The 144,179-nt window shown below is 42.5% G+C and overlaps 1 protein-coding gene across 1 annotated transcript; it reads right to left on the bottom strand.

Moving 5' to 3' along the window:
- Positions 1 to 74,972: 74,972 nt before the first annotated feature.
- Positions 74,973 to 126,808, bottom strand: THBS2 (thrombospondin 2). Its single transcript, XM_063124426.1, has 22 exons — positions 126,662 to 126,808; positions 124,207 to 124,281; positions 120,770 to 121,326; positions 116,384 to 116,468; positions 111,094 to 111,290; positions 109,944 to 110,087; positions 108,151 to 108,247; positions 105,791 to 105,961; positions 105,172 to 105,348; positions 103,681 to 103,854; positions 102,729 to 102,856; positions 102,436 to 102,588; positions 100,391 to 100,609; positions 97,176 to 97,283; positions 96,513 to 96,672; positions 92,530 to 92,648; positions 88,797 to 89,031; positions 83,311 to 83,538; positions 80,670 to 80,941; positions 79,349 to 79,446; positions 77,531 to 77,670; positions 74,973 to 76,155 (listed from the first exon to the last, which is right to left on the bottom strand). The coding sequence occupies exons 1-22, from the start codon at positions 126,666 to 126,668 to the stop codon at positions 76,148 to 76,150; spliced, it is 3,552 nt and encodes a 1,183-aa protein (XP_062980496.1). The 5' UTR covers positions 126,669 to 126,808; the 3' UTR covers positions 74,973 to 76,147.
- Positions 126,809 to 144,179: the final 17,371 nt, after the last annotated feature.

Raw genomic sequence — 144,179 nt, 5'->3', positions numbered from 1 at the left:
GCAACGGCTTCAGGCCATCGTAATTTGCCTTGAGCCACAAGGAAGATCTCCATATGTTTTGGACTTTAACTCCCAGATGCTCTGCCGCGAGTTGAAGTCCAAACAATCTGGATGTCTGCTTTTATCTGGATTACTGCAACGCGTAGGTGGGTCTGCCTTTGAAAATGGTTTGGAAACTTCAGCTGGTTCAAAACAGGGTTTTGAGATTGTTAATGGGGAGTGATCATACTACGCCAGTGATTTATGATCTGCACTGTCTGCCAGTCTGTTTCCGGGCCCAATTCAAAGTGCTGGTGTTAACCTACAACCTCCTAAATGGATTGGGGCCAGGTTACCTGAGGGAGCCCCTGCCAAATGAAGTGAGACAGGTGGCTACTAAAACTAAGGCCTTTTCAGTGTTGGCAGCACCCCAGTTATAGAATGCCCTCCCCAGAGAGGCTCATATTGTGGTCTTTTCCGTGCCAGGTGAAGTCCTTTTTAATTTTTTAGGGTTTTTAGCCCTTCAGTTTTTAAAAAATGTGTTTTTAGGTCTTTTCACTGCTGCTAGCTTTTCTCTTGGTTCCTACTTTGGTTTCATTCCCTTTTAAACTTATGATTTTTATGTGATATTTTACTATGTTATTGTGTTTTATGGTTTTAAGTTTGTTTTGTGAACCACCCAGAGAACTTTGGCTAATAGGTGGTGCAATATATGTCATGTATTGCCACCTAGTGGTAACTAAGCAAAAGTTTCTCTAAGAATAGTGGAACTGAGCATGCTCCAGGCCTGTGCTCGTAGCCGTAGTCACAAGATGGACGCCAAATTGTAATGTATGAATAAATAAACCAGTTATTCTTTCATCTCACTGATATATTACAGGTGGTATAGAAATGTAAATAATAATAATAATAATAATAATAATAATAATAATAATAATAATAATATAAAAATACTTTCCTCCCACCCCTGCCTTAGACTCCTCTTCCTGACCCCTGGTAAGCTTTGGGTGGTGGCTGGGGGTGAGGCACTGAGAAAGCAGTGGCATGGGGCCAAGATGCCCCCCAGCCCCCCCCCTCAAACCTGGCAGTGTGTTTGTAATTGGGCATTTAAAAAGACATCTCTGTTGTAGCCACTTCTCATCTGGCATTTATTAAAGGGCGGAGAAAGGGGCAGGGTAGAAAAGAGGCATTATAGTCCCTCTGGTGTGTGTGTGTGTGGGGGGGTTGAACCTCAGGCATGGGTGCCAAATCTGACCCACCTAGGTTCCCAATCCAGCTCTCCAGGGTTCACAAGATGGCGACACACCCTTCCTCTGCTCCCCAACTGCTGATAGTTTGGTGGTTTCCCTTCTAAGGCTTGTTGTTGTTTATTCGTTGAGTCACTTCCGACTCTTCGTGACTTCATGGACCAGCCCACGCCAGAGCTTTCTGTCGGCTATCGCCACCCCTAGCTCCCCCAAGGTCAAGTCTGTCACCTCCAGAATATCATCCATCCATCTTGCCCTTGGTCGGCCCCCCTCTTCCTTTTGCCTTCCACTTTCCCTAGCATCAGCCTCTTCTCCAGGGTATCCTGTCTTCTCATTATGTGGCCAAAGTACTTCAGTTTTGCCTTTACTATCATTCCCTCAAGTGAGTAGTCTAGCTTTATTTCCTGGAGTATGGACTGGTTTGATCTTCTTGCAGTCCAAGGCACTCTCAGAATTTTCCTCCAACACCACAGTTCAAGAGCATCTATCTTCCTTCGCTCAGCTTTCCTTATGGTCCAGCTCTCGCAGCCATAGGTTACTACAGGGAATACCATTGCTTTAACTATGCGGACCTTTGTTGTCAGTGTGGTGTCTCTGCTCTTAACTATTTTATCAAGATTTGTCATTGCTCTCCTCCCAAGAAGTAAACGTCTTCTGATTTCCTGGCTGCAGTCAATGTCTGCAGTAATCTTTGCACCCAGAAATACAAAGTCTGTCACTGCCTCCACGCTTTCGCAAACATATGCTGCTAGTCTGGCCTTTAGCTCCCCCCACCCCTTTTGCCCTCAGCTCCACCCAACCCACCTTGTGGCCTCCAAGAATTTCTTCAAAATCAAATTTGGCCCTTGGGCTGAACGAAGCAACTCACCACCTTCTCTATTGGTTAGAAATGGTGGGAGTTGTAGTCCACCATCAGGAGGAAACCCAAGGTTGAGCAAGGCTGGGTTTGAGTAACAGTCAAGGCCTTGGGAGAACCCATTTCAAATTCACCAGTGGCTATCTCTCAGCAGCAAGAAACCCCCTCAGCAGCTTAAGAAGTTAACAGTTTTAGCATTTTTCTATATTTATGTTGCAACCTGAAATGTTATTTATGACTTGGCTGCAACTGAGTAAGGTATATGTTTATTTCTATCTAGATTTACACCCTGCTGTTATGAGCAGTATATATTGCTCAGAGGAGCTTACAGGGATTAAAATCACATAGCTCAGTGGTAGAGCACCTACTTTGTGTGCAGGATATATCCCAGGTTCAATCCTCAGCAACTCCAGGTAAGGCAGGTAAAATTCCTGCCTGGAACCCTGAATTGCTGCTGCCAGTCAGTGTCAACAGCACTGGACTAGATAGACCAATGTTTTTTTGACTCAGTATAAGGTAATGGCCTATGTTTCTATCAATGAAACATAATCCAAGACAGGCAAGGGAGATTAAAAAACAGTCTTTCAATAGAACATTATGTATTTGGCAAGACAAAAACATATCTTCGTTAACTGGTAGAAGACAGAAAGGGGCAACCTGGGTTTCATAGGGCAAGGTGTGTGGCCAGGTGGCCTACATTACAGAGGACTGCACTCTGTTTTGGAGAGCTGGCAGAGAACAGTCCTCTATTTGATGGGCTGCCCAGTTAACTCTGGTTTAAATTTTTAAAAAAAAACATACAAAGGGAGAGCTACCATGGGCCTTGAAATTGCCCATCATCAGTTTGCATCTGGACAGTAGTCTGAGAAGGTGGTGAGATGTATTTTATTTCTACATAAACTATTAATTATTATTTCTAAATTTGCTTTTATACACATACGTTACCATATATATGGATGGTACCATACCAATATGGATGGAAAGGAGTCCCTAGAGGTGGTGACCTGCAAAGGGTGTGCAATATTCGTGTTTTTGCCTTAGCTCAACATGGCGTACACCTGCAACAAGTGCAAGCTGGTGGCACTTTTGGAAGAAAAAGTGAGAGGACTTGAGCGGCGAGTGTCCACCCTCCAAGGAATAAGAGAAGACAAGCAGTTCTTAGACTGAATGGTGGAACTGCAACAGCAACAAGAAGCACATGAGATTGAAGAGCAACAGCCAGCTGAAGCAGAAGTGGAGTATGCTGAGGGGAGGAAAGCCAATGAAGAGGAAACTCTCTGGAAAAGAGTGACAGTTGGGAGCAGAAGAACTAGAAGGCATTCTGCACCGGTGGAACCATTAGAGTTAAGCAACCGCTTTCAGCTTCTGGAGGATGAGACTGAAGGACAGTTTGCAGAGGAAGAAGTACAGGAGACACCGTGCAACAGTGAACAAGAGGCAGAAGGTAGGTCAACCAAGAAGAAAAGAAGAGTAGTCGTTGTGGGAGACTCCCTGCTGCGTGGGATTGAAACCCAAGTATGTTGTGAAGACCCATGGACTCGCCAGGTGTGCTCTCTCCCTGGAGCACAGATTAGAGATGTGACTGAAGGGTTACCGAAGCTCATAAAGCCCACGGACACATACCCCTTTCTTCTCATCCATGTGGGAACAAATGATGTCGCCAAGCAGAGCTACGAAGAAATCGTTTCAGACTTTGAAGCTCTGGGAAGGAAACTGAAGAACTTCGGGCCCAGGTAGTTTTCTCATCCATCCTCCCGGTTCTTGGAAGAGGATTAGAGATTTGGATTCTGGGACCACGGGCTACGCTACTTGGAACATGGACTTCTGGCAAGGGATGGGTTGCACCTCACAAGGGCTGGAAAGAATGTGTTCGGCCACAGCATGAAGAACTTGATCAGGAGGGCTTTAAACTGAATCTTACAGGAGCGGGAGACGTAAACTTCAAGGCAACAATGGATGAAGGCCAATGCACCACAGTGCAGAGAACAGCTCCAATAGTGCCCCCAAATAGTGTCCACAACAATGTAGGAACAAAGCCAGACTATAAAACACATGGTCTATGATGTCTATATACTAATGTCCAGGGCATGAGAAACAAACAGAATGAACTTGAACTCTTATTACATGAAGGCAAATACGACTTGATAGGTATAACTGAAACTTGGTGGGATGACTCCCATGACTGGAATATAGCAATTGAAGGATATAACTTGTTCAAAAAGAACAGAAGAAATAGAAAGGGAGGTGGAGTTGCACTATATGTTAAAAATACCTATCCCTGTACAGAAATACAGGCAGATCAGACTGGGAGCCCCGTCGAGAACATCTGGATTAAAATAAATGGGGACTAAAATAACTTGATATTGACCGATAGGGATGACTTAGTGGATAAAGTGGCAGTTACGGGAACTCTGGAGGAAAGTGACCACGTCATACTTGAATTCTTGATTATGAAGGAGACAAAAGTTGATTGTAGCCATACACGTACTCTGGATTTTAGGAAAGCTGATTTTAATAAACTCAGAACTATGATAAGTAAAGTCCCATGGCAAATGAGCCTAATGAGAAAAGGAGTGCAGGATGGGTGGGAGTATTTTAAAAAAGAAATTTTAAAGGCACAGTTACAAACAATTCCAACAAGGAGAAAAGATAGAAGACAACAAAGGAAACCAATGTGGCTCCACAGAAAGCTTAGAGATGAACTGAAAACAAAAAAAGGATACATATAGGAAGTGGAAGGAAGGCCAGGCTACAAAAGAAGAGTACAGACAGGTGGCACAGAAGTGCCAAAATGGCGTCAGGAAGGCTAAAGCTGTGAATGAACTGAGATTAGCGAGGGATGCTAAAAGCAATAAAAAGGCTTTCTTCGGATACGTGAATAGTAAAAGACAGAGGAAAGAAATGGTGGTTCAACTGCTTAATGAGGATGGCAAATTGATAACAGATGACAAATAAAAGGCTGAAGTGCTCAATTCCTACTTTGCCTCAGTCTTCTCCCAAAAGCGGGTCTATGACCCCCCTGGAAAAAGTGAAGCAGAAGTTGAGGGAGCAGGATTACAGTTTGAGATTGATAAACAAATGGTCAAAGAACACCTAATTTCCTTGAATGAGTTCAAATCTCCAGGGCCCGATGAACTGCATCCTAGAGTAATGAAGGAGCTAGCGGAAGAACTCTCAGAACCTTTGTCTATTATCTTTGCAAAATCATGGAAGACGGGTGAGGTGCTGGACGACTGAGGAGGGCTAACGTTGTCCCTATCTTCAAAAAGGGCAAAAAGGAGGAACCTGGGAACTACAGACCAGTCAGTCTGACATCCATCCCTGGGAAAATTCTGGAGCAAATTATAAAGAAGTCAATCTGTAAACACCTTGAAATCAATGCAGTGATTACTAGAAGCCAACATAGATTTGTCAGGAACAAATCCTGTCTGACTAATTTGATCTCATTTTTTGATAGGATAACCTCCCTTGTGGACTGTGGGAATGCTGTGGACATCATATATCTTGACTTCAGCAAAGCTTTTGACAAAGAGCCCCATGATATTCTGATTAACAAACTAGCTAAAAGTGGGCTAGATGGAACAACTATTAGGTGGATTCACAGTTGGCTACAGAATCGGACTCAAAGAGTACTTATCAATGGAACCTTCTCAAACTGGGGAGAGGCAACGAGTGGGGTACCGCAGGGCTCAGTCCTGGGCCCAGTGCTCTTCAACATTTTTATTAATGATTTGGACGAGGAGGTGCAGGGAACGCTGATCAAATCCGCAGATGACACCAAATTGGGTGGGATAGCTAATACCCTGGAAGACAGAAACAAACTTAAAGGGATCTCGATAGGCTGGAGTGCTGGGCTGAAAACAACAGAATGAAATTTAATAGGGATAAATGCCAAGTTCTACATTTAGGAAATAGAAACCAAAGGCATAGTTACAAGATGGGGGATACTTGGCTCAGCAATACTACAAACGAGGAGGATCTTGGAATTGTTGTAGATCGCAAGCTGAATATGAGCCAACAGTGCAATATGGCTGCAAGAAAGGCAAATGCTATTTTAGGAAGTATAGCTTCCAAATCACGTGAGGTACTGGTTCCTCTCTATTCAGCCCTGGTTAGGCTTCATCTAGAGTATTGCATCCAGTTCTGGGCTCCACAATACAAGAAGGACGCAGACAAGCTGAAGCGTGTTCAGAGGAGGGCAACTAGGATGATCAGGAGTCTGGAAACAAAGCCCTATGAAGAGAGACTGAAAGAACTGGGCATGTTTAGCCTGGAGAAGAGAGGATTGAGGGGAGACATGATAGCACTCTTCAAATACATAAAAGGTTGTCACACAGAAGAGGGCCAGGATCTCTTCTCGATCCTCCCAGAGTGCAGGACACGGAATAACGGGCTCAAGTTAAAGGAAGCCAAATTCCGGCTGGACATCAGGAAAAACTTCCTGACTGTTAGAGCAGTACGACAATGGAATCAGCTACCTAGGGAGGTTGTGGGCTCTCCCACACTAGAGGCATTCAAGAGGCAGCTGGACAACCATCTGTCAGGGATGCTTTAGGGTGGATTCCTGCATTGAGCAGGGGGTTGGACTTGATGGCCTTGTAGGCCCCTTCCAACTCTGCTATTCTATGATTCTATGATTCTATAGATGTTAAACATATTTGGGTCCTTCTTTTGTCATATTTTATGGTGATGCACTTCCTCTTTTTTGGCAATGCCTAAGTGGCCACCCTAAAAGCGTTCCACAGCGTTGGGGGCAACCACTAACGAAGCCTCGCCTCCCTATCCGTAAAGCAACGCATGCTTTTTGGAGCTGGGGGGTGGGGGGAGTAATAGAGCCTTGACTGTACTGTGTTATTTTTTTAGTTGTGGCCAGACCTCTTATATGCAGTAGCTACATTATTGTTGCATTCCCATTACTGTTGTGGTCAAACTAAGTGGTGAGGAAAAGGCAGTCAGCACATACTGCAAGGCGGTTTTTCTCCATTACAGCTTCATCTATTCTGGGATTGAACCTTAGCACTGAAATCAGATTGTGTGCAGCTGAAGCCCTTTTTGGAGAGTTCATAAGGTTCCATACTGCGATTGTGGAACACTGCAAGTGAATGCATCTACTCCCCCAGGGCCACTGGGTATCTGAATAGCAAAAACATTAAGAACAAAGATTTGAATTAATTTTTAGGTTGCTTTTCTTAATACTGGGAACAATTGTGAATGAGAGTGTATTAAGAGGAAACAATTGCTACTGAGCGATCTTGAATTACATGTGTTAATTCTACAACATATACAATTGCAAAAGGCACATAATTCATTTTAAGTTCAATAAAGTAGTGGACTGCAACAACAAAACAAAAAAAGGTTATGAAAAGACATCTATACCTCTATCTATCTCTGTATATATCCTGTGTTTCTAGATAACCATTTCAATTTATTTTAAGAAGTTCAGCCAGTTCTCTTTTAAACATATTTAAGCTCTTGGTAATGTATCCCATATGTTCAGAACTATTCAGTTTTAAACCTTTGCTTTTAATTATTATTATTTTTAAATGACATCTGTCTATGTGTAAAACTTACAGTCCTATCCTACACGTTGCTACACTCATAAAGCAGGATGAGGTGCAATAACCGCGTGCCCCTGTGCAAGTGTCGAGATTTGCAAACTGCATGCGGAGCGCCTCCAACAAAATTTGGGATTTATTTTTTTAATTTATTTTTTTAAAATAGAACATTTTCCTGTTTACTCTGTAAGCTGCCCGGAGAACTTCCTGTCATAGGACAGCCAACAAATAACACAAATAAACAAATAAATAACAGAGCAGTCCTGCTAACCCACATCCCGACTCCCCAAAAGGGTCCTGCAAATCGGTGCTTAGTTCTATGTGTATTTAATATGCAACTACTTCCTGGGGAAATATGAGGAGTGTCAGTAACCTGAATGGAACCATATGGGTTTAATTCCCAATTTAGAATGCAAGAGAGGTTGGATGTTTTCTTAAACTTGTATCCTACTACAGGAGATTTCATCCAGATTATGCAGGCATTGCCAGGGCTTCATAATTTATTATCTGGAAAAGTAATGGCTCAGAAAGAAGACACTAGCATGCCTAAAGTAAGCCCCGCAAAGACTTAAATTTTGGATACAAATATTGAGGTTTGTATTGTCTTAAGAGGAAATAGACCCCAAAGTGGTCAATACAGATAAATCATTAGAACAGAAGTGCTGGGATGGAAAGAGTAGAGAAGAGAGAGAGAGGAAGAATCTTTTATTGGCCTATTATTTTAAAAGTTCTACTTAGGATTAACTGTTCGAAAGTTCAAAAATAATTGGATTTAGGAGCTAATACTGCTCTATGAACCTCAAAAGAATACTCTGTTGTGCTCTAGGGAAGAGAATATGTTCCTCAGTGGTGGAGAAGAGATGTAGCTAAGTAGTAGAGAACATGATATCCATGAAAAAAGGCCCCGATTCAATTTCTGGCATATCCAGGTAGGACAATGGAAAGTTCTGATCTGAAATGCTGGAGAGCCGTTGCCAGTCGGCGTAGTACTGAGCTAAATGGGCCAATGAGTTGGTAGAAGGCAACTTCCTATGTGTTTACTCTTTCCTCAGTTCCATTCAGGTAATTTATTGTGTGTGTTGGAGTGGGGCGGGAGGGGGCACAGATCTTTAATGGTTCTCTCCATTCAGGCCACTGAGGTCCCCTGTGGGTGATGCCAGCCTTGAATCGCTTCAGCCACTCAGGATGGAAGGCCTATAATGTGCCAGAACATCCCTGCCCCTTTTCCATGTTGCTGATCACTCTCTCAGGATAGATCAGAAGCTGACAACATAATTTCCTCCCATAGTGAACTCAGATGGTGAGTGGCATCAGAAATGGAGCCAAAACAGGACAACTGGGAAACAAGAGAGAGGTATGAACATGCTGGAGACACCCAGCAATTTGTAGAAATACAAAAAAGCAACAACAAAGTAATCTAAGGGGGCACCACCACCCCATACACCAAAGCCAAATGTGGACTGAGCATTCTAAATAGCCACGGAATGTTGAGGAAGGGGGGACTGCTGGGATGGGAAGCTGGGATAGAATGACCTATTGGCAGACTGGCAGGCTAGAATCCTGCAAAGCACAATAAGGGTGATAACACTCAACCACAAAAATTCACTTAGAGATGTAAAATAGATGCAATATATTAGAGATGTAAGTGATATATACAACATATATGCAGTTTGTAATCAATCTACAGAACAACTTCTCCTAGCTGGTACATGTTCTTAAATCCCTTTAAACAAATCCAACAGTGAAAAACCTCCACAATAACAATTAATAAAGAAAAACAGAAACAAAAAAATGTCCAATGTCACCAGCACTGAAATTCACAGTAGCATTTTATGTTTTTACAAAACTGCCTAAGAGCAAAACTTTTAGATAATAATAGTTCAGAAGTATATCACTCCACACATGCACAATGTCAGGTGCCTAGATGACATTCATAAGGCGTCTACATTCATAATGAAGCGTCTAATAAATTCATAAGGCGCTAGAATCCTGAACAGAAACACTCCATAACCCACAAGAACCCTTCTCTCCAGAAGCTGAATCAGTAGAGGATTTCTTGGGGAAAGTCTAAGAAATCCTCTCCAATATGGATGTGAGACTGTTCACAACACACGAACGGTGATGTGGGAAAAGAACCAGAAATATTTTGATGTAGAGGTTCTGCAAAGGGAATCAGAAAGTCTGACATTGCAGGGGAGAAGAAAAATAAGCATTTGAGGTACTAAGACAAAGACGTCTTTCTTGACGATATCAAATTTAACTGGGCATTGAATCATTTAGAATTATACATTTGGATAGGAACAATTCAGGAGGTGAAATTAACAGGATATTTTCAGTTACATGCGAAAAGGACAACTAAATGGGAAAGTGTGAATGGGAAAGTTAAAAGAAAGGATTGACTGTACCTAGTTTGCATGTGCATATGACATTCTCAAAATCTGGAACCGAGAGTTCATTCAAGATTGACTTGTGCATAAATAAATGACTTGAATAATTTTCATACTTTTGGTCTGGCGATAAAAGGTGCTACTGAAGTAGCTTAACATATAATAAAAATATGAGTCGGTCTACAGCTGTAGAAACAAATGTCTTTTTGACAGCATGATTATTACTATCATTTTCTAACTTGAATTTATTATTTTAATGGTCTCATTTGTCATTCAATGAAATGAAAATGAAAAGACTCTGCAAAATCTGAGCTTTAAATAAAAGTGCATTAAGTCTGTAATCTTATACCTACTTACCTGAGAGTAAGCCCCATTGAACTCCCTGAATTGTTCCTATCCAAGTATATAATTCTAAATGACTAAATGCCCAGTTAAATTTGATCCTTCTGAATAAACATCTATAGGATTGTGCTGCAATGAGATTCTCCACTACTTCTGGTGGGACTTACCACCACCACAACACCAACATTGTCCAAAGAGTGGAGGACCCTCTGGAGCAGGTTTGGTGTGGTACAAGCGAATTCATGAGGAAGGAAGGAAAGAGACAGTTCTTTTGTATTAGAAAAAGTCCACTCATGCAATGCTGGACGTCACCCTAAAAGTTGTATTCAATGGTGTCCTACCAGCAGAATGGACATCATTAGCAGATTGAATTTCCCAGTGAAGCCTCAAAACTTCTGGAGAAGATTTGGGATATTTGCAGGGAGCTGTAATTCCTGTTACACGAGCAGAAGTCTGCTAACCTAACCCTGGATTTAACCTTATGTATTTAAAACATTCTGTTGACAGATAAATGGTGCATGTGTAGAAACATGCTGTCTACATTCCAGAATTCAAATTTCTCACCAGAATTAAACTGACTTGGAACTAACCTTGTGTCAGAATCCTAGAACAACTATGGAACAGAAGTGCTCTGTTCTGCTCATACTTAGTCATGGGCAGAAAGAGGTCTTTGCCTATCACTACTACCTGAAATGGTTGATAGTGAAGTGCCAGGGACTGAACCTGTGATCTTCTGTATATCATAGAATCATAGAATAGTAGAGTTGGAAGGGTCCTATAAGGCCATCAAGTCCAATCCCTTGCTCAATGCAGGATAGTCCTCTACCACTGAGCTGTATGACCTCTCCTCAAAATGGATCCTGGCAGCAGAAAGAAAAGGGAGAGAAAAGAAAGGGACATATACTCACTCTTTCTTAGAGGTTTCTCACATAGGGATAACCCAAATATTCAAAGGGGGACTCAAAAACAGTGCCCCATTTTCAGTCAGGTCTACTTGCATCCTTGATTGGCTCAAAATGGGCTTGCTTTTGCCCACCCACTCGTCTTCCAATACCAATCCCACCCATTACACCCCATTTTGCAAACAAAAAAATTAGAAGTGATAAAAAAATGGGCCCTTCACAGACACATTGGCTATTTTGGGGGCACAGGGTGAATTTTTATGAATAGGAACACTGCTTCCCAATAATTCAGAACACTGAAACATCATACATCTACAATTAGTCTTTATGATTAACTTAAGCCATATTACCGTAATTATATAAGTACAGAGATCAAACATTTTTAATTTCTTCTCATCTAGATGCAAAAAACGACTTACACATCCATTTTCTGTGTCTCACCATTTTTAAACTTCTATCGTATTCTGTTTCTCTAGCTTCTTCTTTAAAGAACAGAGTAGGGGGCGGAGGTTGAAATAAATAAATATTTTTTAAAAAAATCAGTAATGCCCAAACACTAAAAACAATTTAATAATTCTTAGTAGCCATAGGCATAGTTAGATATATAATCCAAATCAGTTACTATTTTTATTGGGATTCCCACCCCCTTCCAATCTTTTTCTCTTTGTGGGTGGCTGAAAGGTGAAACTTTGTTTCAGGTATTATTATTCAGTCTGGTTTAGCCACCCATGTTTGGAAAGGGCTGTGTGGTTAAAGCAATTGCAGGAGCAGTTGGAAAGTCTTTAGAGAACGGTAAGTTAAAACAAAGCTTACTCCATCTCATATTTCTGTCACACTTACATGAAGTTGGGGGAAAAGGTATTTAGGATTTCCCCCCTCTTCATATATATATCACAATATTAAAAACTGTGGCATGCCATAAATAGGATCACCATCTGATCCAAGTTAGAAGGTGAGTGGGGAAAATGCTTTTCATTTCCCCTTGGTCATTTACTTACATTATTTATTTTGTATTTATATCGGTTTATTCCATTTATTAATCACCCAATAACCAAAGTTCTCTGGGTATCATACAGATTAAAAACAAATGAAAATCACATCCTAAAACATCAGTTAATAATAGTACATACTCCAAAAGAACTGCACCAAAAAGAAGTTAAGACAATATCAGCAAAATTCACATCATACTGAGAGCCACAAGAAAAATCTTTGCAGAGGTTTTTAAAAACAAAACACTATACTAAAAGTCAAAGCAAAATGCATCTTTTAGAAATGGATCATTTAAAAGGTCTGATACCTTTTTATTACAGTGTACTTAATTTTAACTTTGTTGTTTTAAATTTGTATTTTAAATCTGTATTAATTTCTGCATTTCTGCTTGATTTTATCCTGGCTAGGTTTTTATATTGTATTTTATATTATGCTTTTATACTGTTTGTTTTATATTTTGAATGTTTTTTATGGTTTTAATTTTTGTAAACCGCTTCAGCTATTGGGTGGTATAAAATGCAATAAATAATAATAATTAAATAAAAATACATTAAAGTAGGTGTCAGGCGAGCCTCTCTGGAAAGGGCATTCCAGAGACCACTGAAAAGGCCTATGTGTATGCAGAGTTTGACTCCTTTGACTCCCACTGATACTGAGCAAATCATGAGTGAATTGCGCTTCAGTTTTGGCCTCTCCCAATATGAACCAGCTCAACATCTGAGGCCCTTCTACAAGTGCTGTCTCCAAGAGAAGCTCAGAGAATGGCAACAAGGAAGAGGGCCTTCCTTGTTGTGCCCCCCCAGCTATGGAATGCTCTCCCCACTGAGGTCCACCTGGCATCAATATTCTCACCAGGTTAGTCTTTACTGTACTTCCAGGCATTTGAAAGTATATAACGCACTTTTAGTTGTTTTTATCAGCTCCTGGTATCTTAGGTTAACTTTATTTATTTATAGCTGTTTTAAATTGCTTTTAAATTTTGCATGTTTTGCATATATTTTACATTATTTTTTACTGTGTTGTATTTTGGGGTTGTTGAGAATTTTGGCTATTGGGAGGTATAGAAATGAAATAAAATTTCTACTGCAACATCAACATGAAATGTGCACTGTAGAAATGTATGAGTCCCCCTGGAACTTGAGTTTCCCCATTTTCCCCACACATGTTCCCTGCTCCCACATTTGGTCACTGTAATGGGAGAAGCTGGGATGTTGGAGAAATCAATTTAGTAGTAGAATTCAACAAGATCTCTTAGGCTCAGTTCCTGGACTTTGGCCATTGCTAGACCAGGCGTTAGGGTGTGAGGCCCGGTTTCTCTCCTGTGCATCCAGATGATGCACAGGGGAATCCGGGGTCAGGCCACTCTAAAACCTGCCTTAACCCGGCATAAGCGAATCCACTTATGGCCCGGTTTTTCTGCAGCCCCGGCCTGAGGCCAGGGCTGCAGAATGTCTAGCAGGGTTCGTGGCTTTTTGCGGCTGCTTGCTTACTCGCGAGTAGCCAGGAAAAGCCACGGACTGGGCACAGCGCTCATATGAGTGCTGTGCCCATCAGGCCGGGGGGTATCCCAGGGGGGGAAGATAGGGGCCGCGGGGGAAGACCGGACCCGGCAGGAGAGGGGGGAAAGAAAGACGGGCATCAAGCATGGGGATGAAGAAGGACGGGCATCGGGCATGGAGGGAAGAAGGACGGGCATCAGGCATGGGAGGAGGACGGGCAAGTGAGCGGGAAGGGGGTCATCAGGCATTGGGGGGAATCAGGGGCAGGGGGAGCTTGGGGGGTTATTTTTTTAAAAAAAAACTCTTACCTTGTCCGGTGGCATGCTCCTGGCCCTTTAACTTCAAATGAAAATGGCGGACGCGACGGAGCTTCCCCTTGCCCCTTCGTGTCTTACGCCTAGTAGACGGCAACAGCGCGTGCTACCTGTAGCGCACCGTCACCCCTCCTCCCTGCCGAGTTATCCGGCACATCTGGCAAGGCCCTTCATTTCAGTTCCTGCTATGACGCCCGACTAGATCTGCAACCAGTTTGCAGATTTTCTGGGAACGTTGCACTTTTGGGGTGGGGGGAGTTTTGCAATTGGAACATATTTCTGAGCAATTTACACAAATTATGGCTGAATTTGTGCAAATTACACAAATTGAGGCATAATTTGTGCAAATTTGGGAATAATTTGCACAAATTGTACAGAAATCTGTGCATATTTTGGAATCTTTAAAATTGTACACACAAAAAAAGGCCTCAAAAAATCCAGGGAACAGCTGAATCCATTTACAGATGCAGAGTGAGATGTACATGTCACAGAACTCTGATGAGCCAAAAAAAAACCCCAGATTTCCTAGCATCAGACATCCCGAGGGAGAAGCAGATGTTGAGTGTATCAATTCTACACCATATTGACACAATGGAGCACAGTCCAGGATCATCCAAAGCCACAACTCTGAACTAAGATACCATTTCAAAATACTTTTCTTTTTTCTAGCTCCATGGTCAGCTCCAAACTTCTGACCTCTGGGGGCCAAGCTAGACAGGTTGACACAATTATCAGTTGTGTGAATGGCTTTTAAAAAGTAAATAGCAGGTGAAGAGTTTTTAATCCATATCAGAAGTGCAGGGGGAAGCAAAGGATTAAAGAAAAAAAAATCTCCTCCACCTCAGTCCTAGTCTGGATCAAGACCTTTCCTGCTATATACTTTTTAAAAGCTATTTAAGATGCAACCCTATACATGTCTACTCAGAGGTAAGTGGCATTGAGTTCAATGGAGCTTACTATCAAGTGACTGGGTATAGCACTGCAGCTTTATTCATTCATTCATTTATTCATTCATTTATTCATTCATTCATTTATGCCCCATTTTTCAGCCAAAAAGGCTCCTAGGGTGATTCACACTTCAGTAAAAACACAGGCTCTGCCTTTAAGCCTACTATCTAAAAAGACATGGCACTAAAAGAAAGGGGGATGAGGAGGTGAAAGGAAAACAAGAAACAGAAATCTGCACTTAATGTTATTCAGTTCTAATGACTACGTGTAATGCAGCTGTAATTCAGCTGAAGGTACTTGATCATGGGCCATTGGAGAGGAAACAGTTCAAAGAGAAGGCCCATTCAGACAACACGCTAAGCAGTGTTTAGGCCGCTAACCCTTTTGGAGCAAATGGTTAGTGAATGTGTTTAAACTATGGTTACATAGCCACCATTGTTAGGAATGGTTCACATGACACACTAAGCCATAATGTTTAGCTCAACATGCTCAACCATCATGGCTTAGCGGGTTGTCTGAACAGGGTCAGAGGAGAAAACCATTGCTGGTCTCTCAGCTGAGCCGGTGGAGTAGCCCTGCTTCCTGAGCCTCCCTCTGCTACAATTTCATGGAATGGCTGAAGGGTGAGAGTTGTGGGGAGAGGCAAAGGCTGATGAAGCTGGATGGTGGCAATTGCTGATGGCATAAATGCAATCATGTCTAATTTGGCCCTGAGATATACAATAAAGGATTTGGCAATAAACACTTCATGACTTTGCAGCCTTCTCATTATATTTTTATACCATTTTCTTATATATAATGACATCTCTCCTTCACTTTGCTGCCCCATCGTTTAGTATCTCTTTTATGTCCATGCAAATATGTCTTATCAACTCTCCTGGAAAAAAAGCTAAGCTCATGACCTTATTGTGAGCTTAATATTAGCTCTTTGAAGTCTGGAAGATGAAGGACTTTCAGGCCTACAGGCCTAAGGGATAAAAACTTGGTTTTTATGTGTAATAATAAAATATTTTTAAAATATTTAATAGTCTTTTAACTATTTTTATATATTTTATTGTTGTAAGCCACCTTGTGAGGGTGTCTGCCCTGAAAGGCGGCCAAGAAACATTTTAAATAAAATGTGTGTTTGTCTGTCACAACCCAAAGTGGATCAATGCCCCACTGACATCAGAGCCACCAGCCTCCACTGCCTCCATATGATTTTGGGGATCCGTCTTCCTGCCCACCCCACAGCTCATCCCTTTCATCAGGGCCTCTTCCCTCTTGACTCCCTGAGTTGAATTTTCAGGGATCTGTTGTCATAGGAAGGAGAAGATGGGGAAATTCACAGCAGTTGATACAACGTAAATCTGGATCCAGCTTCCGGCTACTAAAAAAAAAAAAAAAAAGTAAGTAAGCAAGATTTTTAGAAAAATAACCGCTCTTTCTTAAAAATATATATTATTATGGCCTCTAAAAACTATGTCGAAATCTAATGCAACCCCCGAATACTGCGGCTTTGTCATTGTTTTAAGTGAACAGGTGTGAGTCTGGGAGTTTTTCCAGGTGAAACAAAGGGGAACCCATTTTTCTTCCATAATGTCAGCACTTTTCAAAGGACAGTGGCCACAAAAGTAATGTGCGACCATGCAGCTGACAATGAAAATGCATTTGAACAAACAGCCATTTTCTCTTGCCATATTGTGAAGGATATGTCTTAGCATGCAGGACTGAAAACTTGACAAAACCTTTTCTGAAATATGTTTCTCCAGGTGGGCAACATTTGGTGCCAGGAACAAAATTTGCTCCCATGTTTAAATCTTTGCAAATGTTTGCGCCTTACTGAGTCTTTAACCAGCAACACCTAATTTCCCTCCGCTTGGGTTCTCAGGTTATATTGGCTGTTGTTACCTTCCCCCCTTCCAACCCAGCCTGCCCCAATAACTCAGTGGCTAAGGAGCAAATAATCTTTTCAGCAGTGGGAATTGCTGTATTAAACATGCCAAATGATGCTCCAACTGCATCTAAAGTCCCCTCGTCACATGCATACATAAGGTTTACAGTTCTGGCCAACAAGTCCATAGAATTGCTCCTCCTGCTAAGTTGATTTGCTCGCTGTCGACATCTTCTTTGCCTCTCTGCAGCATCAGCGGGTTCCTGAACAGCAAACAAATGTGGACTGTGTGGATGTACTAAAAAGAGAATGGTCTTTCTGTCTGCCACTGCCACGGATATATCATAGAATCATAGAATAGTAGAGTTGGAAGGGGCCTACAAGGCCATCAAGTCCAACCCCCTTCTCATTGCAGGAATCTGCCTTAAAGCATACCTGACAGATGGCTGTCCAGCTGCCTCTTAAATGCCTCTAGCGTGGGAGACCTCACTACCTCCCTAGGTAAGTGCTTCCATTGCCGTACTGCTCTAACAGTCAGGAAGTTTTTCCTGATGTCCATCCAGAATCTGGCTTCCTGTAACTTGAGCCCATTGTTCCATGTCCTGCACTCTGGGAGTGCTGGACACAGAATATACTTCCCCCTTGCAGTTGATTAACCTAGGATAAAAAGTGAGGATTAGGATGATGGCTTCATCCTCTCTTGCCCATAGAAGCCATATACCCTGAATCTATAAAACCTATAAAATTCAGTAAAATTCTCTCCAAAGTGGAGGATAACACATGCTCATTTGAAAAACGGTGTGTTCAAATCAACATGTATATATTATATTGTTAGCCAGCAGTGAGCCTCTCTGAGACTAAGGACTGAATTCCATGTCAAATAAACTCTTGGGCACTGTATTCCGGTGGATGAGGGCAAATTATCAAAAGACCAGCAAATTTTTGTGTAAAGCTCTTCTTGCCAGTAACTAAACCTTGGGAAAGGCTTTAGAGCTGGAAAAACCATACATGCAGATGTTTTTAATGTTCTTTTTTTGTAGCAAGATATACAAATAAAAACTATTTGATAAATGGTAACCCTAACATCACAATTCTTTGTATAGTGGTCAATAAAGATTACAGTTTCAAGCATTTGCCACCCAACTCTGCTTCTTTCACTAATGGTGTCAGCATGCTATGGCCTCTGAGAACAGTCAACGTGCAAGTTTCTGCTGAGAAATGTGCAGACATATGCAGGGAAAATATATGCAGGGAAAAGTTGAATGGAACAGGGCAACGATACGCTATGTGTTATGTACTAAAATGAATTATGTAAATTGTTGTGAACATCCTTATGGAATTATGTGCATATTTTCCCACATAGCAAATCTGTTTGTGAACGGATCCTGGAATGAACAACACTGCACAATCCACAAACCCCACAAAATTCAGACTTCCCATTCAGACGGAGTTTAAAATCTGCAATTTTATGCACACTTACTGAGAGTTAACTTAGCAAACTTACCTGGAACACAGTGCCACTTACATCCAGATAAACATACATAGGATCACGGCGCAATTTGTTCTGAAGCTTCAACTCCCATGTTCCTTCCTGTTTTTTGTTCAGCCACTCCATTCCATTCCAGCTCTTTGGGGCTGTTTTGGGGTTCCCTTAAGATCTTAGGGTCTTTTATACTCTTCAGGTTTTTCATAGACAGGGACCCGTTGGGGTTATGCTAAGAGCAACAGTTGACATTGCATGAGTGGACTTTTGATAGTGGAACATGACTTCTGCTTGCCCTTGCCCTTGCATATACCCTAATCTGCTCCGGAGGCTTTCCCAATAACCTAAAGTAGATTTTGAAGGTCTGCAGAGCACTTCAAGGGAAAGGGAGGGGGAATCTATTCTGCCAATGGTGTCCATTCCTTTGGGGGATAGACACTATTGAATTTTATCCTGTGTTGATAGATATCTCCCCTCCTGTGCATGGGTGGTGTAGTTTTGCCTCCGTTTGCACAAGCACAGGAAAACTCAAATTGGTATTAGAAGGGATGATGATGATGATGACGATGACCATTCATAGTAGTATGCTTTCCAAAGCTTGCATGAAAATATGTCAAAGTAAATCCCATAGTGTCCCTGGATGGTTAATGAAGACCATGAGAAATGGTATGAAGCATGACAAAAGCTAATATAAGGACCTTAAAATATCTGTGGTAAACTATGACAAGCCAACTGGTACAGGGAAGCAATTGTTTAGCTGAGTCTTGAAATAAAGATTTTACAGATACAGAAATACTTTTGAACAGAAGACATCTGACAATGGTCAGATGACACCATATTGTTTCATCTCTAATTATATTACCTTATGTTGACATTATTCTCCATATACAGAACAAAGAGTACAACACACTTCTTGCCTGAAGGACTTTACTAGCTGGAAAACCATTGCATCAAGCTCTCTTTATGTCACGTCGATTCCAAAGTAAAGAAAACTAAGCAGCCCAACAAGAGGTTTTCTCTCTTTGCCTGTGGCATGCAGAAACCTACACTGTGGCCCAAAATTTCTACTCCATCTCAGAGTCAAGATCCAGGATTCCAACTTCTTTTTCTAAAAGCAACAGTGTGAAGACATTCATGGGGAGGGCCTCTGATTTTAGAAGCATAGGAAGCTGTCCTATACTGGGTCAGACCATCGGTCCATCTAGTAGCCCAGTATTCCTGACACTGACTGGCAGTGGCTATTAGGGTTTCAGGCAAGAGCTCATTTTTCCAGCCCTACCTGGAGCTGCTGAGGATCGAACCTGGGACCTTCTGCATGCAAAGCAGGTGCTCTACCACCAAGCCACAGCCTCTGTCAGAGCAGGGGTCGAGGAGAAGTACATAGCTTGTGATGGTAGGTTAGGCAAGGAACATTCCGGGGAACCACCTCTCCCAATGGAGTACATGACAAGCCATTTCTACAAGGAAGCAGTGGAGAAAGAGGAAGAGCCCTGTAGGTAAAATAACCAAATTCCATTTTCAACCATGTCAAAACTCAAATTATTCTTTCCACTGCATCTTTGGTATGCTTTGATAGACTTAGCAAGCTCTCTTTGTCATAACCAGAATACCTTGGAAAAATACCATATCCACATTTATCAGCATTCTGAACCCAAATGTTTGTTTTTCCTGTCTCATCTGAGCAAAAGTAGGCACATCTTTCTGGCTTTTCCTTCTTCTAATATAAAGAGCTGCAGCTCCCCGTAGCTTTGGAACATGCTGTATTTGTTTGTGACATTAAAATATATAGACATGGAGGGAAAGTGGCTCAAAACATACATTTAATCAATTACAGATGTTACAGAAAAACCATCCAGTGTTCTCTTCATCCAAAAATGTTGGCAGTTCAATTCTCAAATATAATTGACAATCATACTATAGCTTTTCTCATTTGCCCTGTTTAATGAATTGGGCTGTCTAAGTTTTTTAATTGTCTTGGGTGCACACCTGGACTCCTAAGTTCTCATTTAGCTGAAGCTTAGATATGTTGTTGAAGTCCATAATTACCTGTTTCAGAACATTTTTGAGTTCACACGGCTTGGCTGTATTCCAAATCAAGGATAATTTCCCCCCAGAAGTCCTTGTCCAGTACAATACAATTGGGCATTCAGTGTTTAGGCTGAGCAGGCCGCATTGTATGAGCATGTGAAAACCTTTTCCTGCTCCCTGTGAAGAGACAAATATGCAGTCTGGGGTTTTCTTTTATCTGGAGCTATCTATGGAGGCAGTGCCTTTTACGGGCTTTGGCAATCCTATCCAGAGAAAGTGGTCTGGCTTCAGTTGCACATGCCCTGGTTACAGCCATACAAGATAACTCTGAAGCTGCCTTTTAAAATACCTGGAAGCTTCTGCTGGTATAGAATGCAGCTGCCTATGAAGGTCTGGCATTTGGATCATGTTACCAGCCACACTGGAATACCTATTAATTTCCAGACTGAGTTTAAAGACTTGGGGATAATCAGCATTATCCTAGGAAAATGGAGGGATCATCCCTGCCTACTCCCGGGATCCCCTGTGTGTCATTTGGGGCATGTCTAGACCAGGGCCTGGAGGGGAGAGGATCTCACATTATGCTGATCACGAGATCCTCCCCCTTAGTCTATACGTGGCACGCGATGTCCCGGGAAGAAGAGGACGTTGCGCCTGCCCCCCCTTTTTTTAAATAAAAAATGAGCTCTCGAGCACTCCAATGAAAAGGTGCATTTTTTAAAAAAAAATATTCCCATTCCTCCCCCCCACCCCACCCTGATGGGCACGGAGCTGCTGAGGAGCCCTGTGCCTGGTTCCCAGCTCCTCACAGTTACTCATAAGGAGCTGGGATGAAACCGGGATGGCGGTCCACACCTCCTGCAGTCTTGGGATCATTCCGAGACCACAGGAAAAGCCAGGATAGAAGTGTAGGGCCATATCCTGGGGAAAGGGAGGGATCATCCCTCCCTGCTCCCAGGATCCCCTGTGTGTCATGTGGATGCACAGGGATGATCCCAGGATAATCCTGGGAACAATGGCAGGTGTAGAAATGGCCTTGGTTTCAGCCTTTAAAGCCCCAAACAGTTTGGGCACCAGGTTACCTGAAGGATCACCTGCACCCAGATTAATCTGCCCAGGCCTTGAGATCAACCTCAGAGGCCCTGCTCTCTGATGTGCCATTATATACCATCAGATTGACAGGTACAAGAGACAACTTTTCAGTGGTTCCACATCATTTGAACAGAAGGAGTTGCCGCAGACATTTATTCATCAGAGATCAAATTTCAAACAGTGATTCCTTTTCCTATTTGCTTTGAGAAGGATTAACACACCTTGCAGGGCATGCCACCTGATGCAGTTGCCTCATTTTGCCTAATGAACGGGCCAGCCCTGCCAGCAGAAATAATCCAAACTATTACTTTAGCAATGAAGCCAATCTTTTAGCAATTGACAGATATGTTAGCTTGTAGCAGCAAAAAACAACAATCCCCATGTGGCATCTTTATTTGATGTCATTTCACTGAGTCCAGATGCAGATTTAGAAAGAGCCTCTTCAGAGGAAAAGGAGGAACCTAAGAAGACCCAATTGGGCCTGAGATTGATGAAGGCTACCTACCTGAACAGACCTTGGGGTAAATGACTTCTATGAATTCCTCAACTGGAGAGGAGACACAATGAAATCGTTTTTCTCCTCGAATTCCAGTAATTCCTCCAAAGGCTATGGCATCCCATCTTCACTACCATGCCATGTTCTGAGATGGTGATGATTGCCAGGATTGCTAGATTTCATGACTTGGAGCCAAACCAATACCATGTTAAATGGAAAGTTAATCTCTCTCAAGAGGCAAGACTTACAGTAAGAACTTAAGAAGAGCCATGTTGGATCAAACCAAGGTCCATCTAGTCCACCATTCTCTTCACAGAGTGGCCAACCATTTGTCAATGGGAAACTCACAAACAGGACATGAGTGCAACAGTACCCACCCACTCATGTTCCCCAGCAACTGGTGTACATCGGCATTCTGCCTCTGATACCAGAGGTAGCAATGGTAATTGTGACAGCCTTCTCCTCCATGAACTTGACTAACCCCCTTTTAAAGCCATCCAAATTCATAGCCATCAATTTGGGGGGGGGGGATCTACACTACTGCTTTAAAGCACTTTATAACAGTTTTGACAACTGTTGGGGCCCAGGACACACTGAATATACAGGTTTCAAAACGTTTTCAAACGCTTTAAAAGCAGTAGTGTAGATCCCCCCCCTGGATGGCTTTCCATAGTTCATCTATGCGCCATATGAAGAAGACAATTTTCAGGGTTGCTAGAGATCATGAACTTGGGGACAGAACAAACCCACTTTAAACAGAGAGCTAATCTCTCCATAGAGGCAAAGCTTGAGCCACATCTCCTGATAGCACTATTTCAGAGTCTTTCAATATGTTCCTAGCTAGTGCTGGAGCAACCCTAAGCGCTACCCACTTGGTGGTCAGAACCTGGCATGTAACTACACTGCCCCATCCCCATGCTCTGTCCATGGTCCTGATCCTTTTTCCTGCCATCTCAGACTCCTGACTTGAAGTGCTGTACAGTCTCGCATGCTTTCTGCTTTCTGATACCTGAATTCACCCATTTCCTGGATTAAAAAGTTCTCTCCGTAACTTGGCACCAGCAGTGGACAATGATTCCTCCCATAAGCCCAAGCCTTGAACACGACACTAACATAATCTTCTGCTGGGAAGTTCTCCCATGCAAACCCCATTGACACAAACAATACTGTGATCCTACATGGCTACCATTCATTTTGCAACAGAAAAGCCCAGGAGACTGAACCTTAAGGGCACTGCCAGCCAGAGGGCTTTTTCACAGCATGCTCTACTGATTCCCCACCAATCCAAGCTGTAGACTTGCGAGATTGACAGTGTCAATAGTTCCATGCCCATGAAGGAACACCACACAAGAACTTATGCAGCAAAATATTACCTTCCACATGCTGGAAACCAAATGTTCTCCAGGACTGGATGACTCTCTGATTTGTGTGGCTAGTTTTGGGAAACGATGCTGAAATGTTCTACCATGGTACCTTTCTCTCACCAAAAGCTAGTGTGAAATTTAGGTCTAAGCTCACTCCTCCATGGATGTGGGGCACACATTCTATTTTCTCTCATTGTCATGCTGTCTAGAACTATTTTAAAAAAGACACCACAAAAACAAAACACCTTTCTGCATTGTGATTTCGTTTAGCAGCTGGCCATTCTTTGCAAAGAAAATGGCCAAGATCATGTATAAAGGAATCTCCAAAGTTCCAATATTCTGTACACTGAGTTTTAATTTTGTAGTCCCAGAGTGGATTCCAGATCTTTTCCTTAATACTGAAGAACATTGCACCTGCTACTTCAAATAACCCTTGCACTGCACATTCCGGGATATTCTGGGCCTAAACCACACTGTTTGAGACTCATTTCACATTTCTCTTGTCAGAATGAGTATAGAATGAATGCTATATGAAGTGGAGCATTTCCTAAATTGTCATACATCTCCCTCAACCCCCTCCATGCCACAACCTCCTGCCTCATTAAGTGTTTAAACATGAGAAAGCTTTCCAATACGCTCTCGATGTTAGGCCAGCAATCCCGTTTAATTTGTATATCCCTTATTTTAAACAAAATATTAAAAAGCATTGCTCAACTGCCTGAGACACATTAAATTAGTCTCAGAACAACTTAAACAATCTGAGGCTTGGCTGTTGAACAAATATCACTTTTTAAAATTGGAACAAAATGACAGATGACCAGGAAAACCTAATTTAAGATTCCTTAGCCTAAACCCGCATGCCAACTTGCTCTAGTATTTACCAAAGACAGGACCCTTTTGAAAGTTTTCCTGTGTACTGAAATGATTGGGCACAAAAGCACTACCATGCCAGAACTCTTCAGAAGGTTATGTTTCTGACGGAGAGGGGTGGAGGGACTTCTTCATTCATCTTTTCATTCCAGAATAAATTAAAATGCAGTACAAGCCTCCAAGGTCAAAATGGGGAGGGGAGGGGGGCATAGACTACAGCTCCCATAATCCCCAAGTACCATGCTGGCTGGGGATTATGGAAGCTGTAGTTGAACACATCTGGAGGGTACTCCAAATTTAAACCATTTCATATGTTGTGGTTTTCACCACAAAGGCCTTGTCCCTGTAATTTATTGAGGCTGTGGAGAAATCACTGTTAGATGTCCCTAATTTCCTCAAAGAAATAGTTTTCTGGGTTTCTTTAGGGGAGGAGAGGGATTCAGCAGTCTTACACTGTACAATGTAAATATATACACATGTTCAATTTTCCCCTTATATATGGCCAGTGTAGTGGGTTTGGATTTGGGACAACTCGGTTCAAATTCTCATTCAGCTAGGAGGCACTTTGGGTGGCCGTAAGCAAACCTTTTTCTGACTTTCTGTCTAAACTGCCTCACAGGGATGTTGCAAAGCCAACACTGTTCTCATTTCCTTGGAGGAAGGCTGGGATACAGATGTAATAATAACTAAATGAGTTGTTATCTTGCAGAGGTTGAATTAGCATGCTGTCAACCTGTAATGGAAACGGCATCAATCATGAAGAAATCTGTTGCGGCAATTGAGGATGAAAGAGGAAAAGTACCATTTTCCAGGGAACCCCTGCACATCCCAGCACCAGGCATTTAAGTCCAGTTTCAGATGTTTCCTCATGGTGCAGATGTCACAGTTTCCATGGTTGTGATGAATATACATCTTCTTAAACTTATTTATTTATTTATTTATTTATTTTATTACATTTTTATACCGCCCAATAGCCGAAGCTCTCTGGGCGGTTCACAAAAATTAAAACCTTGATAAAACAACCAACAGGTTAAAAGCACAAATACAAAATACAGTATAAAAAGCACAACCAGGATAAAACCACGCAGCAAAACTGATATAAGATTAAATTGATATAAGATTAAAAATTGATATAAGATTAAAATACAGAGTTAAAACAGTAAAATTTAAACTTAAGTTAAAATTAAGTGTTAAAATACTGAGTGAATAAAAAGGTCTTCAGCTGGCGATGAAAGGAGTACAGTGTAGGCGCCAGGCGGACCTCTCTGGGGAGCTCATTCCACAACCGGGGTGCCACAGCGGATGAACTTGTGGTCATCATCCTGTCATTAAAACTTGTACTGGGTCAAAAGGAAATACGTTCCGGACTGTGACATCCTTTGCAGGTTCTAAAGCAGCCTTCCCAAACTTGGTGCCCTCCAGATATGTTGGACTACAGTTCCCATTATCCCCTGCCAGCATGCTGCCTGTGGATGGCGGATGATGTAGCCCAATACATCAGGAGGACACCAGGTTAACTATTCTAAAGCCTTGGTCTCTAAATTTCAGTGGGAGCCTTCCCACTAAGCACATTTGGCAAACTGTTCAATTAAATTAACCACATTCTAATATGTAGGGTGGCCAGATGCAAAAGAGGACAAGGCTTCTGTGCCTCTAATAATTGTGAAGAATAGGGCATTTAAGTGGGAGTAGCTTCTTGTGTGGCAAGCTACACCTGCTGAAATTCCTCTGTCCACACAACTGTTAAAGGCACAGGAGCCCTGTCCTCTTTTGCATCTAGCCATCCTATTAATATGCCATTTGCCATGCCTGGAAAGACTGATACATATTAGACCTATACAAGCAGACAGGGACAGCCCAAACATTATGCAAAGTGAAGCAGTCACTTCAGGTGGCAGATGCTTGGAGACAGCAGCAAGGTGTTGGGGGAGAGACCTGTGTGGCAAGCAGCCTGCTCTCCACTGCCTAAGTTAGCCTGCCACGTTTAGATGAAGTGGAGGATGCCATCCGACCATCAGTGTTGTAAGATGCTGCAGGATGGAGTGTTCGTGTTCAGTGTTCTAGCCAGCCAGCTACTCCATTCCATTGCTTCTGCCCCCCAAAAGATACTCTGCATTCTGTGGCCACTGAGTATGCCCAGTTCTCATTGGTTTGTTTGGAGAGGGTGGATTCCTGTCTAATAATTATTCACTTATTTGCATTTCTGCAAATCTTGCTGTTCCCCTGAGAATGCTGATACCTCCTGTTTGTTTCTCAGTAGCCCTGTTTTGGCTACATAGCCATCCAAACTCAATGCCTATTGAGTTTGGCTATTCAGATATATGGAATGGGAGCTAATGCCTGGATGAAATTTTGTTCCTCTGTCACTGCTCTGTTTTGCCCTTAATAAGGAGCAAACCCTGTCTGAGTCATCATTGTCTGGACTGACCAGCTGTACTGGACAGCCTGGGTCCTGCGGCTTTCTGTGGGAAGAAGATTAGGTGGCTGCAGATAATAATAACTGAAAGCATGAACTCAAATTGCTTCAAAATGAAATTTAGAACATCCCAAATAATCTGCACATGTCGGCTTCAGTGAAATGTTCAAGCCGGAGATGGTCAGAAAGATATATTATTCAAAAACAGGGGTTCTAAACCACAAAATATGGAGAAAATTGTCTTTATTTTCCAGGCAACCCAACCACACCAGAGACAAATTACGTGATAAATATAGAGCCCCACAAAACCTTCACGGATGATACCACTACATGAGCTTCACGCTATACAAATGTGTCTACATAGGGCTTGAGACTTTGGTGAGGCCAATATGCAAATAGTAAGAGTCATCGATTAAGAGGGAAAGTAAGGTAATATTTGTCTTTCAGATGTACAGTTTCTGCATCTTACAGTTAGGGCCATTTGGTGAGTGACATTTTGGATTCTTGTGCAGATGCCACAGTATAAAATACACGTGTATCACATCAAATAGGAAGAGCACATAGGGAATAAATTGATGCTTTTCTGTTTAAAACACACAAGGGGGACAGATCCTTTCCCACTTGCTACTCATGTTATTTTAAAGGGGGAGTAAATCAGTGCAGTTTAAGGGCATGTTCATATCTGACACAATATGCACTTATTTTTGCACTTTAGCATCAGTACCGAAGTATACTTTGTCATCTAAAGAAGCAGCCCTGAAAATAACCCTCAAAGTGGACAACTACCACCCCAAACCTTGTTCCCTCCAGATGTCTTAGACTTCATCTCCTATCATCTCCAGCCACCATGGCCAATGGTAAAGAATGCTGGGAGCTGTAGCCCAAAACATATGGAGGGCACCAAGTTGGGGAAGGCTGTCTTACAATGTTCATGCACTTCATTATAAAGCTTGCTCAACCCCCTCTAAAACCTCCCTAGGTAACTGGTTCCATTGTTGTACTTCCTGTTAGAGCAGTACGACAATGGAACCAGTTACCTAGGGAGGTTGTGGGTTCTCCCACACTAGAGGCATTCAAGAGGCAGCTGGACAGCCATCTGTCACGGATGCTTTAGGGCGGATTCCTGCATTGAGCAGGGGGTTGGACTCAATGGCCTTAAAGGCCCCTTCCAACTCTACTGTTCTTTGATTCTATGATCTCCAGAGTTTGCAATTAAGACAAGCCGTTAATGAGCTGAGTTTACTAGATCGAAGTAAGCACTTTATTAGACAACTCCAGCTGCTCTTCCAGGTCACTAGCAGTGCAATCCTATAGATATCCACTCAGAAGTGAGTTCTATTTGATTGATTGATTGATTGATTGATTGATTGATTGATTGATTGATTGATTGCATTTCTATACTCCCCCCCCCCATAGCCGAAGCTCTCTGGGTGGTTTTCTGGTGAGTTCAATGGAGTTACCCCTGGTAAGTGTGTATAGGATTGCAGCCAAAGAGTTCAATAGTGTGCATGGCTACTCAAAAGTAAGCCCACTGATTTCAATGGAACTCACTCTCAGGCTAAGTGTATAGGATTGCAGCTTCTCAACAGACACTCTTTAAATATCATAGCAGAACCTGAGTTGCTAGCTAGATCAGAATTAAAGTCTTGCAATCAGAAACTGCAAGATCTTAGTTCATTTGACAGCAGCAAATTAAACAGCAGATGCCTAGATTATTATCAAACTTCAAACGCTTCAAAGCATGGGAAGTCTAGTAAACTTTTTGTTTTTAGCACATTGGCTCAGACTGAACAGCATTATAAAGGCAGAGCTATACACATATCATAGGCCAAGCAGGGAAACCTCAATATGAAGAACAGCCTAAATTTTCAGATTTTCAAGAGGTGGCCAGTGTAGGTCTATTTTGGATGACGTGCCAAAAATTAAGTGTTCTAGAACAGGGGTGGGCAGAAGATAGATCTCTAGATGTTTTGAACTTCAGCTCCCATAAGCTGCTGCCAGCATGACCAGGGATTCCAGGACTTAAAGTCCAAAATATCTGGAGATCTATCTTCTGCCCACCCCTATTCTAGATTCTTTAGAACTATAGTCCTAGTTCTAGAAAGTCCTACAGAAATATAACAAGGAAAGATCCATTAAAGATGCAATCGTATGCATGTCTAGACAGAAAAAAGTCCTACAACTCTCAACATTCCTTCAGCCAGTCATGCTGGAAATTATAGGACTTCTTCTGGCTAAACAGGCATAGGATTCTGCCGAAGAGGGCAAAGGATATTAGACAAACCTTCCCACCACACTGTCCAACTGGATGACCTCACCAGTCTGCTGGGCAGATATTGGTGCACCCCCTCAAGTCCTCACACATTTCTGATCTTTAGTAGTGCCCATGAGAAGAAAGGGAGGGGCAATACTGGTGTGCACCCTCCACCCTGTACAGCTGCATCACTGAACTTCTATCATGGGCCTTCTCAGCAGCTGCTGGAATAACTTCCAGCTCATCAGGGACTTCTTGAAAAAGAAAAGTATCTGGAGCTTGCTAAGCATCAGGAGCAACTTTCTGAGGAGTTCCCTCCCTAGCTTCATTACAAGCAAAGTTATACTACAGATTAATCATGATTGCCACATAATTTCTTGTCATCTGTCATTCTATAGCCATGCAGACATTTTAGTTTCTGTCTCAAGCAAAAAATCGAGTTTACTGAATTTACGGACAATGCGAGCTTTACTAACTTATGGTTTTGTTCTTTTGCAATAATCATAAATCCGAATTCCTCCAGCATTCCCAGACAACCACTCAGGTTTCACCATGTCTGAATCATTTTTTATATTTTTTCTCTTTTACAATAATTGAATAATGGCCATTTCACTAAAGAATTGTTTGTGTAAATAGTCTGGCTGAGTGGATTTCCTACAGAAAGCAAGAAGGGGACTTCTAATGAAACCTTGCTAGAAAAATCTGAGGATTTTTTTATTTTCAGAGTTATACTAGAATATCCTTGCTAATTCATCATTCCTTGCAGTATTTAACCTACAGAGAGAGAGAGAGAGAGAGATTTGCCCACAAACCCCCATCCTAGACCCTGTATAATTCTTCACAAAATTGTAGAGAGGTTAAATTATTTGATATTGCCTATAAAATGAAATTGCTTATTTTTTAATTTCCTTTTTATTTACTTTCAGAATCAGAAATCTATCGTTCATCTACACCAAGCAGGATATAGCACTATGAAAGCAGTATATGATATGTGTCAATGGGCCCCAACAGTTGTCAGTGCACTTCAATACCGCTATAAAGTAGTAGTGTGGCTCCTGCCTTTTATATACCACTTTCATAGTGCAATATCCTGCTTGGTGTAGCTTGGCATTGAATAAGGAAGGATTTCTTCAGTCTCACTCAATCACCTGAAAAATAGGAAGCAGACTGATTAGTTGAAGCATATTGAGAGGATGGGGTGGTGGATTGCACTGATTGGCTAGAGTAGGTGAACTATTCGGGAATTCCATGCAATGACTGGGCTCTTTCATTCCCCATAAAACTGCAAGGCATGGGAGAGAGCTGCTGGTAAGCTTACTTGAGCAGGAAATGGATTCAGAGCAGAAAAGCACCTCTAGAATGCAGTCAGTCTGAAGAAAATCAGTGAACCTTACAGCAGGGCCCCCCAACAAACAGCATGGCACCCTTGGGAACCTCCAATTTTGCCCATGAAGCTCTCCTTTCCCTACCCCCTTCAAAATAAAAGCCTTGGGAAATGTAGTGGCAGTATTCTTCCTTTCTAACTTCTAGCCTCACTCTTGCTCCCCACCATCTTCACCACCACTTCTAGCTCGCTTTTGACTAACCAGCACCCCCTCCCCCCTGACTGAATATGCAAACTGAAACTCAGGACTCATCTACACCAAGCAGGATATTCCACTATGAAAGTGGTATATAAAGGCCAGGAGCCACACTACTGCTTTATACCAGTATTAAAGAGCACTGCAGGATCTACACTACTGCTTTGAAGTGCACTGACAACTGTTGTGGCCCATGGACACATATCATATACCGCTTTCATGCCATTTTCATAGTGTTATATCTTGCTTGGTGTAGATGTGTCATGGGCCCCAACCATTGTCAGTGCACTTCAGTACCACTATAAAGCAGTAGTGTAGATCCTGCAGTGCACTTCAATACCGCTATAAAGCAGTAGTGTGGCTCCTGCCTTTTATATACCGCTTTCATACTGGTTTCATAGTAGAATGTCCTGCTTGGTGTAGATGAGCCCTCAGTTATCCTTTGAAATTCACGCTTTCCCAAATTTTTCAATGGACTTCTCCAATCAATGTGTATATTGGGGGCAAGTGCACAGGAAAAAAGATAGTGGAAAAGCATTAAAAATGCATTATAGTAGGAAAATTGTTTGCAAAAAATGTGTATTTCAGGCAAACTTACATACAAAAAATTCATGTATTAGGAGAGATATGCACAAAAATATAAACAAATTTTCATGTGAACTTAAAAAAAAGTAATACTCAAAGTTCGGGACAAATAGTCTTAAGATTGGAAAAATGAGAAACTAATAAAAACTGACATATCTGCCCATCCTACAAATGCTAAACAAGGAAAGTTTGTCATATTGTGACTCAATGTTTAGATACAGCATCAGGATTTTCTGAATTTTAGGAGGTGGAAATGTTAGGTTTTTAGTTGAGCCCATCTGGTTCTAGTAACAAATATGGGTCATACTATTTGAAAGAGGAAACTATTACATCTTCATGAGATTTGTTGATGTTTTGAAACACCGGGGGGACAAAAACTTGTAAAGAGGAAAAAACAAGTAAGAAAACATGCTTCTAACCCTTCCTCCATGGATATTTTTGTTGTTACATACAAAGCTCTAATAAGAAACAGATAAATCTATTGATTAAGTTTTGAAGTGGGTAATAAACTCCATCCACGCTGCCATGACATTGTTCCCCAAAATATTAAACACAAAGGCCAGAGGTAGGAATGAACAAATCTATCAGTTTCGCTTTCTCTCATAATCACTTTTTTAAAACCTCAAGGATTTTCTTTTTATGCAGAGTTTTGTGAATTTTGCTCACTCCACGACCAAACAAATTCTCATCCCTCTGTTCCTGCTAAATCCAACAGGTACAGCTATTCCTAGCATGGAGGGGCCTGCCATGTAGCTTTAAAACTGAGGTGACTCTCAGAAAAAAGAGGTGGCTACCCTAATTTAGCACCACAAACAGAGTTGAATATATAGGAATTGAAACCCAAACATTTAAGAGTTAGGAATTCATAGCCCTGGGCCTGGATAGGTGAATATGTTGGTTTTATTTTGTCCCGCATTAGGGTTTTAATTTTTTTAAAAAACAACCTCAAGTTCTTTCCATCCCATTTATGGAGAAATGTATGGATTTTGGTAAGTTCTTAGAAAACAAAACAAAACAAATTCTCACCCAACCCTAGGCAGAGGCTCCCATGACACTTACACTGAATAGTATGCTACTTGGTAATATGCTTCATTGACCCTTACCGTTACTATTCATAAAATCCTATCCCACCCAAAGGTCTGGGTGACAGAAGCATAGAGAATGGAGAATGAAAATGCAGTCATTTCTTTGTGATTAGACTCTTGCTTTTTATACCATAGAGGGAGGGAGGAGGAGGATCTCACGATATTATTATTATTATTATTATTATTATTATTATTATTATTATTATTATTAATAATAATAATAATAATAATAATTTATATAGCACCATTAATGTACATGGTGCTGTACAGAGTAAAACAATAAATAGCAAGACCCTGCCGCATAGTCCACATGCGGGTGTGACATCCGTGGAGGAAGGAGGGTGTCACATGCACCATTTTTTTAAAAGGAGATTAGCGCACATGTGCTCCAACTGAAACGTAAGTTTTTTTAAAAAAAGCCCTGACCTCGCTCCCCCTCCGATTCCTCCCAGCCCGGTTCCTTTGCTCCACTGATCCCCACTACTCGCGAGGAGGAGGGAAGAAGCCAGGACGGGTGGCCACCCATCCCGTGGTCTCAGGACGATCCCAAGACCACGGGAAGAATCAGGTTTTTCCAGAGAGTACTGATCCCTGGGAAAACCTATTCTCGTCCCTCCTTCCTCCTGGGAGTCCCTGTGCATCATTTGGATGCACAGGGTCTCGGCCGTGACCAACCTGATGTTTCAGGCTGGTATAGAAATGGTCTTTATCTACAAAGACTCTTTTTGTTCATCTCCTGCAGAGGTGACTCGAGAAATATTTATTTGGGAAAGCAAAGGGGCGGCAAAGACCATTATTTAGTACATTAGTACAAGAATTTAGTCTATGCTATACAGAACCTTTATATACAGCATAAGGAGGGTGAATGGCACTCTAAGAAATAGCAGCAGCACTGGGCTGAGGGCCCACTGGACTCTGGTGGTGGCCCTGGATGTCACAGATGAAATGGCTCTTTGGTCCTGTATGGTTGAGAATACCCCTTCAAAGGACAATCTTCAAAGATTGTCTAGTTCCAAAATTAATGGAACTTTATAATAGGATATTATCAGGAGAGAAGATACCTGAATCATGGGAACATTCAGTGATAATTCTGATCCCAAAACCAGATAAAGATTTGACTAATCCCGATTCTTATAGACCTATTTCTTTAATAAATCAGGATGCTAAAATTTTTACATCTATTATGGCCAAACGATTAAATAAATTCTTGGCAGAATATATAGGAGCAGATCAATGTGGGTTTGTGGTAGGAAGACATATGCATAATTTAGTGGGTAGAGTTTTAAATGTAATAAATGTAATAAAAAAAGCAAATATTAAGGCAGGTATTATGGCATTAGATATTTTTAAAGCTTTTGATTGTGTGAGCTGGCAGGCACTAAAGAGTATTATAGATAAATTGGGATTTGGAAATAAATTTAAAAATGTAATAGAACAGCTATATTCCCAAAATACGGCGGTAGTGGTGGTAAATGACGGACTTACTGAAAAGATACGACTAGCCAGAGGAACAAGACAAGGATGTCCGCTCTCGCCGGTCCTTTTTGTAATGGTTATGGAAGTTTTGGCGAAGGCACTAAGGGAGGATAAAGAATTAGAAGGAATTGGAGAGGTAAGGGAAATAAAGCTAAACATGTTTGCGGATGATACTTTATTGACCATTAAGAATCCATTAAGAAAATTAGAAAGAATTAAATATCAGTTGAGGGAATTTGAGGAAATTACAGGGTTAAAAATAAATTGGTCTAAATCAGAGATGATGTTGTTTAACTATACTAAGAGGGAAGAAAAGGATTGGGAAGTTAAGGGAATGGAATTGAAAGTTAAGAACGAGATTAAATATTTGGGAATTAAAATTACAAAAAATCTAGAGAATTTAGAAAGGGAAAATTTAACGAGGTTAAAGAAGGAGGTACTAGAGAAATTGGAAAAATATAAAAGATTAAATTTATCTTGGTTTGGGAGAATAGCTTTGATAAAAATGAAGATATTAGCTAAAATTAATTTTGTATTTAGGATGTTACCTATAAAAATATCAGAAACCGAGATAAAAAGTTGGCAAAATATTATTAATAAATATTGTAATGGAGAAAAGAGAGCAAGAGTGAATAAAAATAATTGGTACCTAAGCCAAAAAAAGGGGGGAATGGGTCTCCCAAACATAAAATTATACTACGTAGCAAATAGATTAAGACATGTTGTAGAAGCAATTATGGGAGTAGGAGATTTATATTGGATGGAAGAAAAAATTATAAGTAAGGTAGAGATGAATCTGGAGAATGTTTTTTTTAAAGATGGAGGAAGAAAGTGGGTTGGAAGTATAGATAATCCACTCCTGAGGACTCAATGGGAAATTTGGAGTAAATTTAAAGGGAAGCTGCTTCCGAGCAACTCTCCCTTAGCACCGATAATAATGTTAAAGAATTTCCCAGAGGATCTAAAGGGTAGATTATGTAAAATATTAAAAGAGAAAAATAAAATAAAATTAAAGGATTGGGTAAGAGATATTAAAACAAGAGAAGATATGGAAAATTTGTTAAAGGAGAAGAAGTTATCTTGGCTAGAATATGGTCAATTAGAGCAATGGAATAAAAAGTGGATTAAAGATAATAGAATGTGCAGAAAGATGACGAGGTTTGAAGAATTAGTAGTAAGTAAGGAGAAAGGAAAAGGAAGTAGTATAGTTTCAAAAGGATTAATGAGTGAAATATATAAAATATTGTTAGAGAAGGAGTTTAGAGAGAATACAGAGAAAATGATTTGGGAATCAGATTTGAAGATACAAATAGGGCGACAGAGCTGGGAGGGACTATGGAAACAAAGAGTGTTGAGAAGTTTATCAGTAAGAATAAAGGAGAATTATTTTAAAATTTTATGGAGGTGGTACCTAACCCCGGTTAGATTGAATAAGATAAGTGATCAACATTCAGCAAATTGTTGGAGAGGATGTGGGGAAAAAGGAACGTATTTACATATGTGGTGGCAATGCAAATATGTACAAAGATTATGGAAGATGGTGTTTTCAGAAATTGAAGAAATAGTGGGAATGAAAATAGAACAAACACCAAAAATAGCATTGCTGTCACTATTTGAAGATATAAAGTGTGGAAAAGGAACTATAGAGCTGATATCGAGTTTGTTGGTTGCAGCACGATTGATGATAGCTAGGAACTGGAAGATCCAAGGGGAATATTCTATTGAGGAATGGTATAAAGTAGTATGGGACATAGCCATTAATGATAAACTGACATGTAATATTAAGTGGAGAAAAGGCGTAACTAAAATAAATGAGTTCGAAGGAATCTGGAAACAGTTCCTAGTGTTCGTGTTTACTAAGGGAAGTGGGAAACCACCAGCAGAAGAAATGATTAGATTTTGGACTCAAGAATGATCCCGAGGTGGGGGGTGCACATGTATGTTAAGAATGAAGATGTTGTAGAGTGATAAGGCATATGTAATAGTTTTTGATATTTGTACTCAACAATTATTCAATATGTATGCAGCAGATATTTGATGTATTTTTTTTCTTATTGTGTTAGTTTCAGTTATATTTTGGAAATGTTTATGTTTATATAGTGTTGAAAATGAATAAAAATTAAAAAAAAAAAAAAAAAAAAAAGAGAATACCCCTCATAGAAAAAGTAACAACTGTATGGGGAAATGCAGGTAAGTAGGAACAACACAAATGGTAGAACTGCCTGCCCAGAGCATTCCCCACCCCTATTTTTGTTTCTTCCCAAAGTGTGAGCTGTATCTGACTTCGTTGCAGCTGGCTCAGCAGAGCATTCAGCTGCCCATACAGCTGCCCAAGCACTATTCCTGGATAGGGGCAGAGAGGAGGACTTAAGATAATATTGTTTGAAGAGGGGCATGTGAAAGTAGCTAGACTAGAGAAAGTAGACTGAGAGAATATATTCCTCCTTCCTTCATAATCCTAGAACCTGGGGTCATCCACCCAAGCTGAATGGTGGGAGATTCAGAACAAACAAAAGGAAGTATCTCTTAACACAGCTTACGGTTAAAATATAGGATTCGCTACCACAAGATTGGCTTTAAAAGGGGATCAGGTAATTTCATGGATGTATAAAAGCTAACAATGGGTAGTAGTGATTGTGACTATGGCCTTACCTAGACCTACCTGATAGTCCGTGATGGAGGAGGGAAGATCTCGCATTGTGATTAATGCGAGAGCCCTCCTCCGTTTACACGTGAGGCGCAACGACCTCAGGAAGAGAGGCGTCGCGCCTGCCATTTTTTAATTTTTAAAGAAGACGGAGTGCACAAACACTCGTGCACTAAAGGTAGGTTTTATAAAAAAATTAACTTAATTTCCCCGCTCCTCCCCCCCCCGATGGGTGCAGCGCTCCTGGCTCCGCATGAGGAATCGCGCGGAGCCGGGTCAAACCAAGGCAATGGGCCACACGTTCCGCAGTCTTGGGCTCAGCCTGAGACCACAGAAAAAGCGGGCCCAAAGGGGACGGCCCTATCCCAGGGCAAGGGAAGAATGATCCCTCCCTGATCCCAGGATCCCCTATGCGTCATGTGGACGCACACGGATGATCCCAGGGTTCGCCCCGTGATAAAGCCCAGTCTAGCTAAGGCCTATACGCTACCTCTAGGATCAGAGACAGCATGCATCAGAATACCAATTTGCATCTATTTTCAGATGTTTTATCAATGAATATTTTCGTTGTTGTGTACAAACCTCTAATATGATCCTAAAAAATAACACATTCCAGACATTTTTAAAATACAGATATTCAACATTTTCATGATTTATATAGTTTCACGACACTTATTCTTACACCTGCTAGTAAGTAATATACACAGAGAACTATGACCCATGAACAGAAAGCTCCCTTTCAGAATTTTCAGAACAGAGTATCTCCAGCTTTGGCGGAGATCAGACATTACGCTGCAATGTTCTTCAAAGTGTTATGGTCAATTATAAGACTTTCATGTTCATGTAAGAGAGTCCTTTAAAAGCTTCTTTGCACAAATTACAACTTGCAATAAAATGGTGCAGACATTGTCAGAGAAGGGTTGTTCAGATCACAGCTGAATCATGTTTTATTATATGATTGAATTCAGTCACAGTGACCGAATAAAGTCTAGTTATCCATTTGATTACTTATTAGACTAATTTTCATCTTGGCTAATGATCCTTGTAACTTTGTAGAATTAAAACTGAGTCAAAGAGGTATAATAAGCCATTTGTCCTCAGAGTCCATAGTAAAACTGTCACTGCTTTATAGGATGCAGTTTTGAATTATTTGTCATAATTATTTAAGTATAAACTTAAGAGTAGTTTTAAAGTACGGTGACCAATCGTCCGGATTTGGCCGGACATGACAGGAAATTGGGGGGGAACACCGTCCGGCCGGAAATGACCTCCCCCCACCCCTTTTGCCCGGGAAAAAAGGCTCCCCCAGTTTCTATCGGGGCCTCTCCTTGGTCGTCGTCACCATGGCGACCAAGGAGAGGCCCCAACAGAAGCCGGGGGAGCCTTAACACGCGGCGCTGGGGCCTTCTATCGATTGGAGCATCCCCTCCATAGAGACGCCGGCGTCTCCATGGAGGAGACGCTCCAATCGATAGAAGGCCCAAGTGCCGCGTGTTTCCCAAACGCGGAAACACCCGGCTTTAAGACCCGCCCACCTGGAGAGACCCGAGGTGGGCGGGTCTTAAAGCCGCGTGTTTCCGTGTTTGGGAAACACGCGGCGCTGGGGCCTTCTATCGATTGGAGCGGACGCTCCAATCGATAGAAGGCCCCAGCACCGCGTGTTCCCAAACGTGGAAACACGCAGCTTTAAGACCCGCCCACCTCGGGTCTCTCCGATGACGTCATCGGAGAGACCCGAGGTGGGCGGGTCTTAAAGCCGGGTGTTTCCGCGTTTGGGAACACGCGGTGCTGGGGCCTTCTATCGATTGGAGCGTCTCCTCCATGGAGGGGACGCTCCAATCGATAGAAGGCCCCAGCGCCGGGTGTTTCCCAAACGCGGAAACACGCGGCTTTAAGACCCGCCCCCCCTGTTCTATCCGGGTCTCTCCGATGACGTCATCGGAGAGACCCGAAGTGGGCGGGTCTTAAAGCCGGGTGTATCCGCGTTTGGGAAACACGCGGCGCTGGGGCATTCTATCGATTGGAGCGTCTCCTCCATGGAGACGCCGGGGAAGGGCAGGTGAGTGGGTGTCTGGGAGAGCATTTTAAAAGGAGAGGAAGGGCAGCTGGGTGTGGGTCTGTGGGAGAACATTGCACTAATCTAATTATTTTTTTAAAGGAGAGGAAGGGCAGGTGGGTGTGGGTCTGTGGGAGAGCATTGCACTAATCTAATTAATTTTTTAAAGGAGAGGAAGGGCAGGTGGGTGTGGGTCTGTGGGAGAACATTGCACTAATCTAATTTTTTTTTAAAGGAGAGGAAGGGCAGGTGGGTGTGGGTCTGTGGGAGAGCATTGCACTAATCTAATTAATTTTTTAAAGGAGAGGAAGGGCAGGTGGGTGTGGGTGTGGGTCTGTGGGAGAGCATTGCACTAATCTAATTATTTTTTAAAGGAGAGGAAGGGCAGGTGGGTGTGGGTCTGTGGGAGAACATTGCAGTAAACTAATTAATTTTTTAAAGGAGGGAAAGGGCAGGTGGGTGTGGGTCTGTGGGAGAGCATTGCACTAATCTAATTAATTTTTAAAAGGAGAGGAAGGGCAGGTGGGTGTGGGTGTGGGTCTGTGGGAGAGCATTGCACTAATCTAATTAATTTTTTTAAGGAGGGGAAGGGCAGGTGGGTGTGGGTCTGTGGGAGAGCATTGCACTAATCTAATTAATTTTTTTAAGGAGGGGAAGGGCAGGTGGGTGTGGGTCTGTGGGAGAGCATTGCACTATTCTAATTAATTTTTAAAAGGAGGGGAAGGGCAGGTGGGTGCGGGTCTGTGGGAGAGCATTGCACTAATCTAATTAATTTTTTAAAGGAGGGGAAGGGCAGGTGGGTGGGTGTCTGGGAGAACATTGCACTAATCTAATTAATTTTTAAAAGGAGGGGAAGGGCAGGTGGGTGCGGGTCTGTGGGAGAGCATTGCACTAATCTAATTAATTTTTAAAAGGAGGGGAAGGGCAGGTGGGTGGGTGTCTGGGAGAGCATTGCACTAATCTAATTAATTTTTAAAAGGAGAGGAATGGCAGGTGGGTGGGTGTCTGTGGGAGAGCATTGAACTAATTAATGCACATGATAATAATAATGCATATAAAAATGTAATAAATAAATAAATGTGACCGAGGCCGCACCCCCTTGGGGGCCGGACATGTTGAGTTGGCTCCGCCTTGGGGGTGGGCATGTTGGGGTGGCCACGCCTCCTGAGGGCGGCCATTTTGTCCTCCTTTTTGGTTTCCAAAATATGGTCACCCTATTTAAAGACAGAATCAATTGTAATGCAAAAAGTAATAGTCATGTGTTTGGGGTCTCTTAGCAGAACACTCGTGGAATATTTAAAACTCCATACAGCAGAGTCACATGCATATTCTGAGAGGCTGTACAGACCTCAGGCTTCTGGGATTGATTTTTGGTTTTTACTATAACTCTGAAATCCACCAATCCCAGGAATTTGTTTTGACTACCTGAACTGAACAGAGCTCACATTCCTTCCATACAAAACTCCACTCCTGGTTAATCCACCCCACCCCCCTGTGCGTTCTTCACTTCCGCAGTATCGTTTGGAGCACCAAGGTGTAATTTTATGGCTGCCATTATAAGTCCAAAATTATTGATGATCTACTACAAATCACAGAAAGATCTACCAGTAGATCTAGATCTACCTTCTACCCAATCCTGCTCCACAGTGGCCTGGTTCACTTAAGCCATGTTGAAGTGTAGTACATGCCAGGTGGTCTTTGAATATTCAAGCCACAGCTTGTTGTGTCATCTGAACCCAGGGACCATGGTTATATGGGTGTTAAACAACCTTGTGTGACCCAACAACAGACGATGGGTTATGTGAGGGTTGGAATTTCTGGCGGATTATGCAAGACTTCCTATTGATGTTGTGGCCAATGTTTGGAATAGGGAATTGACCCAAAGTTTTTCATTTCTTTTTTTTTAAAGCTTATATTAGGTTGGATCCAGCATTTACCTTCTGGAAGATGAAGGGCTCTGCTCACAGAAGGCCCCTCCACCTGATTTTTGGGGATGCCCCCTCCCTCCCCACACCACAGCTCACCCTATTCAGCAGGGTGACTGCCTGTGTAGCATTTCTACTCTCTACTCCTGACTGTATGTGTAACATTTTCAGGCAGCTGCCATGGGAAGAAGGAGGCAGGGAAATCTACTTTCAACAGCACAACTGATCCACCTTAAATCTGGCTCCAACTCATTGTCATTTTAATATTTACTTAGTAAAAAAATAATCAATGGAAAAGTATATAAATATTATGCATAAGAAATATGTTTTATCTGAAGGATTACTTCCTCCTTGGACCCTAAGATCATCTTAGGAATACATGAGCAGATCATGTTAGTAGCTCGTACTCCCTGGCAGAGGTTCTGTTATCCTTCACTTTGGTAAAGATCTGTCCATGACAAAAGAGTCATAATCAGTTCACATAGCCATGGATCTTCCTCCTCATGAATGCTACCGAATTCCAAATCTCTGTAGATAGGACCAGAAACACACTGGGACAACCCCATAAGAACATAAGAAGTGCCATGCTGGATCAGACCAAGGGTCCATCTAGTCCAGCATTCTGTTCACACAGTGACCAACCAGCTGTCAGCCAGGGACCAACAAAGCAGGACATGGTCATCATGGCATCCACGAATGTCCTGAGCTACATCAGACAAGGCATCCCCTATGTAAGCGTTTATATACTCAAACTAAAAGCTAAGACTTTTCCAGCACCATGATTAAGACCACTTCTATGAATTCAACTACGGTAGTCTTCCCCAACTTGATGGCCTTCAATGGGTTGCACAGCACCTCCTACCATTCCCGGTTGTAGCCACAGGCCTACCTCCCAGCTTCAACCACTGAGTCTCCATCGCACACAAAGCAACAAACTCTTGCACAAAAAAGAAAAGAAAACATTGAAAGGCCATTGCTGATGTCCACTGCAACAGAACCATCTCACCAGGGGGAAGAAAGGAAAGAAGCTGCCCGTCAGATGAGGTTTGAGCAACAGAAAAGTCAACAACTGTAAATAGGGATTATGTTTCAAACTGGGAACTGGCATTCCAAAACCAGGTGTAGTGTCCAAGAGACTAAAACACTTTTCTTCCCAGAAACACAAATAGTCATGGGAGCAATAAATGCGCTCAGCTCTCCTCCTCCACAGACGCTAATTGGAACATGCTTCCAAAAGCCATCAAGAAAACAGGTGTTACCCAGCATAAGAGATTCCTCTTGTTCTAAGAGATTCCAGCCAGTGTCATCATGCCTATGTATGAATTAAGGCCGCCGTGCAATTTCTTCTGTTTTTAACTCAAGATGGAGCATTCCAAAGTGACTTGAACATTCAAGCCCAAACTGGATGAGAGAGATTCATGATCAGATCTGTTCTTCTTTTATATTCTTTTAAAAATTGGATCCAGGTTCTGCCTTCCATGAGAAGAAGGGACCCTCCATGAAAGAAAGGTCTCTGCTGACAGAAGGCTCCTGTGCCCAATTTTTGAGGATCGCTCTCACCACCCCCTGCACCCCACCTTACATTGTATCCCAATCAGCAGGGGGGGCTGAATTTGTGTAGCATTTTTAAGGGGGTGAAGGGGATGCTGCGAGGAGGAGGAGTCCACTCCCATTAGCGCAGCTGATCCACCATAAATCTAGATCCAACCCTCAGTGTGGGGATTTGGAGCAGGGTGACATCAGTATGCAGATGACATCCAGTTGTAATACTCCATAACATCTGAATCAGATGCAGTCTTGCATGCTCTGGACCAGTGCTTGGATGCCATGGTGGGCTGGATGAGGGCCAATAAATTGAGCTTGAATCTTGGTAAGATAAAAGCACTGTGGGTGGGGAGGTCACAGTTCCAAGAAACAGATCAATTGCCTTTTTTGGATGAGGTAATATTCCCTCTGAAGGAATAGGTGCATTGGGGGGAGGGGTTGGGGAGGATACTCCTGGATTCTTTGTTGTCTCTTGAGGCTCAGGTGGCCTCAGTGGCTAGGAGTGATTCAGCTGGTATACCTACTATTGCTGTTCCTGGACCATGATAGTTTAGCCACAGTGGTACACACATTGGTAACCTCAAGATTAGATTATTGTAATGTGCTTTAGGTGGGGCTACCTTTGGGCTTCATCCAGAAGCTCTGTCTCATGCAGAATGCAACAGTGAGGCTGCTAACTGCAGCCTCCTTCCAACAGCAAGCTACACTCTTGCAAAAATGACTGGACTAGCTGCCAATAAGTTACAGGCCAAGTTCAAGGTTTTGTCAACATATAAAGCCCTAAGAAACTTGGGATCAGGTTACCTTTTGGACTGACTCACTCCTTATGTCCCCCACAGTCATTAAAGGGAGCACTTCTGAGGGTGCCGCATGCTCTGGAGGTTCACCTCAGGAGCACTTCTATTAGTGCATTTCATGTTGTAGTAAAGTAGTTAGGACCCACCCTTTGGAACACCTTTACCAATTTACATGACACAGGCCCCCACCATTCTGATGTTCAGACATCTTCTTAAAACTCATCTCTTTTCAGCGGCTGTACAGTAGAGTGTGTGGTTTTATTACTGGTTAATTGTAATGTGTTGCTTTTATTAGATTTATTGGTGTTTGTATGCCATTCTATTTTACGTTCACCACTTTGATACTTTTGTGGAAAGTGGTGTATAAATCTGAATAATAAATAAATAAACCGTATGTGTGTGTGTGTGTTTCTAATTAGGACAAATATGGTACTGAGGAAGAGGGGGTTATCCCTTTATGCTCACACTACTTTGCCAAAGTAAATGTGGACAGAGTGTGAATTCACCTGCGAACTCAGACATTATAAACGCAACAGGAAAACTGTATATTGAATCTTACCGCCTTAGAGAGAAGCCTTCCAGCCTAGCTTAAATGACCAAAGATTTCATGAACTTGTGTAATTTTAATTATTTTGTGTGTGTTTGTTTTTAAGTTGCATGCTTCTTCTTTTCTGTGCTTCGTGGTGGTCTTAATTTAAAGGCAAATTCCCCAGCAATCCCCCAGTTATTATTTGTAGCTGAGATAGTATGCTGTTGGCACTGAGATGGGGTTAGCCCAAATGTGCTGCTAAGAGTAAAATACATTTATTGAATCCATTCAGATAGGTCCATGAATTGGAACTTCCTCAGAAAGGGAGCCTGTTTCTTAATTTGGTTGTGTAAGCATGATGGGCACTGTGGCTGCTTTATACACAATTTTTAAAAGTAATCCTATTTGTTCTGCCCCCAAGTTACATATCTTGCACTGTCTGGCTGAGCTTTGCTGTGAGCATACATGATTCTCTCGCAGTTTACCATTGCCAATCAGCAGAGTATTATCTGCTTGGTTCTGAAGCATCCTGGGCTTCATTTTGACAGGGGGGTTATCAGCAACGTCGTTGGAATGTAAATGAGGCCTCCTAAATAGATCGAAAGAAGAACGCATTCACTGACAGCTTTTGGGCGAAATAAGAAAAAAAACCAGCTGGGTTTTGTAAATTAAAGTGGGATGGCTGGAAGAGCAACAAGCCAGAGAAGGTTTTAATAAAGATTTATTGTGAATTTTGGAAATATTTCAGTAAGCTGCTTTAGTTCAGCTTGAGGAACATAGACTGCCCAGATTTTCCAAGCATCAGGCTGGAATTTCTAAGCGCAACTCTGCCCCTTTTTCAATTCCCCACACACACTTGCTGAAAAGTGATTTGCTACCAAACTGTGATCTGCTAAGCTTCATCTACTGGAATTTATTGAGTACAGTTTAACCCTAATCCAGCCGATGCTTGCACACGCGAGATTTCCAGTGCCCACATGGTGCTCTCACATATGCAAATACATAGACCTTGACAGTGCATCAACTCCATCCAGACATTCCTAACAATGGTTACTAGTCCTGATGACGATGTGGTACCTCCAGTATCAGAGGCAGTATGCCTATGAATACCAGTTGCTGGGGAACATGGGCAGGACAGTACCATTGTACTCATGTCCTACTTATGGGCTTCCCACAGGCAACTGTTTGGCCACTGTGGGAACAGAATGCTGGGTTTGATAGGACTTTGCTCTGATTCAACATGGCTTTTCTTATGTCCTTTTTGTGCACATAATGGTGCACTGAATGAGGAGCACATGCACATGAGGTGGGGCCACAGAAAGATTGTAGCATACTTTAAAAATAATTCGCAACCTATAAGACTCATGGAAACTTGATACATAAGCTCTTGATGTATTCAAAGGGCATGGTGGCAGATAATTTCTAGGGATGTGCACGGTCCGTCCATCCCCGATTTGCCTCGGAGGCCATTTAGGAGCCCCTGGGGTGAAGAAACGATAAAAAAAGTACATTCAAACATGCACATAGATGCATGGGGGGAACCAGCCCAACTGCTCTACAGTGGCACAGGAAGCTGTGGGAGAAACTATGGCTGTACTAGTAGTAGTATGAAGAAGGGGGCATCTTACACACAACTGCAACACTAGTACATGAAATGGTTTTGTTTGCTCGGGTGTTAAAAAAAAAGCCATTGCCCAGCAGCTATAGTTAATATTTGGATTGCTGAGGAATGGTCATTTGCCAAGAGCGCCAGCATTTCCTGGGGCTGGTTCAGTGACAGATGTGATGTCACCCTAGGAAAACCACAACATCTGGAAAGACCTTTATAGTAATCAGTAAAATATGTTGATTTGGGTCTGGTTGAACAAAGGGCCCTTTTTATATACAGCCAGTTTTGGTTTCCTCTCTTCCCCACCACCACCACCATGGGAAATGGCAGCACGAGGAGAGTGTAACGTCATTGTTTTCCTCACATTTGTTGAAGTGGCCACAAGGTGCTGAAGGAAGCTTGAAGACAAAGGTGAACTACCAAGGCTTGTAAATACACGAGTCAAATTTCCAGTTTTGAGCTGAAGACTTCCTTGACACTTACAGCAGGGGTAGGCAACGCGGTACCCTCCAGATGGTTTGACTACAACTCCCATAATCCCTTACCAGTGGCCATGTTAGCAGGGGCTTTGTGAAGTCATAGTCCAAAACTTTTGGAGGGCACCCTGTTGACTACCCCTGACTTAAGGAACAAAAGGAACCGCTTTCCATATATTCCTTATATTTCATCAAATGAATAGAGGAAAATGATTCCTTAATCTTGACTGTAGTTCATGGGGATGACGATACACTAATTGCAATCTTCAAACTATTCATTCTAAGCTAATTCCATGAATGTCAATGAAAGAAAGCTTTAGTGCTTTGAAAAATCTAGCCACACAACTCCCACACTTGTGGATGCAAGATGTATTTACATTCCATTTTGAAACTTCTTCACCTGAAATTGAATGAGGCTAAATATTTTGCATTACTAACAGCAAAGACCCTGTTCAGATGATACACTAAGCCACAGCGGTTAAGCATTTTGAGTTAAACATTATGGCTTAGTGTTTCGTGTAAACCATTCCTAACCCTGGTGGCCATATAACCACAGTTTAAATATGCTCACCATTTGCTGCAAAAGGGTTAGCACCATAACCATAGCTTAGCGGGTCATCTGAACAGTCCTAAAGAGTCATATGGCACCTTAAACCCTAATATTTAAGTCACCGAAGCTACAATTCTATACATGCTTACCTTACACATGCTTACCCTTTGTGACCCTCCAAACTGAAATTTGGAGGGTCACAAAGGGGAGCTCAAAACTCCGCATTCTGGCTTGTGTGGAGAACCCCGCAGATACAGGAGGCTCTCCCCTTCAGACTGTTGACTTCCATGAGTTGAGGGAAGCAAACGCAATGAGGAAGTGCGGCAGAGTTAAAGTGCTCCTTCTACTCACACTTTGGTTTTAACCATTTTTTTTAATGCCTGAACAGGTCTTGTTTGAGCGTCATCACACAGGAGAAAACCGTGTTTGCTTACCGTCACTTCTCCGCCTGCATATTTGTCCCACATGGCTCATTCAGTGGGCCATTTTGATCCCACTGCTTCTCCTCCACATAGCAGGAGATAGCAGCAACATCCATCTTTAAAAATAAGTCAGACTTACTGGGGTGTTTTTTGTCGCACGAAGAAGGCTAGAAAGGGTGGGAGGCACGCGCAAGGCAGATGATGTCATGAGGGGGACCCACAAAAATCTGTGAGTGCCCAGTAATGAGCATACAATAAAATGCTCCTCTGATGGAGCTCTGTGTCTGTGAAAACAAATCATTTCCCTGCAAGAACTTCATATAAGAAATAAGCCAGGAAGGGGAGCGGGGTAGAGGAAGACAGAGGAGGGAATGTAGCTTTGTGATTGACACCTCTAGCTTCCAACTAGAGACTAACTTAGCAGGGTCCCCTTTTTACTTCTATTCACAGTGCTTTTAGAAGGAATACAGAAAGAACTTGACAGTCTAAGCTCCATCATACCAAGGGTTAACACGGTCCCTACCTTCGCTTCTCCGCCCGTGTTTTTGTTCCTCAGTTACTTCCTCTTTTAAAAAGACGAAGTACACAACGAGCACGAGGCCCATTGAGTCTGCTGTTCTAATGGCGCTGCTTCTCCTGCACACAGCAGGAGAGAGCAGCAATTCCGAGTTTAGAAAACATCAGACTTAATGGGGGGGGCGGTTTTGTCTCGCAAGAAAGGCCAAAACTGGATGGAAGGTGCACGGGAGGCAGACGAAGTCATGTGAGGGACCTGAGCAAACTCCAAGAGTGCTTAGTAACAAGCGTGCAATAAAGTGCTCATCGGATGGAGCTTTCAGTGTTGCTTGATCAGAAAACAAACAAGCAAGACATGCTCAACCTCTTTTTTCATTCATTGTAAACTCTATCCGTCTAAATTTTTGCAGTCTACTTACCTAGTGACACCTCTATGATGTATACCGTTTTCATATAAATTCCCCTCAACTGACACTGAGGTAAGTGAATTCCTTTTCCCTCAAAAACAAATTAAAACTATCTTTGCACAAATTCCATCTGTCTGAAATTTGGAAGGCTTCATTCCCTCAGATGGGACAACTGTGCTTGCAAATTCCATCCAGTTCTGCCAAGAAATTAAGTTATAGGCACCCCCTCCTTTTATTAAAAGCAACCTAAAACTTTAAAGGCATCTAACACAAAATCCTTGCACCTATCTGTCTGAAACATGGCAGGCTTCTTTTCCTCAGGAAGGGCTACTATGTCAAAAAGAAGAAAAACGTTACAGCCATTTGTTTAATTCTGTATGATAGTCAATGTGAGACATAAAGATTTGCTTTTTCTGAAGTTTTGATTTGGACCCAAGGTGTCTTCTGCAGTGGTCCAATTTGAAATAAACTGCTTTCTGAAGTGGAAGCATAACTGGATCCTGTCTTCTGTGCACACCCCTAATAGGATTGCATTGTAAAAGATTCCTTGCTATTTTTGCTGTAAGTGACTAATATGTTTATCCTTCTATATTTTGAATTAATTACTCCAGATGCTCTTCAGATTATTTTCTAAACCACTGAGAATGTTTTCTATTTCTGCTTTTCTGAGCCATTAACCAAGTTTCACTGTGTCCCATAACAGGGATTAACTTGTAAAAGACAGGGAGACGAAAAGGAGGTTCCAAATAAAAAGTGATATGATTAAGAAAGACGCAAATTTCCTGGCCTTTTCAATGAACATTTTCCTTTCTTCCTGCTCCTTATGTAAGTATCACTCCAAAGAAACATTACCACATGCTTTTGCCTTGAAAATTCTTCAGTTTTATTAGTTAAGGTTGGTTTGTAAATGGTCTCTTCGCTTCCCTCAGTTCTCAGAACCAATATCCCCTTTTCTCTTCATCTTGTCCTTGATGCTGAGCGTCAAGATATAAGAGGGTGTTCTGGGTAATGATGACAGCTAAATCAGATTCTGAAAAGGGACCTGCAAAGGAAACCTGGGTGGAAAAATTAATTTCAAGCCTTGTCAAATATTGTAGCTTACCAAAAACAACAACCCAAAAAACCCACTGTTCATATTGAAAACAGGCTATTTTAATTAGAGTGAGCCTTGCCTTTGTGAAAGTCAAAGGATTTCCAGTGTAAGAAGAATATAAGAACTGACTGCTTTGCTGGATCTCATCAAGGCCCAAATAATCCAGTGCTGTGTTTTTAATAGCAGCCAACCAGATGCCTCCGGAAACTCAGAAGCAGGCCATAAAGGTGATGGACTTCTGTTGCTTGTCTCTAGCATATACTGTTCAGTGATGAACTAGCTCTCTGGACAACATACTCACGTATTTCCCCCAGCTTCATCCCACCCCACCTCAGCTGAGAAAGCAGCTTTTGAGGGGGGATGTTTTTGAGTGGACAAACAGGTGGCAGAGAAAAATTAAACCAGCCCCTTTCCTGTCGGCCTCCTTTAAAGATTCCAGCCTCTTGCAAGTGCTTTTCCTTGAAAAGAAGCCCATCAGCAAGAAATAGAGATGGGTGGGGTTTTCCTTTTAGTTTGGTTTTGATACCTACCAAAATTTGCAAAGTACTTGAGTTGTTGTTGTTGTTATTTTAAATGAATGTGTGAGGAATTGAAACTGTCAGATTTCACCGTATAGGCCAGGTCCAGCAGCCTTTGAGTGGCTGCTGGACCTTTGCTCTTGGAAGTCTGGGTTTGAATCCTTGGGTAAAAGCCAACTAAAGTCTACTTAGAGTAGACTCACTGAAATGAATAAGGGCTTCAGTTGGATTCTACCCCTTGCGTGTGCAACCATGAGGGAATCTACACGTTGTTGTGAGGGCGCTTACATGTGCCCCCAGTGCGCCCCCACAACGACTGTGTAGACCGAGAAAGAAGAGACGGAGGAAGAGGCGGAGGAGGAGGCGGCTGGGGAACCGGCCGCATCCTTGCCGACGCCGCCTCCCCGCAGGCCTCCTGCTGCCGGGCTAAGAGCCACCCGGGTCGGAGAGCATGTCTGTGTTATTGAATGACAGCCGCCACCTCTTTTTTCTGACAGGATCCACATCTTTAAGAGCCGCATCTTTAAGGGTACAAATTTTCTTTCAGGTTTTATTTTTTATAGGAATATGCCAACATTCACAAAGTTCATCATATTCAGGAGAGAAAGAACATGAGATACTCAAACTCTAATCCTGAAGAAAGTAATCTGGCAGATTTGCTCTTAGGGATGGGTGAAATCAGCAAATGCTCACCCCAACGCCGTTGCCACCCACGCCTGTGAGCCAGGCTGCACAAGCCTCCTCCAAGCACCTGCAAGACTCATGAGTGCTTGCTAACCACCCCCTCTGGCTTGCTGTGTTAATGGTGGCCACAATTTCCGGAAGCCCCGAGAAGTTTCCCATCCCTGCTCAAAATTACCAGGAAAATGATGTACGTTCGATGGAATTTTGAAAGACAGAGTGGTTTCTAAGAGCCCGTTTCAAATAGCCAGGTGTATATTGGTTGGCATATTAAACTGGGCTACGACTGTGGAGATTCCCACTCAGCCCTGAAGTTCTATGAGCAACCTTGAGCAATCCCTATATTTCAATCTAATCTGCCTCACAGGGAGGAGATAAAACATAATGCAAGCTGGCATTGCCTGTTATTATATGGCAGCAAGAAGGGATTTAAGCAGGTTATACCACAATGGACCGGCTCAGATGCCCTAGGACCCAGCATGTATGTGGCCACAGAGATCAACACTGACATGGGTGATTTGGCTCTATAATAAAGTTGGCACCACTCCAACAGTAAGCAATTCATCTGATTGCTGGTTTAGCCATGCTTGGGGATGCTCTAATTCAGAAAAGAGTGCTATACATGTACTTTGGTAAAGGAATGACATTAGCATTAGGCCTATCCAGTAGAATTTTATGATACTTTTAGTATGCTTTTAGGAAGTTTTTAGGATGTTTTTTAACAGTGTGTACTATGTTTTTAATTAGTATTTTATGTATTTTATGCTTGCTGCTGTTCCCCGCCTCGATCCAATTGGAGAGGCAGGTAAGAAAAATATTATTATTATTATTATTATTATTATTATTATTATTATTATTAGCCAATGACATTTTTATCCATGATGCAAGAAGAAAAAATGTCACATTATTTTTATTTATTACATTTATACCTCACTTTTTTCCTTGTGCAAGGAGCCCAGGATTACTTACATGGCCCTTCTCTTCTCCTCACAAAAACCCTGTGGGGTAGGCTAGGCTGACAGTCCATGACTGGCCCAAAGTCATCCAGTGAGTTTCATGGCCAAGTGAGAACTAGAACCAAGATCTCTCCAGTCCCAGTCCAACATTCTAACTATTACACCACACTACACAAAGTGACAAATTTGGGGCAGATCTACACCGAGCAGGATATAGCACTATGAAAGTGCTATATGGTATGTGCCAATGGGCCCTCACAGTTGTCAGTGCACTGCAATACTGCTATAAAGCAGCAGTGTGGTTCCTGCCTCTTATATACTGCTTTCATACCACTTTCACAGTGCTATATCCTGCTTGGTGTAGATCTGGCCTTGGTGTGTGTGAGTGTGCTTATTTAAGGGCTTATTCCATATGATTACAATTAAGGATTCTTGATAGGGTGCCTAACATTGTATGGATGCTTCCGCAAGGGAGTATAAGGCACTAGGCTTCATCAAACCTACTCATTTCTCTCGAATTATCCCATAGCATTTGAAAACTGTCGTTGTTGTTTTTAGCTCATCACACTCCGGGCAGCGGTGGCCCCTCTGCTTTTTCTGTGTGCATTTCTACTCGAAAGTAAGCATCCCACACACACACACACACAAGCAAACAGAACTTCAAAACAGCTTACTATTTCTGTGACTGGAAGGGATAGGATTGAGCTGTTAGCATCTTTACTCAAAAGTAAGCACCCTCTTGAGTGTCAGAATGCTTACTTTTGTATGGGGGGGGGGCTCTCCTGTGCTCACTTGGGGGCTGCTGAGGGAGGCGCCTGGGTGATTCTGTTCTCATCCTCCTCCTGTGCCCCCAGTGGCTGCTCAGAAAACAAAAAAGAATCACACAAAAGATGGTCCAAAATACCTCACTTTTGGGGTGGGGCACGGTGGGGGGGGATAAAGCACAATCAAAGCAGGACACATCGGAGTACTTTGTTGTAAAAGCAGATTAAAAGGTAGAAAAAATGGGAGTCCTTAGCATGCAATTCGCAGTGATTGCACAATATAACGCTGGTGTGATAGAGCTCACTATTACTGAGAGAGAGATAAGACCAGTTATTTATGTCATTTTCACTTTTGGCTGGATGCGCATTGGGCACAGCACCCAAGAAGGAGTCTGGGTTGTTCCTTCTGGCTTTAGAAGTCAGGAAGACAAGGACTTCATTTCCAAGCTGACATGAATTAGAAAGTGGCAGAAAGCATATGCTATCAACAAGAAAACCCTCAGACAATATTGGAATAAAAGAATTCTCTTAGTTTGACTTTTATGGAACTTCAGGGCTTGGAAACAGGGTAACAAACATATAAAACAAGTGCAGAAAAAATATCCCACTTCAGCGTGTCCAAGTAAATAAGATGCTCAGCAAAGCAAAGGAGAGTGAATGCCAAAATACCCCACACAGGCATCAGTTTAATACACAATAAGTAACAGTTACACATACATTCCCAGTACCGCAAGGTCCAAGCAAAATTTGGCAACACACTTCTTACTATTGCTTATTATATATTCTCACTGAATCCTTAATTTAAATTTTCAAAGCCTGGTATGTTTTCTTCTCAGTCCAACCAAACTAATGGTTTTAATTGAAAGATACAGCTGGAAGGAAAATCAACTTTCAGAAAGAACGAGGGATTTCTAAGTGTGCCACAAAATATTCCAGAAGAAGTGCCATTTGCCAGCTTCCAGTCTTTACCTCTGTGTGTGCCATGAAGAAAAATGAGCTGGTTTTCCAGTCCAGAACAGAGGGCCTCAGTTTGACACTTTGTGTCGGGTATAACGAGGTTTGGAGGCTGTACAAAAAGCTCAGAGGAGTCCAGGAGCTAGCTAGCTTGCTTAGTTATTTATTTAAAATTCTGTCCTGTCTTTTGAAAACAAAGCTCCCCCAAGTCAGCTTACAACAACTCAAATGATAACCCAGAACTAACTGAAAGCAACAACAGACATAATCCTCAACAGCAGGAAATAAGTGGAGTTAGGGTCATGGGTGGTTCCTAGACTTCATACAGGATGAATGACCAGAAGAATAGAGAAGGTGGAGTCATGCAAGGCACAGGAATAGGGAGGGAAACTGTGGAAGCAGAAAGACCTAAGCATTTTGATGAAATATATTGCCAAAGTAACAGACAGACCAAATGCATGGATTTTATAAATTACTGCTCCTTTATGAGGCTGTCCTTCGGAGTATAATGGCAGGCACTTCTGAGTTGGGGCCCTTCCACACGCCGTAGTGAAGGCGCGTGCATGTGCCCCAACTACGGCCCCAAAACGATAGTGTGTACCAGCCTGGAGAGACGGAGGCGGCGGTGGCTGGGGAATCCGGGCGCGTCTGCCATCGCCGCTGCCGCCACCCTCCTGCTGCCTGGTAAGACCCGGGTCGGAGAGCTCGGTTTCCGCCTCCGCCGAGCTCTCCGACCCTCGCGGGCTTTCCCCCCTCCAACCCGGGTCGCTCTTACCCCAGCAGCCGGAGGGCGGTGGCGGCAGCAGCGGCGGCAGCAGACGCGCCCCAAGACGCTGCCGGGGCAAGAGCGACCCGGGTCGGAGGGGGGAAAGCCCGCGAGGAAAGCGGCGCGCCTCCTCCTGCCGCCACCGCTGCCTCCTCCCCTTTCCTCGCCTCCTCCTGGCGGCTCTTCTGGAGCCCCGGCTGAGGCGGGGAGGCGGCGGCGGATTCCCCAGCCGCCTCCGCCCCCCCCGGCCTCCTGCTGCCTGAGTAAGAGCGACCCGGGTCGGAGAGCTCGGTGGAGGCGGAAACCGAGCTCTCCGACCCGGGTCGCTCTTACCCAGGCAGCAGGCAGCAGGAGGGTGGCAGCGGCGGCGGCAGACGCGCCCGGATTCCCCAGCCGCCGCCGCCTCCGTCTCTTCAGGCTGGTACACACTATCGTTTTGGGGCCGTAGTTGGGGCGCACGCACGCGCCTTCACTACGGCATGTGGAAGGGCCCCAGGAATCACAAATGCTTTTTCCTTTCCTCTCCTCTCCTCTTTCTCTTCCTTCCTTCTTACATTTATATGCCACCATTTTATTTTACAAGATATGTAATGAAGTTACATAATGACGAAGGGGGTGTCTTCATGGCACCACCTCAGCACTGGGTACCCTTAAAACCCCGTATTGCAGTTGTAGAGGGAGGACAGTTAATTCCCACAGCAAGAGGTAGTGCGTGCTTTCTGGGCAGTGCCAGAAACCACTGAGCTTATGGAGCCCACCCCCTGGTCCTCCCATGCATTTCCTCAACATACCATGAGGCTTGATCCCTGTGGAATGCCCCCAGATTCACTACGCAGTGAGGTCACCACCAACAGGCAGTGTGAAGAAGGTGGTTGTATCAATAGGTAGAACTAAGTGAGACACACAGGAAGTCAGATGGAAGAGGAAGTCAGGGACACTGAGACTTTGATTGAAGGAATACTCACCCAATCAGGAGGTGACTCAGCAGTCAGTGACTCAGCACTCTCAGGAGTCAGTCAGGGCTGGAGAGAAGTTAGTTAGAAGCTATGTTTGTTTGAGGCAATAAAATTTTATTTTTATATAATACTGCATTCCTCATTTGCAACAAACTCATCTTTGAAACAGTGGTGACATTGCATTAAAAGGAAAAGCCACAATAAGCTGGGGGGAGGGGTCCATACAGTTTTGCTGGAAACCCCCGTAGTGGGTATGAGTTGGCAGCTGTGTTGTATAAACAATGAAGTGCCACTTCGCAGCTACCACAGGAGTATACAGGGCGTATAGACAACCCCAAGTGAAATGGACACTATAAGAGGCAGTTCCAGAAAGTAAACAAACAAACAAACGAAAGTTGGTCCCAGCCAACCTGTCTCAAGTTTTACTATTGCAAAGGCAACAGTTCAGGGAATAAGCCCTTCTGAAACACAATGACTGAGGGAAATTTAGCTCAGGTGCAGGTGGGGTGTGTGTGTCTCCACTGCAACCCTAGTGCTATTCATCTGGAAAACAGTATGTTGTTAGTCCAGTAGAGACAGCTCAGGCATTGGCATCTTTACTGAAATACACAGGAGCACAGAGTTCCTATCTTTAGGAATGTAGCCTAGGTAATGGAGTGCCCTCATAAGGTACTTGGGAGGGAGCAATAGAGATGAGAGCAGAGCTTTTCCAGAAAAGGAGCTGTCATCAAGAAGGTAAAACAAAAGGCAATTCATGGGTTACAATTGAAGGCTGTCCTAGAAAAGGGAGGGGTAGAAGAGGGGAATGAGGTGAGATGGCTGCAAGCCAAAAGAGACTGTGTATTCATTGGCTCCAAGGTTATGGAAGTTTCTGTTGCCTAGAGGCAGGACACAAAATGTGAATGCAGATCATCTGTTAACTAATTCCCAACTAATTCACTGCAGAAATTATTGATTCCAACAGTTTTAGGATGAGGTTTCTGGTTCCAACCAGCAAAAGCTCAATCTTGCTGGTTGGAACTGTCTACAATAAAGAGCTTTCAATAATGTCTGTTTTTCCATTCTCAGAACTTAGAAAGATGCCTGTGGCCAATTCCTTAACAATTCCTTTTAAATATATCACATTAGTATCTTATCCACTCCAAATATTGACAAAGTACAATGTTTATCTTTCTGGTTGTGCTCATTACTTGCATTCAATTTTGCCTTCGGGGGAAACAAAATGGTCTTTGCCATCTTCTTTGAAGCTGTTTTAAATCACTCAAAATACATGTGCTGTTTAAGCCTGGAGAGGCAGTGGGGTATAGTGATTATAGTGCTGGACTGGGACTCAGGAGATTCAGGTCCTAATCCCCACTCACCCATGAAGTTCACTGAATGACTTTGGGCCAGTTACTAACTCTCAGCCTAACCTACCTCACAGGGTTGTTGTGAGGATAAATAGAAAGGAGGAGGAGGAGTATTGTAAGCCAGGGACATTGGGTTCCTTGGAGGAGGGGGGAAAAGTGGGATGTAAATGTAATAATAAAATGAAAAGAAATAAAATTAAAAACAGGCCCAAGGCCCACTAGAAGAAGAATAACCATGTGCAGGGAGGGATCATAGATTGATGGTAGTGCACACACTTTGCATGCAAAATGTCCCAGGCTCAACTGACTGCGGCCATAGCTAGACCTAAGGTTTATCCCTGGATCATCCAGGGGTCAAACCTGTTCATCTAGGTGACACACAGGAGATCCAGTGCTCAGGCAGGGGTGAACCCTGGATGATCCCAGGATAAACCTTAGGTCTAGCTGTGGCCTAAGAGCTTCTTCAGACATGGGGGAAATCATGTTTTCCTCCTGACACTTTGAATCATGCTTCTATGATGAGCAGCTTCCTCTTTCTTCAGACGCTGAAGAAAGAGGAAGTAAACAAAGACTACCTGGCCATTTCAGTGGGTGTTTTCCCCCCGCACTGCTTATCCTGCACAGAGCAGGAAATAGTGGCATGTTTCACTTCTCCCAAAAAGTCAGATTTGCTGGGGTCTATTTTGTGACAGAAAGAGGACCAGAAGGAGTGGGAGACAAATGGGAGGTGGACGACGGTGTCAAAAGGACCCGAGAAAAAATGTGAGTGGCCAGTAATGAGCATGCAATAAAACACTGGTCTGGTGATGCTCTAAAAAATGGTGGATGTTGGTGGATGGGGAGAGGAGAGGCTCTGGTAATTTATTTATTTATTTGTTTGTTTTTTTATTAAATTTATATACCACCCCATAGCCGAAGCTCTCTGGGCAGTTTACAAATGCAATATCCTTATGGACTCTTCAATCCCCTCACTGCCCACTGAAAGGTAAGGGCATAGAATAGGCAGAGGGCTCTGAACTCTAAACTCTGAGCCCCTCTGTCTATCAGGGCCTCAACCCATCGGATTATACCCTAAGGCTCTTTATATTTTGTCCTTCTCTCCCTTTCCATCTCTCTCTCTCTCTCTCTCTCTCTCTCTCTCACACACACACACACACACACACACACTTTTATTTTACCTATTAGTATTGCAAATGCCAGAGAGAATTCAGAAGAAAAACTGCATGTACATTCCTGCCAGAGTAGTTTCTAATCTCTCTGGCAATTTGAGCTGTAGTACACCACCATCATGTTGAGTTTCTTTCAAGCAAAAAATGATGGCAAAAGACAAGTATGCCAAATGGTTTAATTGGAAACATAGTTGTGGTGCATTAGTGATATTCTCCATCTGTAACAAAGCCTTTTCGAAACTCTCTCTCAACATTTCTCTGTTTCCCCTCTTTCTCCTTCTCCTCCCCCTACCTCCTCCTCCTTCTTTTAGATCAAGTCAATTTTCTATGTAAACATTGAGTGCCAAACCAAAGACATTGATTTTTGTCCCAAAATAAAATTAAATGTAGTATGTTATAGAGAGTCTAGCAAATTTGCATTTGTGTTCATTAGTTGAGTATGGCATTGTGTTTCTCTTACATAACGTACTTTCCTTTTGCCTTTTTTCCTTAGGATTATTGCTGAGGATTTCTCGGCATATGTGTATGTATCCATCTGCCCAACCACATCCTAAGGGACCCACGGGGGGGGGGGGGGGAGGGGGAGAGAGAGAGAGAGAGAGAGAGAGAGAATCTGTTTTATGTCTGTGCAACGTGTTCCACATATACACTTCCCTGTCCCACAGTGTAACTAAAACCTATTAATTTAAGTTCTACAGTATGTATTCCAGTATGCTCATTAGAAATGTTCCCTTCTCCCCATTCTTGACCACATTCATGCAGAATAGTAAAAGCTAAAGCACCAAGATTTGGGGTTTTGGCAGATCACCTCCTTTTTTGAGGTTCTCTGTGCATTTGGGATATTTTGTGGTAAACTCAGCAGTTTTGACAGGGATATTTGTGGTTGGATTTCATAGCTACAAGGTGACAAAATGAGTAAAAATTAAATATGTTCACAAGGATATTAAGTAAGCTGTGAAATGATCCGTTTTATTTTTCATTTTTCCTTGAGCAAATTTCCCAGTAAAACCTAAATTATCTTTAGAAACTGGTTCCACCCGTTCCCCATTTTTCATGTGGTTGAGGGTTCATACAGTTGAGGGGTTTCATGTGGTTGGCGTGCACGTGGACGTGAATGCAGGAATCCTTAATAAATGAGAAATGCCACTTTGGGTGGGGCACATGAAATAAGAGAATCAACAGATGGAAGAGGGAGCAGATGATAGATTCTAGTACAAAAGGAGACCCCAGTCAGAACCAGGTTCCAGCAGCCAAGGCAACTTAAGAACATAAGTGCCATGCTGGATCAGACCAAAAGTACATCTAATCCAGCACTCTGTTCACACAATGGCCAACCACAATGGCCAGTGACCAACAAAGCAGGACATGGTGCAACAGCACCCTCCGTCCCATGTTCCCCAGCAACTGATGTGCACAGCCTTACTGCTTCAAATACGTGAGATAGCAAACAACCATCAGGGCTAGCAGCCATTGATAGCCTTCGCCTCCAGGAATTTATCCAACCCCGCGAAAAAGTGGTGGATTTTAAGAACCTCTGCTTCAGCTGTTGCCATAATAAAACAATGGCAGCAATGTAACCGTCAGAGGCAAAGCAAAGGGATGTGTTTATTTGGAGTGAATATACCTAGTGCAGGGGTGGGGAACGTCCTTCAACAGGAGGGCTGGATTCCGTCTCAGAGAGGGCCTTTGGGGGCTGCATTCCCATGGTGGTGGTGGGGCAAAAACAATGGGGGTGGACCCAAAATACAAAATGATTCCAGCATATTGTAGCTTAGAGGTCTTACCACCAGTAACTTACTGCCTTAGGAGTGTAGTCCCCCAACCTTTTGGGGGGGGGACTACACAAAAGCCAGGGAACCACCAGATGATTTGTGGTCAAGCCAAAGGGACTGGAGCCAGGGCAAGAGGTTGTGGCCATTTGGGCAACCCCAGCGGGGCTGGAATAGGACCCCAAAAGGGCTGGATTTGGCCCCCATCCAGCCCTCTAGTGCATCATCCCACTTAATTGTTTAACGCCGTCACTCTCGTTTGAAAACTAGTTAGTTGGCTGGAAATACAGGTTTTCCTTGAAGAATAACCGCACAACATCTGAAAGTGAGGAGTGCGCAATGTTCTCCTACCAACCTCTTGAATGACACCATCGATGCCTCCTTAAAGGGAGGGGGAAGAAGAGCTTCTTGTATACAACTGAGCAAGCCTTAACTTGAAAATTCCATGTTCTGCAGAATTTATTCCTCCATTAATCCCCAGGCTCTACAAAACAATAGTAACAGCCTGTTAGTGTTACTATGCAGAGAGATATGCCGAAGGCCACTGATTTCAGATGAGTTGAGGTATTTTTCACACTACATAACAGAGAGCTGCAAATATTCAGTCTCCCCACCAGCTTTTTATTTTTTAAAAGCCTGTAGATGAAGCATTATTTGTAAAGTTCAAACCACACCCCCATTTCTTAATTTCATTATCAATTACACTTATTCACACGTATACTCAAAGCAGCTTAATAATAAATACAGTCAAATAATGAGTTAAAATCACTTCCTGGGGCATGGATGGTTCTAGAAACTCTAGCTTGGGGAAGCGAAGGGGTGGCAAAGGCCATTGTTAGGGGACTGCAGGTTTCTCTATACATGTTAAATCCAAACTTATTGTCACTTAAAGCTGAAGGAGGAGATGGGGCAGAGGGAAATTTGTCATCCTTGTCCTATGGGCTATATCCTGCCCCAGCATTCTCAAGTTTGGTGCATAAGGCTTAGAGTTAATATGCTATAGACACACATAAACACATAAATGCCCACCTGATCCTTTTCCTAACACAATTTTTGTATTTGATTGTTGTAAACTAAACAATGGTTTAAAAGCTGTTGAAGCCAGGGGAGGCCCTCCCATGAGGTGGGGTCAATTCTCTGCCTCGGGTGGCAGAGCGAGAGGACTGGTGAGCTGCATGCTTCCTCCTACCACGAAGAGAGCTGCCAGCTGTCACCTTGCTCTGGTGAGTCAGCACTGCATCAGGTGCTCTGGAGAACCACGCCGGTTCCACCGTCCTGCTGCGGCAGGGGCTGCAGTGGGAGAGCAAGCAGAAGGGAGCTCTGAAGCAGCCAGCCACCCTCTGGCTCACCCTGAGGGTACACACGTGCTGATTTGGTTAAACCGAAAACAGATGATTCAATGATTGCCACATCATCTTGGAGGGGACTGCCCTGATCCTTTGTGATCTCTCTTATCCAGCTCCTCCAGCATTACTCTGCCTGGCTAGGGCAGAACTGGAAGGGAGGAGTTACTGAGGCCATGACCCAGGCAAAAGGTCTTGGTCACATGACCCCTGCCTTCCTGGGCGGTGGAGGGACATAACCCATTCTGACGCCTCCTTCACATCAAACCAGAACGAAGCTTCAGAGTAAGCCCCCCAATTTTCCATTTTCGGCAGACCAAATAAGCTACAGGCCCACTCAAGGCAAGCTGAGACCACAAAAAGAAACAGACTCAGGCAGCAAAGGCTGAAACCTAAAACCTGAAAGATGATCCGAAACAAGGCACAACATGCAGACATCTTTCATTTGCAGAACAGCACATGGTTTTGGACTCAACATGCCTCAAATCTTTCCAGCAGCACAACAGGGCTCCAGGGATGAGGGAAAGGATGAAAAAGAACAGGAGCTGTTATACATAAATATCGTGAATGCTCTCCAAACAAGTTTGTATAATTTACACAATTAAATTCTTGCGGGTTTGGGGTTCTGCTTACTAGTGCCTTCTTTCCTCATTTGGCCCAGTAAGTTCTCAGTTTGAATTAATCCTAATGCTTCCGCCATGTTTTTCACATTAAGCGAAATAAATGTTTTCCCTCTTTCCCACCCTTTTCAGTAGACATGCTTTCTCTTTAAAACTCCTTTTACTTTTCAGCAATCATAACTAGGTGTGCACTACACATACAGATGCATCTTCTAACTGTAAGACTAACATAGGTCTTTCATTATTCAATAAACCTCTTACAGGGTTTTACATGGGGTTTGATTTTGATTTTGTTTTGAAGTGCTGTTTGTTTCAGAGCAAAATCATATCCAATATTGTTAATATAAAAGGAAGAATCAAGAAAGCCTCCCCCAACCTGGTGTGCTCCAGATGTTTTGGACTACAACTCCCAGCATTCCTGACCATTGGCCATGCTGGCTGGGGCTGGTTGAAATCTAAAACATCTGGAGTTGGGAAAGGCTGGATTAATATGTTCATATGTTAAAATAAATGGCACCATATTTCATTTTTCAAATATTGTTTTGTACCTCTGTTTAGCCAATTGAACTAGAGAAAGGTATTCAAAAAGGCTGTTCTGTAAGGGCATGTCTACACAAGGTGATACCCCAGGAATCATCCCGGGATCGTCCCTGTGCATCCACATGATGAACAGGGGATCCTGGGAATAGGGAGGGAAGATCCCTGCATTTCCCTGGGATATCGCCATACCCTTTCTTTGTGGCTTTTCCCACCGTCTCAGGATGATCCCGAGGTGTGGCCAGCCATCCTGGCTTCTTCCCTCTTCCCCGCAAGTAGCGGGGGCATCTGAGGGAAGGAGCCAGGATGGGAAGAGTCCAGAGCCATTGGGGGGGATTGGGGTCGGGGCTTCTTCTTCTTTTTTTGACTTACTTTTTTGCTGGAGCACAGGTGCACTCCAGCTCCTGTATTCTTTTTTTTAAATGGTGGGTGCAACATTCTCCTTCCTCCCTGGACATCACGCACTGCATGTAAATGCAGGGGGAGGATCTCACGATCAGCATATCGCAAGATTCTCCCTCCCGGAACTCCAGGAGGTGTAGACATGCCCTTAGTATAGATTGGTACTCTGGCATGACAACGCCCAAGAGTTTCTATCTCTCTTGCCCGGCTTCGCCCATTTTCTCTGGCTGCCCCGTTTGCTTGGAATGCTCTTCCAGAGCAACTACGTACCACGAGTTCCATTGTAGATTTTAAAACGCGTTTGAAAACTCATTTGTTTTCAATGGCTTTTGGTATTTTAGCTTGATCTACTGTTCTTATTACTATGATTATTCTCTTATTTCTGCTTTGTGAACCCCTTCCCCCCCTTCATATGTTTTAATGTGATTTTAGATTGTAAGTCTCTAGGCCGGGTATCGTTGTTTTATTTGTATATTTTGTACAGCACGAAGTACATTGTTGGTGCTATAAATAATAATAATAATAATAATAATAATAATAATAATAATAATAATAATGGCTGTGTCCAAAACTGTGTAACCAGAAATACATGAAGACAGACAGTTCAAATAAGTTAACAACCTGCACACCGAATACTCGTTAAAGTTAAAGGTACACCTAAAGCTTCTCTTAGGTTTAAGTATTGTGCTAAAGATCCAAAGCCAAACTGTGGTGTTCTATGGCTAACAGTGAAACAAGCCAGGATCATAACTCAGTTTCATCCTTACTTATTTGAACAAACCATAGTTTAAACTACCACAGTTCCCTCAGTTCCGACCTGAGGAATACTAGTTTGTTTAAAAGTGGAGGTTTCTGATCGCCTTCTTCTGGCGGCAACAGAGGAGGAAAGAGAGAAGCAAGAACATGTGGGCACGATGCTTATGTACATAACATGAAGACATAAATTAACCTTACATATGAAGAGGCCTAGTGTGTGACACAGATGTTTTCTGAAAGGAAGCCTTTATCCATGTCTATTTCCCGTTTGCCACTTTCATCTCCATACCTTGTGAATATCATTGACCTCTGATTGCCATGGCTTTTTTTTTTTTTACACACACACACACACACACACACACACACACACACACATCCTCCTCTTCCTTCAAGAACTTCAGAGCAGCTTGCATTGGGATCCCTCCCAAGGAGGTTTCATCCAGGCACTGACCAGGTTGAGACTTAGGCCCTTTCTACACCTAAGGATTATCCCAGGCAAATGGAGGGATCGTCACTGCCTGCTCCTGGGATCCCCTGTGTGTCATTTGGATGCACAGGGATGATCACAGGGAAAAAGGCAGGTGTAGAAACAGCCTTACTTAGCTTTAATAATGCAATACCTTCACTGCAACTTTTTATTTTATTGTTTGATTTGATTTGTACCCCACCTTTCTACCAAGAAAATGGCACTCAAGGCAGCTTACAACCATAGATAAAAAAAATGATTAAAGGTGCAATCCTATGCATGTTTAGTCAGAAAGAGGTCCTACAACTCCCACCAGTTCCCAGGCAGCATGCTGACAATTGTAGGACTTTTTTCTGACTAAATGTATATAGGATAGCATCTTAAAACAGTAATAAAATACAAACATTAAAAGCACAATTAAAAACACAACAATGACAGCAGAAAAACAGTACCAAAACTAACAGTGTTGCTTATGCATTAAAGGTCTTTGCATCATCTTTTTGCTGCATATAGAATAGACTTCGTCATTGTCCTCTCTCACACACAAATTAATTATAGTATGACCTGGCTTGCAATGTAATTTGTATGCTCTTTCTCCCCACTCCCCCACTGGTACCTATGTAGTATTTTGCATGCACACAATGCCCAAAGCCCTTCAATGAGTCCCTGGAGAAGCTGGGCTTTTGCATGTCTTTAACTTCCAAATTGAGTTTTCCACTGGACTACACAAGTTCCCATTTGGCAGATAACCTCTTTCTATATTGATCAATTGTCAGATATCTATGCTCAGCCTGCCGTGAATAACTTGTAAAGAATTCTCGCCGGGATTCCAACCAACTGTAATGAGTGTTTTACATGTGGAAGACTTGCGAGATCAAGTCAATGATATCTGATATTGGAAATTCTGTTTTATAAGCACATCGCAGATTTTCTCCCACGGCTTGGCAAGATATTTCAGACTTTGAGAATAATTGAAGAAGCGCTCGGCAAGAAAAAAGAAGAAGAAAACTTCTTACAAAAGGAAAAGCTCAGCTGTTCCATAAAAATATTTAAGATTGGCAATTTTAAAGTGTTCCCTAATCTATGTTTAAGCAGAATTGCCAAAGGCAAACATTCAAAGGATATTCCCTATTAAAGTTTTGTTTTATCTATATCAAACATGTTCCCATCATCTCAATCCAAGCACAAAACACTTTTTGGGTGAGGTTGCAGTAAGATGTAACAAAACAAAACCCAAAACTTTAGTCCTTATTAACATGAAAATACAACAGTGACCTACAGATGCTTTTGACAGTGCATGTTGTTATGATCAGTTTGTGGGTCCTGAAATCAGTTATCAGATACCATACAAGACACTTTCTATATTCTTGGTGCCCAGCCTTGAAATTAGCAAATGCCACCAACACTATCAACAGCTTTCTATTGCTGCTTTACTGTTACATCTTAGGACAAAACGTTTTTAAAAAACATGAAAGCAATTAAACCCAATCATATATCTGTATCTGATAGCACTCAGTGACTGCTAACTGTGTTATCTAATCTGCGTACATGCGTACATCATGCATACATGGGTATACCATGCATTGTTCCATTCTTAAGACTATGGCCTAGTTATCAAGTGCTCATCTTATGTTTGGTCTGTGTGACATCAGACAGCAAGGGAGGAGCTTTCATTACTGAATGCTCGTCCATAAAGATACGTAATACATACATACATACATTAATTACATTTTAATTAATTAATTGCATTTTACCCAATAGCCAAAGCTCTCTAGGTGGTACACAAAAGTTAAAAGCATAAAATGTAACAACATGAGGGTTTGTCAATTGCTTTGTCAATAGGCTCTTTTTGGTTTTTGTCAATGGTTCTTTTTGGATATTCAGACGCAATCAGCATGCCATTGGATGAAGGGAAGGAGTTTATTTAGCTAAAATAGGCTATTAAAACATGACTTCATACATTCTACATTCTTGTAGACTGGAAAACAATCAGCCTTGACAATTAGCAGGCAGGCAGGCAGCCCAACACAGATAGCATCCGTCTCTGCTCTTGACTGGCCTTGAGATTCTGCCAAAGTCTTTATCTACAAGCCCTGAATACAGCATCAACAATTGGATTCTCTGGGAACTAGCATAGCTACCCCCTCACCCCAATCAGCTCAACAAACAGGCATGCTAGACATGGGCAGAAGAACAGATGCACCACTCGATATACAGTGGTGTTCCATGTTTCCACTACACATGGTAAAACATAATATAAAACATTTAAAAATTGAAAACTACAATATAAAACCAAAGTATATGCCAGCAAGCAGTATAAAGATCTAAAAATACAATAACATGTTTAAACTTTTGTAAACTGCCCAGAAAGCTTTGGCTATGCAATGATATATAAATGCAATCAATCAATCAATCAATCAATCAATCAATCAAGTAGAGAACTAAAATGCCTGGGAGATTAAAAAGCTCTTCACTTAAATGTAGGTGCCAAGTGAGTCTCTCTGGGGAGGGTATTATACCACTGTGGTGCCACCACTGAAACGGCCCTCTCCTTAGTAGCCACTTGCCTCACTACATTTGGCCAGGGCACCAGAAGAGGGCCTCTGAAGTTGATCTGAGCATTCCAGCAAGTATAAAACATTCCTCTCCTGTAGAAACGGCCATAGACTCACTGGGGGAGGGGGCCAGCCCCAACAACATGAGTACATCTAGTTCCAGGTGTTCAGGACACTTTCCTAGAGCTTCTCAGCCTAGCATAACATGTTACTGTAAGTATTTCCTGAAACCCATCACTGAAATACTGGAGAAGTGCTGATTCGTTGTATTTATTTCTTTATTTTGTTACATTTATATACCGCCCCATAGCCAAAGCTCTCTGGGCGATTTACAAAAGTTAAAAACAGTAAACATTAAAAGTATACAACATTTAAAAACATAAAAACAACAGTATAAAAACAACAGTATCCATTTAAAAACAACTGTTCTGGGGATCCGTTAAAAAACAAAGGGCATCTAGGAGACATCCAGCAAGTATCCTTGCAAGTATAGCTGCCTTGAGTGCCCTTTTTCTCGGAAGAAATGTAGGGTACAAATCAAATAAATAAACAAACCAGTCCTCATAATGGCATACAGCTCTATTGCACTCCTAACGAATGCCTAGAGAGTCCATCACTGCAGGATATAATGCATTCACCAATGGGATGTACATTGCTTATGGCCTTCTGTAGGCAGTTTAAAAGTTTCATTCAGTTTCATTCACTTTGGCAATGGCTTTTATTGGGGGCAAGGTTGGGATATAGTGTGGTGGGGATGTGCATGTGCATATACAGTTCATGTATGGAATGTATCCATGCGCTCATTCTCCCACTGTTCTTTGCTCTTATAAAACCATCGCCTTCCCTAGTGAAGACCTGCCTCCTTGCCCAGAATTTCTCTGGAATGTTCTTCAGTGGTTGCATTTACTGTTAGGATGGAATGTGTGCTCTACATTTGGTTATACACTGCAATCGCTTTAGTTCCTGTGGGTTTGCTTTTGAATTACAGGGCGCTTTTGAAGTCAGCTCTGGTTTGCAGCTACTTCTGAAATAAGGTCACCACGTGTGAGGCCCATATGGTAGTTTGCAGGACTCCAGCCTTGAGAGAAGAAATGGAAAACAATACAAGCAGGAGTGTGGTGGGAAGCTGCATTTAGTTGGGAGCAGAGTCGTCACTGTTTCCTGCGGGCATGAGACCTACGTCCACCAAGAACTTCAAGATTTTTTTAAAAAAAATCAATTCAAGACAAGGGGCGTCTGCAAAGAGGTCACTCAAACATACAAATCAGGGATGTTTACTTACACTGACCTCTAAAGCCCTGCCGCCAGATCTGTCCATAATTTGGTTCTGTCCAATTGCTATGGGCGTATGGTTCTCTTGCTTCTCTCCATCACCACTGCCAAACTTTTAATGTCCCTGTGCATGTGCATCGTATAATAGGGTCACCAAATGTCAAAAGTCATGGCAGTTCTGTACTGGAAGTCCATACAGTGGCACAATATTTGCTTACATTGAGGAGTTATGAGAATTTTGTTCCAACTTATTAAACATTTTGTAAACCACCCAGAGAGCTTCAGCTATGGGGCGGTATATAAATGTAATAAATAAATAAATAAACATTAGAATGCACTGCATTTACATCCCAGAATACAAATGCGAGCTCATTTTTGGCCCCAGGCCACCTCGCTTCAGCTTTGCTTCTGAAGCTGAACTAGGGGCTGCTGCTGCAGTTTTTCAGGCACCCACAGGTGCCCAGGGAAGCTAGGTGCAAAGTCGTCCATTGGAATCCTCCCCCCTCCCCCACAACCACTAGCTCCTGCTCACTCCCAGCTGGCTGCCATTGTTTACAACACTAAACCCATGGCAGTCCAGAAAGGCGGCCAGATGGCTCGCCGGTGCATGCGGAAGCTTCAGGTAAATCCCACGGGTGGGCAAGCAGGTCGGGGGTGGGTGGGCAGTGGCTGGCTATTGTGCCTGATCCGCCTTCAGGACTGAGGTATAGCACAGCCCTGCAAAAACAGATATGGCCTTCAGGACTGAGGTGAAACACAGCCCTACCAAAAAAAAAAAAAAAGCTAACATTTGTAAATGTGAAGGAGGTGTACCAAGCATTGCTGTGGGATGCAGATTACATCAATAAACTTGAGCCTCAGTGGCTCTCCCATCCATAGCCCAAATACAGCAGCCATTTTTTTAACCACCATGTGGGCGCAATCAGGCATAGTAAATTGGTAACATTAAAATGCATGGTGGATGGAACTGGGATGCCAGTGAGGATGCTGTCATGATTGCTTACATGCTTCCTGCTGTGTATAGGGATGGAACATAGCATCTGCAGGAACATAGGAAACTACCTTATACTGAGTCAGACCACTGGTCCATTGAAGCCCAGTATTGTCTACAGTGACTGGCAGTGGTTTTTCAGGATTTCGGGCAGGAGCTTTTCCTGTCCTACCTGGAGATGCCCAGGATCGAACCTGGAACCTTCTGCATGCAAAACACCTGCTTTACCACTGAGCTGTGGCCCCTCCTAGCTGAATGGCAACAGTGGAATCTGTACGGTCTCATCAGGTCTTCCTCATTTTCAGAGACGCCACATTTGATCATACATCAGACAGAATATAATGCACAATCTTTAACTGGGGCTTGGGGGGAGGTCTAGCTTGATATACTTTAGAAAAGGCACCAGTGCTTTTCATAGAAGAAACCCATAAAAAAAAACATAAAAACTTCTTGTGGTAAATATGCTCTCAAAAAGTAGACTCTATGGCCAGATCTACACCAAGCAGGATATTGCACTATGAAAGTGGTATGAAAGCGCTATATGAAGTCAGGATCTACACTACTGCTTTATAGCGGTATTGGTGGACTGACAACTGTTGGGGCCCATTGACACATACGGTATACCGCTTTCATACCACTTTCATAGTGTTATGTTCTGCTTGATGTAGATGTGTCATGGGCCCCATCAGTTGTCAGTGCACTTCAATAGCACTATAGAGCAGCAGTGTGGCTCCTGCCTACCTGCTCAGAGGAGTTCCACATGCAAATTGCCCTACTAAATTGGACATTAGTATCTTGTTTTGTACTCACGCACATAAACACACAAATGGCAGAATTTTCATATTTGGAATGTTAAAGAATGCAGCACATTCTCCTCTCTCTCTCTCTCTCTCTCTCTGAGAGAGTGTGTGTATATATATTGTTGTTTATTCGTTCAGTCGCTTCTGACTCTTCGTGACTTCATGGACCAGCCCACGCCAGAGCTTTCTGTCGGCCGTCGCCACCCCTAGCTCCCCCAAGGTCAAGTCCATCACCTCCAGAATATCATCCATCCATCTTGCCCTTGGTCGGCCCCTCTTCCTTTTGCCTTCCACTTTCCGTGTGTGTGTGTGTGTGTGTATGTGTATATATATATATATATATATATATATATATATATATATATATATTCTTTTTCAATAACATTGTAGGTCAAGAAGGGATGAAAAGGCTGTTGAATGGACCAGATCCTTCTCACCCCAATTTTTCCCTAATCTGGTTCTATATATTTCTAAAGGCAGAATAAATAAATAAATCCAAATTTCAAAAGTGGAGAAAAAACCCACCCCCACCTCCCTAGCACACAGTCTATCCAAGCTAAATGGCAATAGACTGCATGGGAGGAGTTGAAATTGTCCATGTCCAGAATGGACAGCGGTAACTCACACCACAGTGCTCCAATGAACAGAATTGTGATATTTGCATGTTTATATGACCATCCAAAGAAGGGGCAAAAATGCTCCAGTGACCTTTCCCCCACCCCCATAATCGTGTCTTGAAGCTCCGAAAAGTTTCATATGTTTTAAAAACAAGAAATACATTTAGCTGGATTTACTGTCCCAAGTGACCATTAAAACCATTAAAAATGATGTAGGTTAGCAATCTACAATCTCAGAGTATGTAATACTTGTTTCATATCCAGAACTACATGGGGCCAAATATTTGTACATTAACCGATTTGGCACGTATTTCCGCGAGTAATAAGTTCTGCATTCCATGAGACAGCATTACTGTATTTACAGTATTGCACTAGTATAATGCTCTGAAGTGCTCGAATTGTACATTCCTGTTAAGAGTTATCTTTGAAGAGATCCAAGTGTGTTGCTAAACTTGACAGATACAATAAAAAGGACAGAGCAGAAAAATAGACGAATGACTTACAATAATTTTATGTCAACAAATTGCTCCACTTTTCCCCCCAGGCTTGTCGTTTTTTCTGCCAGGTTAACATAATATTATTAGTTTAAGAAATATCAGTATTAATTACTGTTTGTATAGGCTTTCGGTATCAATGTTACTTCAGTTGTTCAGTATGCAAGTGACTCTGGCACATTAGTTTCTGCATATTATGTTCCAACGATTGGATGAAGTGGCTCATAGTAGACCACTCAATTCAGAATGCAAATAACTGGGCATGTGACAAATAATAGTCTTTTTCGGGTGATCAATCTAGGGCAGGACCTCCATATTTTTTTGACCCAGTGGGCACATTTGAATAATGAGGGAATATTGTGGGTGCTCTCACAAAATAACTGCTATGGGGGACTTGCCCATTCATAAAATGGCTGCCTTTGTGAGCACAAAATGCTCATTTCCCAGAAGGTAAACTGGTGAGACTTGCGCCGTAGCTAGACCTAAGGTTTATCCCAGGATCATCTCGGGTTCGTCCCTGCCTGAGTGCTGGATGCCCTGTGTGGCACTTAGATGAACAGGTTTGACCCCAAAACAATCCTGGGATAAATCTTAGGTCTAGCTATGGCCTAAGGCCCTTTCTACACCTAAGGATTATCCCAGGAAAATGGAGGGATCATCCCTGCCTGCTTCTTGGATCCTGGGGAAAAAGGCAGGTGTAAAATGGCCTAAGAGAAAAACAAATTGCCCACAAACCTAAATACAAGGCAGAAGTGAGTTCTAAAACCATTCTTTGGAATCAACATAAATATGGTGTTGGGAGGCAGGTCTTCGCTTTGCACATGCCAGCCTCCCAATTATTATTTTTTATTACAAAAATCTTAATAAAATAAAAATCAGGAGAGGTAAGGAGCCTGGCACATTTGGAGAAACATGCAAAGAAAAAAAGCATTTGTTTAAATTGAGGGTGTGTTGTTGTCCTTTAAAGTATCAGACATAAATCGATAAGGAAATGGGTTATAATTTAGTGCACACTTCTGAGAACTTGCTCAGAAACAAACTTGACATCACCAATCCCTAGACAGTTAACTATCTCCACCAAAAATATCTCATTTGGTTTAAGAATTTTGATTATGCGGGCCAAGATTTTTTATCATATGCCCTCCTATCAAGACATACCAGTCATTTTATTCCCTGGCTATTCATTCATCTAAAGGACTTATATAATTCTTCTCTAGTTCTTGAAAGCTACGATATATCTTGGCAAACTAGTTTCTCAGGGGAGGGGAAACTTTAATCGCTAAAGCATTTCTGGAAAATATTCCAATAAAAAGCAGCAAATATTAATAACATATACTGATCAAAAACCCTTTCCACACTCATCTGTCACTGTCATGATAGGAGATAGCATGCAAAGAAAATATAGTACTCTCTAGGAAATAAAATTGCAGGAAAAATATCGTTCGTGAAACCATTACCAAGATACTGTAACTAGGGATAGGCAGACACACACACATACTGCCATCTGTTTTTGAATAGCTTCTGTGCAACCAGATGAATGTGAGGAACATCCACTGGACATCCACCCAAAATTAATTTGATTTTTAACAGGGGCCATTCCGAATCACAGAGTCCTCTAGGCTCCCAACACATTCCTAATAATAGAGCCCTCCCTGCTGCCCTCACTTTCTCAAAACTGCCCAAGATGTGGGTGCAGTAGAGAGGAACCAAGAATGATTGAAACACCCACAGCAGACCTTTGGTTTGCAGCTTTGAACATTGTTGAACATACACATCAACATCCGGTGTGAGCCAGTGTGGTGTAGTGGCTAAAGTGTTGGGCTGGGAGTCAGGAGATCTGGGTTCTAGTCTCCACTCAACCATGGAAACCCATTGGGTGACTTTGGGCCAGTCACAGAGTCTCAGCACAACCTACTTCACAGGGTTGTTGATGTGAGAATGAAATGGAGAGGATTATGTATGCTGCCTAGGGTTCCTTGGAGGAAAAAAGGTGGGATATAAATGCAATAATAATTTAAAAATCCAGGGCCACTAGGAATTATGGGATAGTTCCCATGGTTCCTAGCATCCCTGGATGCTGTCTAGAACTAGGTGTCTTACTTTACAGTCTTCTATTGGAGAGCAAGCAGAGGATAGTCCTCTGTTTGAAGGTGTTCTCTATATTTGATGGGTTGTCTACTCCAAGTCTGGTTCAGTGGTGGCTGTGGCCCACTGTGCAATGGTTGTGCAATGCCATATGCCCTACCCCACATCCAGCTTGCCTGGCTGTGGGGGGGGGGGGATGGCAGGTGTGGGGGAGAAAGAGACATGGATATTCACCATTAGTGTTCACTGCACAGTGCCATCAGGTAGAAGAGGGGCACAACACGAGGCATTTTTAGCCTGTGACACCCCTCGCTTGTCATCCTCCTGTGGCTGGTAGGGGCAGGCATAGTTAGTGTGAATGGGGATAGTGAGTATTCTAGGGTACCATTTTCGGTGACAGGAGAGGCCTCCAACTCAGGATTTTTTGCCCAAAGTGGGAAGATAAGGCTACCTGTGAGGCCAACTCACCTCACCCACCCAGTGTTTTGTGGCTGGGAAGGCCTTCCTTATTGCTTATACACCTCATTCAGCAGGCTTAGAATGTTTTATCCAAGCCTGGATAGTTGCTGGCACAGATGAGGCGCCCGCCCAGGAATGCCCCCTTTGCAGATATTCAATAAATGTGGCCCAAGTTTTATACCATATACATGTGTCTCATCTCTTTACCCACCCCCCTTTCACCTGCAATGGCCACTATACCCTCTTTGCAGAGACTGTAAGACCAAGGTCAATGAGGCCAGGCAGCCAAATTAGTCTCCACTCTGCCTCAGTTCAGCTTAGTAAGGTGAGCATAATGCATATTCCTATCTTTTCAGTATATGCTTATAGTGAAATGGTTTGTTTCATCTGCATTTGTAATGTATGCACAAACCTAAGGCAGTCATGGAAGGTGCCTAGGCCCTATTTTGGGGGATCCCCACATTGCCACAGCTCAGCTCATTCAGCACCACCACCACCACCACCCCTGGCCTTCTGTTTAACATTTCCTAGGGGCTGAATAGACAGTCTGGAGGAATGGAGGTGGGGAAGTCTGCTTCCAACAGCCCTGTTGCACACATTCAAATCTGGATTGAACCCCAGATGATTTTCTGACTATGTATTTATCACACTTTAATGGATTGGAAGGTCTGGCTGAATGGATTCTTATAGGTATTCTCTTTTTGTGTTGTGAATAGTACACATTGATCAAAGAGACAACCCTGGGGGCTAAAGATAAGCCTATGCATCTGTTCAGATATGCTACTCCAAGTTCAGTCAAGAAATCCATGCATATTGACAAGAAATGAGTTAATCTCTTGATCATACAAACTTTTTTTAAAAAAAAAGAAAGAAAAGAAAAACACAGTGAACATCTCCTGCACAAGTGCCATCAAAATTAGTGAGGGGTTGCACAAGAGGATGGTTGTGGTATCAGACGTTCCTTACAGATCAAGTTGAATTCCATTCTTATCCACACGGGCTGCTTAAGAAGAACATATAAAGGATGCTTGGTTTCAATTATAAAGACATTCCAGAAGATGGGCATCTTGGATTTTTGTTAATTCTTTTTTTTTAAATTAAGCTAAGCAAAAGTAAAGAGAACACTTTCAATAAAACCTTTTTACAGTTTATTGTCTATTATTAAATGTATAAAAAGGAGAATTTGAATAAATGAGGGACATTAAATGGTGAAATTCTGTCCGTTCAAACAAATAAATAGTTATTTACAATCTTTGGTAAAAACAAAATGTAAGTCTTGTTGGTCTTTTGCTCATATGCACTATCTCCTCAAATACACACACACACACACTCAGTTCCCCCTCCCCATCTCTCTCTCTCTCTCTCTCTCTCTCTCTCACACACACACACACACACACACACACACGAAAAAGGAAACCATCATAAATAATTTACATTATATAGGCAATTATGGTACAATCTAAATATTAACATCTTAGTCCCAGCACTGATGTCTTCTTTTTATTTGAAGGATACATAAACATTATTACATGAATGAAATTTCCCTCACTTCTCTCTGGGACTTAGCACTACACTTTCAAAACATTAAACATATGAATTGCAAAAATACCCCCAGCAAAAGAAAAAGAAAAAAAAGGCCTCATAAAGAGGATTTTATGTTAACATGACTTTGTTAAACTGACAAAACTAAAAATGTGCAATAAACCCAGAAACACTGGACACTTTATAAGGTACGTAACATCCCAATCTATTTAAAAGCTTGATTAAAAACAGCGGAACTGAGATTTGGCTCACTCTATCCTCAAACAAGGCAAGAGATTACCCCAATCCAGCAATTGGCTGTGGGTGGTACATCCCACATGCATGCTTAGTGAGAGAGCCCGTTCACATAGGCTGCCTCATTAATTTTGGGTGGGGGGTAAGGACAGCTCTGGGCTTGCATCCATTTTCATGTGTGAAGCTGCTCTGACCATTCAATTCCTGCGAATGGAGCTGCCCACATGTGGATGAATTCCATCACCTCAGTCAGTTGTGCTAGGGACTTCCACATGCATATCCCTGGCTAGATAAGAAATCTTTCCACAGCCTGAGCTCTAGCAGCCAGAGCTGTCTATGCGTAGCAGAAGTTAACAGCTGGATTCCCACTTAACAGCTGTTTGTTACAAGGACTGGATTCCGTCTGCTGTCTCCAACCAAACACTGATTGGTAGATTTCCAGATTCTTTTACTCAGCCGGACATGCACTGCTCCTTGCGCACTCTGCCCAATCAAGACCCAGGCATGTGGCGGAACACATACCGGGCTCAGGATCAAGGTGATTGCATTCTTCTCTTAGTAATAAACCTGATCCATGAATAAAACTACACCAACAAGTATACCTCATGGGCAAAGCTCATTCAACGTCAAAGAAAACAAAAGTGTTAAATATGTGCATACTACTGAATAACTAAATAACTGTTTTATCTGGTTAGGATAAAAGTTGGACATACCATCCACATAGTTTTCTTTAAAAGTCCTATATACAGCAGACTTACATAAAAATACAAACATTGTGGACAATGGTAAATGTCAGGGTTCCACTTATAAGGTCTCAATGGTCACTTAATTGACATTTCAGAGCATTTTGAGATTATTGTAATATATAAGTCACATATATAACCAAGTGCATGTATATCTACCGGTTGTACCATTAAAGCCATCTTCTTTGAGGTCTTTCATTGCTAATATGCTCTTACGGGCTGCTTTCAAATAAATTACTGGACAACATAGCTGCGCTTTACAATAATAAATAGCATCAATAGCCTTATAACTGGAACCGTAACATGTTACCAGATTTTGGTCATAGTTGCAATGCCACCTCATCAGAAACCCAGATCAAGGTTTGGGGTATCAAAGTGCTTGCTGCAGCAGTGTTGGGGAAATGGTTCACATGGCCAGGAACTATTTTCATGGAAGCTTCATGCACACAACCCGATAGTGCTTCAGTAACAGCTGATTAACATGTTATTGCTTCTATTGTTAGTGCAAAGGAAGGTCTCATCACTGCTTATTTTCCCAGAGTAAATTCTAAGGGCTGCTTTTACACGTGGCGTGACATCCACATTTGCTGTTTTTCCGCCCTACGTCTTCCAATAAGCATCCATGTAATGTTTTCAGTGTGAAAGATGTGCCTGAACACACAGTGGACAAACACCAGGTGTTCTTCCATACAGCCACCCATAGTATACCATACGTCATAAAACAAATGGCTGGGTGTATACTTGAGGCAGAGGGGGGCATTGGGAACATGGAACCCATTTTATAAAAGCCACATCCACAAGCTTTTACTGACATACGCAACTATATTTTTTCATTTACTACAGCGCAATCTTATTTAAACTCAAAAGAACAGCTGTAGAACATGTGGCGCTGAACAGTCTAGCTGAGCTTTACATAAGCCTTATACTGAGTCAGACCATTGGTCCATCTAGTTCAGTACTGTATTTCTGATTGGCAGTGGCTCTCCAGATTTTAGATTAGAGTCTTTCCCTGTTCTACCTTGGAGAGAACAAATATTGAACCTGGGATTATTTGCATGCAAAAGATGTGCTCTGCTACACAGCAACAGCACTTCCACTAAGTGGTATTACAACGACTGCTGTGGAGGCATAGACATTTTTATTTTAAAAAAATGCATAAGGTTGAATTATTGACATCGTTCCCACCTACCCAACAATAGAATTACCTGCAATATACAGTATTTGACTCCTGTAAACTCCTGCTCACAAAGACAGATCTATACTGGAACGGACTGGGTGATATTTTTCATATGGTGAATGAACCGTACTGAAATAACCCACATTCATATACGTATGCCTCCACAAAAATAATTTCAAATCCACTTCTGTAGAATAGAAAACAGATACAAAATCTGAAGATTCCTTCTGGGTTGTGACACAGGATGCTAAACTGTGGATGAACTGTAATTCTTCACACTGAAGCCTGCCGATGTGTTAGTATTTGTCGTTACAGGAGGAAGATTGTTTTAAACATCAAACTTATGAATCATCTAAACAGGTGCTAGAGAATCATTAGTATATTGAAGCTCATTGAATCATCTTCTTATCTGGCCCCTGGGTTAATTTTCAATGGCTTCATAATGAGCTAGATATTTAGGAGTAGATCTTTCTTAATTTGGCTGAAATGTATCTCCCAGACTTTGTGTTCCAAGGCCCAGCCCTGATCTGAGAAAGTAATGTGGGCTTAAGAAGCGAACTTACTTCTAACCTCTTCCCCCACCCTTCTCGATGTGTCTCCCCGCACCTCATATCCCACCATATCTATCTATATAAATACATTAAGTAATTACTCTTTTACACTTAATACGTAAATGTCATTTTTAAAAAATCTAAACAAACAAACGTGTGTGCCAAGTTTTCACTCTACACGTCAATCTATTGTTGCTCTGGCGGTGGGTCCGATGGTCACACTTAGGTCCTGTCAGTCCAAGCTCCTAGAAGGCACTAAGGTATAGGATTGGAGGGATCCCTCCTGGCAGCAGAGAGATACAAGGTCAGGGGAACATACAAGAGGGGAAGCTGAAAAGAGAGTGAGGGATTTGGAGTACCAGGATGTACAGAGGTGTCTAGGTTGAACAGCATCTACAGTACTTTGGCAGCTATGTAGCAGCTTTAGCTCAGACATCTGCAACAGAAAGAAGCACTTAGTTAATACAATTGGGACTGCAGCACAGAAAACATGGAAAATTAAAAAGGTTACTTGATTTTTGGCATATTATCCTTTTTTTAAAAAAAGAAGAAGAATATTTTTATCCCAAAGAGACTCAAAGAAGCAAACTTTCATTATACATTAAAAGTGCACAATAAAAAAGTTTAAAACTAACATGTATCAACAAGTCATTATTACATTTGCATTCTGCCTTTCCGTCAAGCAGTTCAGGGTGCTAAAAATGTGATTATCCCATTATCCTAACTGCAATCTTATGATGTAATGTTTAGCTAAGACTTGCCCAAGTCCTACGAAATGTCACGGTTGCATAGATCTTCCAACTCTGACATCTTACTCACACCAGCCCGTTGCCTCTTGCTGGTTGTGATACTCCAGTTTTCTGGATGTTATTAGTACAGATTATATGGCAATTAATGATTTCAGAAATGCTACACCTTAGACCACCTTTATAAAGCCATAGTGACCTGGATCAAGATATGCTTTGTGAAACAGCCTAAAGCAGGGGTTGGCAACTTGTGGTCCTCCAGATGTTTTGGCCTACAACTTCTACCATCCATCACCATTGCTTATGATGGCTTAGGCTGATGGGAGTTGTAGGCCAAAACATCCAGAGGGCCACAAGTTGCCCACCCCTAGCGTGAAGCTATTAGTATTAAGGACAGTTTTTAATGTCCCACAAATCTGGCTAGATAACAATTCACATATGGGGACTAGAGAAAAATGCATGTTGCAATGTGTACAATGCCAGTCTACAAGTATGGTTGACTTTTGGATGGAATTTTTCTCTGTTTATGATGGCACATATGTAAATGCTTAGTTACTTTACTGAAAAAGGTTGTTTGTCTGGGTTTCACATTGGATACACATTGGATACACCATTCCTAAACATGTTCATTCAGAAGTATGCTTCATTGATTTCAATGACATTTACTTCAAGCCAAGTATGTTTAGGATTGAAGCCTGTTTATCAACTTTCATGTATTAAAATATTTGGAACAGCACAAAGCTGCATTTTTAACAGTTAGGAATGAATATGAAATTAGAGATTGCTCTCACGTAGAGGGCTGTTTCAAACATGCATGGTCATCACCCGATGACTGCAAAACCAGAGTTGAAATCATGAATAAGCCATCCCAAATCTAACATCAAGTGATGTGAAATCACTGTGATCTACAGCTACCTCGGATACTGGAAGTAGCATACAACCATCAGGGCTAGTAGCCATTGATAGCCTTCTTCTCTAGGAATTTATCCAACCCCCTTTTAAAGCCATCCAAATTGGTAGTCATCACTACATCTTGTGTTAGGGAATTCCTAAGCATCAACTTACCTCTGCATTCATACTTGAGGTCAGAGAAGTATACCATCTCTTGTGAAAAGACAAAAAGACCTAACCGCCCACCAGCGTAGGTCTTGTCATAGACTGGTCCAGAATCTGCCATGACCTGCTTCCCTTCATACACTAAAACCCTATGAAGGAAGAATATCATCTATTAGATGCATTGCTTATTTACTTTTCTGGCTGTAGGAGAAGTCCTTTTAAGTGGGAAAAAAAATGGTGTCAAATCCCAACACAAGTTTCTAAGGCACATGTCTTCTGACACATGACTTTTCTTAACATGAACCAACCTGACCATCCATCCTCAGCCCTTTATGTTGTTGGTCCATACCATAAGTATGTTTATGGACATCATCAACACAGTAGTTCCAAGTTCTTTTTTAGGCCAGCCAAGACAGATAGGACAGACCTATGTTGAGAATGAGTATCATACATTTGGTCCCAATTAGCCTCATTCCTCTATCACCAATCAGATATTAGCTGAGAGATGTAGATATATAACTTAGCTCCAATTTGCCCCTTTTTATCCCAACTATAAATGTATTTACAGCATGGCTTATTTGGTACCATAGCCATTTGAGGTTTATTTTGTTTTGTTTTTTGTCACTATAAACACATATGGCTGCTCTACCAGTTGCCTATGCTTGATTAGCTAAACTTAAACATCCATCCAATCATTATTCCTCATCAGGGGATCGTCCCATTGCCATATTGATGTAGAATGGATTCTCATGTGAATGAGTGAAGAAGTGTGTGTGGGGGGGTGATTTACTTCCAAGTAAAATATGCATTGGGGATGGGTGTGTGTGAATTAATTGTCTGGGAATCTAGATGGGTAATGATTTAGGGCAAGTAGAAAATTGATTCGGGGTGCTATTTGGGTTGGATATTAATTTGCGGGGGGATCAATTAATGGAAGTCAGAGGGTCTGGTATAGGGTATGTGTGTGACAGAAAGAGAATAAGGATGATGGATGAAAGGGTGGGTGGGTGGGTGAGAGAGAGAGAGAGGATGGGTAAGGTGGTAAAAGTGAAAAAGAAAATGGCATGGTGATGATCACTCCCGAGGGAATGCAGGAAGGATCACTCCATCTGGTATAGGCAGTGGATCTGCACATATCAGTGATCATGGTAGAAAATGTTGGTTTCAAACGTTTTTGTTCCTAGGAATGTCATTGTGCTGTTCCTTTACCTACACCACTCGCACACAATACCATATTCACATGGGAATGCAGATATTGCACTCATCCTATGCTGGGAACACATGTTGTGTGAACAGGATTTTTAACTGGTATTTCATTAAAATAATCTGCATGAATAATTGTGAGTGGTTGCATGTTTACATTGCCATTAAGTCTGACTTCCAGATGGTCTGATTGGAGGTGACACCACAAATCTGAGGAAGTATTTTAAACTGTCCTAATTCTGATTAATTTTTACTTCCAATACAAAAAAGTGGGGGGATCCATTCTTTCAAACTTCTTTTTAGCTTTGTTTTGAATCCCCCCTCCCTCAAGTTCAGATTATTTCAGAAAAACCATTCCTTTCCAACAGTTTGAGGAATTATTCTTTATCTAATAATGGCTTTGTTTATTTGAGCCATACAAAGGAAATTGAACACATCTGATGGGATGGAAAGCCGAGGAAAGGCAAACTATTCAGAATCCTCCCAAATCTTTCAGCAATAAGGAGAAAAGAGGCTGCCATGAATGAAGTGACAACAATGGAATTTTGCTTACAAGCCATTAAATAAAACCTCATTTATGATCAGATGAAAAAGCAATACCATACATCACAAGAAATGTCATACTTTATTAATCCTGTCTTAGGCCTGTGGATCAAATGCCACCTGTAGGCTGTGTAATCTTTCCAACCAACGTTCTTGGGGTCATGCCACAAAGTGCGCACCTACGGTAGAAGTAAGACCAAACTCCAATTAAAAAAGAAACTCATGAATGATTTGCTATAACATCAAGAAGAGATCTATTGCCTATAATTTCTACCCTTTAGATCGGGGTAGATCACTTGAGGTTCTATAGATGATTTTTCCTACAACACCCTGATCCCTAGCCAGCAGAGAGGGATGGTGGGAGTTGTAGGCCAAAACATGTGGAGGGCCACATGTTGCCTACCTTTGCTTTAGATCAAGAAACAAAAACCTGTTCAAATTGAGCTGCTCTTAGTTTCTATGTCCCCATTGTTTGATCAGTTTGATATGAGATATTCACTCTTCTGCTGATATATTTACCAGCCAAATAGTACTATGGTGGGTAGGGCATCAGAGAGAAAGAGAGAGAGAGAGAGAGAGTTGTATATTGTGCAGAATTATAATGGGACACACTGTGTATTTCTGCATCTGCACTCAGGGATCCCTCTCACTAGAGAGGCTGGGCTACTCAGTACAGGACGTACAACTGGCTCCAACAGCAAAATATTCCCAAGCACAATATGATTATTATTTTCTGTAAAGAGAAAATGGCAGCGATTCATTCATTGCAAAGAAGTAGTTGGTATAGTCAGGGACACCACTGGGGTAGAAGGTAAATCTGGTTCTGGTATCCCAGGTTTCTTGGGTGGGGCAAGTTAGGTTTTACACTTGAAAGTATGAGTGTCCATGCTGGATCAGGTGAGAGGTCCATCTATTCCAACATGCTGTTCCCATAGCAGCCTACCAGATGCGTATGGACAGCTCACAAGCAAGACATGAGAGCAATAGCATTTTCCAGATAGTATTCATGACCGATTCGTATTCAGAGGCACACTGTTTCTCATACTGGAGGTAACGCATAGATATCAGGACTGGCAATTATTGACCTGTGCTGGCCAAAAAATATGATACCACACAAAGCTCCTGCCTCAAAAGAGCAGCAGAGTAGCCCTTATAGGGCTACATGGAGCCTGGAAGGGAAGGGATAGTGCAGCCAAGATTTAAGTCTCGCACTCCCATAGCTAAGCCAAACATTTTGGGCACTACACCAAATGAATTCTGGCCATATGTATTGTACATTGGCCCACTTTTGCAAGGTAACAGTCAACCAAAATACAGTATTTGGTATTGGCAGCTCAGGAACATTTTGGGAAAGGGAACAATATTGACAGAATATTGCTAATGGGGCTTATACGTATCTTACCTGTCCGGGTGTATTTCCCGTATGCCAAAGAGCATTTCTCAAATGTTCACCAACACCAGTTGTGGAGTTCACTACTTTAAGTGATACCCCTGAGTACCCATAAGCTCTGGTGGGCTTGTCCTCCCAATAGGTCTGAGTAACTTGCTTCCACATCAGGACATAGAAGCGACTGCTGGACTGATAGCCAAAGACAAACCCAGCATAATCATCATCCCGGTCTGTGTTGACGTAGAATGTACCACTGAAGTCAACAGAACTGAATTCATCATAACCTAGAGCAGAATGGAAAATGTTCAGTATTCACAAGTCTTGCAGCTCATTGAGAATGTTGAGGTTAAAATGCTATTTTCTTGTCCACCACAGAACCTCGAAATACTCTTGTTGCAAATTTCCTATTTTGTATAGTGCCCTAGATTTTCCATTTGGTTTCAGGTATCTGCCATTGCATAATTTAGTTTACTGTGTCCCTTATTTCCCAGTGAATGACGTATAAACAATGAAAAGAAAGCCACTGGACATATAGAATCTTGATATTTGTTATTCCAGAATGCAACAAACAAAATCTATTTCTCCATGAAACTCTCAGTAGGTCAATGAAGCCAGCTTGGAGGTGTGGTAGCATGGTCTGATATCTGATGATCCCATCCCACCTTTATCCTTCTTTTTTGAATATAGCATTTGCAACTTTAAATTGTGATATTAATTTTTGCCAAGCATCTGAAATAAAAGTGGCATATTTATAATGAGAAACAAAATGCAAGGAAGGACACTCATGTTGAAGGCAGCAATTCCACCCATCCAAGCAGCACCTTCAATAATGGGTAGGAATGGTTGGGTACTTGCCAAGGGCCCACACCCCCAGTAGGGGCCCATTTATGACTGCCTCTTGGAGTTGCTCCTCCTCTTCACCACTGCAACCTGCTTGATCACCTGCTTCTTGCTCTTGTCCAGACAACAGTGGTCGTGAGAAGGAGGAGCAGAAGATGCCACTGCCTACTTGCTCACTGGCTCTCTGCCTGTCAAGCGAGGAAGTGGTAGTAGTGATGAGAAAGAGGATGAGGGGCAATAGCTGTGAACAATAGTGGAGAGAAGATAATGGCCCCGTTCAGAAGTCACCTTAAACCATGGCTTTAACCGCAGTGGTTAAGCCAGAAAGCCAGGCTGTGTTCAGAAGATATCTTAAACCACGGCTTTAACAATGGTGAATAAAACAAAAAGCCTTATTCACCTTGGTTAAAGCCATGGTTTTAAGGTGTCTTCTGAATGGGCCCAGACTGACTGAGGGAAGGGGGGCATTGAGGGTGTCTTTCCCAAGGGCCTTCAAAAACCTGGAGTCAGCACTGCAGCCAAGACAAATGCAGAGTCAAATCAAAAATTGAATTTACAAGTAAAAAACACCACCCACTAACCTATGAATACATAGATTAGTATTTAATTACATTCTTAAAAACTTTACCCCAGGGGTTTTCATGAAAGAATATAGATTGCTCTTATGATTGCATACATAGTCAGCCTGATCAATTCTCACTTGTTAAAATGCATTTTATAACCTGAAAGTGAACTAGAGAAATCTAGTAATTTTCTAACTTCTCTGCTGCTTTGATATGGATGAGACAGGATCAAAACAATGTCGATAGCATAAAAGCTTATTTTAACAACAATGACCCAAAGTTAATTCCATCAATATTGTTATTATTTCTAATCATGATAATGGCTCAATTGGGAGAGTAAATTGGTAATGGAGATAGCAGATACTTCCCTCTAACAATATTACACTCACCTGGGAAATAACCATTTACTAAAACTTATGCCCTAGGGTGATTAATCTAATCTTTAAAACAGCCTCCCATACTAAAAGAATTTACTTTTGTAAACCCCCCAGAGAGCTTAGGCTATGGGGCGGTATATAAATGTAATAAATGTAATAAATACATAAATAAAATAAATAAGAACACAGAAAGATAACCCATTCCCCCTAGTCAAATGCCTTTTCAATATCTGGAAGAATCTGGGAGTGAGAGATTTTAAATTTTGTTATGAACAATGACTATTTTGACTCTACCCATGATATAGGCTTAGAATGCAAATACATCACTTCAATAATTGTGAAAAGGTACAGCTATCATTTTTTTAAATTTATTTTTGTAGAATTCTGATGTCACGCCATTTGTACCAGCAAATTGTTGTTATGTAACTTTTTATTGTTGGCAAGTGATACAGGTTTCAATCTGAGAAAATTGAGGAATATTAAGTTTAGAAATAATTTCTTAAACTGATTGTACAAATGGCTGAAATGGCTGAACTTCTTCTGATTAGCTGTGTGTGCACTATAAGTTCCAGACAATGGGCACAATTCAGACAACCATGCACCCAGTATTTAGCTCCATGCACCCAGTGGAGTTTTGAATTTATACAGCTTAATCTACAGCTCTCAATATAACACAAACAACTCAAGGGAGTTTCAAAAGCATTTTATAATATGGCATGGGGTCCTGTTGTTCAAAGAAAGTGAAGTCCAGAGTGCCATTGGATGCATGGAAGTCCTTGTGAACTGTTAAATTTATCCTCTAAACTTATAATTTTGCACATATCATACTCAGGAGGGTTTCTGCTAATGACTTTAGATGGTTCCAATACTCACCTACAGCTATGCCAGGATCTGAGTTAGCAGTTTGTACCAGTTCTTTGCCCTGGTGACGAATAACCCAATTTGGGTCAATCTGAGCTGTTCCTTTAGGATCCAGTGGGACCATCTGGAACTTTCTGAAATCAGTTTCACTAATGGCATCATTTTCAGGACACACATCATGAATATCCGGGACATTGTCATTGTCAAAGTCATCTTTGCAGATGTCACCTCGGCCATCACCTGAAACGCACACACACACACACACATATAAATGCACACAATTTAAAATTGTTTAACACTATGTTCTCAAGTCCCTCTTTCTTGGGTAAGAAACAACATTCTCCAGAAAGAATTATGGAAGCTTACAATGTGCATCAAATATCACTCAGCGTTGACATAAACACTGCAAATTCAATAGTGACACCATGCTCTTTAGAAACTAGAACCAAATTTTGAAGGTGAAGACTGGCAACCATGTTTTCTTCTTGGGTGAGTGGATAAATAATGCTAGAACCACTTTTACCGAGCCTAAAGTGGGCAAAGCTGTCATCAGTATATTAAAGTATAGCCCTAGGTATACGAAGAGGCTGGTCAATTAAAGGGTTCTTCATAATCTCCTTCATAGAATTTTAGAGTGGAAGGGACTTTGGAGGTCATCTAGTCCAGGAGTGGCCAGAAGGTAGATCTCCAGATGTTTTGGACTTCAACTCCCAGATATCCCTGCCAGCATGGCCAATGTTTGGGTATGCTAGGTGTTGAAGTCTAAAACAGTGGACTTCAACTGGTCCAGACCCAAGACCCACCTCGGACTCCCAACCGGCAACATGGGACCCACATTCACAATTTTCTCCATGCTCAACATGGCGGCAACAGCTTTGCTGTAACCCATCTAGACTGATCTTGCAACCTACTTTTGGGTCATAATCCACACAAAGTCTTCCACTAGTGCTTACACAACTTTTTGCACAAGAGTACTAAGGAGTGGATCTGTTCCACTCATGCTTCTTTGGATCCATCCATTATTATTTTTTAGTATGTTCTTCATGGTTTTAATTTTTGTGAACTGCTCAGAGAGCTTTGGCTATTGGGCGGTATAAAAATGTAATAAATAAATAAATAAATAAATAAAAATTTTCAGTTGGTAACTAAATGCAGGTTGTTCATCAATGTTATCATTTTGTCTGGTACATTGTTGCTACCGCTAGATGCTCATTCGTATATCTGAGTTTAGGGCTATGAGGTCCAGACTTCAAACGAGCTCTTGTATCTTTCTGAGTTGCACAGAAGGAAAATTCTACTCTTGCCACTGCTACACTATGATGGGAGACATCACAGATTTGCTTACCTGTGCAACTGTTAAAGGTGCAGATCTATTTAGACTCAGGACTAGGCAAGTGGCAACCCTATCTGAGGTGAACGTAAAGTCAAATTTCTGGGAATTAATATCTATAATATTTTCACAATATCTAATATCTTCTCTCTCTCAAGAACTGGAATATCAATTGCTGAGAAAGAGGGGGGCATTGAATCCTTCAAATCCTATCAAGTTGTGAGTGCAACAAAACATATTAAAAAGGAGCTCTGGAATTTTTAAATTCCATTTTATCTCTGTGTCATCAGATGCCTTCAGCAATGTCCTGTCATCCATACTTAAGTTTGTGGCCAGGTATTTCTGTCACATCTGCATCAAATGAGTGAACAGCATTACTGTAAATCATGTAAAAATAGCTCTTGGGTACTCTCTTTATTCATTGGAAAAAAAATTTACCTTGCACACACAAAATAGTAGTGATAAGCTATAAGGGAAATAAGCATTCTTCTAAACCTTGGAATGTGGCTATAATGAAATCTCCGTTGATTAATGTGGTATTTAAGGCAGAGCTATTCAAGTGAGCTGAGGCTTCAACCACTAAATCTCCGGTTCTAGAGAAGCCCTGCTGCTGGCAATGTGGGAAATAGTTTGAGGGCTACATCTCAAAATGTAATATTTATAGTGGTTTGGTTTAAAGAGTTGTTTAGGATGACGAACAGAAGATATTCGAGTAAATGCCAAAGCACAGATCTGAAATGTCACAAATCTGTCTTCTGAGTTTACGGGCTAACTAACAGTTTGCAAATACCATTCCACAAGTTTACTGCATTTTTAAATGCACACCCACACACATTCTACAACTAATTTTTCAAAGCTTTATTTGCTTTGCTAAAGAAATAGGATAAATCTATGGATTCCTTCTCCCCTTTGGCTTCTGATATTTTACCAGATATCACCGATACATTTCCAAACGTTCAACTTCAATCATGACTGCTAGAAACTCATTTTGAGAGACAGAGGTGAGATTCTCAGTCAATTCTGTACCAAACAGTTATTCTCCTACAATATTGTGAGTTCACATTGATTTCCCTTATCAGAAGGGACCCATATCACATTTTTTCTATTTCTTTTGAACACCCACTCTAAACTTCTGGCACCCTAAACTTTAAGGACAGACTTTACTATTCAACAGCCAAAAGTCTTTTTTTTAAATACAGGCTGACAGAAAGAAAGAGAGAGTCAAACATCTCAAATGCTTTTTGGAGTTCATCTCTGTGAGAAAAGGCTCCACATTCCACTGACTGGCTGGCTGGCAGCCAAGTCGAACTCCAAATTCTGACCAGCTGTATGCTCCTGAACGTGTTTATCTTAACACTTAAGGGGGAAAGTGTGTGTTCCCAGTTTTATTCCCTCTGCCAACATCAAAGAAGCAATTTCTTTGTCCAAATGAGGTTTTCATTATTCAGTGCACATGGTTGCCCAAGTTCCCCATGGAACTGATTGCTGCTGACAAGGCTGCTTTTCCGTCAAGAAATTAAGAAAAGTATCTGTCCCACCAGCCATGCCCACAGGATCTTGGGAGGCCTGAAAGATGGTTGCTCGGGTTGCAGAGCAGAAGTACATAAGAGCCATACTGGATCAGACCAAGGCTCCATCTACTCCAGCATTCTGTTCACACAGAGGACAACCAGCTGTCCATGGAAAGTCACAAGCTGAATATGCTGCAACAGCACTCTCTCGCCCATGTTCCCCAGCAACTTGTGTACATAGGCATACTGGCCTTAGCTAGACCTAAGGTTTATCCTGGGATCGTCCTGGGGTCATCCCTGTTCATGTAAATGACATACAGGGGATCCAGGGATTAGGCAGGGACGATCCCAGGATAAACCTTAGGTCTAGCTAAGGCCACTGTCTCCGATACTGGAGGTAACATACAATCCACCCGGCACACTCAGGTCCTCTGGGAAGAATTTACTCCAGCCAACAAAAACAAGGCTGACAACTATTACCCAGAGGACCTTTTCTTCTGCCGCTCCCAGTTTGTGGAATGGCTTGCCAGGAGAGATTTGTCAACAACAGTCTTTCGGAATTTAAGAAAGCCATAAAGACTGATCTCTTCCGGCAGGCCTACCTAGTTGAATTTTATGATGCCTTTTTAATAATGTGCTGCTTTTAATAACGTTTTAGTTTTAAATGTTTTACTCAATTATATGTATTTTATGGTGTTTGCATTTGCGTTGTACTCCACGTCGATCCAGAGGGAGAGGTGGGTAACAAATAAATAAATATATTATTATTATTATTATCATCATCATCATCATCATCATCATCATCATCAATAGCCTTCTCCTCCATGAATTTGTCTAACCCCCTTTTGGAGCCATCCAAATTGGTGGGTCATCACTACATCTTGTGATATAGTAACAGTTTTATTTCTTGCTAGGATCCTAACAGTCTGAGTCTTGACAACGAAGTAACAAATGACACAGATGACACTGTGGGGTATCTGACACAGAACAGCTGTTCCCAACTGACAAGTAAGGAATCACTTGTGGAATCACATGGGTAGATAGTCGAAAGGGCCAGTTCTGTTGGTGTGTTAAATTGTGAGCCAGGTTCAATCAGCCACAGAGGTTGCTGGGTGACCTTGTGCCAGCGGGATAAAAACAGATTAAAATAAAATGTATTTCCTTGCGCTGGGGTTTAGCTGATTTGGGGACAGACCTGCTAATTTTATGAACACCAGCTTCAAGTGAACTTCAAAGCTATTTAGGTAGGATAAGTACCCTTATGAAGTTTTCAGTAAAAGACTGTCTTTGATGCAAGACAATCTTTGATGCAAGACTGATTGATGTTGAATGTATACCTGCACTATTCTGCTCACTTCAGTATTCTCCTTGAGCTACAATTCTTTGCAGAAATCATTCACCCTAGTTTCCTTCCTTATCTCCATAAAATATACTTCATGGACCTATCTGATAAACAACTTGGAGAGATTACACACACACACACACACACACACATACACACAATCATTGTATTTCAAGACAAAAGGATACTCTAGTCCAGGAGTGGGTAACATATGGCCATCCAGATGATTTGGCCTGAAATTCCCATCAGCCCTAGACAACACAGCCAATGGTGAAGAATGGTGGGAGTTAATAGGCCAAAGTATGTGGAGGTCCACAAGTTTCCCACCCCTGTTCTAAGCATACCAAAGCAATTATGGTCCTACAGCTTGTTCACTGGCAGCCTCGGCTTCTGAATATTGAAATATTCCCAGTGCACTCAGCTCTCAGATGTTGCAGCACTAAGTAGTGTTAAAAGACTTCAGTATATCATTGGAAGGAGAACACAAGTGAACTCTCCCAGGCTAGAAATAGCTTCAAAACTGGATGCAGCACTCACAGCAAGTCAGCAGCGATGTGGGAACACACCTAAATCAGGTTCATCTGCGATATAAGCAGGTCAAACTTTGGTTGGCTTTCGGACACAGAGGCTTAGTTCAGACAACACATTTCTCAATGGTGGTTTTAGAACTCCACAGTGTTTTTACACCACCGTTGAGAAATGTGTTGCCTGGTGGGAAAATTCCACCCTACAGTGGATGTTGTTGTGTTTTTTGAAAACACTCCACACAGAATATCGACACTGTGCAGAGGAGAGTTCCTGCACAACCATTGTGTTGTGTGGAGGGCTCTGTTGAGTTTTCCATTGCATTGAGTTGACTTTTCCCACTGGCTACAGAGTTCCCTGGCAAAACAAGTGATTGCCACTCTAGGACATTGCTGTTTTTTGCAGCAATGGCTGATGGGATACCATCAGGAGGGCTGGAGAAGGAAAGAGGGTGGAGGAAGTATGAGTCAAATGTCGCAATGGATTTTTCTCAACTCCATGGTAGCCCACAGTCACACAACGGTGTAGTTAGAACATGTTGTGTGGGGAGTCCCTCCTAAAAACTCAACTGTTGAGTGGAGTTTTCACACTGAATTGACTAACGTGTTGTCTGAACTGAGCCACAGGCTCAGCTTGGATTTAGAGAACCTTCTTCATATTCTGTGTCAAGTCTTGCTCAAGAAAATCCACTACCAATCATTCCCTTTATGGGCTGAGTATGCAAAACAAGATGGAAGCACCAGCAGTTGTGCATTGTTCTTTGCAGACAGTTGCTGTGAAATACCCTTACCATCAGAATCCTTCTGGTCCGGGTTGAACGTGAGACGGCAATTGTCCCTGTCATCTGGGATGCCATCATTGTCATCGTCGGGATCACAAGCATCCCCTTTCCCATCTTTGTCATGATCAGCCTGATTGGCATTTGAAATGTAGGGACAGTTATCTTTGTTATTCTGGTGACCGTCTTCATCTATGTCTTCATTGTTGTCACACTGGTCACCAACCAGGTCATTATCCACGTCAGTCTAAAGGCAGCAGAGAAGGAAGAAGTGGGTAAATAGATTGGAATTTTTGCAATGGTAAACCAAACAGAAAGAAAGAAAGAAAGAAAGAAAGAAAGAAAGAAAGAAAGAAAGAAAGAAATCACATAACTACAGTGCTAGTAGAAACAGTAAGGCACAGGGGTAGAAGGGAGGGGGAAAGCAAAGTGAGATGCTAGAAAGGGAGTGAAAGAAGAAGGCTAGAGATGGAGAAGGGAGAGAGTTTTTCAGTTTATAATCTGCTTTGACTGTGAAGTACTCCCATGCATCCTGCTTTAACTGTGCTATAAAGCCAAAAGACCCATCCTATTTTGATACCCCCCTTAAGAGTGAATCATTTGTTGTTTTCCGAACGGCCACTGGGGGTACAGGAGGAGGATTTGATAGGTTTAAATTACCAATTAAACAAATACTTACATCTGCATAAGTGTTAAAAGATAAAGACATCAAAATTGGCACAGTAAGGAGAGCTTTAAGCATACTAAATTTGAATCGGATTGGGTCATCTGTTGATTTTTTATGATTTTTTACATTTCTCCCCCTTAGCCCCTTTCCTGGTATGCAAAGGATCTTAGGAGCGCTGCTGCCCGGGTGTGATTTAGCTAACAACAACAACAACAACAGCTAAACGCTGTAGGGGATAATTCGAGGGAAACAGGTATGTGGGATGAAGCTAATAGTGAGGAAAAGGTTTAGGGGAGAGAAATAGTGAGGCTAGAGGCTGGGAGTGGAGTGTGTGTGTGTGTGTGTGTGTGTGTGTGTGTGTGTGTGAGAGAGAGAGAGAGAGAGAGAGAGAGAGAGAGAGAGAGAGAGAGGGAGAGGGAGAGAGGGAGGGGTGGGGAGTTGGAGAGAGAGAGAGATCAAAGGAGAAAGGTCTGTGTGGGTGGAAGAAGCTTGGGTGGAACCAGAAAGTATCTTTCAGTCTTTGCCTGCCCACCAACAAATTATCCACAGCAGGTGCAGGAACAGGAATACATTTTTTTAGGGGACAGAGAGTGAAGAGCTTCATGGCTGTTGCACATTTTCCCCCATTCTAAAAGGTGGAAATGCCTCCCCTAAGGCTTAGTTACTGGCAATCAGAGCTTTGAGCTAGAATCTGCTTGCATTTTTGGTGGCTTTGACCACACCTCCTTTTGCCTTCAACCCCGCCCACCACTGGAATGTAGCCCCACCCCCAAAGAATTTTTCCAAAATGGACTTGAGCCCTTGGGCTGAAAGAGGTCCTGCACTCCTGCATTAAGAGTGTTGTGAGAAGAAAATGTGATGCAGGCATTTTAATGAAACTGGTCCCAGCAGAAGAACACCTTGACCTCAACAGATCTCAATTCTAGTCTCAGGTCTCCATGTCAGATTTTACAGGTGCGAAAATCTGTGCTGCTCTCGTGGGAAACCTCTCCTGCCTAGACAACATTCTTAAGGTATGAGTGGCTGCTACTTCGTTCTTAACTTTTTTACAAACCCCAGGAAGCCGACGGCAATAACTTCACACAATTAGAAATTCCAGACCATTCACCCAAATCAAAGGCGAATATTTCATGTTAGACTTTGAAAACTTGAAATGCTGCTTTTTGATAACCTGGGCATTCAATTCCTTTCAAGCCATCCAGTTTGCCATTAATAGAATCATGCACCCTGTTATTGATCAGAACCATCTTAATTCTATGTAAACTAGGTGGTTTTTCCATCCCAAACAGAATTATGAATAGGTAGAACATAGCACTGCTGTGACACAAGTCTGGAAAGCCCATTGTGGTCTGGGACTTCTGTTTCCAATTATAAAATGCCCATTGGGCCAAATAAAACATACTCTCTCTCTCTCTCTCTCTCTCTCTCTCTCTCTCTCTCTCTCTCAAACAGACACATATAGTTTGTTTCACTCACAGGGACAGAAATACCATGCATTTGCATTGGCACCCAGCTTGGTAAGAACACTGTGGAAAGCAAACTGCATGGGGAAACTGCTGTGAACATTTCACCACTCTGAAGAATCATAGAACAAGTTTTTCTTCTGCTCCTCCCAGGTCAGGCCCTGCCATTAGGCATGGTGAGGCAGTGTATCTTGAGAAGTTTGTCTCAGCAGATTTTGGAGTATTATTAAAGGATAGCAAATGGTAGGGCACAACACAGACACTCTGCTGAACATCAACAGGTATGGACCTGCTCCACCCTTTGCTGCAGGTGTCAAGGGTAGGCAAGATCAGGTGCTTGATATGGGTCCACACCCCAGTCGGGGCCCACTGACCAGATCCCCCTGGACTTGCTCCTCCACTTCACCATTGCAACCTGCTTATTCACCTGCCTCTCAGTCTGGTGGTGGTGAGGAGCAGAAGCAATAGATGCCACTGCCTGCTTTCTCACTGGCTCTCTGCCTGGCAATCAATCAAGCAATAGCAAATGATGAGAAAGAGGAGGAGGAGCAAGAGCAGCTGGTGACAATGGCGGTGAGAAGGGAGTCCATTAGGGATGTCTTGCCTGAGAGCCCTCAAACAATCTGGAGCTGGGAATGCTTGGATGAGAGATTGCCACAGCATCACATGTACGCAGCTTTGAGCTTCATGATGGAAGAAAGGTGGTACACATAGATAAACATAGAATTAGATAAATATAACCAGCTGTTTAGTTGTTGTTGTTGTTGTTATATCTTTACAGCTGGGGGATATGCTATTTGGATTTTATTTCAGAGGCACCCAAAAGACTTGGGCTATCTCTGATTCCTCTAATGATTCTGACCAACCAGGGAGCATAAACCAGCTTTTGTTATCAGCAGAAGTGGGCCATGGAAGTTTTTCTACCATGCTTGTAAAATAACAAATGCCATTTCCCCTCCAAAATGCACTGCTGAAAGTCTAAAGCTGGGAGCAAGAGTAGACAGGGGGACCTCAAAGCATTGTGTCTGAGGTGACATAGGATCTCCACCTGCACTGCTTGATGTATGATAGATGTTTTACACACGCAAGTCAGAAACCAAATTGACTACTCCTGCTGACTTTGCTGACTCAGGGCTGATTGACACATGCATCTACACATCAGTTGAGGTCTCATAATTCTAGTGGATCTCAATCTGCAGTACTTGATGTATGATGGCTGTTCCACACACACAAGTCATCACTTCATATGGCAGCTACTGAATGATGAGTGAGCTAGTAGGAAGAGTGGTGGAAGAGTGAAGGTTATGCTACTGCATGTGGTCACAAAGCCCTCACTTTCCTATTTCTTGAAATGGTTTCCCTCAGTAATTACAGGAAGATAGAGAATGGAAATGCCAAGTATCACTACAACAACAAAACATTCTTTGATCCCTCCCATGAATTTAGGTCTTTAAAAGGATGTTCAGATATCCTTTATGGCAGGCAAAAAGCATCTAGTTTCACCTCAGAGCCTGAGGTGAGTCTACGGCACATCTACAATGAGAGAAAATGAAGGTTTGAGTCACTGCCAAAATCCTTCCATTCAGCCCTTGTACAGAAGTGCTAGTACATTTACCTGATCAGGATTGTGCACCAGTGGGCAGTTATCACAATGATCACCCACTCCATCCCCATCTGTATCTCTCTGGTCTGTGTTGTAGACGTACGGACAGTTATCGCGTTCATTGAAAACATCTGTTAGGTTGAAAAAGCAATGCAAATAAAGCCATATGTTCAGATTCCACTCACAAAGAGCAGTGTTCAGTTTTCAAGAACTAGCATGGTCATGAATGAGGATTTTCCCTGTTTGATCCTCACAAGAATCCTGTGTGGCAAGCTTAGTTTGCCAGAAAGGGACTAGCTGAAGGCCACCTAGTGAGCTTCTTGGCCAATTTATGTTTTAAACAAAGGCTTCTCCATGCCAGTGGCACAGAGACTGACCCTGTTCAGATGACACGCTAAGCCACCGTGGTTAAGCATTTTGAGCTAAACGTTATGGCTTAGCATGTTGTATGAACTATTCCTAAATGTGGTGGCTACTTAACCATGGTTTAAACACACTCACTACCCATTTGCTGCAAAAGGGTTAGCAGCCTAACCATAGCTTAGCATGTCATCTGAACAGGCCCCATATCTTGAACTGAGTGCACTGCTGCATTGTCCTACGCTTGTTAAACAAGGCAGGTTTGTCTTGGCATGCCTTGCCTAACTGCCAATCCCCTTCTAAAAGGTTAGAAATACTCTAAAGTATGTAGGGTTGTGCTATCTGATTCCGTGTTGGCGAACTCCTTTCTGATGACGTGTCAATGAGGCATTCCCAGTCTAGGTCTGGGATTGCCACTCTCTGCCCAGCAATTTGCCACACAAAAACTTTGCATGATACATGGTGATGGTGGAAAGGTAGGAACATAACAGCCTGTTATGTTCCATTGCTTTCCTATCAGGTTCCATGCACAATTCATGGTGCTGGTTTTGACCAGACCTTTCAAGCTCTAAACACGCTGAGTACAGAAAATCATATCAGATAGACCCTCTATCTGGCAATTAAGTTCAGTCAGGGCCCTTACATTGTACAACTCTCTTCTGACTGAGGCCTGCCAAATCCTTATCCTACAAATTTTTGAAAGTGACCTGAGCTGACCTGAGACTTAGGGAATGTCTAAACCAGCCCTATATCCCGGGATCGTCCCAGGATCATCCCTGTGCATCCAAATGCCACGCAGGGGATCTCGGGAGCAGGCAGGGATGATCCCTCCATTTTCTTGGGATAACCTTTAGGTGTAGAAAGGGCCTTATTTATGGGGTTTTGTTTTAGATATTATTATTATTATTATTATTATTATTATTATTATTATTGATAATTTTATGCCAGGTTATCCAAAAAGAAGGTTCTTTTTAGAAATATTGATGCTTTAAAAATATCTCAATTGTTTTAAGTTGCATGAAGATGGACGACATGTCTAAATGATTGAAAAAAATATCCTGGAGTGTTAATAGAAATTTCATACTATTAAAAACCTTCGAAGTTTTTAGAGATTCTACAGTTATGCACATCCAACATTTTACACATTTACTGAATCAAATCCAAGGCTTAATAGTTCCCCCCGCCCCCATTGCTGAAAACTTGGATTCATCTGCCAGGAAATGCTGCAGCAACATCCTTTGTAAGGACATTGATGCTTCTACTTCAAAATCATGCCAAAAACCACAAACCTAGAGGCATTCCAAAAAACACCAAAGATGTTTGGGTTGGTAGATTTTTGAGTACTGGGCTACTGTTCAGGTCAGTTTTGCCAGTTTAATAACTTTAAATATCACTATTGATATATATTTTTCCTTTCCAGAGCCAAAAATGTAATTTGGAATCCTTATTATTCTAGTATCCAAAATATATTTCCCTTCCTCTCCTAGAGAAATTTGGCAAACACTTTGGGTGAAGACATTTGATTTGGCTGGCACATCAAGCATGGTTCTTCATGTAGGCATATTCTATATAAATATTTTATTGTATTTTATTATTTTATTTCTTGTAGGCTGCCTAACTTATTGGGTGGCCTATAATCATAGTAAGTAAATAAATAAGGATCAATGACTATTGGATATTGCAAAACCATAATTATACTTTCATTCCATTTTCAACTGATATAGCAAATGACTATGATATCCTTAGAAAGTGTCTCTCCCCAGTACAGGTGTTTAGACATAAAGACCTGCTAGACAGACCTACTTAGAGTTCACTCTATTCCAGAATCGCTTGGGGGTATTTGGCAAGGTCCTTTCTCTACTGCTCCCAAACCCCACCAGAGCCCAAGTCTGCAGGCTTTTATAAGATTATGTAAAATATTCCTTTTAAAATGTCCTTTTGAGGGTACTTGGTGCATTGGTTGGTTTTACTGATTGAATTGGATGAAGTTTAGTATATTATTTTCCAATGATACCTTCTAATGAAATATTACTATTTGTTAGCCACCTCAAATTTATATATAGAAGCTAGTTATAAACTCCTAAGTAAATAAAAATGAAACCCAAAGTCTGATGGAGCTATTTTAAATCAAGAAATAATGCTTTAGATACCTGCTGTAATAGCAAGTTCAATCGCAGCTTTTAAAGCTCAACTAAAAACTTTTCTTTTTCCTAAAGCTTTTAAAACTTGATGTTGTGCAGACTTTATACTGTTAGTTTTACCCTACCCTGTGCCTGCTTACCCTACCCTGTGCCTGTTTGCATTCTCTTCCCCTCCTTATTGTTTTACTATGATTTTATTAGAATGTAAGCCTATGCGGCAGAGTCTTGCTATTTACTGTTTTACTCTGTACAGCACCATGTACATTGATGGTGCTATATAAAATAATAATAATAATAATAATAATAATAATAATAATAATAATAATAATAATAATAATACAATACAACCAATGATATTGGGTTGTATCCAGTGATGATGTTCTGTTCATAGAAGGCTCTTTGCTCCAGTGAAGGCTTCCATGAATGGAAGAGAAGAAGGCAATTTTCATTAAATCTGCTCTGGGGGGTTAGGGGACACTTTGAAACATGGGCTGTTTTCAGATAACATGATAGTCAACGGTGGGGTAATAATCAACTCGACAGTTGTTTAGCTAGGGGGTACTCTCCACACAACATGATAATAATCAACCATGGTGTGGATTAGCATCAGCATTGAATTGACTATCTGTTCACACTGAGTTGACTTACTCATTCCCACCTCTCCCCCCCCCACTCAGTCCTCCTGCAAGTAACCCATCAGCCATTGCTACCAAAAATCTATCTAGCTGTCTGGACTAGAGCAGTAGTCTCCACTTTGACATCTCTTGCCTTGTGACTCTGTGGCTGATGAAATAACCAACATTAGCCAAGGAAATAACCAACAATACCCTCCACACAACACGATAACCAATGTTGGTTCAAATAGCCAAATCTGCACAGCACTGGTTGTTTGTATTGGTTATTGCAGCCAAATAACCAACCGTTGGTTAAAAAAATTCCCTCCACACAACACAATAACCCATGGTGGGTTAAATAACCAACTATCGACTATTTAAACCACCATTTAAACCACCCAGTCAGTATGTAAGGCAGTGCAGGGACACAGTGAGAATTATTTCTTGATTTAAAATTGCTCACACAACTCTTTCTGTTCATGGAAGCCTCCACTGAAACAAAAGGCCTTCCATGAATAGACCACCACCATTGGATACAACCCAATATTATTGGTCAGTTCCGTCCAAAGCATTCATTTGTTGCTAAGAAAAACAGTCTCAGCACTGGGCAATATGAGTCATTTGAGTTTGAAAATGGTGGACATAAACCTGAGTTGAGTACAATAATATCAGATGGAGAAGAATTGTATCTTACTTCTGGATTGCACCCATACTTTGCCTTCTTAAACATATGCATAGATGGGTTAAAATATGACATGGACAGCTTGAGCTAAAACAATGCCACAAGGGAGAGAGATGGACATGGACTTACAGTTTATTCTGAGCCATTTACGATAACATTGAATAAAAACAAAAGATATGAGAATGCATAAGAACGTACCATCTCCATCAATATCCACCGCACATGCATCACCCTCTCCATTATTATCAGTGTCTATCTGAGCAGGGTTATGCACATAGGGGCAATTATCACAACGGTCACCAACTTCATCCTTGTCATAATCAAATTGACGGGGATTAAAAAGAAGGGGACAGTTGTCCTAAAAGGAGAAACATGATTAAAGAATATATAAGTATAGTTCAGAAACAACTGCATTCCCAATAAAGATTTCTCCCTTCTGTATATATATATATATCTTTGTTCCCATTGGAATTTCCAAGTCGCCGCACGCTAATAGTAATACTAAATAAATAACATATCCTGGATAGATAAATAGAATAGATTATCTTAGTGTCAATGTCTTCAACTTTAAATATTTTCCCAGATGTATGTTATACTATACTATCCAATAAAACAATTGTAAAACTGACTAAGACTCACGGAATTCTCCCTTCTTTGAGAAATTTAGTTAGTTTGAAATGCGGAGCATGTAAAGTTTAATGACATCCATAAATAACAGTGTGGCAGCTCAAGCTGTACAGTTTAAACACTGATATCAGATAACCTGGGTTAGAGAAATTAGGACACAACTTCTAGCAGCTTCTTGATAATGTCCATGCTGATTTCTTCTGAAAGAAGATAACTTAAAGAAAAATAGCTTACTTTATCATCTTCTACACCATCATTGTCATCATCCTCATCACAGGCATCACCTTTTCCATCTTTATCAAAGTCTTCTTGTCCAGAATTAGGCAGGAGAGGACAGTTATCCTATACACACAAACAACCCTAGATTGGTACTCACTTCTATTTCACAAGCTGATAAGGATTCCAAACTTTGAACAGACATTTGTCCCACAAGAGAGTATAAAATACAACACTGGGTGAGGTCAAAATAGTTATTCTGAAACCATTTCTAGAGAATTAAAGTTAAAATGCATATGTATTCAATTGATTTCCACGCACTTAAAGGTTGTAATGGGAGGCAGCCTTTGGTTGTGTTGGCTTATATTGCTAAATTGGAATGATATCCAATGATGGTTACCACCTGATATTTTCCCTAGATTGTTAAAGAAAGGCATTTAACATCGATTAAATACACATATGTCCTACAAAAATAATGGGTTGAGCTTTTGGGAAGAGCCTCTCCTAAATGGATTCAGCATGTTAGATTTTGTATATAATGAAATCAGATCTTAGTACTGCTTCTTGACTCAACTGAAGTATGTCCTGATGACAGGGGGTGGGTGGGGAAACCCACCCCAAAAAAGAAAGAAATACAAACTGTAAATGATGAGTTGGCCACATTAACACGTGAGCAGAAATCAGTCAGGGCTGAAAGTTTTCAATGTCGGAATTGTATGTTTAGTGAAATCTAGTACTCGTTTCCTGTTCATGGAATAATTGGAAGGGGAAAATCCATTCCTTGTTCCATTCCACTGTATTGTAAAGTCACATCCAGTTTCCAAATTACAAGCATTTCTCTCAGTTCCTGACATTTAAAGTAAGGTACAGAAACCTCCTACAGAAGGCACAAGGAAGGGAGAAATGAACATCTTACAATTAGGAACAGGGGGCGGGGTTTTCTTTTGGTCTGTACTTTTATGCAAATCAACCTAATTTGCACTTCCTGGGCTACAATGCTGACTGTAACACAGTTATCCTTCAGATTGCACAGTTCTCTGACTTTTGCAGTGCAGTTCCTGACTCAAAAATTGTATACAAAATATACTAGGGAAAGTTGAGTACTAAATGTATCTATTAATGGAAATAACATACAAAAATAAATGCATTTATTTTTCAAAAAAATGCTTGCTGACAAATGCAAAATTGGATGGAACGGACTTATGATGCAAATAACACAGACCATAAATAGACTTATGATTAGGGGGCATCAAGCTTTCTTCAGAAAACTAAACGAAGTTATATTTTATTGAGAGTTTTAGGCCTCTGTAAGTCTTGGGATCCATCTTTGGAACAACACAGCATTAGTAGGAGCCACACTGGGAGTTCCACAAGGTTGTATAGAATAGATGTTTTATTCAATGGAATGGGGTGGGAACGTTCTGCCAAAAAGGTGCATTTTAGAATAAGTTAAATCCAGTTCATTCAGCTACCCAAGCACTGAATTCCTTTGACATTGTCCTACTGTCTCAATTAACCTAGTTTGCCATCTCTGTTTTCTAGTATGTAAGATAAGCCTGTTTTGTTACAGTGTGTAAGTATATAGCAGAGGTAGGCAACGTGATACCTGTGGGCAGTAGAACACCTTCAAACATCTTTCTTGGCACCCACCAAGGTGCCCTGCCCTGCCTACATTTCCTTTGTTAAATAACAGAATCTCTTACTGGCACCTGGGATCACTTCAAAGCAAGCGAGGGCCTCTAGCTGCTTCCATCTTCTTTTTCCATGAATGCCTCTGGGCCACACGTGGGGCTCAGAGACATTCTTAGGGAATCAAGTTGGCAGGCAGCTGCTAGTCCTCCAAAGCTTATGCCACAATAACTGTGTTAGCGTTTGAGTGTTTTGTTTATTTCTGGGTTGCCATGTTTCAGTTCTGTTGATGATAAGTGGTGCTGTACTTCGGCATCATATTGATTTTGGGCTTTATTGCTTTGGTAAAGATTTCTCTTGACACACATTCTTCTTGCTGTTTGCTACTTATTTGGCTGACTAGTTGAGAGAGTTAAGCATCAGTGGCCTGTTTGACCCACACTGTAGAATGAACCAAGTTGGCAAAGTACTACCATTGCATGAATTGCAGAAAACCTGCATTCTATGTTCACTTAGTTTAGTGGAATAGCTCCCAGAGAATTTTGTGATTCAACAGAAAAGCCTCCGATTCTTACCAAATGTGATAAAAAGCAAAAGTACTTGTACTGGTTCATAAGGGAGGGGGGAATCCTCCAAAATCCAGTTGGGTGATGGACCAGCCACATAGCTGTAACATCCAGCATATTTTGGGTACTATTTTGTCTGTGTTTTTCCTCTTTTCTGCTCTTCCCCCCACCATAACATTGTGCAACATTTAGTCTGATGAAGAAATCTGGAGAACTCAAAACTTGCTCACTACTTTGCAGCATGTTCGTTGGTCCTATTAAAGTGTTAGGGTTGTCACAAGTGCCCAACCTGGGTCTGAGAGGGCAGAGGACCCCACCCCCTGCATCCAGCCCTCACAGACCCAGTTGGGTGCCCCATCAGTGGACCACTGCCAAGCACTCGCAAGGCCTCGGTAAGCACTCGACAGCTGCCTTCAGCCACTCCCAGAAATGCACATTTCCCCCCTGCCAGGCTAATGGTGGCTGCAACTACCCTTGCATCAATGGGGGCCTTTAAGGCCCCCATTGATGCAAGAGGGAGTGATGCATGATTTCTCAAGGCTCTGGAAATATGCATTTCCCCCTTCCACACTAATGGCAGCTGCCACTAATATGGAAGGGTGGGACCGTGCATTTCCAGCCACAGCTGTGGGTGGCTGCCGCAGTGGCAGGGCGAGCCCTCGCAGGGTGAGCCCTTGGTGATTTCATCCATCCCTATAAAGTATTGCTCACTTGTGGATTTGGGAGTTTTACCAAATCTGGTAACAGCAATTCTCTCATTCATCTGTTGCTTTTAGTAGTTCATAAGAAGAATATATATTTTTGTAGGCTAGGAGCCAAGAAATGAAAACTAATCTACGTGAGACACCTATGAGTATTTTAGGACTTTTGGATAAGACAATAGGTAAACCTGGGATATATCTCACTCACCATTCTTTCTATCAACAACACCCTAACAAAGGGCTCCAGAAGAGCCACTTGCTGGAGGCTATTAATAGACTCCTGCAATTACCTTCCACTTAAACATTATTGGCATTTCCATTAGATATTCTCACTTACCCTTATGCAGTGATAAGTAGCATTGGCAGCACAGACTAGGTTGTGATTGGGCCATCCGTCCAGGTCAGAATCTTCACCACAGATGAATCCGTCTCCAGCATAGCCCGTCCTACATTCACACTTGTACATGGGGTCACTGAAATGTCCCAGGTAGATGCACTCTGCTGACCTGTGGCAGTTGTGGGTTTTGTCTTTGCAAGGATTGGCAGGCTCACATACCTGAAATGCAGAACGTAACCATTCTATATGCAGGTACTGGAGGTCTGGAGCTAGATTAATCATTTGGTTAAGTAAACTTCAACATGGGACCCCAGCTAGATTCAGGGACAGCGGGAGTGGAGGGGGTAGGCGGCTTTGATGTAATGAATCCAATTTTCATCCTTTAAATAAACATTTTTTCTGAGCTGCATGCAAAAGCCATTTATTAGTATATATTTGTTTGGATTCCACCTGCATAATAGCAAGTTACAATACTTGGAAAGGAGGAGTGGAATGTACTCTCTGCTGTATGGAAGATTGTAAAAATAGATTGATACAGGCTGGCTGGAACCATGCACAAAATGGGTGCAACTACAGCTGGATCTGTAGGTGTGAAAGCAAAAGGATGCTTTGGGTGACAAATTAATTGCTTCCATAGCAATCAAAACAAATTATCTATTCAACCAGACTTCCCTAACCTGGGGCCTCCAGATAACTTGAGACTGTAACTCCCATCATTCTCAACCAGCATGGTCATTGGACCCCTGGCTGGGAATGATGGGACTTATAGTCCAACATACCTGGAGGGCACCAGGTCAGGCAAGGCTGAAACAAGCTGACACAAAAATGAGCTTTTTGTTTTCCAATGCAAAACTTCATTTTTTTCAACAACAATAAAAATTGGTATGAGTATTCAAGAATTCCGTACGCTAGTCCTATTGTTTCAAATGGCACGTGGGGCATCCAAAACATCCAACTGATCAGAAGGGTAGATAAATGGAAGTGTTCTCTTCCCAGAGTAAAGTTGAGCTTTGGGCCACATGTCCTCTAGCTGGACCCAGATTTAACAACCTTTCATTGAAATCCTGGCCAAGGAATGTTTGCTTGCTGAGCTAGTAAGCTAAGCACTTTTGTCAATGCAGCTATTATGAATAAGCCTTTTTTAAAAATAAAGAATAGCCTTAAGCAGAATTGCACATGATTTCACAAAGTTCTCTCACATCTGCAGACTTCTGGATGTCATTAGCTAACTTGAATTTACTATGGGGCAAAAATATCCAACCCCACCTATTTCCTGTGCAGCAATTTCAGGATGTAGCACCCAACCAATTAATGCATTAGTTGCCTTTGTTTTGAAACCATCAAGAGAATATAATGAACTATAATTTCCTTTCAACATGTCCTGACTGGTACTTCTGTATTGCTATTGTTTTGATTGACAACTTTGCTAGAGTCATTTAATATTAACGGCTGTTTTAAATTTAGGCTCCATGAACTGTGTCAAACAGAAAATGGGGATTTATGAAGAGACTGATTCAAACTCAAGAGAGCTATTTTAAGATAGAAAAATAAAAATTAATTTCCCTGCATTGCCTTCTCATACATATTGAATCTTCGCAAAGCAAGATCTTTCAGACAGACATCTGGCTGAGTCAAACAGTTTCACAAAATGGATTCATTTAATTAATTGTGCTGCTTCTTGACCACAACACATTAAGGTTGCGCTAGCAGAGAGGAGTTCAAGGGTTCAACAGCTACCCTTAATGGCCCTCCCATAAGGCATCTGGCAAATTGCCCATAGACCTTTTAATTTGATCCTAACCCATTTTTAAGTCCTAATATTTCTGCAAGCCCTAGTTGTATTAAATTTCTAAACATGTTTGGGTTGGTTCTGAATGTCATCTGTTTTAAACATACCATTTTACACTTGTTAATTTCATGGTTCCCTAAAACAATGAATCCTTAGGCCTGATTCATCATCAGTGTCTGGGTGCCACATTTTATACCAGATGTATCACATTTTCCATTCCGTTAGTGATCACTGGCCTTCTTTCAACAGCACTTACTTGTTTTTCTGTCTTGGCATCCTCAAGCCCCACCCCATAAGGCTGATTTCCTTTGTAGCGTGGAGGGCATGGCAGGCAATGGAATCCTGGATTTGTGTTTACACAACGGTGGTTCTGATTTAACTTGAAGCAAACATCTGGCACTACCGCACACTACCCAAAACACACACACAAAACAAAAAACAGAGAAAAGTACTGTGTTATCTCACTGGGAAAGCTCCAACACAGACAACCAAGTGTTACCATGAGTTGGGTCAAAGAAGTATTTCCATGCAAACTGAAACCTCATCTACCTCATCAAGGTCCTCACAGAATGTTCCGTTTCCAAGGTAACCAGCAGGGCATGCACCACAGGACCAAGAGCCATCCGGGTAGCTGTTGCATTCTGATCCAGGAAAGCAAGGATTTGACAAACACCCATCTGCGAAAACAGGGGAAAAAAGCATTATTTATGACAGTACTATGCTGATCTCCGTATTTGGATAAAGTAGAAATAAAGACAGGGAACAAGAATAGTTTGCACCGTTACATCTGAAACTATTTTTCTTCTTCTTTAGGGTGCATTGACAATTACTATATTTGATAACTGTATCAAATATTCTATGGAACAGGGTCACTCTATGTTCTGCAAAGGCACAGTAGTGACAACTGAATAAAAATGCCTTCTCTTGAGTTACGTCCTTGGGCCATTCTAGCCTCAGAGTGTCTATTCCAGACTAATAGCAGCTCTCCAGAGATTCAGGCAAACACCTTTCTTAGCCTTATTGTCCAATATCCTTCTAACTGGAAGTGCCTTCTGCATAGAAATCATGTGCTCTCCCACAGAAGTGTGGCACCTTCATCAATCTTAGGCTCGTCTTTTAGAAAGGCTTCAAGTACTGACAGTAGTGGCCCAAGATCTTTTGCTGCCTGGGGTGAAGGATAAGATGGCACCCCGTCCCATCCCATGTACAAAAGCCAACTGAACTGGAAGATGAATCTGTCTTCAATGTTGATAGTGGAGCAGTATCCTCCACTGCCCCTGAAGTCTGTAGACTAACTTAGGAGGCACAGAGCAGGATGCACGGCCCACAGCTCTCTCCTCCAACATGTTGTTGCCACCTCCCAGCATCTGCTGCCTGAGGGGACTGCTTCACTCTGGCTAATGGTAGGGCCGGCCCTGAGTACTAGATCTCACATGAAGTATAATGACTTGAGTATATTTTTTTACATCGCAGCTCTCTCTCCAATGCATTTCATACTCACCTATTGGACAATCCTGCTTGTTGCACATATCACGCTGAATGACATCTCCCACACATGCCTTTCCACCATATTGAGGCTCTGGGCTATTACAGAGACGAGATCTCTCACGAATCCCTCCTGCACAGGTAACTGAGCATGCAGACCATGGAGACCAAGGGCTCCATCGACCATTGACTGGAATAGGCCAGACAAGAGGAAATATCAGCACAAGTAATGCTACTCAATAAAGGGTCAGTATAGCAACCACAGACGGAGTCATTCATAAATTTCGAGAAGTTATTGCAAGTGGTCACTTCCTTTCTTCAACAAAGTAGGGGGCCAGATGCAAAAGCAGACAGGGCTCCTGCATAGTTGTGTAGATTAGAAGGAAGAATTTCAGCAAGCGCAGCTCTGTCAGGCAAATTACACCTACTGAAATTCCTTCTTCGACACAACTGTTAAAGGTGCAGGAGTCCTGTCCTCTTTTGCACCTGGACACCCTACAACCAGTGGCAGCTTGTGGCTCTGATGTCAGTAGGGTGATGAATCTACTCTGGGTTTCAGTCATAATTCTAAAGGTCCTATCCAGGATTTACTGATGATTGAAAGTGAGACTTCAAATTTTGAAAGGTTTACAAATGTTCAGGCTGTAGTGGTTTTCAGACCATCTAAATTAACCTCTATGAAATAACTATGGTAGCAAGACACAGATTACAATAGAGTTAAGTTTTGTATCTAAAAAGCACATGACTGATTTAAATCAGGAACTGCATTTCACTTTCCTGGTAGTAGCCTGCTTTTCATGCAGATATTGCAAAACCCAAACTATGAGAGTAATCTTGATATCACAGACTTCCACTGTTGGAGAAAAAGAACAACTAAGGGTGCATATCTATGTATGTTTAGACAGAAAAAGCCCTACAGTTCCTAGCATGCCACAGCCAGCTGGCTAGGGGATGCTGGGAGTCATAGATTGTGCCCTAAATTGCCCAGGACAGTTTGACAAGCCTAGGAACTCCTAAGAAAGTAACAGTGCAATCCTAAACAGAGGTAAGTTCCACTGATTTAAATGAGACTTACTCTCTACTTAAGTGAAGGTAGGATTGCCTCCTAAGCTGTCTAGTAGGATACAATGGTAATCCATTTATAGTTTTGCTCATTAACCAGGGCCAGACCTACACCAAGCAGGATATGACACTTTGAAAACAGTTAGAAAACTATATATGGGTTGTGTCATGGCAACAACAGTTGTCACTACTGTTATAAACCATTTTAAAGCAGTAGTGTAGATCCAGCACAGTTCTCCTCAAGGGACACTTGAAAAGGGGAATAAGGAGTAGCTTACTGGTAGCACAAGGCAGACTCCTTGGGAGGACCAGATGGCACTTCAAAGTGGGCTGGATTGGCCCAGGGGGACTTGCTGACCTTACATTTATAAGATAGGTTCTTACAGATGTTGACATCTACCCTGTTCTTTTATCAGAAGATGGAATTTCAAACTAACAAACTTACTTGGACAAGGGGGTCCTTCACATTCTTTAGTTTCACGTCCACTTCCTTTGCAACCTTTCCCACCCATCTGTGGAATGGGAGAGTTGCAAAGACGAATGCGAGTTATGTTGCCTACTCCACAGGTCACAGAACAGGAAGACCAAGGGGACCAGTGGCTCCAGCCACCATCTTGACGTACTGGTCAGGAGAAGAAATATAATCACAGTTCAAGTGCCTGTTTATGCAGCTCTGTAGGGATCTAATGGAAATTCCCCTTTGATATCAAGTGTTAAGTAGAATTCAATTTACAGTACTAATATCCATAACAGCTACAGGTATCTGTCAGCCCATGCAAACTTCTAGCCATGTCAACCCATTAGTTAAGCTCAGCTGGGCAGGATTTTGGCAGGTCAACACAAATACACACCGAGAGCAGTATCCTCACCTGCCAATTATCTCTGATCTATCCAAAGCAGTTCAAGTCATACCTTAATATCTGATGAGCCTAACAAAACATAATCTGGACTGCTTTAAACTTTGATACATTTCTTTTGAAACAAGATTGATTCCAGGTGTGTTTTGTTTGTTGGGGAAGGCAAGGAGAAGTTGCAAAGAAAAGCAAAGAAGTGACAGCACTCACTGCGATTGTCACATTTGCCGAGGGAACAGGTTCTGGTTTGAATGGAGGGGCCTCGGCAAGTGTTGCTGGTGACGTCACACGACCGTCCTCGCTGCTGGGTTCCAGATCCACACGTGACGGAGCATTCGGTCCACTCTGACCAGGGGGACCAGCCCTCTTCACTGTCATCAGCTGCAAATAAGAAGAATCACACAAGGGCTTTAGCACTCTGAGGATCTTATTAAGTATTTGCAAGTGAAAGCCTCCTCAAATTTGCAGGCAGCTAAATGTACAGAAGATCAAAGCAGTGCACATTTTTGCTGAGTTAAAAGTTCTCCAAAACTTTAGCATTCTTAAGCCTACATGTAGCCCAAAGCATTGGATGGCCACTGCCCAAATAGTCACAAGGTGTTGTTGTTGTTGATGATGATGATATCCTGCCTTTTTTCCTCCAAGGAACCCAAGGTGGCATATCTAATCCTCCTCCTCTCCATTTTATCCTCATAGCAACAACCCTGTGAGGTAGGTTGGGCTGAGAGTCTGTGCCTGGCCCAAAGTCACCCAGTGGGTTTCCATGGTCAAGTGGGGACTAGAACCTGGATCTTGATAATCACTCCTGCTCTTTGTCTTCTTTCCACAACATCTGGAAGGGTGGAATAAAATGATGCAGGTGGGAAGGCTTTTAGGTAGGAGTGGGGGAACTGCAAGAGATCTCGGGGCCGTCTTCACAAACAAGATCTGTTGGGCATTCCCTAAAGATGCCATCCCCCCAATTTTTTTCTTGAATTTGGGGGTGACAGGGGCCACCACAGGGGGCAGTGAGTTACCTGTTGCCCACTCCTGAATTAAGGGACCCCCAAAGAGATGAGAGTAGTGATAATACAGAGAGAGCTAATTAAGCATGCAACACTGGCTCAGGAATCCTAGCTAGAACTAGACCCTTCTAGATTCTGCAAGAGCTGAGGTGAGACTTATTTGACTTGCAAGCAGGGCTGCAGATAGCAGGTGGGGTGTCAACCTGCCCTGAGCCCACAAGGCTGAAGGTCCCCAATGTATTGATTCATATTGTCTAAGGTGAGCAGAGAAACAAGACTGCACCCATCCAACCTTTGACCTTCATGGCCATGGCTTACAGAATCAAATAGGAAACCTGTTCCCAGAATTCCCTGCAGGTGAGGTGGAATTGGGATAAGCAACAGCCTTGTGTGGAAGGGAGAAGTACTAGACCCAAAGCCCACTGCAAAAAGCTTTGCCCCTCGACAGGCCATTCCCTGCAGATGAACCAACATGGTTTCTTGAGTGGGAATTATAAGTTGTGAGTGATAAAAAAGCAACTGCAGCAGCCCCCAGGGAGAGTTTGGGGGACTAGACCCCAACACAGTGGAGGCTGCTGGCTGATTTCAGTGGGGCTGTGAATCCATTCTGGGTTTCAGTGAGAACCAGACAGAAGCCTAAAGCGGCTATCCAAGGTGCTGAAACTATTCTGGGGTTAGTGTTCAGCACCTTGGATAGTTAATTTGGAGCGCCGCCTGGTTCTGACTAAAATCCAGAATGGATTCACAGCCCAATTGAAATCGGAGCTACCAGCCTCCACTGCCCCAAACTACTGCAAGAAGCCTTACCACCCTTCACTTTATCCTTATTTGAATTTCCTTCACCCAGATCAGGGTGGCAACAATGGCAAAAACATTGATTGCCTTCAAAACCAAATTTATACAAAGACCTGGAAAGTCTATTTCTGTGAATATGCTCAGCTGCATCCCTGTATCTTTGAATCAAGCAGATGTACCTCTAAGGTGCAATTCTCTGCGTGTTTAGACAGAAACTGTCCTACAACCCACGGCACGGCCCATGGGAGTTGTAGGGCATTTTTTCTGTCTAAATATGCACAGGATTGTACCTTAAAGGTACGTCTGCTTAGTAAAGTGAAACTGGTAAAGGCTCACCAAATCTCTTTTGACAATTTATCTGGTGAGTTTGCCAAAATAAAAGCAAGGGTGAAGTCATTCATGCTGGCTACCTGGTATATTCCTGATCATAACAAAGAACTTTGTTGGAATTATGCAAGTATTTGATAATTTTAAGTCTTAACTTTAGCAATCCTAAATAATATTTATAGATACTATGGTGAGCTGTAATTTCCTGAGATTGTGAGATATTTGTGTTGCATTCTATAAAAATAGATTTGCCTATTGAAACAATATTCATGATTAGCAATTATCATTAAATACTACATGCTAAATGATACAATACATTTATTATTACATACTCCATGTACTTGAATACAGGACGTTCTCGACTGACAGCATGGTAGGGGGTGGGGAGGGAACACCTCTCTACAACTTTGCATGCAACTTTTAAAAATCCATTGTCATACTTACTGTGAGAACAGACAGGACAGCACTCGCCATCAATAAACGATGGACTAACACAATGCACAGCTGGACATGTGATTTTATTGCACACTGTTTTAGAGTTCTACATGCAAAGAAAACAAAAAACACAACCATTATCCAAAGATTAGGCACACTAAATGCTCTACCATCCTAAGAGGGGGAAGGAAATTTGATTGTTGCAGAAATGATGTTTGTCTATTTATGCTTGCCTTTTTGGGGAAAAGTCTACAAATGGTGCAAAAATGGCACTGTGCCGTTTTATATCAGGGACATACAAACTCACCCTATGAGATGCCACACAGAGGGGCAGGCTCTTATATTCCCTACAGAAGGATTTGCTGCAACCTGTAGTTGCCATGAGTCCCAATTCTCAGACCTTCCAGTGTGCAGCAAAGGATTCTGAAGAAGACGAGGCACGGGACACTTCCTTGGGGGAAAGACAGTTAGTGCCTTATTCAGGGCTGACCTAGCCAGAGAATACAGCCCTAACATCATCAACCTCTGCTCAAAGGATGAGTCCCCAGAAGAAACTCCATCCCCAGAGCCTCACAGAAGTCTCAGTCCGCAACTTAAGGCAAGGGCCCTTTAACATTTCAGCCAGCTCCTCCAGGAGGGGTGGAGCTAACCTTATAGCAGGTCTTGACAGCCTACATAAGGCTTCAGTTGTCTTTAGCTCCCTGCTGAGACAATGTCCTCCTATTGTTCTAGCACAAGAGTAGGCATCTTGTGGCCCTCCAGATGTTTTGGCCTATAACTCCTATAATCCCTCACCATTGGCTATACAGGCCCTTGCTGATGGGAATTGTAAGCCAAAACCAATGTTCTAGTAGGAGAGTTCCACCAGAAGGACCCACTTGGTCCTATCAAAGTTCCTATTTTCTTCCTGCCTGGATCTGACTGCCATCAGATGCATTCCCTGTGAGCCTCAAGGAACCACAGAACAGAAGTGTTGCATCAGTGAGAGCAGTTGGCCCAAACTGTACAATTGCACTAGGATTAATGGCACCAAATTTTGTCACTTGTGTAGGATGGGAGGCGGGGGGAGAAAGTGGAAGACACCTAGCTGCTAAAGGCTGACATCATAAGCAAAATTGTGTACATGGCCATCCTGGAAGCTCCCACCCAAACGATTCTGATCCAAAGGAAATCATTCTGATAGGGAGGCAAGTGTTTGGCTCTTCCCACCCTACCAGAATTAGCATGCCATGATAACTGCAGTGACACAAGCAATGGCTAACTTGGGTACATTAGAGTGGATTGCCCAAGTGGTTTTACATGACTGGTTCAGGAAGTGATTGCCAGGTTATAGCTTTCCTTCTCTCTGATGGGCTCTGTTCATATGTGTTGGACGTTAGCATGTGATGCAAGTTTGAAATTCCAAGGCTATCACATGGCCAGTCCAATCCTCGGCACAATGCTTGGAAGTCTGCCCCACTCTATACAATGAGGCGTAAGTATGCTTAGGATCACAGCATATATTTACAGCCATCATTTAAAGATCTATACAACCAAAGCGCACCTACCAAATACCTATAGCTGCATGGGGAAGCTTAATGGAAGTGCCTATTAATGTTCTTCACTCCAGATAGGATGTTGATGCACAGTTTTTTTAAAAAAAGACCCCTCTATGTGTGATCAGAGGTGGGGGAAAGGCATGTAACGACATTGTGCTGGCTGGAGGGTATTGGGAGTTGTAGTCCAATACATCTGGAGGGCATCAGGTTGGGGAAGGCTGGAGTACAATATGAAACTGTTGACACGCATGCATTGAATCCTACCTGGCAGTGACACTTTGTGCAGCTGTCCACAACCCAGTAAGAATTATTTGCAAATTCACGACCATCTTGCCAGCAGGCGGACTGGTTCTTGAGTGTTTTGTTGGGGCCAAGCAATTCTGACACGATCTTTTCGTTCACCTCCGACTGTGACAAAGAAACGGACAGATCACTAGGGACCACTTGACCTTCGTGCAATGCACTACAAGAAAACAGGTGTGACACCGTCCCCACTCTTAGGATAGAAAGCTAGAATACTCAGAAAGAATACTTCGTTTACCCAACTGACTGCTTTCACCAAAAAGGAAGCAAACAATTCACTGACTGCACTACTCCTCCAATTGCAAACTTATCTGATCAGGGCTTGCCAAGCTTACACAGATCATAATTAATTCTCTTGAAAAGCTTTTCTTCCAGTATCACTCAGCATCCTCAAAATGGAAGCAGATTTCATTCTTGAGACACATTAGATTCCTTCAGTTCTATTTCAGCTGTGTGGACTTGATTCAATGACAAACAAGCCACATTAATTTATTGCTGCATGGTTTATCGATGCACTTACACATGTGCAGAGCCTATTGCAGTAGCATTAATTATTGCGTGTAGCATACAAGCACTACCAGGATTAGCCACTGTGGGCCTTTCTAGTTTGGTGGTTTTGCAGAATAAAGGTGGGAATGGAACCATATGTTGGTCACTAATCCTTCCCTCATCTGCCCAGATGACATTGTCCTAGCAAGCACTGCTGGTGGTGGTGAGCCACTGTTTTCCAGTACTCAAACTGCTAAATAGTTGCTGGGATACAATGGGACACAAAAGTCCTCTAAAAGATGTCATTGTCCCAGGGCCTCTCCCACTCTTTGCCCAGATTTCCCTGGCTTTCTTTCAGATTGAGGAAAGTGTGGCATTATTTGGAAATGGCAGAATGAGACTCTTGTGTATTTGTGCAATTCTGCTAGGCCACATGATGGCTGGGGAATACTGGGAGTTGTAGGACTTTTGTGTGTCTAAACTGGCATAGGACTGTACCCTAAAGGGCAAGATTTAAAAGTTTAAACTGTAGTCAAAAGCCATTTGGGAACCCAATGATAGGAACTGCTGCAATGTAAATGAACTACTAAACACTAAGAATAGGACACACTGGGATACCTACCACTTTTTCTAACTTTTCAGTTAAACCATTGACAACAATCCGCAGCCCGGTGAGTTCAGTAAACATAGTTCCAAGTTCTTCACAAGAGCGATCACAGAATTCTTCTTTTTTCTCAGTGTTATCACCGACATACTCTGTCATGACCGAAGGGCTGAGGTGAAGGATCTCAGTGTTCTCATTAATGGTGTTCACTTCAGCTGGGAGGAAGAAAGCAAAAAAATAAAATAAAAAATGACCCTACGCATGTATACGTAACAGCTTTCTGCTGATTATAACTTTTGGCTCAAATTATATATTGGTATTATAGGTGAATTGTAACTACATCTCTTTTGGAAACGTTTCATGTCAAATTATAACCAAGAGAAAAACAGAGGGATTGGATGTCCGCCCCTTCCAATTTTAGCGATTCCTTTTCACAGTTTAGACCTAAAAAAGCTTCAGTAGCAAGTTTCAGTTAACAGAACAGAAAATTCCTTTTGGAACATAGTACAGTGCAATCAAACAAATGCAATTTTATATACAATCCACTCATAGTTGTAAGAAGTATCATATGCTCTATGACTGCTCTGAAGAAAAAGTGTGGCCTGAAGTTTTGTCAACATTCTAGTCCCTGAAAATTATTTTAAAACCCTCCAATGTTGTGAAAGCAAACATTTTGGCTTGATCAACCTCTTCAAGGAGCTACAGTATTTGTAGCAGGGATGCTTATACACACACATGAATGCAATTGTTATCTTCCTGTTCAAGGACTTTAATGGGATTACTCCAAACAAAACAGCTCCCCAGCTGTTTGCACTGAAGATACCCTTGAATTCTATCAGTTTTTGGAGACATTTCTCACCATACCTACAGACTGACAAATACAACTGAGTCATAATAAGGAAGTGGGGAGGTGACTTTTTGCTAAACATTTTGGCTTGATCTAAAGCTCACCGACTCATTTTCTGGTGATTTTTAGGAATCATGTTGAAAGGGGATGGGTGAAAGTGGCTGCCCTTTCAGAGTGAGGGCATTGTGGTGTCAGAAGTATTGCTCTCAATCTCAATTGGCTTTGTTTGCCCTCAGTGATATTGTCCCATAGTCAAATCTGACTGGCTCTATAGTGCTGGGATGTCATCGCATTCATTATGCACTGTATCCAATTAGCCCTTCTATCGGATGGAAAAGCTTCTATCATCAGAATGAGGAGAGGCTATGCAGCCAGCTGTGTACCTTCCACATCCGTTTTGTAGGGAAATCCCATTTGGAAGCAGAAAGCCACTCAGGAGATACCTGATTTCATTCTACATGATCTGTGATTGGCTGCGATCATCCAAAGAAGAAGAAGGCTGGACTGGGGAGGGGGCAGTGGGGGTGGCACTGAATTAACAGGAGGCAGAGAAACAATATCTATGGACAGCCACTATGGTTGCAACCCTGCACGCATGCTTACCTAGAACCAAGAATCATTGAAGCAAGTGGGACTTGCTTCTGAGTAAACATGCCTGGGATGCACTACAAGGTTTTTCCAGGAAATATTTTACACATGCACACACACACACACACCTCTATTTATCAGCTCTCAAAATTAAACAGGCGAAGTTTCACAAACAACAATTTATCATCATCATCATCATCATCATCATCGCTATTATTATTTTAAATGTACTTCTTCAGCCCTTTAAACAAACATAGGGTGACCATATGAAAAGGAGGACAGGGCTGCTATATCTTTAACAGTTGCATAGGAAAGGGAATTTCAGCAGGTGTCCTTTGTATGCATGCAGCACCTGGTGAAATTCCCCCTTTATCACAACAGTTAAAGCTGCAGGAGGTATATTAGAGTGACCAGATACAAAAGAGGGCAGGGCTCCTGCAGCATTAACTGTTGTGGTGAAGAGGGAATTTCACCAGGTGCTGCGTTCATACAAACAACACCAGCTGAAATTCCCTTTCCTATGCAACTGTTAAAGATATAAGAGCCCTGTCCTCCTTTTCATATGGTCACCCTAAACAAACAAGAAGTCAAGGTCTTTCTAAAGAGGACCATCTTTTCAGCAGGTGGTACTTGCAGACAGCAATGTACTTCTATCAACGCGTACTTGCTGCTGGCACCATGCCTGTGCCAGTGCATATGCCAAAAGAGCATGTACAGACAACAAAACCCGGCTATAAAGTCAAGTGTGCTTCCTACTTTAATTATTATGTTTCTTGGCATGAACCAGACAACTGAATTGGGAAAGTTGAGCTAGCATTTTCCTCGCACAGACTGAACAATATTACTCTTTGTCCTCTGGAGAATCAGCCTTGAGTTTTAAAACATTGCAAGTTCAGACAACATGCAGTTAATTGTAAAGTTTAAATCACAACACGTAGGGCTTTCAGTTAGATTTAGAATCAAAGTATTTTACAGTTGGAAGGGACCTTGGAGGTCCTCTAGTCCAACCCCCTTGCTCAGTACAGGAAGCTTGCAACAGGCTCCACAATAAAATTGGCACCATTTGGCATTTTTCTACATGAGGCTGTTAATCAACTGTTAATCCATTGTATCTACTTTTGGTTTCATCACAGAATTGAGATCTGAGCACTACAAAAGGAGCGATTCCTTTCCTGCTTTTCAGCTACATAACCTCTAGGTGGCACTGTGGTATAGCAGAATAGCGCACAAACACAAGACAAAATCACATTTTCTTTCACTTTCACAATTAAATGCCACATCTTCCCTGCTCTATAAAATAAAAACCTCATTGAAAGTGGTCTTTAGACACAATAATGAAACCGGGGAGTCACAATGTCATCTAAAGAACCCACAAACAACCATGAGTATGACGAGCACACAATAAATGCCTTGTGTAGAAAAGCCCTTAGAAATAAATGGAGCACATGTGCTCCAGCATTGTTAGTTTATTATATAGAAAACTACAAAGAGAAATAAAGGTTGCATTCCTCTAATTCTTACTCTGTGCACCCAGTGAACATAGAGCAACTTACTTCCGGATAAACATGCATAAAATCAAGCTCCACATTAAGCACAGAATGCCTCCCCACCTACCACCCACCCCCTTTCTGTGCAAGAATACCTCTTTTTATCCTTTTCTGTGGGTAAACAAGTCCACACTTTAACCTAGTGGTTGGCCACTGTGTTCACAGAGTCCTGGACTAGATGGACCCTCAGTCTCATCCAGCATGGCACTTCTTACGTTCTTATATTGCCATTTATGTTCCTTGATATCAGATAGTGAACTTACACACACTTACCTGGGAATAAGTCCCATTGAATTCAATGGGATTTAGTTCCAAGTAGACATTTATAAGATTGCACTGTAAGGCTGCAATCATATGCACACTGATTAGGGTCAGTGTGTTTGCTCCATTGAAATCAGTGGGATTTCATTCCGAATAAATGTGCATAGGATTGCACTGCACATCAGACCTCATTTTTTCAGTAGAATGTACGTTCTGGAATTGGCCGTAAGAAGCACTAGAATATATTTAGAGGTGCTAAACCCAATGCAAACTTGCTTACAAAAGGCCGTGTGACCGTAAAATCCTTCAATTTAAGTACAACCACGACAGAGGGACTAGTCCACTAGAGGCTGCCATTTAAAATTTGTTCATAAATTTATTAGTACATTTCTTCATTTGTATTGCCAGTGACATTATATGAAAGTCAACAGATGGATGTCTTGGTGATTTGACTCTCAGACACACTCATTTGAATCTAAAGTGATTCCAGGACAGTAGATAATATTATGCACTCATGGCAACATGGTTAAATGAGAGCAAATCCCGGTATGAGATCTGTAAATAATCAAAGCACAGAAAGACGGTTAAGAAGGAACAAAAACTGTTTGGCAGGGGAAAGATAGTTACTGCTAATGAAACTAATCAATCTAACCATGGTGACAAGAGTAAAGAAACAGTTTTCCGAAGTTATAATGAATTGTTTCCAGGACCGAGAAATCTAAATAACTTGGCTATCTTAACCTCGAGACCAGAAACCCTAAAACTGCAATGCAGCACAATAGAGCAATTTGTCATGCAATGTCATTTTTGAGTGTCAACTTTGTGGAATGAAATGAGATCTTCCTGCCATGTAGACACATAAAAACGTTATGGGTTTCCCACATGTGATAGTTTTGAGATCATTAATTTCAGATTTGATGCTAACCTGATCCACGAATTTTAAGGAGGTTAATAAGACTGAAGTCACTACAGGGCATGCATAGGCGGCACTATCTATGGCAGCAAAAGTAAGGCAATACTCCCCACTGGCAACTGACATCAGGCCCGTTCAGAAGACACCTTAAACCATGGCTTTAACCATGGTGAATAAGGCTTTTTGCTTTATTCACCATGGCTAAAGCCATGGTTTAAGGTGTCTTCTGAACGGAGCCATTCAGTAATATAAGTCATCTGGGGCTAACCATTGTTGAGGGATCAGTTTGTTTCTTTTCACGTTCTGACAGGAAGGCCAGGTGTGCTACTTTACAAAGGACAGTCCTCTGTTTTGGAGAGCTGGCAGAGGACAGTCCTCTATTTGAAAGTATCCTCTGTTTGATGGAATGACCAGTCCAAATCTGGTTAAAGAACCCTAAAGAGAGGGAGCTAGGGCATTGAAATTGCTCATCAACAGCATCTAGACTGCAGACCTGGTCACTCTTCTCCACTATGGTGAGATGTATGATATTTATCTTTAAATTATAGTTATTATTTCTAAATTTGTACCTATATATAAAAAATTGCATATGCATATGTTATGCAAATTGTTCTCTTTTGCCCTCTTTTTTTGGCAATGCCTAAGTGGCCACCCTATATTCTGATAATTTCTTACAAGAAAAATGATTTGCTGTTCAAGTCAAAATGGTTCCAAGTTGAAGCATCGTAACTAATGTGCATTTTAATTTATTTACCTATTTATTCTAAAAGGTATCTTACCCTTCTGCCATTTGTATGCATGCAGCACATGGTGAAATTCCCTCTTCATCACAACAGTCAAAGCTGCAGGAGCCCTGCCCTCTTTTGTATCCATTCACTCTACAGAACAGGGCAGGGCTTCTGCAGCAGTAATTGTTGTGATGAAGATGGAATTCCAACAGGTGCTGCATGCATACATGTGACACCTGCTGAAATTCTCTTTTCTATACATCTGTTAAAGATACAGGAGCTGTGTCCTCCTTTCCATATGGTCACCCTATTCTAGTGGTAACTGCTAGTCTATAAAAGGAGACAATTGACCTACATAAGACAAGAATGAATGGATTTTCGCAACAACAGGCAAATGATTTCTTTTTCTTTTTCTTCTTCTTACCTGTCTCACTCCTCTGGCATCCTTTGTCACGTAACACGTCCTCTATTGAAGTTCCCAAAAGCAGATACATATTTTGTATGAGACCCTTCAAAAAAAAAAAAGACAGAAAAATCTTTCATGTCATTTTAAGGATATGCTAATGGCAGATTGCGGGTCTGCTTCCCCTCTGTTTCCACCTTGACTTTAATCCTGAATAAATTCACACACACACACTCTTCTGTGATAAATATTATTGATCTAATATGTTGGTTCATGAACAAAAAAGGATTTTTTTCCAGCATGGGAGATAATATTCAAATAATTCTCTTGCTAATACATTGTCAAAAGTTCCAGTCTTCATTGTAGTGGCATACATCTACACCAAGGATGGGGAACATGTCACCCTCCAGATGTTGTGGGAGAGGCCATAGCTCAGTGTGATAGAGCACCTGCTTTGCATGCAGAAGAATCCCTGGTTCGATCCCCGGCTTCTCAAGGTAGGGTGAGGAAAGGAATCCCACCTGAAACCCTGGAGAGCCGCTGCCAGTCAGTGTCAGCAATACTGGGCTAGATGGACCAATGGTATGGACCAATGGTATGACTCAGTATAAAGGAGCTTCCTATGTTCCTATCTGCCACACCCATCATACCTTACCATTGGTTTTGCAGGTTAGGGCTAATAGGAGCTGCAGTTCAGAAATATCTGGAAGGCACACATTGCTCACCACAGGGGCCCAACATGTGTGAGAGAGTGTGGTATAGTTGCCTAGCAACTGGGAGACCTTGGTTCAAATCCCCACATAGCCATGGAGTTCACTGGGTTGGTTACTATCTGTCAGACAAATCTACCTCACAGGGGTATTGTGAAGATACAATGACAGGTGGAAGAGGGTGGTGTACACCAGCTTGACTCCCTTGGACGAAGGGTGGGATAAAAATGAAATTAATAACAGATACCCATTACAAGCACATATCAGTTTTATACCAGATTAACGATCAAGTTTTCCTCAAAAGAGCCTTGGGATTGTGCTGAAAATTTCCCAGCAGAGGTCGCTAGCTGTCTCATGGTATTACACTTCCCAGCATTCTTTGGAGGGGGCAATAAATAGTTACGTGACAGTGCTGTGCTGTATATGTCTATCCATTGGGATCAATTTCAGCCACCACTTCTTAGTTGTTATAATATAATCCACCTTTTTATGAAAACCAAAAAAGCAATTTAGAAATGCTATAAATGACTAAGGGCATGTCTACACCTTCTGGCAATCCGGGACGGATGGGGGAGGATCTCACAATATGCTGATCGCGAGATCCTCCCCTTTGTCCACACATGGTGTGCCACATCCAGGGAGGAAGGAGGACGTCACGCCCACCATTTTTAAAACATATATATTTATTGAAGAGGAGCGCACGGGCGTTCCAACGAAAAGGTTAGTTGTTGTTTTTAAAAGAACCCGCTCACCCCACCCTACCCCCAATGGGCACAGAGCACCTGAAGAGCTCCATGCCCGGTTTCTGGCTCCTTGTGTTTACTCGCGAGGAGCCAGGATGAAAGTGGGATGGCCACCCACACCTCCCGCGGTCTTGGAACAATCCCAAGACCATGGGAAAAGTTGGGATTAAAACTGTCCTGGTTATCCTGGGGAAATAGAGGGATCATCCTTCCCTGCACCCGGGATCCCCTGTGTATCATTGGGCTGATCCTGGGGCGATCCCCGGGATAAGGCATGGTCTAGACATGCCCTAAGGCTGCAATCCTATGTGTATTTAGACAGTATGGCTGGCTGAAGAATGCTGGCAATTGTAGATCTTTTTTCTGATTAAACATAGGATTGCGCCCCAAGGCTGCAATCCTCCTATACACGTTTTCCTAGGAATAAGTCCCATTGAACTCAATCAGACTTACTTCCAAGTAGACATGTTTAGAATTGAGCTATAAAGAGATCATTCTACTTGCATGCAACCTTGATGGGTGCATATGTTTTTTGTACTCAACCAAGTTTATACAAATATTGAGAGAGAAAGGAAAGAATTAAGGAAAAGAATATCAATGGTCTGGAACGGTGCCCACCCCACCCCGGTGGGGGATATTCACCTATTGTCATCACTGCTGACTTTTAGATGGGCTATAATGGTTTTATTTAAGTGGATTTTATATATATATATGTAAAATATTGCTCTGAATGTGGATCTATACTGGTGTTGATAGATCCACATAATGATAGAATTGAACCTTTGCATGTATTACATCATCATCATCATCTACTTTAAGTAACTGGTTTAAAAGCTAGGGTAAAATTATGGTAATAAATAATAAATAAATTTACAAATAACTACTGCATTTGTCTGATATTAAGATCACAATAGCAGAACATTAAACATGAAATCGTGGGAGCACTAGTCCAACTCTGGAAAGACCAATCTCCTAATATAAGAGACCTCTCATTTTGGGCAATAGAAATGGTAAAGAAAAAGACTGAAAGGATTTTTTAGAGAGACAAGCCAGGTGGGTTCTGAGGTTGAAAATAGTCACTCCCGTTGGCCTCAATGAGTCTCTTGATCTTGCAGTACTGCTTTGAAAAACAGCTATTTCTAAGTACTTTCTGTGCATTCAAATACTCAGCGTCTTCTCTTGGAGCTAACAGGAGACTTGGGGTTATAAAGTAGAAGCGATACCTTACACTGTGTCAAGTAAGGATGTTTATTTTCATATATGTGAATGGTTGTAAATAGCTTCTATGTTTTGAGCATCTTATTTTTATATTCTTTTATAACTTCTTAGAATTTTATGTGTTGATGCACACTGGTAAGATTTATGTGATATACAGTGGTGAACTTGTGGCTGTATAAATATTAGATAGATAGATAGATAGATAGATAGATAGATAGATAGATAGATAGATTACATTGAGGAAGGACATAAGAGTCCAAAATGCATCAGATTTGGTTTAACATATTTAAAAACATCTTTTGATCTACCCCTTTGCCTTTGCCTTTTTTTGGCACCTACGGTGGGGTTACCTTTATTGGCTTTTGCACTTGTATTTAAGCCGATACAATAATCGAAAGAGTTAAAGTAATACCAGTGAAGTATCACAACCAATCATTTGAATTGCCCCCCATTCCAGTTAAAGTAGTCTTATTCTGATGCCTCTTCTTCCCCCCCCCTTCCTTTCCCTGATGCACTGCCATGTGTGTTCAGCAGCCATCAATGAACTTTGAGCAATCACAGAACCTTCACTGAAGACACAATATACCCCCAGCAGAACTCTAAGGGTTCATCTGAAGGACATCTGAGTTAACTACTCTAAAAGCACCATGTGCATTGTATAGTCATTTCTTTAGCTGACAGCAAATGGAGCACTTAGTTTAGTTTCTAATGCTGAGGAGAACTGCTTAGTTCAGCCTTAGCCAATCTGGGGACCTTCAAATGTGTTGGACTTCAACTCCTACCATTCCTGGTTAGCATGGCCATCACTGAGCAGAGGTAAGAGCAGGGTTTCCCTGGCTAGCAATGGAAAGAGAAAGCCTGTTCTTCTCTCCAATGATTGGTGTTAAAAACAGGTTTTCCTTTGTCAAGACTAGTGCTACTTAGGAATATGCTCTTTCCTTTCTCAACACTAGCGAGGAAATCCTGCTCTTATCTCTTGTTAGTAATTGGAAATAAGAGCAGGGTTTTCTTTGTCAGCTGACAAGGGAAAGAGACTGCCCCCATGATGTCATCCAGCTGCCAGTGTGTGACCTAGAAGTTGGAGCAGTTCCCTGGAGTTTGAGGGAAAGTGTGACAGAAATGAAAAATAAATAAATCATACAATTCTTTTATTTCATATTATTTATTTATTTATTTATTTATTTATTTATTTATTTATTTATGGCATTTATATCCTGCCTTTTTTCTAAGGAACCCAAGGCAGCATACATAATCCTTCTCCTCTCTATTTTATCCTCACAACAACAACCCTGTGAGGTAGGTTGGGCTGAGAGTCTGTGACTGGCCCAAAGTCACCCAGTGGGTTTCCATGACCGAGTGGGGACTAGAACCCAGATCTCTTGACTCCCAGTCCAACATTTTAGCCATTACACCACACTGGCGTATGGAGAGGGGACTAGAGACATGACTGCAGTTTTCAGTGCCACAGTACCCATGATTTGAATCACATCTCGTTATGGCCTAAGCAATTGCAACTCTAGCATACTTACCATGAAGTAAGACCCCTTGAGTTCAGTAGGACTTTCATCCAAGTAAACATGTTTGGGATCTCTTTATAAGGCTGCAATTCTATACACACAAACTTACCTGGGACTGAGTCTCACTGTATGCAGTGGGACTTACTTCTGAGTAGACGCAGACAGAATTGCACTGCATGTCATTTACCTCATAGACCATAACTCTTGCAGGTTACCTACCCGGAAGTGGTTCTCTCTCGTAGATCCTTTTACCACGTACATTCTACTTTTCTCTGCTTTCAGGTGCTCATAGAAAGGCTCCTCCAGACTTAAGCTGTCTATTAGATCACAACCAACATAGAGACTGTAGTTTTCTCCTGTTACTTGTACAGTGATGTTCTTCCACTGTAGATCAGTTAGGTCCACGTCTTCCAATGGATACACCTTTGGGTACCCATCCAACCAATAGGAAAGCTCAAGGGTATTGTCTCGGCCATTGGAAACAATCTCAAACTGCCGCTGAGAGAACCCAGGGCCTTCCAGCGCAAGGAGGGTCCCCCTGCTCTGCCTGTCCTGCCTCAGGGTAGCTGTAAGAATGAAGCCTTCATTTTGCTGGATCCGTTTCACCATCTGCTTCAATTTCTCTGAGTTAATTGGAGGTATGTGATCAAACCGGATGAAGCGGTATGCTGGGACACCGGAAAGGTTACCCCGAAATACTTTTGCTCCAATTGTCTTCCTGTTTATGTTGCTGATTTGCAGTAAGTCAAAAGCGGTCTCATCCTCTCCGTGATCATCTGCAAAGCCACCAGCGGACAGTAAGAAAATTAACAAAGGAACAGTCAGTGTCATTGTGCATGAGAAGCCTCACGTGTCTCCCTCCAAAGCAGTGGTGCAACTAAATAATGTTAGACCATGGATAGAATGGTCCTATTGTGGGGGAGCCCTTAGAAGGCCATGGGTATTACCTCAGTTGCAAAGCACCGAAGTCACATTTCTCTTCTCCCCACCCAAAACTGCCATTCCATGCTTTACAACTGCTTCTATATCCCTGACACATTAAAATGCTTGCCAACTCTGATCAAATAAGTAAATACTCTGTGCATGTTCAGGGTTGCATTTGGCAATGGGGGTCGGCCAGCCCCACCATTAGGCAGAGTGAGGCAGTTGCTTCAGGCAGCATATGCTGTGAGATGGCAGCAAGGTGTTGGAGGAAAGAACTGTGTGCCATGCGGCTTACCCTTCTGGCCTGCTGCCTTCAGGTGAAAGAGCGGATACTGTCTCCTAGGCAATTTATTATTTATTATTTATTTACTGCATTTATATCCCGCCTTTTTTTCCCCCAAGGAGCCCAAGGCAGCATGCATAATCCTCCTCCTCTCCATTTTATCCTCACAACAAAAAGCCTGTGAGGTAGGCTGGACTGAGAGTCAGTGAAAGGCCCAAAGTCACCCAGTGAGCTTCCATGGCTGAATGGAGACAAGAATCCAGATCTCACAGTCTGACATTCTAGCTACTATACCACACTGGCTCAGCTACCAGTCCAGTTGGTTTAGTACATGGAATCAGAGAGGGAAGGTGCCATCTTGTTCTTTGCCTCAGGCAGCAAAATGTTTTGGACCAGCCCTGAGTGGGAGGGGGCCAGGACTTTAGCCACAAGGAACCCTTGGGGCACTGGTGCTCCAAAGCATAGTTTAACAGTGCTAAATCTCATTTCGCTTGACAATTACAGTGTGATTTGCAGCCATTGTCCCATTCCTCTTCACAACTACCCATATCTCAGTTTACACAGATGGTGAAACTTAAGCTGAGAGTGTGATTTGTTCAAGGCCATTCAGCTTAACACAAATACAGTATGTACCCTGGGTCTCTCTGATCCAAACCCAACATTCGTTCCATGAACCAATGTGGTTAAATAATAAAGGCATTAATCAGTAGTCATCATCTAAGTTAGACACATACTTGGGGCACCCCTCAAGCCGAGATCCTGAAATGTTATGTGGACATAGGTTGCACTGCGAAGTTTTAATGGGGCTTACCTTCAAGGCTTGTTGCTTACATTAATACCATAGAAGCTGCTGAGGTTCTGCTCCTTCCTGCATCACTTAGTACTATGAAAGGTCTTGGACCATATGTGAGAAGCAGCACTGCAAGTTCTCTCCATGCCAGAGTGATGTGGGAAGGAGTCTCAGATACAACAGGTAGAGGCTGTTAGCTCTGATTTCTGTAGGGTGTAAATCCATTCCGAGTTTTAGTCAGAACCAGCCAGACCTCTTAAGGAGCTATCCAAGGTGCTGAACCCATTTTGGAGCTAGGTGTCAGCACCTTGGATAGCTCCGTTAGAGTTCTGGCCGGTTCTGACTGAAACCCAGAATAGATTTATAGCCCCACCGAAATTGGAACCACCAGCCTCCACTGCATACAGCCCAATGGAAACAATCCTATGGATGCAGTAAGACATGCCCTGTGGGCTATTCTGCCACAGAGATTTTTCCGCATTGCATGGACTCACAAGAGCTGACAAGTGGTCCATCCAGTCTAGTGGTCCATCTAACATGACAGACCTCTTAAGGATCTCAGGCAAGGGTCATTCCTAGCCCTGCTACCTGGAATAAAACCTTCTCTATTAGCCTTTCCCAACTCTAAGTTCCCAGATGGTGTTGGGCATCAACTCCCATCATCCCCAACCACTAGCCATGCTGGTTGGGGATTATGGAGGCTGTAGTCAAGCAACATCTGTGGACCCCAGGGGAAAGGCAGTTACATAGGCAACATGATGAGTCCACCCACCACAGAGTGAGGGGCCCATCATCAATTGGGCTAATTAGCTATTGGCCTTGTTCAGAAGACACCTTAAACTACGGCTTTAGCAATGGCGAATAAGGCTTTTTTGCCTTATTCACCGTGGTTAAAGCTATGGTTTAAGGTGTCTTCTGAACAGGGCCACTGTATCTATTATTTCATCTTAATGACATATAAATAATTGCTGCTCCCTGGGCATGAAACACGAAATTCAGCAACTCCATCTATCCGGTATTGGTTCTTAGAATATGTATGGAAGAAACATCCTTAGAGAAATTGAATATAATTTCAAATCAATAATTCAAATCAAGTTATTCAAATCAATAACAATAACATTCCAGTGAATTGTCCGGAAGAACCCAATGCTGTACCCTTTCCTGAAGGTAAGGAAATGAGAACCTGGGAGTATCATATATAAGCTACTCTAAGCTTTCTCAAGAAAGAGCAGGATATAAGTAAACAACCATATTAATAAAGCATTGGTTTTTGCAGTCCCCCCCCTCTCCTAGCAAAGAGCACCAAGATACAACCAAATGGTTAGCATTAAAATGAAGGAGGTCTCTTCACCACAAACTAATTTGGTGCCTAAACATACATTGGTCAATTGATGCACTCTGTAAATTTGGTCCACCTATCTTTCCCCCTCCGCTTTCCTTGATACATTTCTTGTAAGGCATGTTGTCTATTCAAGCTAGGTTCGGATTTCAGGCATGCTATAGAAAGAAACAGCTGAGCAATTATTCTCAAGAACAGGCCAAGTGAGTGTGTATTAGACTGCAGGCTAATTCCTTCTAGAAATCAGGTTACAGTTACTATAGTTTCTGTCCACACTGAAGATACGTTGGCTCAAATGATACAGATATTGAAAGACCTACCTTGAGCCTCTGATGAAATCCACAAAGCTAGCAAGATCATTAGCCCCAACAGCCAGCTCCTGCGTAACATAATGCCTATGAACAAACCAAGATGTGTGCATTATTGAGTCTTCTTTGTCCATTTAAAAGGCTAACACGTCTCCCACAAACTCACAAAGGAAATCATTACATTCCAAGCTAATTCTGTTCCTTACTGCATTTTATTGATAGTTTACTGCAAAAAAAAAAGGCATTTTTGCATACCCTGTTATTTATTCCTTATGTTTGACCATGCTTCTACATTTGCAGGCAATAACCTATATGCTTGATCCTGGATTGATTTTTGATGGCATTAGTGAGACTGCTCATGGAAAATGCAGGGGCGAGGTGGAGAGGAACTCAGGTGATTAATATCCTTCTTAATAAATTCAAAGAAATGTATATGGTATAACCAGTCTTCAAAAGTTTTCCATGAGACGTCTGGGCACTCGGATAGTCTACTACTAGTTATTGCATCTCTTAAATCCACTTTTGGCTAGCTCCAGAGCTACATTCTTGGAAGATAATGGAATTTCCAGCAGGGTTTCACATGTAATTTAACTTATATATTACGCTTGAATAGCAAATCCCAGTCTCTCTGTCTCAGTCTCAGTCTCAGTCTCTCTCTCTCTCTCTCTCTCTCTCTCTCACACACACACACACACACACACACATTCACTGCTGGAAAAATAGCATCCTGGATCCAATCCTGGAACTCCTTCTGGATCTCAGGCTGTAATCCTATGAATGGTTACTTTGGATTAAGCCTCATTGAACTCAGTGGGGCTAACTTCTGAGTAAAAATGCATAGGAATAGGCAGCACATCTGTTCTGTGTCTGATTAGACTCAGCGGAATAAACCTAGTCTTGCATTCATTGGATAAATTCTATACATGCCTTGATGATTACAAACATCTTTATTGATCTACAAAAAATGTAAAACTCATCATCCAGCCAAAATTGCAAGTTTACAGCTGCAACCCTAAGTATACCTGTTAGGTGTGAGCCCCATTGAACAATGAACTATTTAACTGATTTACCTTTATGTTTTAATTATAATTTTGTATTGTATTGTTGTTAGTTGCCTTGAGCACTATTTGTAGTGGGAAAATGCAATAAATTTAATTAATAAATACAATTTATTATAAAATAAATTATAAAATAAATATAATTTATAGGATCAGGTTGCAAATCTCTCCCATTCACTGCCTTGCTGCACATTTCCAGAGATCACACCAAAACTAGGGAATTTTGTGTGCGGTAAATATTTGCATAAGAGGGGTTGTGTTTGCTTTGTTTAATGTGACCTAGTCACTTACAAACATGTTGCTTTTTTCTGTCCCTTTGACACAACATCTCAATAAATATGGAAACTAGTCACTGAACAGTATTTCAACTATAAGTTTGGTCAAAAAGTGAGACAAAGTTAAGCATGGTTTAGTACCACTGATTTCACTGTGAGGTTTAAGGGCAGGCTTAGCTTCTCTACAAAGAAAGAAAGAAAGAATAAACATGCTCAATAATAGCTGCATTGTACATTCTACTTTGACCACAACACACGTTGAAGAAAGGTTTCGTCTTGCCAAGCCATGGATGAGCATTAGGAAAAGCAATGAGGGTGTTATAAAGTTGTTGAAGTTATAGACACAGAAGAATGCTGTAGGCAAAGGGTGCCAACCAAAAGGAAGCTCTCCTGTGCAAACCCCAGTGAAATCAATGGGAGCTCCGTTTATTTCACAAGGGCTTGTGGTGGAGGATTTCCCCACAGATTATGTCCAAAAGGCGCTACTGCATCTAGAGACTTGGGCGCTTTTGGAGGAAAGGCACCTATCCCATACACCCACTTGCTGAACTCCAAGGACCACTGAGTATACTTGTGCAAGGCGTGTATACTCAGAGGTACTAGATATTGCACAGAGCTGATTAAAGTCCCTGCCCTGAAGTTGATCAGACACATGGGCATGCCATCTCCTAGTGCTCTTGCCCAATGGTGGATTTATTCACCCTAAATCTTGATTCTCCTTTTAGCCACTGCTGAAAAGCTCATCCTACAAGAAAGAATCAGGGAAAGAATACTAAAAACTCCTATAAGCAGCCCTATACACTGCTGAAACCCTATACACGCTTCCCTGGGAGCAAGTCCCCTTGACATCCAGGGCGGTGCGATCCTATGCATGGCTCTGAGTCAGCACGTATAGGATTGCAGCGCTCCTCTTGAAATCAGTGGGACTTAACAAGCCAGGACGAAGGTGTTCCGTTGATTTGAATGGAAACCCAACTTTGACCAACTGAGGAGGGGGGGGAGTCTTGGGCTCTTATTCCCGAGTAACCTGCTTCAGATCCTTTTCTCTCTCCCCTTTTCCACCTTCCACGGGTCCCTCACCGTCGAGCCACGCGCTTCAAGACCTTTCCCTATACGCACACACACCGGTTTTACCTGGCATCCAGTTCCCAGGGATCCTCTTAAGAGTGGCAGCTCCCAAATCCAGCCACAGAAGAGTCCCGAGTTTGAAAAGCTTCGAGGGAAGAGTGCCAGGGGTTGCCGAGCGCCCTCCAAGGGACCGTCCTCAGTGGGGAGGGGGTGGGGGGGGAGTGGTATAGAAAGGCTCCGCTTTGCCTCTCTGGCCGAGCTTGCTTTTAAGTGGCTTCCCGGCGCTTCGCTCCCCCGCTTTATATAGGCTCCCCGTCCCTGCGAGGGCTGTCAATCAGCCAGCGGAGGAAACGCTTTTGACTCGGTTCCTTCGCGGCTATGACATAATTCCCAGTTCCGAGCTGACAATTTGCGCTTTCGTCTACCTGGAAGGCGATCCCCAAAGCCAGCCACATCCTGAACCACTAGACTCCTCGTCTTCCCTCCCAGCTAGCCCGCCCTCCCCCCTGCAACGTGCCGATCTCTGCCCCCATTGGCAGCTCCTATTTTAGGAGAGGGGCGGAGCCAGAAGGAATAAGCCAGTGACGCCCCCCCCACCCCACCCCACCCCGCGCACACACACAACTTGTGTTAAACACCAGCCCATTCCTAAACGCTTAGAGGGAACTTGGTTGGCATCGAAAGGTTGAGACCGCTGGATGGAATTCCCTGTGGGACAACTCATGCATCTAGATTCTGGGGCTGCTTGAAAAAGAAACGAATGGGGGACAGTGGAGGACCATTTGGCCAGGCGTAGTGCCCCACGACTGGGACTGCACCTGGCGGTGGGGTGGTGAATCCACACCCCCAAGGACAATGCACGCAGCCCACCAAACAACTGAGCCACATCATCCGGAGAGAGAGTTGGCCCTAGAAAGCATTTGGCGAGTTTCATGGCCTCAAGGGTCCCGCCCTGGGGTGACATTTGGGCATATCCTTTAGAGCAGCTTTCCATAACCTGGTGTCCTCCAAATATTTTGAACTACAACCCCCATCAGCCCCAGCCAGCATGGTCAATGGTCAGGAATGTTGGGAGTGGCAGTAAAAAAACAACACCCCAACAACATCTGGACAGCACCAGATTGGGAAACGGCTGCTTTGGAAGGGGATGGTAGAGAAGCAAAGTATGTCCCCTGCCACTGTAGGATTTTATCTTATTTCAAAATAAAGGCAACAAAAAGAAGAACATACATAACAATAATAAACCAAGATCACTAAAGAGAGAAAGAGAAAGAATCCATTAATTATTATCCTTAGTCTTTAACCAATATGCTTATGGAACACCTGCAGCAAAACAGCCTAAGTAGGAGCTCAATACATAATGAAAGAGAAAAAAATACAATGTATACAGCATATGAAAGGAGCATCTGTGAGTGTATGTTTTTTGTGTGTTTATGTGCATATTAGTCAGAACAGAGTATAGTATGTATATATGATGTATTATGATGTCTTGCATTTATGTCCTGCCCTTCCTCCAAGGAGCTTGGAGTGGTGTCCACTCTCTTCCTCCCCCTTTTATCCTCACAACCATCTGGTGAAGTAGGTTAGGCTAAGAGATATTAGTTCCCGACCCAAAGTCACCCACTGATCTTCATGGCTCCTCCCCCCACCCCCACCACACACAGTTTGTAGTAGCCAAACCACAATCATGACTTTCTTAGCACCAAGAAACCCATTCAGCATTGTCGATGGGGGAACAAAATAAAAGGAGACTTTGGGTGCTCCCAGATGGATAGTTCCTACTAGTGTTACCAATCAAAGGACATTAGCTCTAGTCAAGCATGCAAAACCCGTGTGAGCAGGGAATGGTGCCACAGTGCTTAGCTCCACCCTGGGTGCCCCACGCATGATGTAGCCCCTTCCTAGATGTCTGCATCTACAGCACAAACATCTGTAGGAGAGAATCTGATGTGTGTATAGTTGTCATATGTGCAGATGTTTGGGGGTCTACAAAATGCACATGACATTGGGGGTGGGATTACATGGTGCAGCCTTGTGCCTTGCTTGCATAAATAGGTCTTTTTGGACACCAGAATTTTGTTTCTGTTTACAACTCATCAGAACTTGCCCTGTTCGCAACGCTGAACGTGAATGCAAGCACACTCCCCTGAAAAGGCTCACACATTCACGAACTTGCTATTGCATTCAAAAATGCTTTTTTTTTAAAAAATGTACTCTTTAAAATGCATGTTTTCCCCCAAAATACATATTTTCATGTTTTAGTAAAATGAAGGGGAAATGCACACTTTTGGAAAAAATACACACGGAAATGTGCAGTTTTCACTTTTGGAAGCAAGGGTGCAAGGCGGGTGAGCATCATCTAGTCACCATCACAAGACAAATGTTGTTAATAATTTCTGCAGACTTTGTAACAACCCCCTGAAGAAGGCCTGAAAAAAACAAGAGGCCGAAATGTGTCGGGCTTTTATGTAATAAAAAAAAAAACCTATCATGAGATTTCCCCCTTTTTTGTGTACGGTTTTCCCACTTGAAATGCACACTTTCCCCATTGAAATGAAAGAAAACTAGATCATGAAAATGGAAGCTTACCTGGATGATCGTCCGTGACCCTTATGTCGGTCCTTTTACAGGGCCAAGATAAGCATACCACTGAACAAGTTGCTAAATTTCTTAATCACGCAATCCTTACCAGATCAGTTATGGTGGCAGGATTTTCCTTTGCTTCTAGCACAGAACTTTGAGGAGGCTCATGTAATCATACTCTGTTTTAATTTCATGTATCTTAAATATTTATTATGTGTTTTTATATGTTTTTATATGTTTTATTGGTCTGTTGACTGTAATAAAAGGAATTGAATTGAAAATGGAAGCAAAGCAAACTGAGGCCTTTGCTAGACCTACTGGTAAATGTGCGACAGAGGAGGGGAGATCCTGTCATGCAAGTATCGCGGGATGTCACCCTCATTTACACACAAGGCACGATGAGCTCAAGAAGAGAGCTGTCGCACCCACCATTATTTTTTGTAGTTTTAAAGGGCCAGCTGCACTCGAGCGCCCGAGGGACTAAAGGTAGGGTGTTTTTTTTTAAAAAAAAAATCCCTGCTCCCCCCAACCTAGCCCCGATAGGCGCAGCGCTCCTGAGGAGCACTGCACATGCTCACGGTCTCGGGCTCAGCCCAAGACAGTGGGGAAAAGTGGGCTTGAAGGGGTAGGCTATATCCCAGAGCCAGGGAGGGTTGATCCCTGCCTGATCCTGGGATCCCCTGTGCGTCCTCTAGATGCACAGGGACGATTCCAGGTATCATCCCAGGGTATAGCCTGGTCTAGCAAAGGCCCAAGCTTCAAAGTGGAGTTCGGAGAATCGCAGTGAGCTCAGGCATCCCTGATCGCCCTGATCCCGAGAACAAGACCATTGTGTGCAGCTATTCCATCTTTTTCTCCTTAATGGATGTTTTGTCAGTAAGAAAAAAGATGCAAGAAGCAGTGGGGGAACCTAGGAAGGCTGCAAGTGGAGGATGTTGACGTTGGCATTCTATGAATGAGAGGAAGTGCCATTGCACAATAAAAGCCTCACCTGGAAGTACCCCATACCTCTGGCTGGCAACTAGTTTCATGGGAGGGCCACTTTAAAGATGAGAGTGGAAGGTGGTGGACCAGGTCCCATTCCAGTCGCCAGTGTTTACAACACAAGACATCTCTGTTGTAGAAATCTTTGCGTACATTTTTATAACCCTTTCAAAAAGGCCTAATGATAAAATAAATGGCTGAAAGGAGCCAGGCTTTTCATCAGTAAAAGTGTTTGCAGCAAACAGACCATGCTCTCCTTTCGTGTTCACCTTGAATGCTCACCCAAGTTGCACCCATTCCAGCCTGGCAAAATAGACTGTCAAACACTTCTTTTGTTACCTCAGATCTAGTTCTAGACAGTAGCGGTTTCCCTATCACTATATCTCTATCTGATGGTAGGCTTTGGTCCATGAAACTTTATGCCACAACAAATCTGTTTGTCTTTGAGGTTCCACAGGATTCTTTGTTCCTAGTGTTGTTTTATTGCTTCTGGAAAGGGCTTCATTAAACTGCCCCCCTTTTCCTGAGTGCTGGGAAAGTCAAAGCAACCTGTTACCAGAGGGGTGCAGGACAATTTTTCAGTCATCCAGGCCCTCCACAAGCTGGATTACCAAATGATGTCATCCCCACCCCCATTTTGTCTTTCTCCATTTTGGGGGAGGCGTGGAGTCTTCTCAGTTTGGAGGTGGAGCTCAGAAGCCAAGCCCGCCCCCTCACAGAAAAACCCAAGGATGCTCCACAGATCAGGTGTGGAATCAGGCTGGATTATGTTAAGTTCCATGTGAAAGAGGGAGCACTGGAGATGTACACTTGGCCTGCTGGACTCCACTACAAGGCCATGAGTTCTGATCAGCCTAACTTTGCATTGGATTGGCAGTCTTTTACAATTCTGTTGTTGTTTCTATGCTGTTCCCATTTTATGGTTGTATGTCTCATTTTGAATTTGTCTGGTTTTTATGCTTACTTATTGTGGACTGCCCAAGGAACTTTATGTTGAGGGATGGCATACAAATGTCATAAGTAAATAAAGTAAATCCTCAAATTGAAAAGTGCTCTCCCCAGAAAGCTTTTAGCAAATTTGCCAATCTTGGTGGTTAGACATACAATGACCCCCAAGTTGGCAGGTAGATGTGACTGAAGATACATTCCAGATGCTTGGAACATCTTTCTTATTGTGATCAATTAGCCATGGGGCTGTCTAAATGCTCAGAAAGCCCCAAGGTGGGTGCATGGTGGTGTGGCGTCTATTATACGACAACACTGCAATCGCATACCCAACCCGGGGCTTTCTGCCAAAGTTGCGGAGAAAAAAAGGTTGGGAACTTACCCGGACTTTATCCTCCAGAGCATGACAAGGATGTGCAAGACACTGTCAGGACAGCCCCAAAGCCTCGTTCCAGAGTTGCAGCGGAGGCATGGCTGGGTGGTGCCTGGTGGAAGGCAACCAATCATAGATCAGGGATGGCTCCGCTCCCCGGATGGCAGCCCAGAAACCCTGTGCTCCCTCCTTGGCATCGGGATTATCCAACGGCACCCCGGGGGAGGGAAAGCATGAGGTTTCCAAGGGACACGGCACCAATCCAGGACCATGAAGACACCCCACCCCCATGAGTGCTAATAATCTCCAACCAATAACTAGACCAAATCAAAATCTAAAGGCAATGTCACTTTTGAAGATCATCTTGTGGAATGTATGGCTCTGGAATATACGAAGTGATATACCAAGAGAACTTCTGAGCATTTGCAGAGTGCATTCCTTTCACTATTGAGTAGCACAGCCATCTAGATAGGTTTCTTGATCGGCTTGTGCTCTACCAAACCCCTTTTCGGAAATCACACTGAGCTTACAACACAGGTAGAGCAGGATTTTCACCCTCATGAAGTATTTCCGTTATTGTCAGTGCAATCCAATTGTATCTACTCAGAAGTAAGTCCCAATGAGTTCAGTGTGGGATCTACCCCCACGTAAAGTGAGCATAAAGCCGTGTTTCGCTGCCCATTGCGACCGAAGTGATAGATCTTTTTTTCTGCAAAAGAGCAGACCATCCAAGAGAGGTGGAGGTAATTGGGTTCCATTCACATACATCCCATCTCACACTCCCGACTGCTCCAGCTGCTGAACTTAAAAAGCAGTGGGAAGTCGTGCCTGACGTGGATTTCTTCTCCCATCTTCTAGCAATGTTGTCTCCTTGGCAGCCGCGCTAGCGTGTGGAATAAACCTGGCCCTCATTAGCTGGGTCGGTGCAAGGCTTGAGGCCAGATAGCAGCACCAGCAGCCTCTGCCTCTCTCTCCCCAGCTCCAGCATCAGGATATAGAAGGGGGGAGGCGCAGAGAGGGAATAGGAGGAGGGGGCTGCATATTTCACTTCTGGAGATGCTGGCATGTTGGGGAAAGCTGCAGAGCAACTGGACTCCAGAGGGAGAGAGAGAGACTGACAGAGCGCTCAGGCAACATCCAGCAGCAAGGCAAGAGCCAGGGAAAAAATCTCCTCAATGCATAACTTTATGCCATTCATACAGGCAGCCTTGCAGAGCTCCAGACAGGAAATTCTTCACCTTGCTCTGCCCCCCACGTCTAGATTCGGAGATTAATTTTATGAAGTAGGACTAGTCACGCTTAAAGAATGGTTGAAGAATTCACGATTCCCATGGCCACGTCCTGGCCTTCTGCACCTAATTCACAACGACAGCAGGAGGTTGTTACAATTGAACTGGACCACTTCACAAGATCGAGTAGATGACGTGGTTGAATGCTTTACCATGGGAAGAATATATATATATATATATATATATATATTCTCTCTGGATATATAAGATTAGAGGCCAGAACACTAGAGGCAATTTGGTGTAGTGGTTAGAGTCTTGGACTGGGACTCAAGGAGGTGGGCATGAAACTCACCAGGTGACTCTCAGCCTAACCTACTTTCTAGGGTCAGAGTTAGGGTATTGTTGACTGCTGTTGGGCAGTGGCTCTCCATGGTTTCAGGCGGAGGTTTTCCCAGCCCTACCTGGAGACATGTGGGTTGAATTTGGGGGCTTCTGTGTGTGAAGCAGGTGCTCTACCACTGAGCCAGGGGTCTTCCCAAATTCAATGAGGCCATCTTGCATCATTGCTTTATATTGTAGGTACCAAGCAGGTTGCTGTCCCAAAGTCCTCCCCCATTCCACGTACAGAAGTAGACATCATTGGCAGTTGAATTTTACTTCAACCCACCACATCTGAGGAGGACAACAGCTTAGCTTACCGTATGCAGGACAGGCTATGTGGCACACACACACACCTCTGCCGTCTAATACCTGGCTGTTGGACCCTGCCCCGCACTCGCCTCCAGCATCTGCTGCCTTAGACACACAGGGCTAGCTGTAATGATAGGGTGGCCCTGGTTAAAATATATATAAATTGTTTTCTCAGACTGTGCATGCTGTCCTTGTTTGACTAGTTTTGTGATTAGTTTATTGATGATGCTCTGATTCTTTTAATTCAGTTTGATGGTGCTATTTTAGTAGGGTTGTTTTCAGATTGCTTTTATGGGTTTACATGAGCTGCCTTGGACAAGCTCAGGACAGAAATGTTTTCAATCAATAAAATAAAGACATGTTGCCTTTTCCAATTATAAGAATGAAAGCAGATTTGCTTAAGAGGCTGTAGGTGATTAATCTGCCCTATGATGCAGAGAGAAGGAAAAGACAAACAGCACAAGTGTGTTAAATGTGTGTTTTTCTTTCTTTGATACATAGGGAGAGGTGTTTTGTTTCTCACATCCCTGGGAGGCCCATGTAACCTGTCATGAGATGGAACAACAATGAACTGGGTTTTTGTAACATCTCCCATTCCAGGATCTCAGTGCAGTTTACAAAGCATAATTAGTTCATCATCAACAGCACCATGAAGATAAATCATATCTCTTCTGTTTTCAAATGATGAAGTTGTTGTGACCAGGGCTAGATCTACACTACTATTTGTAGTGGTATTGAAGTGCACTGATAACTGCTGGGACACATTATACATTCCAGAGACTGGTTTCATAATGTTATTTCCTGCTTTTTAGTCCACATCAGCCAAAATACCTCAACGAATGTCATTCTGTGTCCTATGTGTCCTATAAATGTGCAAGAGAGATATAGTGTTACCATGATGGGATCACAATTTCACACAAGGTGTAGATCCAGCCCAGGTGACTCTCCAGACTCTTATCACTAGAATCATGGAAACTCTGGAAGGATGATGAGGTATTGGCAGTAATGGCAATGAAAGGAATAGCTGTTGCCCATCTCAGTCAAGTTAGCCCCTGCAATACACATCACTCAGTAGCATCATGGTCTGCAAAACTGCCAGGTCCATCTTAATTCCCAGAGCCATTTGAGGCATCAAGGGACTACAGGACTCAGGAGAAAGGGGAAGAGAGATCTAGAAGTGGGGGAGGGAGATCTAGAAGTGCTATTGTATTGACAACCAATACCAACTCCAGGTTTTTGACGGCCTGTGGGAAGACACCCTCACTGGAACCCCTCCTTCTCATCACCCTTATCACCAGCAGCTATTGTTCCTCATCCTCTTTCTCATCAATGCTACCACTTGCTTGCTTGATAGGCAGAGAGCCAGTGAGCAAGGAGACAGTGACATCTACTGCTCCTTCTCCTTGCCACCACTTTGGTCTGGACTAGAGCATAGAATCATAGAATAGTAAACTTGGAAGGGGCCTACAAGGCCATAGAGTCCAACTTCCTGCTCAATGCAGGAAGGCAAGAGGCAGGTGATCAAGCAGGTTGTAATGGTGAAAAAGAGGAGAAAGCCAGTGTGCCCCTGTTGGGGGTGTGGGCCCTTGGCAGGCACCTGACTGTGCCTACCCTCCGTGGTGGCCCTGCCAGCAATGCTGGCCCACGTAAGGCTAGGAAAATGTGGAGGAGAAAACAAGAGAAGAACTACACCATATCTGTGATTGCACCAAGCCCCAGGTAAGGCTGTGAAGAAGGCTCCCATACTAGTAAAAGAAAATAGGGCTAACTGTTCAAAGTGCAAGGATGCTGAATTATGTTATTTGCATATTATACTGAGAGTAATCAAATAGAGCATATGTGAATTCAGCCCCTCCTGGAGAAAGCCTGATTTTGCATCCAAATTGGAATTTGCTGTAGCACACAAGATGTAAGACGTTTCACATCATAAATTACGGAACATTTTCTTTAGTACTTGTTTAGCATATTTGGGGATTTGTCATATTTTATCCTCAGATATGCTCCACTGAAGAGGTCAATAATTCCAAAACTTTTAGAAAATAATGAAGAATGGTCTCCTGCTAAGAAGGCTTGCTGTGCATTTGAGCATGGAAAATCCTGGATGGAGCCCTATATTGTTGCTGTAGTTTCCAAACCATATTTTAAGTTTCATCTGGAGGATTCTCATCCACTGCCACACATTTATGACGCCTTTGCTACATGATTCTTCCCTCGGCTAAGAAGACAACAGGCTACATTCAATCACAATAATTGATAATTACTTAGAACATAAGAAGAGCCGTGTTGGATCAGCACTCTGTTCACACAATGGCCAACCAGCTGTCAACCAGGGACCCACAAGCAATACACAGTGCAACAGCATCTTCCCACCCATGTTCCCCAGCAACTGCTGTACATATCCTTACTTCCTCAGCTGCTGGAGGTTGCACATAGCTGTCAGGACTAGTAGCCATTGATAGCCTTCTCCTCCAGGAATTTATCCAACCCCTTTTAAAGCCATCCATATGGGTGGCCATCACTACATCTTATGGTAGTAAATTCCACAGTTTAACTGTGCACTGTGTGAAGAAGTACTTCCTTTTAATCGCCCACCAATCCGCTTCATAGGATGACCCTGGGTTCTAATATTATGGGAGAGGGAGAAAAATGTCTCCCTATCCACACTCTCCACACCATGCATGATTTTGTACACCTGCATCATGTCTCCCCTTAGCCTCCTTCTTTCCAAGCTAAACAATCCCAGCTGTTGTAACTGTCCCTCAGAGGGGAGATGCTCCAGCCCCTTGATCATTTTAGTTGGCCTTTTCTGCTTCCATTGTTATTTAGTGGAAAGTAGCTTCAAGTATTGTAAAGCACTATAATTCTCCAATCTGATGGGATACAAATGCTGTCCTACCTGCCATGTATGTAATAAGAGACCACGTTTTAGTATGTTTATTCTGGAAAATCTGTTGGGGGTTCAGACATTTCCAACACTTTCCTCCAATGTTGATGATCTATTGATGTAATCATCTCCACTTGGTCCACATGGTTTCAAATTCATATTCATCATATGCATAACACTTATTTATCGTTCCACATTTTTCCCCTTTACTATTTTCATAGGTGCCACGTAAGACAGACAGATCACTGCTGTTCTGATTTGGGAATACAGTTTCTCCAGTATAATCAACAGGAAGTTTCAATGTGGAACCACAGAACCAGTTGGCTCCATTGACTACTAGAAGATGTGACTCTGCTGTAGCAACTACATCTGCAGGCCACCATACACATTCTGTACCTACAGTGTCCTGCTGCCACAATGAGAACCACAGAGAGAACTGAAATGGAGTGTGCTTACCATTTCATCCAATAATACCCAGTGTTTCTTACACTAGGACTTGAGTACTTTCTCCAGAACTATGTTCAACTCTTTACCTTCTAGATTACATGGGTTCCCCATTTATTTAGGCATTTATTTAAGCATTTAGGGAGCAATCCTATGCATGTTGAGATGGGAGAAAAAGTCCTACAACTCCCAGCATGGCTGGCTGGGGAATGCTGGAAGTTGTAGGACTTTTTCCCATCTAAACATGCATAGGATTGCAATCTCAGAATATTTTTATCCCACCTTCCAGTCTAAAGATCCATAAGGCAGATAACAATATAACACGTTTTAAAAAACTCAGTGGTCTATACTATAGTCCATAGTATATTCCCCATACTATAGTTCTTGCTACAGCATCCCAGGGGCCACAAGGTATTGCAGATCCCTGCACTCTGAAGTCAAAGACACAGCTACAACCTTGAAATGGGAAAATCAAAGCAGAGATTTCACTGCAACCCAACTCTTACCACCACCTCAAATGCTCTACAGTGGCTCCTCTACTTCCAAATCCAAAACAGTTCGATCCATGAGCCATGGAGAGCCATTGCTGTCCCTGCCCACCAAGAGAGGCCCATCTAGCTGAAAATAACAACATCGAAGAAACACTGTAAAGCTTCTGCCCTCCTTCCACTCCACCTGGTTCTTGCCAGCAGGGTGATGTGTAGAAAGAGGAATCCAGAGTGAGAGCCCTCCTTCTATTGAGAGTGAAATCCATAGGGTTGCACTCTAAATGGATTAACAATGCCAGTGCCAATGTCACAATGGCTCAAAACCATAAAACCATCCGGAAAAAGCAGCTAGGGGCAAAATCAAGCCCAAACGTCTGCTGAAATGACCCACCACTCATCAATAGTCAAGCAGCGATGAGGCCAGGTGAACCTCTCTCAGACCAGCATTCTAACACCTAGGTGCCATGACTGAAATAACCCTGGGTCATTATGTGTTTACTCGCCATACTTGCTGCTTCACCAAGTTGGGTCTGGGCCTCTCTTCCCCTTGGAGAGGCCACTCGAATGGTGAGCAGGAGAGGAAGAAGAACAGAAAGGTTGACATGGGAGGAGATGGTCCTTCAGGTGCCTGGTTGCGACAATGGACTGGATGAGGGCTAATAAACTGAGACTCAATCCAGACAAGACTGAGATGCTGTTAGTAGGTGATTCTGCTGACAGGATGGGGGGGGTGTTCTACCGGTTCTGGATGGGATTGCACTCACCCTGAAGGAGCAGGTTTGTAGCTTGGGGGTTCTTTTAGATTCATCATTGTCACTTGAGGCTCAGGTGACCTCAGTGGCACGGAGTGCCTTCTCCAAACTCCGGTTGGTGGCCCAGCTACGTCCCTATCTAGACAGGGATAACCTGACTTCAGTTGTCCATGCTCTGGTAACCTCCAAGTTAGATTACTGCAATGCGCTCTACGTAGGGCTGCCTTTGAAGACGGTTCGGAAGCTGCAGCTCGTGCAAAATGCAGTGGCCAGATTTTTTCGGGAACCAGAAGGTTTGACCATATAACACCTGCTCTGGTCCGCTTGCACTGGCTGCCTGTATGTTTCCGAGCCCAATTCAAGGTGCTGGTTTTGACCTATAAAGCCTTACATGGCTTGGGACCACAATGACGGAACGCCTCTCCCGATGTGAATAATATACCCAGTCACTACGTTCAACATCTAAGGTCCTCCTCTGGGTGCCTAATCTGAGAGAGGCTCAGAGTGTGGCAACAAGGGATAGGGCCTTTTCGGTGGTGGCCCCCACACTATGGGATGATCTCCCTGATGAGGCTCACCTGGCACCAACGCTGCTATCTTTCTGGCGCCAGGTTAAGACTTTCCTCTTTGCTCAGGCATATGGCGGCACATCTTACTCACCCACATGTTTAGTTTTTTAATGGTTTTTAATGCTTTATGTGTGTATGTTCTGTGTTTTAGAGTTTTAAATTTTGATTACTTGTTTTTATCTCAATTTTAGAATTTCTGTAAACCGCCCAGAGAGCCCTGGCTATGGGAACAGTATATAAGTGTAATAAATAAATAAATAAATAAATAAATAAATAAATAAATAATACACTGTTTAGGCCAGCCTCCCCCAACCTGGTACCCTCCAAATGTTTTTGACTACAACTCCCAGAATTCCTGATCATTGGCCATGCTGGCGGTAGCTGATGGGAACTCAAGTGCAAAACATCTGGAGGGCACCAGGTTAGAGAAGACTGGTTTAAGGATTTAAAGGTCAGGAACAGCACTTTATTTATGTTTTAAATGTTTTATTTATTCATTTATTGTATTACCTGTTTATATGCCCCATAGCTGAAGCTCTCTGCCCTTCATATCCTGCCCTTTCTCTAGGAAGCTCAGGGTAGCATCCTTGGTCTTCTTCCCCTTTTATCCTTGCAACAATGGTGTGACAGGAGATGGTCTGAGGCCCAAGATCATCCAGTGACCTTCATGTCTGAGCGGGTTTTGGATCTGGGTCTGCCTGGCAGGAAGGGGTGAGAAATTAATTTGATTTGCATTTCAATGCAAACTTATCACACTCACGCCTTCCAAGCGGAAACATGAACTGGAACACAGATGTTGAAATCTGTACTTTACTGAAGTTTTATAAAAAAAATCTGGAAGGTGGAGGTATATTTGAAAAATTGCTCAAAAATGTGTACATTTCATTGCACAAAAATGTATACGCTTCATTCTGTGGCATACCAAAATGAGCAAATTTGGAACATGTGCACAAAAGCACTTTACTCCAAAAAACCCCACAACTTTACATACATTGGAAAAAGTGCACAAAAACACATACATTGGAAAATAGTATATTTTAGGGGTGTGCACGGACCCCCCGCTCCGCTTCACTTGCAGATCCGCCATTTTCCGGATCGGGCCGCCCCGCCCCCGCTCCGCCCACTTCCGCTCCGCTCTGCCCGGAGCTCCGGATCCGGATCCGGAGCTCCGTTTCCCCCCCCCATAGGCTTGCATTGAAAGCTAAAAAAATATACAACTTTTTTTCTGTTCAAGTTAGAAACCTCATGTTTGGCACCATGACACCTCATGGGGATATACACACGCACGCCAAGTTTCAAAGCAATCCCATCATCCCCTGATTTTTGGCGAATTTTTGAAAATCGGGCACCCCACACACAACATCCCTGCGAGGTGGGCAGGGGAGGAGGGAGGGAAGGCAGGCAGGCATGCAGCTGGCATTTCTGGGGGCATAAGGAAGTGAGCCAAGGATAAGCCAGTAATGCATATAAAATGGAATAAATCAATAAATAAACAAAGGAGGGGTGGAATTAAAAGCAGCAGTGTTGCTCAATAAACAGCAAGAAGATTTTTTTTAAAAAGGCTATATCTGTCTTTTACCAGCAATAGGGGGACGTGCCCGGGGGAGGGGGAAGCAGCTGCCAGTTCAACTCAAGACAGCCACCAACAGCTCTGAGATTAAGAAGTAAACGCTCACTTCAACTCATAACAGGCATCGCTCCACCACTAAAAAGTGAACATTCACTTCAACTCATGATAGGCATTGCTCCACCGTTTTACTCTCTTTGGAAGGCTCTAATGGCCTTCCAGTGCAGGAGAGAGTGGGGGCACGTCCACAATGAGATGCCCTAGGGGAGCTCATCCCCTTGCACCACATCTTTTCAGTTGTTCCCCAAAGTTAGGGTGGGGAGCAGTGCTGTGTTTCTATCTCTTATTCTTGGCTTAGTATATGATTTCAGGTTGTGTTTGTGCATTTGGTGGGGCTACTGTGTTAAAAAACACGGGGAAAAGCCCGTTCAGATGAAGAAAGAGAAGTTTCCCAGAATCCCAAGTTACCTGTTTTGCCTATGCCCTCCTCTAACTTTGGGATCATCATGACCGGGAGCTGACTCTGCCCCTCAGCCCTTTGAAAAAGGTATTTTTCCCGCCGATTTTTAAAAAACTTCTAGCGCGCGACCCGGACAACGCAGAAAGTTGAGAGTAGTCTCAAAATGACCCGCATCCACGACTCTCTGTGCACAAGAATTTTCAGAACGATAGCTTAAAAACCAACCCAGTTATGCCCGAGTCTTTCCCTCAATGAAATCCTATGGGCGAAAAGCCGAAAACGCCGTTTGAGCCGCGCGGTTGACCCGATTTTCACAAAAATATAGCACGCGACCCAGACAACGCAGAGAGGTGAGAGTGGTCTCAAAATGACCCCCATCCATGACTCTCTGTGCACAAGAATTTTCAGAACGGTAGCTTAAAAACCAACCCAGTTATGCCCGAGTCTTTCCCTCAATGCAATCCTATGGGCGAAAAGCCGAAAACGCCGTTTGAGCCGCGCGGTTGACCCGATTTTCACAAAAATATAGCACGCGACCCAGACAACGCAGAGAGGTGAGAGTGGTCTCAAAATGACCCCCATCCACGACTCTCTGAGCACAAGAATTTCTAGAACGATAGCTTCAAAAAGAACGTAGTTATGCGCGATTATTTGCCGCAATGCAATCCTATGGTGAAATGTTTTCAAGATGGCGACCGGAGTGCTCCGCCTGAACTAGGAGCTCCGAAAAATGGCCGCTTCTCTTCACCTTGCTTCTAGGGGGTCCGCGGTCCGCTCCTACTCCGCCTCTGGGTAAGGCGGAGCAGGCCAATCCGCTACTGCTTCTACGCTCCTAATTGGAGCGGATCACACCCCTAGTATATTTTGTAAAAAAAAAAAAAAAAATGCACAAAAATACATATGATTTTTCACCAAACTAAAAATAGTCACAGTCTGGGGCAGGACAGAACAATCTGAGCACTGGGAAAATTAGTACCCAAGTGAAATTGAGCTGGAAAAAATTGCCCATCCCTGCTCCCTGGTCCTAGGTCGACACTCTCAACATTACACCACAATGTCTCACAACTGAATAGAGACTTTAATTTGAGCCCAGAAACAGATCAGCAGACAGTGAAGATAAAACTATACCACAGCAATATATGCTCCATACGACTGACATCAGTTAATAATTTGGCCACTGCATTTTGAATCAGTTTGATGTTTCCAGACACATTACTTAAGACCTAAGCAGGGTGTGGTACAGTAATCAAATCTAGATGTTACTAAGGCATCTATGACTGAAGCCAAGTCCATCTTCTCTGGGAAATAGCACAGAAGCTCTAGACCCATGAATACCCTCAGGCTATAAAATTGATTTTTAATGGGGAAAGCAAACCCATCCATAACAGACCAACAGAACCCCCAACTAACAGCACACCCATCTTGTCTCGATGAAGTTTCCATTTGTTTACACAACATCCAGCCCATCACTGACTTTGGGCATCGGTTCAGATCAGAATCAGAAATTTCATCCCCTTTCTAAGAGCAGATGGGAAAGCAAGACAGATCTGGGTATCATCAGCATCTTAATAACATCTCTGCCCAAATCTCTTCACCCGACAGTTTCAGGTGGATATTAAATAGTATGGGAGAAATTATCAGCCCTTGTGCCACGCTATATGTCAAAAGCTATGGGGTTGAACTGTAGCTTCCCAACTCCACCCTCCTGGAATGATCAGAGGTCCAGAGCCAGCAAAGCATGGGCCTTAGAAAGGAGGCAAAAGTTGGACCCACTTGTCCTGGGTCCAGCTTTTATGCTGTCCTCATTAAATCAGCCTAGAATCTTTCCTAAATCTTGTGAGATTTCTCTGTTTTGTAGATTCTTTGCTAAGCTTTGATCAGGACATACATTATCATCATAATCAACAACAACATGATTATTATTATTATATTTCACTTCTATGCTGCTCCATAGCCAAAGCTCTCTGGGTGGATTACATGCCAGCTCTTGCAAATTATTGTCATTAGTTTTTCATGCTGCTCCATTCATTCTCCTACTGGCTTCAGATCAATCAAGACACTATCAGGAGACTACAAAGGGTTGTGTGTGTTTTTAAGAACCTTTAGAAAATGTATTACTTCTATTACTGCCCACATATTTGAGGGGGGCATGGAAATTGAGCTTATGATGTCTGACATAATTCCACCCACCCATGTTTATTGACATTACAATGCTTGTCCATTTATTCCATATTCTACTGACTACAGATCTGAGAGAAACCAATGATATTTCTCCCTAATGACATCACCTCTGCCCCCACTTTCTTTTTATACAAGAGCCAACATTGATATCCTACAAAGCGTGTGTGTGCGTTATGTTGGTGGATGGGGGAAAATATATGACTTAGAACCAAATCAGTAATGTCCTGAGCCAGATTGCAACTTGGGAATTCAGTCCAGTACATGAGAAAAAAGTAAGAGCAGGGGCCGAGGATGCCATGGATCAGGGCAGACAAGATTTTCATATTCATTCAGTGTTTGCAAATATTCACATTGTGACTTTCCCATAGAGAATTTTGAATTCCCATTAATTCTCCTCCGTTTGTTTCATCCTCCACTCCAAGAAAGTGACTGATGACATGCAAATGTGAGCAGCTGCCATAATGCTAGTTTTAAACAGGCCACGACAAAAATATAGTAATAAGTAGAGCTGCCTAGCATAAACTCAGAAGAAAAAAACTCTGAAATTTGGTCCGTTAGAAAAATACATCAATATTTGCTATGAACATTAATTCAAAGCATTGTCTCCAATGCAAACATCTACGGAACAAATAATTCATAATTTTGTCTAAGGAGTCTAAGACACAGATATGCAGAAACTTGGCACCAATTAAAAAGATATAGGCTACTGTCTCAAGCAAATCACAGTCCAGGACCCACGAATTTGGGTTCGGTGGCCAAATCTATTTGGTACATAAGACAAACTAGAACCAATATCTAGCTTTGTGTTATTCTGAGGCCCTCCAGATGGGCTGAACAATCCTGTGCTGCTCCAATTATGCAAAGGTGAGGGGAGATATCACCACTATGCTATTGCAATGGCCACCGGATCCTATTCATACTCAGACCTGGAAGGAAGGAAATTGTTAAACAGTACAAAACACCACCATCAAAACGTTGCCAAAGCTCATCATTCAGGGACTGTATGTCAATGATGCCCACATATCACCCACACACTGAGGGAGCCAATGAACTCACAACGACAAGGACACACCTTGCTACATCCCAACATACAACATGCACAACAGTGCCACAGCACCCCATGACCTCCTGTGGCACAGGCTGCATCAGCCCGGCTACTGCCTGGGGACTCCCAGACATCATTCCAGGCAAGGATTTGGGTTCCATATGCTACTCAGAACCACCATTTTGCAACACAACACCCATATGGAATAGTGTTCCCGGCACACAATACAAAAGCCATATAGTGATCTTGGCAGGAGGTCTGCAAAGAAGACACAGCCCTCCTTGGAGCAAGAGTCCAAAATCCACCCAAGGAGGGAAAGATTTGTTTGCCAAGTACCCAAAGATAGGGGCCAGAACATGCAACAAGGGAAGTCATAGCCACACACAGACA

Source organism: Elgaria multicarinata, chromosome 4 (genome assembly GCF_023053635.1).
Source record: "Elgaria multicarinata webbii isolate HBS135686 ecotype San Diego chromosome 4, rElgMul1.1.pri, whole genome shotgun sequence".
NCBI lineage: Eukaryota > Metazoa > Chordata > Lepidosauria > Squamata > Anguidae > Elgaria > Elgaria multicarinata.
This window is presented reverse-complemented; position numbering and strand designations above follow the sequence as displayed.

Excerpts from the sequence above, each read along its gene's own strand:
- THBS2 (XM_063124426.1), bottom strand. Across the intron at positions 108,248-109,943 it reads GCACAAAGTGTCACTGCCAG|AACTCTAAAACAGTGTGCAA; the intron begins GTAGGATTCAAT and ends CTTTGCATGTAG. Across the intron at positions 80,942-83,310 it reads AGATCCTGGCATAGCTGTAG|GTTATGATGAATTCAGTTCT; the intron begins GTGAGTATTGGA and ends ATTCTGCTCTAG.